Source organism: Sciurus vulgaris (assembly GCF_902686455.1).
Source record: "Sciurus vulgaris genome assembly, chromosome: 4".
Taxonomy (NCBI): Eukaryota; Metazoa; Chordata; class Mammalia; order Rodentia; family Sciuridae; genus Sciurus; species Sciurus vulgaris.
The window spans coordinates 102,358,918-102,470,342 of NC_136464.1; the positions used below are offsets into that span (position 1 = coordinate 102,358,918).

General features: G+C 37.4%; 2 protein-coding genes across 3 annotated transcripts; one reads left to right on the plus strand and one right to left on the minus strand.

Moving 5' to 3' along the window:
- Positions 1–1,071: 1,071 nt before the first annotated feature.
- Positions 1,072–103,639, minus strand: SACS (sacsin molecular chaperone). Of its 2 annotated transcripts, XM_079138810.1 has the most exons (11): positions 103,484–103,639; positions 88,175–88,688; positions 57,481–57,631; positions 51,925–52,012; positions 50,267–50,352; positions 46,930–47,041; positions 38,527–38,673; positions 34,776–36,270; positions 33,933–34,024; positions 17,935–17,961; positions 1,072–13,949 (listed from the first exon to the last, which is right to left on the minus strand). In XM_079138810.1, exons 2-11 carry the CDS (start codon positions 88,192–88,194, stop codon positions 2,395–2,397), a joined length of 13,773 nt encoding a protein of 4,590 aa, XP_078994936.1. In that variant the 5' UTR covers positions 88,195–88,688; positions 103,484–103,639; the 3' UTR covers positions 1,072–2,394. The 2 variants fall into 2 exon arrangements, with proteins under 2 accessions (XP_078994936.1, XP_078994937.1); XM_079138811.1 differs by lacking the exon at positions 17,935–17,961.
- On the plus strand, positions 19,266–28,717 carry LOC306660276 (transcription factor E2F6-like; the record flags this gene model as incomplete). Its single annotated transcript, XM_079138405.1, has 2 exons — positions 19,266–19,283; positions 23,101–28,717. 2 exons carry the CDS (start codon positions 19,266–19,268, stop codon positions 23,824–23,826), a joined length of 744 nt encoding a protein of 247 aa, XP_078994531.1. The 3' UTR covers positions 23,827–28,717.
- Positions 103,640–111,425: the final 7,786 nt, after the last annotated feature.

Sequence of the window (111,425 nt, forward strand, 5' to 3'; positions counted from 1 at the left end):
GAATGTACCACTCTGGAAAACAGTATGGAGATTCCTCAGGAAACTTGGAATGGAACCCCATTTGACCCAGTTATCCCACTCCTTGACATATACCCAAAGGACTTAAAATCACCATACTACAGTGACACAGTCACATTAATGTTTACAGAAGTTCAATTCACAATAGTTAAGCTATAGAACCAGCCTAGGTGCCCTTCATCAGATGAATGGATAAAGAAAAAGTGGTACACATACACAATGGGATATTACTCAGTCATAAAGAAGAATGAAATTATGGCATTTGCCAGTAAACAGATGGAACTAGAAACTATCATGTTAAGTGAAATAAGCCAATCCCCAAAAACCAAAGTCCAAATGATCTCTATGATATGTGGATGCTGACACACAATAAGGTGGGGGGTTGGAGAGGGAAGAATAGAAGTTCACTGGATTAGACAAAGGGGAATTAAAGGTACGAGAGGGGAGATGGGAATAGGGAAGATAGCAGAATCAATTGGACACAACTTTCCTATGTTCATATATGAACATATGACCAGTGAAACTCCAAGTCATGTACAATCACAAGAAAGGGATCCTAATTAGAATAAGTTATACTCCATGTGCGTTTAATATGTCAGAATACACTTTACTGTAATGTATATCTAAAAAGAAAAAATAAAAATAAAGATGAACATTATCAGTTAAAGTTAAGTGTGAAATGAGCCCCAGACATGTAGCCGTGCCCTGAGGCAAGGACCTATCAATTCAAACTTTACCTATAGCAGAACCATATTTGATGTATCTGTTTTCAAATAGATTTATACAATATACATACCAACTAATCTTATTCCCTAAAAAGGTGAAATAAAGTACTCTTAACTACATCAATGAGCACCTAATAAACCTGGTATATACCATACACTTCTTCTTCAACTAATCATGAAAACAGACCTACTAATTTCAACATAAAAACACACAGAACAATCCTATCCTAGTATTTCCAATAAATGCACACATATGTGCATATGACAATAAGGAAGAAATTAGGTTTAATTTTCAATTAACTATTTTTCAAGAAATACATTACAATGATTTCATATGTACATTTGACTTTATTAAAATTATGGCACTTACTATAACAGCAGAAATAATTACATGATTTCACATCCAAAAGCAACACAATTGTGGAGGTGCAAACATTCCTTACAACCAATCAAAGTAAAAAAAGTTTTAACATGGTCTGTAAGCCCTTAATTGCATAAAATATTATATTTAGCATCATTTATAGCCAATACATTTATATAAAGTATTATTTTCTTTCATTAACATTCTGCAAACAAAATATGTTAAAGTAAATAAGTATGGTAGGACACCTGAACATGATGAAAATTAAATGTCAGTTTTGAATCATTCATGAAGAAAATGCAAGCTAATAATTTTTCTTTTATAAGCTACTAGTATCATGATTTTAATTTTTAACAATTTTAAAGTAAAATAAAAAAATTGTACTAAGTGAAATTGAAAGACAAGTTTGTTTTTAATTGCAGCACCTTTAGACAACAAAAGATTGCATCCTGTTCAACCACACTATATAAATTATGACATTCGTGGAAAATATGTACACACAAATATAAAGCAAATGTTCTAACCACTGATAAATGTCATTTGGTAAGCAGTTTTCAGAAACAACATTAACATCATGTAATGAGAACTGCCACCACTTGGAGTTTCCCATATGTTATCTTCATGAACTAGGAGGCCTGTAAACATAAGGTGTAAAAAAACATTTAAAATAAAGATGTAAAGTGCACTCAGTGCACTCTAAGTACTATCTTCATACTCTTAACTCAAGTAATATTCAGGATTAAAATACTGTACCATTTTTAAACATACTGAGTACTTAAGATGTAAAACTGCAACAAATTCATAATCAGATCCAGCTGATAAGAATAATGCATCCAAGAATATCCATTTAAAAAAATGATAAACTCCGGACTTAATTCCCCTTTTATGATCAAATCAAAGATATGTCCAGTGTTTCATTAGCTCCTTCAAAAATACCATGTTTGAAAACAAAACTAACTTCATCCTAACCAAAGACATATATACTCTTATCTAACAAACTGCTAAGCTTTGGTTACATAAAGTGCAGTTCAATAATGTGCCATCCCAATCATTCAAATACTTCTAGCAATTTTGTGGTTGACATCCTTCTTCAAAATAATTTTCTTTTAGATTCAAAGTTTTCTGTTGATATTCATACTAACAACTCCAAAATTCTTCCAGAACAATCTGCAATGTGCTTCACAATTCCTAGATAACTGGCAATGAAGCTTAATGAAATAACAGCAATTCATATTTGTGCTACAACACATTCAAGATCTGGCTCTGCTTTATTTTTTTCTTTATATACTTTCACACTTTTTGTTGTATAAAATTTTCAAGTTTTATTATGATACAGGCAGTACATTCCATCACCCTCATAGCAACCTCAGAAGTGAACCTGTCATTTGGGATCTGTGGGAAAGGAAGCAAATCAGGATACCTTGTTTTTAAACTGTCTACACCATAAGCTTCCAATGTGTGAACATCATTTGTCAATCCTTCAAGTTGTTGACTATATTCTTCTATTTTTTGTGCAAGTGCAGTTGGTTTTACATCTTTATCAGACTTTCCCCTCACAGCATAGTCAGCAGCAATCAAAGCTAACTTCGTGGAAAGGTAACATTTAAAGCATACCCACTCATTGGCATTTTTATGAAGGTCATTCCTGGCAGCTGAAAAATTTGCTCTGGCTTGTCTTAACCATCTCCGTGCTTCAACAGGATTGCCAACTGACTTGAAAGTGGGAGGAACAAAGAACCTTTGAGAGTAAGTCTGTCCAGTCGAAGGAGGGCATTTTTCTTTATTTTGTTGTTGCCTCTCAGATTTATGGCTTGTTGCTTCTTGATTCCATGAAGTATAAAATCTCTGAAATGAGTATTTGTCTGACTGAAATCGAGATGCTGAAGTTGAAAATGTTCTTCTGGAGGTTCTGTCTGCATTTTGATCTAGAAAAGCCTGTTTTTCTAATCTGTTGATTTCATTCTGCAGGTGCTTAAAAACTTCATTAGCAATGTCATGATTCTCTGGATTTTTGTCAGGGTGCCACTTTAAATACAACCGCCTAATAATCTTTTTTCGTTCTGATTCTGGAAGCTTCCAAGCTTGCTCTACCACTGATGTCACTTCTTTTAAGATTTCAGGTAAAGAATTAACCTTAAGCTTCTTGGGGGACTGGTGTTTTGAGGATGAAGTCTTGTGGCTTTCTTTACCAGAGAAAAGAGGAGGAATGCTTCGCAGACCAGGGGCGAGGAACTCTGTGGGGCTAGTTGGTGTAGAAGGAGCACTGTCTCTGCTTTGAGAGCTTTCATCAGGCCTTGAAAACTTATACAGATCAAGTGAACTAACTATTTTATATTCACTATAACCAATGTCAATCTGATATATCTTCCCTAGAAAACTAGAATTGTCAGCATCTTCTCTTTCAACTTCCTGTACAATAATTGCATATGTATATGTTGGCTGGTATGACCCATAGATATCACCACCTTCAGCATCCACAAGGTACCCAACATATTCTCCTGGATAAAACACATTCATCGGATCCATAAGCAGAGTATAATGAATTTCAGCAGGTATTGGTGTGCCGGGCATTGGAAGTTCCAGTTTTGATGGCTCTGAAGAGTCATACTTCACTCCTAAACTGTCAAGTTTCTCACTGATTCTATAAATATCATTGCAGCCCAGCATAGCAATTAAATATGAAGTGTCAGAAATCAAATTGTCAGTTGCTGATTTCAGTGTCATTGCTAATGCTAATAGGAAATTAATATCTTTACTGTCTGAATGTTGGATGTAGAGCAGAATGACTGCATTACCAAACCTTTTCAGAAAAGCAAAAGTTTCACTTCTGCTATGGGGAATGGGATTAAAACCTTTAACTCTTAATGTTGTTTGAAGTTTTTCAAAACAGGACACTTTTAAGCCTTCCCTTAAGGCTTTGCAAAGTCTTACGGCCTTTTCTTCATTGGCCAGGAATGCGTTATCATTTTCATGCTTCATAATCCTAATCAATCCTGTAATGAATTGTTCGGAAGACAAGAGCAACTGTAATCTTCCCTGAAGAGAACACAATGCTCCAAATTGACACACTTTGGGAGTCTCTTCATCTAACTGTTCTTCAAGGATACTGCTCAAAAGACGAGGTCTAAGTTTTTGAGGAAAGAGCATTATCAACTTGGTATGAAATCCATGGTCTTTTCCTAAATAGCACTGGCTAAGGTCCACCAACATTTGCACACCAATATTTCCTTGGATTCTACTTTTATAATGTGGTGCATCGTCAAACACTAAGATGCTTGACTTTACCAACCTACCATCCTGGCTTGGAAGATAAAGTGCAAGATCTCGAACATTCTCTAGATCACCCCTCACCTTGACGGAATCATTTTGCAGACTCTTGAACAAACCAGAAACTACTCTCTTAACTGTACGCATTTCATTAGGATCTAATTGTTTTCCTTCAGAGTTTTTGAATATGCGGCTCAACACTTCAACATATTGCTTAGTTGAAATAATATCTTCAGTACCTAAGTGTTTGAACAATTGATGAAACGTGCCAAGTTCTAAAGGTAGCTTGTACAAATAAGGTTTAAAATCAGATTCATATTCCAGGTTTATCACTACTTCCTCAGGCTTCAGAAGTTTCCAACCATCTTCTACCATCACAAAAGCAACTCCCCGCAGTTGAAAACGGAACTCCCTTTTTTCTGCACTTAGAAATTCATATATGCTCCTTAAGACCTTTGCTCTGGTTTTTACCATTTCTTCATCCAAAGTTGTTATGTTGCATATATTTCTGCAGTTATTTATGACCTTATCAAGAGGGGGATCCAGGTTAACATTAAGCATATTTAAAACTTGTTCAAGCTGTTCTTGGGGACCAAGGTCACTACCTTCTTGTTCTTTGATACTCAAGGGTGTGGCTTTCTCTGGAAGAATAGGGCAAGATGTCCATAGCAGCTGGAGCACATCACATTGCTTGAACTTTGGATTTACCTGTGCTCCATTGAACTTGATAAGAGGAAGTGTTCCATTTACCTCTTGGTATTGAGGATGAAATCGAATGTATTCAGCTGGGGCCCTCTCAGGACATAAGAACGGTATTAAAGACAGTTCTTTCAGAAAATTTCCAGACAATAAATCCATTCGTTCTTGGAATATATGATGAAGAAGGATATCAACTGTATTTTGCAATGTTTCTTTAGTCCAGTTTTCTGTGTTAGCTCTCACACTAATTTCCTTAGCAAACTGTAACAACTGCTGCTGAGAAAGTATATATTTTAGCCCAATATTTCTTAAGAATTCCACCCAGGATGTCATAAACGCAATTTGATTTTTAGGTTTTATAAGCTGTTCCAGTTTTTTAAAGAAATCCTTAGGAATAAACAACTTTTCAGGAAGCATAACTTCAAAAACTCTCACAGTTCTATCATAGAAATGTTTTGCTTGCTTTAGTCGACTGTTAGCATCATGGATGATCAATAAACTTTCTAGTTTTTCAAAAAGTTGTTCCTTAATCTCTGATAATTCCTCAATACTTGATAATCTATTCTTAAGATAGATTAAGTGCTCTAATTTTGCATCATATGAGAGATTTTCAATTTTGGGTAAGAGGTGTTTCAAATATACCTCAAGGTCATCTACAGGCACACAACCAAGCAACTCATACAGCTCTTTTAAATGCACTTTTTCTTCAAGAAATGCAGAAGATGATGATTGTGTCCATTTTTCCACCTCAGCTGAAGGGATGCTTTTTGTAAGTACATAGCACGTTGCAAATTTGGCAATGCTCATATAGCGGCCACTGATGGATTTGTAACATGGAAGAGACTTTAAAATTTTTATGTCATCTTGGGACATCAAGTGACTCAAATTGCAGTTGAAATACATCAAAAGGGCTTCAAAATCACTTTCTACTAATTTTTCAGTTCTAAATGTTGAAGTTTGGACCATGTAATGTACAGCTTTCAAAATGCTTGTGGGACTCTCTATGTTTGCTGTGTGACAGGACAAAAGAGGAACAAATGTACTCTCTTTGGAGCAGATTTTGTTCAAAGCAAGCTGGATACAGCCAGCTTTCATTAGAGCATGAAAGACTTTATCACTCTGGGCATTTGGAAAAACTGCAATGTGCATAAGACTTAGAGGAAGCAGAACATCTCCTTCAGGAACCACAAGCTGATTGGTTGAAACAGTAAACTTCGTTCCTGGAAGCAATGCCCAATCTTTGAGGGTATCAGCAATGATGTCAAATGTTGTTTTTGTTTCTTCCTGATCTTCTTTCACACTTACAGATTCACTGATAAAATGCCATGCATTCTTAAGCCAAGATTCACTTGCAAAATTATCTTTCCACTTTGTACAATTTTTGGTCTTATATTCACGAGGCAACACAGATGATAACAAATCAGCAAAGCTGGAAATGTCAAACACCTTTGCAACTTTACAGTTCAATAAAATATTACTATATTTCAAATACAACGTATTCATAAACAAGTCTTTGCGGGATGGGATCAATTCATGGTACGTTGTTAGAAACTTGGCTCGTTTTGCATCAAAAGTTTGCAAAACACTGTCCAGTGTAATGAGAAGAGGCAATCCTTCAACTTCGATCTCATTTTCTTCTGCATCCTTAAAACAATAATCAACTAAAAGTTTTAAACTATGAAAAAGTTTTAGATTTGTCTGCTGAAGACGACAAGGCAGCTTCCCAATATGGCAGTTAGTATCAGGAGAGGAGAACGTCATTAAAAAAGATCTAACATCAGAAGGAGTCACATAACTAACAGGGATATCTGCATCTACAAGGCAGTGATAAAGATTAGCAGTTTCATCACAGTTATACACCAAGTTGAACCCTATTTCCAAAAGTAGGTGTTTCAGTCTATAGACATTTTCTGCTACTGTTTTGCGTGTTGTAATATTATAATCTGCATTTTTAAGGTGTTGTAATTCATCCTGAAGTAAATTGTCAAAAAATGGTCTCGTTTTATTTGAAGAAGACATATTAATCCAAGTAATTATGACTGCTGAGTGTAAATCAGAGCCATCAATATTTGGTGCCCGGACAACAGGTAAAAGACGTTTCATGTCTTCATGAATGCAGCTATAAAGTGCTTTCACTAGGCAATATAAATCTGGCTGTAGATCAAGCCTGTTGACTGGGAAAAATGATAAAAACTTCTTCAAAGTGTCCTTTACAACATGAACAGGTGTGTTCTGCAAAACCGATAATGTTGGGTCAGAACCAGGGAAATACCGTTTTTTTAATTGGATTAATAATTCAACATATGCAGGAGCTATTAATGCAGTCATTAAACTGTTATTCCAGTCACTTCGAACACCAACACCATTATCATCACGCCACAGATTTCTTCTGGCTGAATCTAGTGCAAAGTGGCCATTCACATGAAATGGCAACCCTGTCTCCAGTGAGAGGGGTAGGAAACAGAAGGCCCTGTGGGGTTTTTTATAGTTGTGAGTAATACAGGCAGCCACTCCACCTCGTGGGAAGAGAGTAATATCTTGGTTCTTATGTGCTGATATAACACTCTTAGATACTTTGTCCATACTTGAAAAACCTGACCTATTACAAATTAGCCATGTCGTAAGATTTCCTTCAGAGTCCTCAGTATCCATAGTATATGTTATCTGTTGAACTGGTATGTCTTTGAGCTGTCTCTTTTTAGTAACGCTATCAATTACAGATGCATGAAACTGTTTCCTTTTCAATCTGTCTCCATCAGTGATTTTGCCCTTTACTGAATATAGTACATTTAGAGCTCCTGTAGCTTTATCTATTTCACAAATAGAAATTTTTTCCATGTGATTAAGAAACATTAGAAGTTCTGCCCCATCTGAGCGTAATTTGTCTAAAAGATTCTGAACCATTCTGTCTGATGATGGAACTGAGGAAATTTCTGAAACCTTTGCCATTTCTGCATTACGAAGAGGAAATCTAAACATTGTGCAATTATCCAGCTTAAAGTGGGTTCCCAAGTAAAGATCAAGAACATCTGAGAACTGTGTCCTAAAATCTGCATCCAAATCTCTGAACATGCGTCCAGGACTAACAGATGTGGCTCCTGGTGCATACCTGGCATGAGGATCAAAAATACACAGGATATCATTGCCAGAAATAAAAGAAGGGCAATCTGTAATGTGATACACAGAATTGAATCCTATACCATACTGTCCAGTTTTACAAGGATTTCCTTCTTTGGTGCCTTTTCCAAGATTTTGAATTCCTCTAACATCATCTTCTGTAAAAGGCTGATTGTTGTATACACAAAGTGCTGGCCCTTGCAATGGGGCCCACTTATCATCAAATATTCTATCAACTGGATGTTGTCTAGGATCAAACACAAAACAGATTTCTGTGGCCTTAGCATCATCAGCATTTTGAAGAAGCTCTTTCAACATTTCCTTTTCTGAAGGATAAGCATTAAGGATGCTCTTAATTCTGCTGGTCAGTTTTTCTTTCTGCCCAAATTCTGTGCCAAGTGTTGTAAAACAGATGTTGGATGCATATCTTTCTAACGCTTTATGTCTCTTTGGTATTGCTCCTAGTTTTACAGCTACTTCCCTTGGTATATCAGCATGGCAATATTTTACAGTGGTATCCTTTACTTTTATCCAGGGACAATCATTGTAGCATAAGGACTTAGCAGGGAGAAGCATGAGATTAGTATCTGGCAACAGTATTTTGCCATAATTTTTCTCACAAAATTCTTGTTTCTTTTCTCTAATGAGACTCCATATTCCTTCACTGATTATGCGTCGGCAAAGCTGAAAATTCTCCTCTGTTATTTGCTTATTTCCCTTTTCTTGATCAATGGATTCCAAAACTAGGGCAAAATCTTCAACCATAAATGACTGCCTCACACCCACACTTTCAAAAAGTTCACGGAAATTATTTTTGTATTTATTAGGTAACTGATAAAGGTATGGAGCTGCTTCAAAATTCAAATGAAAAGAAACTTTTTCTGAGTCAACATACGCATTTTCAACTAGGATGAAGCTAAAAGACTTTAATTTTTCTGTAATTGATACCTTAGTTGTTTCATTTTGCATCATTGCTTCATGAAGGTATTTGTAGCAAGCATTAGTGATATTCTCCTGGTACAATGTAATTCCATCATCAACTGATTTTGCAACTTCTTTCAACTGGTTTATAACCAGATCAACTGTTGGCTTTTTTAGTAATCCCAAAAACTCCTTAACAGCCAAAGACACTGAACCACAGCCTCTAAAGGAATGGGAATTTTCATTCAGAATCGGCTGTAGAAGACAAACTATATCCTGATGTTCGGCTGTATAAAGGTCAGTTGCTGCAAACATTTTTTCAGGCTTAAAACTGTTACCTTTCCATTCCAAAGAAAAACCTGCTGGCTTTGTTAGAAACGGAAGGAAGGGGATTGTTTGATATTTTGCAGCAAAATCCTTTGCTCTAGGATCCCTTATCTTTAGCTTCTCATCAATAAGACTTAGTAAGATACTACTTCTTAGACAAGCAGCACCATGATCCCTTTTATTAACTTCAGCTACCGACTCTGCACGTTCTAGCATGTCATCCCATAAAATATCATCTTTTGCCATACCTAACTGAACTAGTTTAATCAAAATAATAGGATTAAGGTAATCCTGAGTAGAACCGTAAGGAAACCGTCCATCCTTAATATCAAATAACTTAGCAACTCGTCCTTCAGGATGTATTAATCTAGATGGCAAAACCAAAGGATGCCCCTCCAAGGAACAAGGAATACATGGAGTAACACGAAGAATTCCCGAGAATTCATCAACTTTTTCATTTAGAACAAAATTCATTAAGGGATCTCTAAGTTCTGCTTCAATTTCTTGAATATTTGGAAAAAACACTTCTGAAAAAAACTGTTTCTCTGAAAATGTATTTTCAAGCAGTATCTGTTTGCAGCCAGCTTCTTCAAATCCTAATTTTACTGAAGAAGGAAGTTCAACAGCACAAAGGTTTTTGGATCCAGTCTTTTTGAGGTATTTCAGAAATATCTTGAAGGCTGCTGGACCAACATCTCTTCTTTTAAGTATGGAGTCATCTAGAAATCTCACATTTTTCATGGAAACCCAAGTAGATCCATCAGAGAAGACTCTGGTTAAATCCTTTCCTTTTCCATGAGCTATATCTTCATAAAACCCTTGACAAATTACAGAAAAGTCATCATGAACTAAATCAGGATCGGGCCATGTTGCATAGTAAGTATAATCAGTTAGTTCCCCACCAATGGCCAGGTCCCGTAGGACACTGAGTGCCTGTAAGTAAGCTTTCACAATAACATGTCTCATGAATGTGGTATTCCATCGTCCCTTTGTATCTGTCTTCCAAATTTCCTTTCTATTTGAGGTAACAGCAAAACACCCATTAATGTGAACTGGCAAGCCTGTTTTTATTCGTAAAGGTAAATAGCAAAACACCTCTCCAATGTGTGGTTTCACAGTCCACTTCTGGTCCTGAGTTTCAGACAGCAGAATTCCTACTGCCCCACAAGGAACCAGCCCTAGTCGTCTTCCACTTTCATTCAGAGAAAACTTGAGAGCCTCTCCTGTATCCATGCAGGTGCATATAAGCCATGTGGTAGAATCTACTGTTTTTTGTGGCAATTCATCTGGTGGTTTTTTTGATTGGCCAGACTTAGCCATTTCAAAGAGAGCAGCTGGGTCATCATCTGGACCTCTAAAGAGTGGTGACTGTAAATCAGCAATCCTTCTGAACACATGGTGAAATTCTTCAACTGTGATCTGAAGAATGCAAGATGACTTTGGTGCATCTGTGGGAAGCTTTTTATTACCACTGCTGCAAGTCTTCATGAGTTTGGCAGCTTCCTTTAAAACACTTAAAACAGGTGCATTCAATGCTTTGGAGGAGCAGGACTTTTTTTTAATTATTATTGTATCTTGTGCTAAGCTAGGGTTGGTTTCCTCAATCTTCAAGTATTTCAAATACATAGAGTTTACACTCTGAGTAAAAATGATAAGTCTATGTCCACAGAGACTAAATTCATCCACAAGAGAGTAAATATCTGCAGTATTATAGCAGGTACTACTTACTTCACTCACTTTTGCTTCCTGTTGAGTTCTAAAGGACAATCGGAAGAGAGTTCCATTGTAGCTATAAGGTGCTTCTACCGTCAAAGGTAACTGACAGCCAAATACGTCTATAAATGGTTTGAACTGATTAGGAAATTTCCTAAGTCTTTTCTGTTGTTTACTCCAATTAATTTTGATCCCAGGATTAGATTTATCTTTAATGTGTTTACTGATATGATTTATGTTTGGATCAAACATTATCATGAATTCTCGGCTCATGATGATGGGAATGTCAGTGAGATGGTATACAGAATTAAATCCAAGGCCAAATTTTCCAACTTTGTCAACTTCTCCCCTTTTTAAAGATTCTCCTAACCTAGTTATGTTCACAAAATCCGAATCTGAGAATTCAGAATTATTGAATGACCACAAAGCCGGCCCGTGGCAAGCTGCCATTCCTGGGTCTAAGAGATTCTCTCTTATGTCCATATTTCTTCTCATATCAATCATGAAACTGCATTCTGTTGCATTTGCATCATCAGCATTTTGAAGAAGTTCCTTAAAAATATCTGACACAGAAGGGTACTCTTCCAGAATATTTTTTATTCTTACAGTTAGTGGTTCTCTTTGTCCTGACTGCTCAAATCCCATGTTTTCAGGATTGATCAGTCTTGTACTAAGGCATGGAACTTTTAACCATTCTGCAGTTTTCATGGGTATGTCCTCATGCACCAAAATGATTGGTTCCACTGAATCTTCTAGTAAGTCATTGAGGTCATCGACTTTGATGTCACAGTAACAGCACTCATGAATTGGTTTCATGACAAGTTTAGAAGGATTTTTGCTGTGATGTATAGGAACTGGTGTATTGGGACTTGCTGGGATCTGATTGCTATACAGCCATCTAATAATACTCAACATAAGTTGAAGATTTTGTTTGCTTTCTTGATCACTGAGATCTTGGTCACTTTTCAGATACACCTTTTGAATGACCATGGAAATATGATCTGATGTCAATTCCTCTATTGAACCACACACCTTAAAGAGTTGGTGAAATTTTGCCATGGTTTTTGGCACATTATGTAAATATGGCTGAAGGTCCAGATCATGGATTGGTTTTATCACAGCTTGGGCAAGAGGACAAAATTTTTTGCCAGTCCAAACCCATGGAAATTTTAAAGCTTTAAAAGACTCTTTCCCTTCATTCAAATGATCGTGCATGAATCCATAAATTTCAAGCAAAATGTGTTGGAATTGATAGTAGTCTTCATCACTAAAGGTTTTTGAAGTATACCAATCAACAACAATTTTGAAGTGTTTTAAGACAGCACTGATGCTAGGCTTTGTAAAGATACCTAATGCTTTTTCCAAGTTTACATGGATACTTTCAACAAGAGGAAGTGACGAGCCCACTAGAGTTGCATGGGCCACATCACACATATCTGGTGGTACACAAAGATTACAGAGATCGCCTTTCCAGACTAAAGAACCTGGATAATTTGGAGGTCTTTCCTTGCAGGCTGGAACCCATTTTATTTTCTTCAATGTCATCTTTCCTTCAGAAGATTGCAAGAGTGTATGATTTTTATTTAAAACCATTAAGAGTGTTTTGGCTTTCTTCAGAACATTCTGATCTGGACAAGAACTAACCTGTAAGGATTCAATTTTTTTTGCTACTTGCACAACATCTTGCTCATTGAGACTGGCTTCATTTTTTAAACCAATCTGTCTCAAAGAGTGAAGGATATCCGGTGAAGTAAAAACTGAGGGTGGGAAACAGGTTTCTTCTTCATTATAAAAGAGATCTTTCAGTACTTCTATGTCAGGATCAAAGAGTTCACTGGCTGATACCATCTGTTCCTGTGAAATCTGAATGAATTTTAATGGCATTAACCAATCAAGCACATTTGGATTCTCATTTTTAAGAGAGGACAGATTTTCAAGAATCCACAACATCAGGTGTGTTACTTCTTCGTGTGAATAAAATGCATTTTCCATATCTTTTAAAACAAGCTTTAAGCAGCTAGTAGTCTTTAATTTTTCTATCTTCAACATGTTTGCCAAGCGAATGGTAGCTTCATCACTACTGTCTATTACTGAAATAGAAAGTCGCAGATCTGGTGGAAGTTTGGCAGTATGATGCAAGACCTTACAACCTTTCAATTTTGTATAAGAGGAAATTCCCTGATCAGATGAGTGGTTAATTCGTTTGAATATTGTTAATTCTTGAATTATTCTTTTCTCCTTTTCACTAGTATCAGTTAAGCTAGCCAAGAACTTTCTCAGAGCATCTTTGTGTGTTGGAAGGAGAGAAGCTATTTGATTACACAATTTCTGCAATGGTATCTTTTCCATTATCTGCAAAACTGCACTTGGTAATGGTGAATGGATGTATTTTTTAATGAGTGGATGTTGTATAGAGGCATCTAATTTTTTCAAAACAATTCCTCCAAGTTTTTGTACAATGTCTGCTAAAAATTCTGGAAGCTGTGCTTCTGTTTCATCATCTAAAATAAGTAAAGATGGAATCCTGAGTCTAATGAGTTCCACACACATCTGACCTTCATCTAGTGTAGTTCTTGGGATAAGTGGCATTTCATCAAATAAAGTCAAATCCTCTGAAAAATGTATATAGAGATTCTTCCAAACCATCTTAAGCCATGAAACAGATGGGTGATTTTTGTCTTCACTAAATGGATACCACTGAACGATCAACTCTCTGCCGGGCCAGAATGTATTCATTACTTCTTTAATAAGACGTGCAAATCGCTCTGGATTTAGAAGCTGCAGCTGAGTACATGGCCTTCCTGTAAATCATATACAGAAATATTATAAATACACATAATTCTACTGTAATAGCCTTCTATTATCACAGGTAAGAAAGTACTAGAAAATTTTAGAAGTTTTAAATAGATGTGAAAATTCAGCACACCTAGACCAAAGTAATTTATAAGTGATAATTATAAAGAATTATTCATATTTAGAATAATCTTTAGTAGAAATAATTCCCTCTAGAAAATTCGTATTTTAAGAAAATATATAAAGTACATTAAATGTGCTTTAAAAAGTATCCTATGATGTTCTGCAAATGGAATCCCCAGTGGGAATGTCTTTTTGTGTTACTTCACATTCCCGCATGAAGAAGCCACATGGCTGCATGGGATGAAGAGAAGGATATGAAGTCAGAGCATGAGTATCCATCTCCGTGACTAACACTTTCTGAAGTTCAGGCAGTAAGGACACTTATATAGTTTCCTTTCAACCACTAACCAGACATATAATTTAGGTGTTACTTAAGTTTTCTGGAACTTGAAAACTCTCTGGAAAAACAATAAGGATGAGGGTCTCAGTATAAAGACTATTCTTTATATATGCCAAATATACAACAGTCACAACTTTTTCAATACTACTTATTATTTATAAAGTGTGTTCTATAGAGCCCTGAGATTTTGCGAAAATGCTTCAGGGGCCAGGAAAGGAAGCAAGTGGAATTGATGTGCTGTAAAGGCAGGAGTAGTCTCCCACCAGAACAATTTTACTTCTGTACATTTATGAACTAGGAGAAAAACATTTTGGGGGTGGGGGTGAGGTGCTAATTTTAACCACCAGTCTAGAAATTAATGTTTTCTAAGTGCAATTTGTGTTTCAGAGTATTTATAGGATTTCTATCAGTAGAAACAAAATGAAAAAAAAATTATACTACATACCTAGAAGCATGTACTTGCTCACACAGAGAATAAAAAGAATCTTAAATTCAATTTTGTAGAAACCAATATTCAGTTCTCTCCCTGTACACATAATGACTTCTAGACCCTCTAAAGAGCAATTCTGGAAAACATTATAAAAGGGTGTGTGGTATGCCTTAGGCCCTTGAAAATTCTGTATGTCATTATTTTTTAAGCAAGGAAGAATACTCTTCTTTCAAATGATTAACATAGCAGGAAGATGACCTTACCTTCTACCAAATATTATCTGTCAGATTACAATAACACATTTCAAAATTACTTTCACAGAAATTTAAACAAGGGCACACTTTTGCTACTTCAGGAGGGTGACAATACCCAAAATTCAGAATATTTTCATGTTCTACATTGTATGTTTTAGGGTCATTCAAGTAGTAATATTTTAAAAATTACAAGACCTTGTCAACAGTCTAAACAGTATAGCTTCTTTGGTCTATGAACCCCATTAAAATATAATTTTACAATAATGTTCTTAAAATATGATTATGGAATTAGTATCTAAATCATAAATAAAGCATGGATATAATACTTCAGATATAAAAAAGTTAGAAATTCAGAACACTCAGAAAACAGAAAATTACATATGCACACTTTACATTCTGTTAATTTCCCTAAGACATGCATTCTGAAGATATCCTACCAAAATTCCTAGCATGAAATGTGGCAATTTGAAAAATACATACCTACCTTCAGGAAAATTGCCTGGTATTAATATGTAAATAAAATGCCAAGACACACACACATCACATGTAACATGCAACTAACACACCAGTCATGCTCAACTGAAAAAAAATGATAGAAAATAAAGGAGAGAGAAAATGTAGTAAGACACAATTCTAAATACATTAAGTTGATTCAAACTGAAGTCTGAGTTCCATCTCTTTTGTATAAAGACATTTAGCCTTTCACCCTGAAGTCTAAATTTCAACAAAGAAAAAAGTCTCCATGTCCTAGGTTAGAAATCCACTGAAGCACCTCTAATAGGATCAATAAAATAATTTTTATACATTTTAGTAAATGTGGGTTTTACATTCTTGAAAAAATGCAGCAATGTCAAAAGATGTTAACCACAGTAGTGAAGTTTTTCCTAGAGACGGGTTTTATCTACAATATTAACTGGCAGGATCACTGAACTTGGAAGAACTCTTCTATAAGCAGTTTTGCTTCATTATAGATGAGTTAATCCCCTACATGGTGAAAACAATAGCATCAATAGGACGAATCCCTATTCAAAGACTGAACTATATTTCTAATGTCTACATTTGTTTATGTTTATGCTTAGTGAGGAAAAGTTCAACATGAATGGAAATAATGCAGTCTACTTAAAATTCCTTTTCCAATTATGCCATATATTATGACCTTTAATTCAATTTACTAATCTTTGCCTCAGTTTCTCCACCTGTGAAAGTGTTGTGTCACTTATCTGCCCCTCTTGAATGTTGTGAAGATCAGTGTATGATAATAAAGCACTTTTAAAATAAAAAAAAAATGACTTAACTAAGAAATCACCAAATGCTTTAATTAACTGAGGTTTACAACATTTGATCAAATTCCTTCAGAATCACACCCAACTAACTGGCTACAGTGCTGATCTGAGACTCCAAGTACAGGTGAGTTTTTTATTCTTTTGGGTATACAAAGTGGTAATGGCAGATTTCATGGCCAATGAGTTCTAATAAAGCTGTGTAGACAGATTAAAATCTCTTTGTAAGTACATATATGCTACAGTGATGGTCCAATTAAATGGTGTACTATATACATCAGTCAAATCTTGTGTGTGTGTGTGTGTGTGTGTGTGTGTGTGTGTGTATGGAAAACAAAATAGAGAAAAAGAAACGGACAAAACAGAAAAAAGAAGGAAAGGAAGGAAAAGGAGTCTTGACTGACAGCCAAGACTCCAGCTGGCACACCACAAGTCTAACAGCATTGCTGGTGTAGGGATTAGTGCAAACATCTCACTCTTAAGTGGAGTAGGCCAAGGGGGTTCAAAATTAGTCCCAATGACCAAATGTTTTCTCCCTCAAACAGCACTGATGCTCCACCACTGATTTCCTGGCTTTAGTTTGGAATGGGAGATGCAACAACAGTTAGAGAACTATACCCTAACCTGGAGAGTCCTCAGGGCAGGTGTTAACTATGCAGCCAACTTTAGTCAAGATTTTCTTTTCCTCTTTGATTTGATTATACATTACAAAAAGAAGATACACTGATAAAGCTTTAGGAAAAATTTTGTAATAGTAGTTGTGACTAATTAGGTACTTCAAATATAAGTCAGAAGCCAAACATAATATTTATATAAATTATTGGTATAAGAATGACTTGATTTCTAAACTGATTTTACACACATGGCCTATTTCAAAGAATAATATTTTTCATAAAAATTTCTATAAAGGAAATCTTGCATCTTTTAAATTTCTAAGCAAAACATGAACTTGGGAAAAGTAAAACCACAAGTTGAATCAAAAGTCTTTTCATGTTAAAAATAGAAAGGGGGGGTAGTAAAATTAGGCATTGTAAGAACAGTCAGTCCCAGGCCCTAAGGAAAGTAGATAGGCTACTTTGCAATTCTTTAGTAAGCCCAGGATAGGACTCTCCCTATCACCAGCCTCAGCAGTAAGTCAAACTCAAATGGTTCACTGTGAGGCCTCTAACTTCCTAGTCAGAGAGATCTCAGAATTCACTCTCCCTACACTTTTTCATCTGAATATCTGTATGTATTGTACAACAGAGGTACATTTACTGTTACACTTTCCCATTAAATATCACAGCTTAAAATACAAATTTCTATGTGATCTTTCTAGACTAAATGTCCTATGAAATGAACTGTTTCCAAGTCATTTAAATATGGTTTACTGTAGTACATGTAACAAACAAATGCCTGTGTTAATAGTTTCCTCTCTCCTTTAATAGTTATTACCACCAAAAAAAAAAAAAAAAAACTGTAGGTATAATTTCTAGCTACTTTGATAAATGAAAACACATGATTCAACAAATCAAATGAACAAAAACATCAGGCTTCAAAAGAACAACATTCAATCAGTTATCCTACCTGAATATCCCCAGAGAAGTTGTTGTGCTAGAATGTAATTAAATCCATTCTTAGAAAGGCCAAAATTGTCACAATTTTCATGATTGCTAAAAAAATTATTCTGTATCTTAAGATGACACTGTCTGAAGAATCTTTACACATCATTATGTAAAAGAAAAGTCATAAACAAAATTCAACACAGCAGAATATACATTTAAAATTTAAAGACATTTCAATGTGAGCTAAATTCAAACTATATGTGTCAGGAGTCTTAGTTCAGAAAGAAAGCAAAGAAGAAAGAAGCATGTAGTTTGTATGCATCAACTGCATTTCATCTACATAAAGTCACTTGACAAGCCTTTACGGGCTTTATGTACAGGCTAGCATCATATAACATTCAAAGATTCCAGAAAAGAATTGAGAAAGAGAAGAAGTATAATTTTTACAAAGTTTTTGAATACTGAAAGAAAGTAAAAGTACAATTCTGAGTTTATGAAAAAGGAAAATTTTACCAAATATTTCCACTGCTTGCTTATGATAACCACCAATAATCATATACTTCCAAGAACTGCTCCGTGAACATCTAACCCCCCTCCCTGCCTAAGTCATTTATTTGATCAAGTAGATTGCTGTAACTCGATAAAATGTTTGTGCATTTGGGCATCTTAGGCTAAACTTGGCAGCTAAGAAGAGGATCACAGGTCTAATCAAAGGAATTTAAGTTATTCTAATCAACATCCTTCAGATCACTTTAAGGGCAGGCATTTGTCAGGCAAATCAACTGAACGCTAGAGATACAGAAAGTAACAACCCATTATCGTCCCAGACCTTGTCCATGTCTAATGGGGAAAGCAGGTATTAGATAAACATACAAAAGCAAGTACCAGTGTGAGTGGTGAGCCCAGTGCTATGGAAGCACAGGTGGGCTGCAAGCAAGCTGAGAACCAAGTAGTGAGATGAGAGAGGATGGCAAAGAAAAAAGCCATGTGTACCACACCTAAGGAGGAAGAAGAACATGCTGTCCCCCAAATATGAGAAAGATCACAAAAAATAAAGAAATCAGGAAGGGGATGAATAACAGCAAAGGTTTATATAGAATTTCCATGTTTCAGGCATCTTTATAACACCCAGAAAATGAAGCCAGGTAATAAACAGCCTTGTTAGAAAGGTTGAGGATTAGGCCTTCACGTAAGGAAAAGGAGGAAGTCTTTGGAAGATTTTTGAAAAGTGGTGTGAAAATAGTATTTTAGAAAGATATCCTTGTGCCATGTTGAGTTAACCAGAGGGGTTAAGGATGGACATGGGGAGATCGAGGTTATTTCCACATTTCAAGAAGAGATGACTGTGGCTTGATGAGTGTGAAGGTGAAGGTAAGGGTGAGCGTGGAGTTGGGGGGGAAAAGAGACCATTCCTAATACATGGCCCTCTGTTCAACAAGTAGCTACGGGAGTGGCTGAAGTCTTCCCCATATGTGCAAGACAGAACACGCTGCTCTCCCTGACTTGCCACACACCTCAGTGGACCCACTCCATTCTCAGTATTTGAAACGATGGTAATGATTTTACATCAGGGTCTTCATTCCACTGTGAACTTCTTCAGTTTTATTCATCTTTCTACTAATCTCCTTTATAATGATGCCTGGTACATGTAGGAAACTGAAACAAACACTCATGGAATACTCCGGTCATGATATGAAACAAGGCATGTGACCACGCCTAATAAATAAATATAAAAATGTATACAAATAGGATCCTGGCACCAATCTGATAAGAATTTGTCTCTAACTGCTTTTTTCTTTCAATTCAATATCCATTTATCTGCTCTTCTAACTCTTCCCTTCTTCCCCAATTTCATAATGAAGCTATTTACTTGTTTAATAAATAAATAATCTAGACCTGCTAATAAAGAGTAGAATTATAGCTCCAACCCTACAAATCAAGCAAAGTATTTAAATCCTTCAGTATCTTTGAGTTTCTCAAATGGAGACAATGATACAGATGGTTAATCTCACAGTTATAGGGAACAAACACTAACAGAAGACATTGATTTGGAAAAGAAATACTAAATCACAGGCACAATGACAGAATTTACATCCCTTTTGTAGTCCTGTTCCTGACATCCTGGCCTCACGTGGCATATGGAAACATTAACATGTCCAAACTTGTCTGCCAGGCACTTGGCCAGACCCAAGAACACAAAAATAAACTAATGTTAGTCTCTGCTTTCTAGGACTTCATTGTCTAGCACAGTAAAAGTGTGATGTGATAAAACAGAGTGGATTAAATGGACTACATACTTGCTTCCAAGAACAAAAGATTGCACAGCAGGGGTGGGTGGGGGAACAGGGAGAGATCTCAGAGAAGGCTTCTTGGAAGTGACTAATGATCTGAATATTAAAAGATGAATAAAAGTTAGCTGAGGGGGAAGCAAAGCAAAACAGTGTCTGAGTAAGATCTGCCAGTGATTTCTTTTTTCTCCCCAGAGAGAAAAGATTGGAATAACTATTCAAACACCAAACTACCTTCACAAGAGCTAAGGGAGTCAAGTGAGAGACCACAGTTTCTGAGTGCAGTGTAATAGTAACAAAAGACACAATGAAGAAGGCAGGAAGGCAAGAGCTGCGCCCCCCCCAACCCTCAGTCATTCCCCAACTTCAAGCAACAAGGCAGAGAGATTCCTCCCACTTGGTGAAGAGAAGGAATTAAGTCAAGGCCTTCAACTTGAAACCTAGATTCAGGCCTACCACAATAAAACCCAGGGCCAGACAAAGCCCTAAGACACCTGCTCACAGTGTAGTGCCCACAGACTGAGCTGTGGAACCAGGTTTGCCAGGCAATCAAAGGACTACCTTTACCTCCCCTCTCCCACCCTTGAACACTAGAAGGAAGACCAAGACTATTCACTGAGGAGCAAGGCAAGAAAGCTAGGCCAGGACTTGCCTTGCGGCTCAGTGCCAGGTGACCACAGTGAGATCCAGTACCATACAGGAAACAAAAGCCACTACACTTAGGCACAACTTGCAGAAGAGCACGTGCATTATTACCAACCTTGGAACAGGACTGGGGAATTTTTACTCATCTTTTAATATTCAGATCATGAGTCACTTACAAGAAGCTTTCTTTAACATCTTGTGCTTCTTCACCCCTAAGACTGCACATGTTGTGAGATATAGGTGCAGCCCAGCACAACATCAGCCTTGGTGACCAGGCAACTATATCCAACATTCAGGCAATTCCCAGAACGGTGTTCATAAACAGCCTCCAGACCTGCACTGGCACTAGGCAGAGACCTGCACATCAGTGGGATAGACTAGTGTTTCAATCTGCATACTGACAGCTGTAGCATGATTCTACTTGCGCCTGAGGCTGTGGGGTTCCTTGTGGCTGTGAGATTAAAGTATAACAGAGATTAGGGTCAGCCTTGATGTTAAGGGACTGTCTTTACCAACACAAGCCCAACATCAGCATAGCATGGAGCAACACTCCATTTGCTAGGGGTATTACAAGGTAGTAAGCATAGGACTTTGCCTTGGAACTCAGTACCAGGCTGCTGAAACAATACTGAGCAGATCCTAATGATTCCATCCCCAGGCCAGTGCCCACTACCGAAGTCTCTGGAATAGCCCTCGTGCCAGGCGGAGGAGAGGTGGCCCAAGTCTAATAGAATTATATTCCAGCCAGTATTACCTGTGAATGGATGAAGCAGTACTGAGCCATAAGTTCAGCTCAGCAATAGGCAGCCCATAGTAGTGTGGGCTTTTGTCCTACCCCAGTACTATACAGCGGTCTTTAGGCTGGGAGTTCACACTGTGACCCAGTTGCTGCACTGATAGCTACAGGCACAACTTAGGGCCCTGGGGCTGGTGCCTGCGCAACGATTCTGCCCAGAGGCAGGCTGAGTCCCACAGTGCTTGAACACAGGTCAGTAATTGTGAATGAGGAATCTGGTCCTACCCTGACCCCAGGAAAAAGCTTTTAGAAGTGGATTATCTGTTTAGGTACCCACACTCCCACCCCAAGTTTCTGCTGAATAACACATCAACTGCGGATTTAGGACAAAATTATTCTTGGATCACCCTCTAGTGCTGAAATAGCAACAATACACTAATAGTGGACTTGTGGCAAACCTTGACTTTGGGTACCATCTAGTGCTAAGATAGCATTAGGCTAGCTTAGAGAAAATAAGCTGTTAAGCTAGGAATTTCTGGAAAAAAAGGCACAAACAAAATCACATTACAATGACTGGGAATAAACAGTTAATCCTTCAATGTACAAATGATATCACACATGAATAAGCATTAAAAGCTTTGAGGGAACCGTGACCTCACCTAATAAAATAAGGCAGCAAAAACTGATCACAAGGTAACAAGAATGGGTGAACTCTTAGATGAACAATGTGAAACAGCACCCTTAATGAAACTCAGAAAACTTCAAGAAAACAGAAATAACTCAATATTCCAACAGAAAAAAATCTTAGAGAAAGATGGAAACATTTTTTTTTAAATCCTTAAGCTGAAAAATACACTAAGCAAAATTTAAAATGTGATAGAAGTTGCAGCACAGATCAAATGGAAGCAGTAGTGAGCTCAAAGACTATTTGAAAATAAAGCTCAAAGAGATAAAAAGAAGGAAGAGGAAAGAAAAAAGCTTATATGAACTTATTAAAAGAGCAAATATTGAGATTTTGGAGGTTCAAGAGGCTGTCAAGGATGCCAAAGGGAGAGAAAGGTTATTCAAAGAGATAATAACAGGAAACTTCCCAAATCTAAAGAAGGATACAAACATCCAGATACAGGAACGTCAAAAGTTCACCAGTCATATTTAACTCAACCACGTCTATCCTAAGACATATTACAATCAAGCCCTCAAAGGTGTAATATAGAAAAGAAACAATTAACAAATAAGAGTCTCAGTTTGCCTGACAGCAGAATTCTCAGCAGAAACCTTATAGGCCATCAGAAAGTAGCTGGGAATTTTCACAATAATAAAGTAGAAAAAAATGTCAATAAAGAATACTGGGCACTGTGCATGCGGGAAGAGGCACTGTACGTGCGGGAAGATGGCTAGCCCAGCGTTCTGACCGCCACCAGTCACCCTCCTCCCCTCCTGCGGTTTACTGGAGCTCACGGGCTTGTGGGACCGTGGCGGGCTAGGTGGCCGGCTAGGCCGAGCCAGCCAGCCGAGCTAGGCGGCGCCCCACAGCAGGGCGCGGCCTGCTCCGCTGCACCGAGAAGCCGGCACGTCAGGGTGGCGCTCGAGCCTGCAGCAGAAGGCGGGAGAGCTTGCGGGCACGAGGGGCGCGGGCCGCCCCCTCGGCAGCAGGAGACAAGAGCGGCCAGCGAGGAGACTGCCCAGCCTTCTCGTGGACCCGGCGGAGCAGACGGTGCACCGCCGCTGCCGCGACCCCATCAACGTGGAGAGCCTGCTGCCATTGAAAATAAGATTTAATTTAGAAGATAATGTACAATATGTGTCCATGAGAAAAGCTCTAAAAGTGAAGAGACCTCGTTTTGATGTATCACAAGTTTATTTAACTGGAAGATTCATTGATCTCGTCAGATCTGACCCTGGGGGCATTCTCCACTTAAACAAGGTTGCAACAAAACTGGGAGTACGAAAACGGAGGGTCTATGACATTACCAATGTCCTAGATGGAACTGAGCTCATTGGAAGAAAAAAAAAACCTAAGAACCATATTCCATGGTTAGAGGCTGATCTTAACAATTTTGGAGCAGTACCCCAACAAAAGAAGCTGCAAGACGAACTTTCTGATTTAGCAGCAATGGAAGATGCTTTGGATGAATTAATCGAGGATTGCACTAAACAGTTATTTGAATTACCAGACGATAAAGAAAATGAAAGATATCCTTTAAGTATATGCATTTTTAAAATTTCTGCTTCCAGAGCAGATTAAGTGGTAAGGTCATTTGGAGGATTTAGTTTATATAAATTAGATGTTGAACTGGACTTCGAAAAGTTAAAATAAAGCCAGGCATGGAGGAACACACCTGGAACCCCAGCTGCTGGGGATACGGAGGCACAAGGATCATGAGTTTGAGGCCAGCTGGGCGGTGGTTACTGAACACAGGGAGATCTCCTCTCCAAAAAATGGGAAAAAAAAAAGTAATTTTAGTAAAATTTGGTAGTATCACCTCTGTTTTACACAAGCAATAAATACATTGTTGCTTTTGGCAAAAAAAAAAAAAAAAAAAAAAAATACTGTACCCAGCAAAGCTATCCTTTAAGAAATAAAGAAGAGGTAAAGATATTCCCAGACCAACAAAAGCTGCGAGAATATGTCTCCTCCAGACCTGCATTTAGAAATTTTAAACAGAGTTCTTCAAACTGAAAAAAAGAGATGTTAATGACTCAGAGGAAAACACGGGAGGGTATAAAACTCATTGGTAAGAGTAACTACATGACAAATTCAGAATGCTCTATTATAAACATGGTGTGTGAGCAATTCATATCTATACTAAAAATATTAAAAACAAAAAGAGGACGACCTTAATAACCATGTTACCAATAGTAGGAGACAGACAACAGGGAAAACGGATGCAAAATGGAACACAAAACTTTCAAATGTTAGGAGGAATGGAAAGTGAATAGATCAAGGATGTTTCTATTGGTCTATTTTCTTGTTTCTTAAGTTTATGATCATGTTATATCTATCATTTCAAAACAGCTTGCAATAATCAAAAGATGTTTTGTAAGTCTCATGGCAAGCACAAAATAAAAATCTATTCAAGACAAACTCAAAATAATTAGCAAGAAATCAAAACACACTACTAGAGTAAATTCACCATAAAGCAAGACTTCAAGAGAGGGAAAAAGAAAGAAACTACAATCAAACTAGAAACAAGTTACAAAATGGCTATAGTAGGACATTATCTATCAATAATAACCTTAAATATAAATGGACTAAAATCTCCAATTAAGAAACAGAGTGACTGAATGGATTAAAAAGCGAAGACTCAACTGTATGTTGCTTATAAAAAATTTACTATACTTTTAAAGACATGAACAGACTGAGAGGGAAGGGACAGAATAAGATATTCCATGCAAACAGAATCCAGAGGAAAGCAAATATAAGCTATACCTATATTAGATAAAATAAATTTTAAATCAAAAACAGTTCTTCAAAAAAAAAGGGGGTGGGTAAGGTCTTTATATGATAAAGGAGTCAATTCAGCCAGAAAAGGAAAAAAATATGAATACATATGCACCCAATATCATTGCACCCAAATATATAAATCAAATATTAAGATCTTTAAAGGGAAAGGTAGATTTCAATATTAGGGGATTTTACTGCCCCCTATCATCAAAAGATAGACTATCCACACAGAATCACAAAGAAATGGCAAGAGTTAAACTAAATGGATCTAACAGACATCTGTAGAACATTCCACCCAACAACTGCAGAATACACATTTTTCTCAATAGCTCATGAAATATTCTCCAGAATATATAACATGGTAGGCCACAAAACAAGTCCTGATAATTTTTTAAAGAACTAAAATACTTTTGAGTATTATTTCTGACCACAATACAAACGAATGGAAGTTAAACAACTTACTGTTAAGCAACCAAGGTATCAAGAAAGAGATCAAGAAGAAAACAGAAAGATTTCTTGAAACACAAGAAAATGGAAACAATATACCTAAACCTATGGGATATAGGAAAAGTTAAAAAAAAAAAAAAAAATTTAGAGCAATGGATACCTCTATCAAAAAAGCAGAAGTATCTCACATCAAATCTATTGTTGCATCTCAAGGAACTACAAAAACAAGAAAAACATTCAAATTCAAAATTAGTAGAAGTAAAAATATTACAAAAATCAGGGCAGAAATAAGTAGAAATAGTGAAACACTAACACATATGCAGAAAGCAAACAAATGAAGAGTTGGTTCTTTGTAAAGATAATTGACAAGTCCTTAGCTGGATTAACTAAGAAAAAGAAGGCTCAAACACATAAAATCAGAAATGAAAAGGAAGACAATACAACTGACACCACAGAAATGCAAAGGATCATACAACGAATACAATAATCTAGAAGAAATAGATAAATTCCTGGACACATATACCTCAGCAAGACAGAAATCATGAACAGGAAAACCTGAACAGACCAATAATGAGTATTGAGACTGAATTCATAATAAAAAGTCTCCCAGATGACTTCACTGCTTAGTTTCACCAAATACTAAAGAACTAATACCAATTCTTCTTAAATTATATTATTAAAAAAAAAAAAAAAACTGAGGGAAGAGGACATTCTTCCAAACATATTCCAAAAGGCCAGAATTACCCTGATACACAAATCAGATAAGAACACAACAACAAAAAAGAAAGCTACAGGCCAATATCCTTGATGAACATAGATGTAAACATTGCCAACAAAATACTAGCAAATGAAGCTGACAACACATTAAAAGTTTCCCAAAGATCAAGTGGGATTCATCCCAGAGATGCAAGAATGGTTCAACATATGCAAATCAATAAATGTGATACAACAAATTTCAAGTATCTTTTCTCATGACAATGCAAAAGAAACTAGAAATCAGTAAGTCTGAATACTATATAAACGAATGGAAGCTAAACCACTTAACTCTTGGACAACCAACGTGATCAAGAAAGAGATCAAGAAAACAAAAGATTTCTTGTAACAAAATAAAATGGAAATACAACATATACAATAAAAACAAAAAAACACCAAGAAATGTGTAACAGGCATTTGAAAAACTCAACACCCCTTCATGATAAAAATGCTGAACAAAGTAGGTATGAAATATACCTCAACATAATAAAAAGGCCATTTATCATAAGTCAACAGCAAACATACCAAATGAAAAAAGGGAAAGCTTTCTAAGCTTTCTGGAAGGAAAAGGATGACTACTTTCACTACCTGGATTCAACTAGAAGTCCTAGCCACAGCAATCAGGCAAGAGAAAGTAAAAAAGGGCATCCAAACTGAATCAGACAAGTCAAACTGTGACTAGATGACATGTTCTTACATGAAGAAAACCCCAAACACTCCACCAAAAGAACTACCACAATTAATCAACAAATTTATCAAACTTGCAAAATACAAAATCTACATATAAAAATCAGTACCACTACTATACACCTACAGCAAATTATCTGAAATAGAAATCAAAAAGGCAATTCCATTAACTATAGCTACAAAATGGATAAAATGCCTAGGAATAAATTTAATCAAAGAGGTGAAAAATCTCTACAATTTAACCTATAAACCCTTGATGACAGAAATTAAAGACTATCCAAAAAATTGGAAAGATATCCTGTGTTTGAATATTTGAAGAATCAGTATTGTAAAATGTCTGTACTACCCTGAATAATCTATATTCAATGCAATCTCTATCAAAATATCAATTACATTCTTCATAGAATTAGAAAAAAAATCCTAAAATTTGCATGGATCTATAAAAATTCCAAATAGGCAAAGTCATTTTAAGCAAAAAGAACAAAGCAGGGGGCTGACTTCAAAAAGCACTACAAAACTGTAGTGACCAAGACTGCATGATAATGGCATCAAAACAGACACAAGCCGGACAGAAGAGAAAACCCACAAGTAAACCCAAGCATCTACAGTGAAATGACATTCTGGAAAGGTGCTAAGAATATGCATTGGGATAGCAAATTAGAGGTGCTGAGAAAATTGTGTATACAAATACAGAAAAACGAAACCTAGACCCCTATCTCTCACCCATTACAAAAATCAACTCAAAACAGATTTAAAGATTTAAATAAGATCTGACACTACAAAAATACTGAAAGAACGTAAAGAGGAAGTCCTTCAGATAAGGGCAAGGATTTCACAAGACTCCAAAAGTACAGGAAGCAAAAGCAAAATCATACAAATGGGATTACACCAAAACAAAGTTTCTGTTCAGTAAAGGAAATAATCATTAGCATAGAGAGAAAACATATAGCATGGAAGAAAATATGTGTAAATTACATCTGAAAAGGGGTTAATATCCAGAATGTGTAAGGAATTCAAACAAATCAATAGCAAAAATTTTTAAAAAATCATATAACCAGATTAAAAAATGGGTAAAATACCTAATTAGACACTTCTTAAAAGAAGACACAGATATACCTGGCCAACAGGTATATCAAAAAGTGCTCAACATCACTAATCATCAGGGAAATGTAAATCAAAATCACAATAAGGTATCAACTCACCCCATTAAGATAGTAAGTGCTGGCAAGGATGTGGAGAAAAGGCAACCCTACACACTGTTGGTGGGAATGTAGATTAGTACAGCCATTATGAAAACAGTATGCAGCCTCCTCAAAAAATTAGAACCAGAACTACCATATGAGCTGGCAATGCCACTCCTGGGTATATATCCAAAGGAAAAGAAACTAATATGTCAGAGACATCTGCATTCCCAGGTTTACTGCAGCACTATTTACAGTAGGCAAGAAATGGAAACAACCTAAGAGTCCATCATCTGATGAATGCATAAAGAGAAAGTGCATACCATGGAATACTATCAGACCATAAAAAGAACAGAATACTGTCATTCACAACCTAGATAGAAACAGAGATCATTATGCTAATAAGCCAGGCACAGAAAGACAGTTACCAGAAGATCTCACTCATACATAGAATATAAAAAAGTTGATCTCACAGAAGTTGAGAAAAGAATGGTGGTTACCAGAAATGGTGAGAGTAGAAGAGTGAGAGGGATGGGAAGAGGTTCATCAATGAGTAAAAAGTTATAGTTAGATAGAAATAAAAATTTCCAGTGTGTTATTGTACAGTAAGGTAACTGCAGATAACAATATTTGTTTATTATTAATATTATTAAATATTATTAATAATATTAATATTATTAAATGGATGGAGTTGGAGAATATCAAGCTATACAAAATAAACCAAACCCAAAACACCAAAGGCCTAATGTTTTCCTCTGATATGCAGATGCTAATTCACAATGGGGGCAGGGGCTAAGGAAGAAGAGAGTTGCTTTAGATTAGGTAGAAGGGAGTGAAGGGAGGGAAAAGGGTATGGGGGTAGGAAGGATAGTAGAGTGAAACAACCATTATTACCTCATGTACATATATGACTGCATGACCTATGTGATCCTACAATATGTACAATCAGAAAAATGAGAAATTACACTCCATTTATGTATGATCTATCAAAATACACAAATGCATTCTACTGTCATATACAACTAATTAGAATAAATAAAAGAAACTTTTTTTAAAAAGCTTGAATGTTTTCACTATAAAGAAATGACAAATGTTTGAGGAAATGCTTATGTTTAACCTGATTTAAATTATTATACAATATATACATACACCAAAAACATTACATGGTACCCCATAAATATGCAAAAGTTTTTTTATGTATCAGTTTTAAAAATTAATTTTAAAAAAATGTTAGGAGCTGGGGCTGTAGCTTAGTGGTAGAGCACTTGCCTTGCATACCCAAGTGCTGCCTTGGATTCCAGCACACACCATACACACACACAAACACACAAACACAAATGTTGGCTGGGCAAAATGGAGGACTGAAAGAAGTATCCTATGAAAAAGAAATATCACATACAAAAGTACAGATAAAAGAAAACGTTGAAAAAAATTATTGAGCACCTACCTGGAAGTAGACACTGTTCTATATGGTAGTGACAAATCTGATAGGTCTCACTGCTCTCATGAAATTAAGGGATCATTATGTATGTCAATCTATATATGTTTGCATGACTAAAATAGCGGAGGAACTTTGAATGAAGCAAGGTCACCGAGATTGCTCTTCAAAATCATGAAAAAGTTCACATCATGGAACACTATCTGGCACATACTAGCAAGTCTAGATCTCTTTTGAATAAATCAGCATCCACTAGAAAGCCTGCAGCAGGAGTGTTACGGTTTAGATATGAGGTGTCCGTCAAAAGCTCATGTCATATAAAAGACAATGCAAGAAGGTTTAGAGGTGAAATGATCGGGTTATGACGGCTTTACCCAATCAGTGAATTAGTTCACTTAAATGGACTCACTGTGTGGTAACTATAGGCCTGTAGGGTGTGACTGGAGGAGGTGGGTCACTGGGTATATATTTTGTCCCTGGTAAGCAGAGCTTAATCTCTCTCTGCTTCCTGACTGTCACATCCTGAGCTGCTTTCCCCTGCTGCACCTTGCTTCATGTTTTGCCTCACCTCAGGCACAGAGCAGTGGAGTCAGACATCTAAGCACTCAGATCTCTGAAACCATGAGTGCCAAATAAACATTTCCTCCTCTAAAATTGTTCTTGTCAAGTATTTTGGTCACAGCAGTGAAAAACCAACTAAAACAAGGGGCATGTCAAAATCAGATAAAATGTGAGCACTGGAAGCAGAAACATTGATTGTTAAGATTATAATGATAGTGTCACAAGAAATGATATTTGTGCATATTCCATTATAATACTGGCAGTGGAATAAAACAAAGGGACTGATACAGAAAATTTCTAGGGACTGATCAATAGAAACAGCTAACTGCAGAACAAAGATGACAAATCAAGAACTCACCTAGAACAATTCCCATGGATAGTGGCATCAATCTCAACAGGATTATTCAAAAGGAGAAACAATTTCAGGAGAGGATAAGGACTAAAGTTTTTGAAAATGTTTATTTTGAAATACTTATGGAAGTCCAAGTGTAATGATCATTCATAATAGCTGTCATTTATTAATGTTTACTACATGCTAGAAATTGAGCTAAGGACATATGTAGTATATGGACAGGTAGATAGGTAGGTAGGTAGATAGATTCTGTGCACATCATTTAGTCTTCAAATAAAGCTTTTCGATAAACTGCCCTGCTATATTTATACAAATCTGGATAAAATTCAGTTGGTAATGTGATTGGTGCCACCATCCACTCAACCTTTACTCTCATTTCATTAACCTCGCAATAAAGCAGTCTGTCCTTTATTTCATGTAATCAAATCCTGGGGACATCAGACATACCATTCTGGAAGGATGTCAATGCATCACCATGTTATTAAAGAGAAAACAGAGATTCAGAGAGGGTGAGTAATTTGTTTAAAGTCACACAATATATCAAGGAGAGACTTATGTGACTATAAGGCCAGGTTTTTAGTTGTTTCATTACATTACACTTAAGACTGGGGTGCTATGGAGGTCATTAATACACAAATAAATATACTCAAAGAAAACAAAGAACAAAATAAAATAGCTGAAGAAAGAGCCCCCAAACTAACTCATATTTAGGGAGTTAACTGAAGAACAGGGATTCACAAGTAATTCTGAGAACAGACAAAGAAATAGAAGAATAACAAGAAAGAACAGTAGCTTAAACGCTGAGGACGTAAAATAGCAATAGCACAAGACCTTCAGGGAGCATTTATAAAAGGGAAAAAAGAATCCACTAGACATAATAACAGAAATTATTAATAGTTGACCTCTATTAATAGTTGACCATCTAGAGGAATGACAGTAGAAGTAAAAGACTGTTTACAGTGAAAATGAATGGTCAAAGCAATAAGACTACTCCTCCTCTAGAAACTGGACTGTGACAGAATATAAGATTTGAAATCAAAATCCAGGGTTTGCTTTGTTTGCCTGAAATGGAAAATACTGAAACATGTTCAGTTGCTAATGATAAAGGGCAATAGATGTAAATGCTGAAAATACAAGCAGTAATTAATACTAAGAGTTTAAGTGTGTTATAAGTAAAAGGAGAAATCATCAAATAATAAGAGAAACTGTTTGAGCTATAGAATTAGAAGAGAACTACCAACTGCATGGAAAGAAACATGACATTCCAATTTCATGCAGCAGTACTTTCAAGACTGGGTAACAAGTTTTTACCTATCACTGGAAAACAGAAGTTGAGAGTCCACAGTGCTTTCTGTCAGCAAGACAAAGCAGTAACCATTATTCAGAACAAAAAATATCAAATGTTGTTATGTATTTGTGGTGTTTCCTACAACATGAAGAGAGTTCCACAAATAATACTCTTGGCCTCTCTCCTCCCATACTCATATACCAACACCTCCAAAAGGTAAAATGACAGGATGGTAAATTTAGAAAGAGAATCTGCACATACTCAGTAAGCTTATTACAGGATGCTCCATGTTTTGCAGGGGCAGGACCTATGTAAAGAAGCCTGTGGTTTTTCCAGTGCTGCCTGTGACTAGATTGTGAGCTAATGCATTTAATTCTGGGGCTCAACAGAAGAAGAACAGAACATTGGCTGCCATAAGCACACAATATGGGTGACCAAAAACAAACAAATAAAAAACCCTGAATGAACATCTAGTTAACATTCCAAAAAAAATTAAACAAGAACCAGAGACGAAACACAATGTTTATGGTATGACCAGAAAACAACCAGAACATGCAGAGGAGAAAATGAGCTGGGCATGGTGACACACACCTGTAAACCCAACAACTCAGGAGGCTGAAGCAGGAGTTATAAGTTTGAGACCAGCCTCAGCAATTTAGCAAGGCCCTAAGCAACATAGCAAGACCTTGTCTTGAAAAACAAAAAGGGAGTGGGGATGTAGCTCACTGGTAAAGTGACCCTAGGTTAAATCCTCAGAACAAAAAAAAAAGGAGAGAGAGAAAAAATAAGTAAAGTAGGAAGACTGAACTTTGTAAAGACACCAAATTACCTAAGTTAACTTATAAATTTAACTCACTCATAAAAACGTAACACCTGTGTGTCCCCCCATCCACCCAGGGCTAGAAAAGCAAATTGTGACCATGCTCTATACAACAGGATATCTGAAAAATTCCAAGCAAAAGTAATATTACTCTGTTGGCCCTTTTCACCTAATTTGGCTCTGAATAACTTTCAGCTGATTTGTAAATCCATATCCACATCAGAAACTACTTTCCACCAACAAAAATATTCTCTTCAAAAAAAAGTAAGCCATCACACAATGAAATATTACAGCAATAAGAAAGAGAGATTATACCTCCACAAAATGATTGGATGAATCTCACCAGCACTACAGGAAGTTAAAGAAGTCAAAACAAAAAATACATACTGTATGATTGCTTTTATAAGGAGGGTAACTAGCTAAGTTAATCTCTGCTGTGCCACTTGAGTGGTGAAATGGAAAAGGCAAGAGAGGGACTCTGGTCTGTTTTCTGATCTAGGTACACAGGTATGTTCAGCTTGTACAATTCCACTAAGCCAACATTCATGATATGTGCACTTTTCTGTATGTACATTATATTTCAACACAAAGTTTTATGGGGTTCAATGTATCAGTTCACATTTCCGAGAAGCTGATCACATCTAATGCAAATCCAGCATAACCACAAGAAGCCCAGGAGGAACAGTGCTGTGAGAAATCCAATAAGGAGGGCAAGGTCAAAGACCTGATCTCCAGGCACTCAAGTGATGTCCTTGAACTTAATCTTTTTATTCTCATCTATGCCACTTAACTAACAATTGCTGTCCTCATTACTACACAGGCTGCAAGGTGTGAGGAGAAGAGGCTCAAATGAGAAAATGAAAAGCACTAGAAAAAAATGCAAAGCCCTATACAGGTGAGCTTTCTATAAATAGCTACCATCAGATTATGACAGGAGAGGGTCTTAAAATATATTATCTTTGGATTCTTTTATATGCTAGAATGACTTCTGAAATGTCTTAAAATACTGTAACAGTATTAGGCTGAACCATATAAAATTATTGATTTGCAAGACTAAAATGAATAATTATTAATAAAAATCATACAAAAACTGTTTACCTACTTGTAAAGAGGTTCATTTTTCTTACTTTTTTTTTTTTTTTTTGGTTAGCAGGGATTGAACCCAAGGGCACTTAAACACTGAGCCACATCCCCAGCTCTTTGTATTTTTTATTTTGAGACAGGGTCTCACTAAGTTGCTCAGGGCCTCTCTAAATTATTGAAGCTGGCTTTGAACTTATGATCTTCTTGCTTTCTCCCACGCTGTTGGGATTATAGGTATGCACCACCGTACCCAACAAGAAATTCATTTTTAAAAAAACACTAAACAACTACAATACCTCGAGTTTGGGCAGCTTCCTTTAAAGCAGCTAGAAGGTGAGGCTTCAAGTTATCCAAAATAAATCTTCCTTCAAGACCTGGGAAAAGGGACCTAGAAGATGAAAGGCACACAGCAATTACAATCTTCTAATAATTCTAACACTAAAAAATGTCTGCCATATAATTTTAAACCAGTTAAACCTACCATTGTCTTACATAAAATGGTAAGATCAAATCAAATTTCAGTACTTTTTGGTTAATTAATATCTAGGCACGCTTAAAATATGAGGGTACCATGTACCATATAAATTCAGACATGTTCTAAACACCCATAGGATAAAATCAATTTTACTTTCTGAAACACATACCCTCAGTTACAAAGAGTTACTTAATGTACTATATTAAATTTCATCAAAATACCTCATTAGAGACTAATCTGACCTCTTATTAGCACTTTATAATCATGGTTTTCAGCACTGTTACTCAAATTTTTAAAAAATAACTATATTGGTAACTTTTTGTTTGTTTGTTTGTTTTTGAGGTGGGGGTATCACTTTTGCCCAGGTTGGCCTTGAACTCCTGGGCTCAAACAATCATTCTGCCTCAGCCTCCCCAGAAGCTAAAACTACAGATGCATGCTACCATGCCCAGCTTTTGTATAATTTTTTTAAGTGATAAACACTGTAACCCTTTTGCATTTTAAAATGCACAATGTGTCCTTTAGTATTTCAACAAAGTATTTCTTAAAAAAGTCTTCCTAATCACAAAATCTTCATAGATAACTGATATGTTTTACAAAAAAATATGTGGGCAGTGGCAGGGAGGCCCCAGAGTAAACCAGCATTTGAGAATATGATCTCTACCTTGGATACTCTTCTGAGGTAATATAAATAACATCTTGATCGGACACAGATGAGGAAAAGGGGACAAAATTTCCATTTTGTAAAGGTAGCAGCTCCAGCCCAAGCAGCTCACTGTAGGCTTGGTCAGAAAGCACAAATTCCAGAAGGTGAAGCTTTTCTTCAGCACTACCCAGATGTGCACACTTCCTCAGCACCTGCCGCACCCATGCAGGTGTCACCTTCCTCACAGGTATGGAGCTGGAGGAAGCAACAGCATTGAGCTGAAGAGCAGCAGCCAGATTCGCTGGCACCCTGGCAATCTGCTTCCCTGAGCTCTGGAGGTAGTTGAGCACAGATTTTGTGTATTCCAAACTTTCATCAAGTTCTGAGAAGTAAGCTTGCTCCAACTTGATCCAATCATTACTAATTGAGTAAATCACAGCATTCTGGAACAGTTCACTAAACAGAGGCCCCAATACTGGCTGCCAGTGCACCTTGACTTTGCTGGCCTCAGGCCAAAGCTTGTAGATGACATCCACAGACAAAGGGAAATCGGAGCTCTTCTCTGTCTCCAGACGTTTTATTGAATCTAAGATCAAGGTGGCATAAGCTTTTGGGACAACATTCACAACAAGAAATTCATTCCATAGGGCTGCTGGATCTCTCCACTGATCCAGCTCTCTCCATTTTATGCTCCTGCGGTTGTCGGTCAGGCCAAAGAACCCACTGATGTGGACTGGGAGCCCTGTCTTGCTCTCCTCGCCAGGAGGTAAAGGAAGAAAACAAAATGCTTTTCCTGAGAAATCAGATATTGCTCCTTTTCCTTCATCATCTCTGTATGACAAAGACATGGCTATTCCAATGATTGGGACAAATTTCAATTCATCAGCTAAAGAGTCAAGTTTACTACAAATCCCTCGCCCACCCACACTGTTACATACCAGCCAAGAAGTCTTCTGTGCATCTTTAGTACTCTCATCTTCTAAAACTATATTTATATGATATGTTACACAAGTGATGCTATTGCTTGGAATCTTTTTACAATAATTACTTATAGCAGTTCCCAGAATCTTTATAGAATTCGGGCGTTCATGTTTCAGGGCCTTATTTTCACTGGCAGTCACTCTAAACACCAGTTTCTCTGTTCCATCAGCCTCTCGGACATATAAAGAGACATCCTGCACACTTTTCAGAAATAGCAGTACTGTGTCTGCATCTGCCCTGAAAGAGTCAAACAACTCAAGAACTTTCTGCTTGTTATAGAGGTTGCTACTAAGCTGTGAAGGTTGTAGGCGAAGAGGGAAACGGAAAAAAGTTCCTGGAAAATTGCCGTTTATAAATGTTTCCTTGGTGCTTCCAAAAATGCCAATAAAGGGTGCAAATTGGTCTGAAAGCTCACTAATTTCCTTGCTGTCATCTTTGAGATTCCAACACTGGCCTGATTCATGGGGGCCAAAAAGTGTTTGATGAGGATCTAACATCCCAATCTGGTCACCACTAAAGATACAAGGAACATCTGTAAAGAAAAATTAAAGTCATAATCAACTCTGAAATTTAATGCATTATGATAATTGCAGTTATTATACAATGAGATTATAATTGCCATCAAAATATAGCACATGAAAAAGCCTGAGCCATACAATGATTCAAAAACAAACAATTTGGCATTGGAAATGTAATGCTGAAAAATAATGATTTCTCTTTTGATTGGCCTAATCAATCAAAAGTGCCAGGCATAGAAACTGTCCATAATTATTGTGAAAACCCACCATATATCTTTGAATAGTCATTAAACAGAGGATATAAAGAACAATTACATTTATTTACACTTAGTCCCCACGGCCACACTAAACCAAATTAACAGGACAAAGTTACAACCTATGCTCAATATGCAAAATTCAACTCTACAGTATGAAAAAAGATGGGAAGAGAAATATAATGCAGGTAGCTCTGCCCACAATGTCACTCAACAAGCATAGGCCCTGGAGCGAATGAGAAGTACTCCCTCAGGTGAAAGCACTTCTCACATTAGAAGCATCTCACCACACTGAGACTGTATAGTACTTAGAGATACATATTTTTTCTATAACATGGCCCCTGAAGTGGTAACTGCTTCAACTGTTTCTTAATCAAAGACTGAGTGATATTTCAACACTGGCAGAAAAAAACTAAATGTGTCAGAACTACTGTATTAAAAGAAATTCTTATTATGATATCTTCTGGTAAACTTTCCAAGATAATTCTGACATATCTGGCTTCACATGCAAATGTTAGCACCTAAGCTCCATCAGAGAGATAACCCCAGGGAGTCAACCCCTTAATATTTGTTAATTGCAGGTTCAACTGTCAAAATAACAAACTCATAAGCTCTTGGGTATTTTAAGTAGCAAATGGATGGATTTAACCAACTGGCAATAGTGCACTCTAGGGCACACTTATCCCTATTCAAATTACACAACGCCACAACACACCCATGACTGTAATAAGGTCAAGGAGACTTCTGACATTATTAAAACATGACCTACAACCTTCTCAAATCCTCAGGTTAAAGAATACCCCTCCTGTTAATATCATACAAATGTGCTCATTGTCAATTTAGTAACAAAGCCACATTGAGATACAAATGCTGGTTAATCATCCTGACTCTAACTTCATGTTGTGCAATTCATATCCATCCAGTAACATTTAAAAACCATCATATGTTGCAGACCTGAGGGCTAACTTGCAAATAAGTGAACACATGAATATTATTACTCATATTAATATACTCTAATATATAACTTAATATAAATTTAATATATAATATAATCAATGCTATTTAACAGATCAGTAGTAATGTAAATGCAATAGCTCAGTAAAATTCAGCTACAGTTAGGAAGATCCTACTTTCCACTCATCCAGTGCAGTTCCAATTTAACCCAGTTGTCTGAAAATACCCCCACCCTCTTTACTCTCTAATATGTCCCAGTTTGGATGATAGATAAATTATATGTTCATCTAGCTATAGCCACAGCCCTACCTGCTCTGTCTCTCCTTCTCCTGAAAGACAGTTTCAAATAAAACTATAGTAAGGAACAATTCCACAAGGAATTTTTATTGCACAAATATAGTAAGCACTAAAAGTTGTGATTCTGGAAGATCAGACAATACTCTTAGAGATGTCTACAACAAGAGTTTCAAGCATTTCCCATTGTATCTATGTTCCAGAAACCTCAAGTTCTTTCCAGATTCAAAACATGATTTCAAAGTGATCTCTAAAATACTGATAAATCTAAGAAGAGTAGAATATTTATTCAAGAGAAAAAATAGATCTCAGAAGCAATTCAAAGACCTTCATTTTTCTGTTATTCAGTAACATGAGATATTACACTTTCTTCTTTAACCTTCTGATAGTAAAACATGTACAAGGAAATCTGTAAGAATCAGTTTGACACTTAGAGATTTATGGAATAATATTTTCACAGTAACAATTTTATGTACTTCAAAAGTTACATTTTAAAACTCACAGGAGATGACTATGTATTACATCTATCACTAGTCAGAATCATAATGACTTTAACTTTTAGCATGACATGATACAATTGTGGTACAATTAACTAAGATTTTAGAAAACTTGACACTGATATTTTATTAGTGTACTACTTGCCACTGACAGTAGAATGTGGGAAAAGATGTCTTTAAAAGAGTATCACCTCGAAAATTAACCAAATAAATTATAAAATACAGGCTAAAATATTTTCCAATATCAAGACTGAGAAGACAAATACTACACCTGTTATATGGTAGACAGAATTAAACCCAATTCCAAATCTTCCAACCTTCAATGGGTCATCCTTTTTCCTGCTTCTTGCTATTTCTTGAATGCCATGCCAGTCCTCTGGTGTAAAAACTGCATTGTTGTACACGTACAGAGCTGACCCTGGGTGTTAAAATGCACAGGCAGATATTCAGAAAGTGGTACAATGGAATGTTCAGGTCTATTTCAAGAACTTCCTCCATACAAAATCATTTTTTTGAAGGCAAAATGTAGAGAAGTGAATGCAGTGACAAAATTCTGCATAGTAACTGCAATTATTTTTACAATGAAAACAGTGTAATGGTAAAAATTAGCAGCTGAATAAATAAAGTATTTCTGGACAAAAATCTAGAAAGGAAAAATTAAGGGTATCGTGAACTTAGATAACCAAAACAGAGTAAACAAGGAAATTCATCATAATAAGCCATACTTTGTGAAAATGTTCTAAATAGCATACTGAGTAAATCATTTTAATTTTTTTGGTATGCCACAAAACTAATGTTAGCAAATACAAGAAGATACAGACACTACCTTGTATTCTATCAGATCATAATGGATTGAAGTTAGAAACAAATGAAAGAGTAATAAACAAACTACTCCAACACCTGGAGATTAAACAATATGCTATTTTATGATGAATGGATAACAGAACATATTAGGAAGAAAATTAAAAAATTCTTAGAGGTAAATGAGAACAAAGAAACATCATATCAAAATCTCTGGGACACTATGAAAACAGTACTTAGAGGAAAATTTATTTCACGGAACACATTTAACCAAAGAAGTAAAACTCAACAAATAAACGACCTAACACTACAGCTCAAAGCCCTAGAAAAAGAAGAAAAGAGCAACACCAAAAGTAGTAGAAGACAGGAAATAGTTAAACTCAGAGCTGAAATCAACGAAATTGAAACAAAAGAAACAATACAAAGAATTGACAAAATAAATAGTTGGTTCTTCGAAAAAATAAACAAAATTGATAAACCTTTAGCCACACTAACAAAGAGAAGACAAGAGAAAACCCAAATCACTAAAATTCGGAATGAACAAGGAAATATCACAACAGAAACAACTGAAATATAAAACATAATTAGAAGCTATTTTGAAAATCTATACTCCAACAAAATAGAAAATTTTGAAGACATCAACAGGTTTCTAGAGACATATGAACTGCCTAAACTGAACGAGGAGGACATACACAATTTAAATAGACCAATTTCAATGAAATTGAAATAGAAGAAGTCATCAAAAGCCTACCAACAAAGAAAAGTCCAGGACCAGATGGGTTCTCAGCCAAGTTCTACAAAAACTTTAAAGAAGAGCTCATTCCAATACTTCTCAAAGTATTCCATAAAATAGAAGAGGAGGGAACCCTCCCAAACTCATTCTATGAAGCCAATATTACCCTGATACCTAAACCAGACAGAGACACATCAAGGAAAGAAAATTTCAGACCAATATCCTTAATGAACATCGACGCAAAAATTCTCAACAAAATTTTAGCAAATCGCATACAAAAACATATTAAAAAGACAGTGCACCATGATCAAGTGGGTTTCATCCCAGGGATGCAAGGTTGGTTCAACATCAGGAAATCAATAAATGTCATTCACCATATCAATAGACTTAAAGTCAAGAATCCCATGATTATTTCAATAGATGCAGAAAAAGCATTTGATAAAATACAGCACCCCTTCATGCTCAAAACACTCGAAAAAATAGGGATAGTGGGAACATTCCTTAACATTGTGAAGGCCATCTATGCTAAGCCCATGGCCAATATCATTCTAAATGGTGAAAAACTGAAAGCATTCCCCCTAAAAACTGGAACAAGGCAAGGATGCCCTCTTTCACCACTTCTATTCAATATCGTCCTTGAAACTCTAGCCAGAGCAATTAGACAGACCAAAGAAATTAAAGGGATATGAATAGGAAAAGAAGAACTCAAACTATCCCTATTTGCTGATTATATACTTAGAGGAACCAGGAAATTTCACCAGAAAACTTTTAGAACTCATAAGTGAATTCAGTAAAGTAGCGGGATATAAGATCAATGCACATAAATCTAATGCATTTTTATACATAAGTGATGAATCTTTGGAAAGAATAATTAGGAAAACTACCCCATTCACAATAGCCTCGAAAAAAATAAAATACTTGGGAATCAATCTCACAAAAGAGGTGAAAGACCTCTACAATGAGAACTACACAACACTAAAGAAAGAAATTAAAGAAATCCTTAGAAGATGGAAAGATCTCCCATGTTCTTGGATAGGAAGAATTAATATTGTCAATATGGCCATACTACCAAAAGTGTTATACAGATTCAATGCAATTCCAATTAAAATCCCAATGATGTACCTTACAGAAATAGAGCAAGCAATAATGAAATTCATCTAGAAGAATAAGAAACCCAGAATAGCTAAAGCAATCCTTAGCAGAAAGAGTGAAATATCGCTAATAAGTGGAGGATGACACATAATGGGGGGGAGGGAAGGGTTAGTGTTAGGGTTAGAGTTAGGGTTAGGGAGGGGGGCAAGTATGGAGGAAGGAAGTACTGTATAGAGGGTAAAGAAGGGTGGGAGGGGTGGGGGGAAGGGAAAAAATAACAGAATGAATCAAACAACATTACTCTATGTAAATTTATGATTACACAAATGGTATGCCTTTACGCCATGTACAAACAGAGAAACAACATGTATCCCATTTGTTTAAAAAAAAAAAAAAAAAAAAAAAAAAAAGAAAGAGTGAAATAGGGGGTATCGCAATACCGGATCTTCAACTCTACTACAAAGCAATAGTAACAAAAACGGCATGGTATTGGTACCAAAACAGACAGGTAGATCAATGGTACAGAATAGAGGACATGGACACAAACCCAAATAAATACAATTTTCTCATACTAGACAAAGGGGCCAAAAATATGCAATGGAGAAAAGATAGCCTCTTCAACAAATGGTGCTGGGAAAATTGGAAATCCATATGCAACAGGATGAAACTAAACATGGGTTTAGTTTCATCTCTCACTATGCACGAAACTAAACTCAAAATGGATTAAGGACCTCGGAATCAGACCAGAGACCCTGCATCTTATAGAAGAAAAAGTAGGTCCAGATCTTCAACATGTCGGCTTAGGACCAGACTTCCTCAACAGGACTCCCATAGTACAAGAAATAAAAGCAAGAATCAATAACTGGGGTAGATTCAAACTAAAAAGCTTTCTCTCAGCAAAGAAAGCTGTCAGCAATTTGAAGAAAGAGCCTACAGAGTGGGAGAAAATCTTTGCCAATCATACTTCAGATAGAGCACTAATCTCCAGAATCTATAAAGAACTCAAAAAACACTACACCAAGAATGCAAATAATCCAATCGACAAATGGGCTAAGGAAATGAATAGACACTTCACAGAAAAAGATCTACAAGCAATCAACAAACATATGGAAAAGTGTTCAACCTCTCTAGTAATAAGAGAAATGCAAATCAAAACTACCCTAAGATTCCATCTTACCCCAATTAGAATGGCGATTATCAAGAACACAAGCAACAACAGGTGTTGGCGAGGATGTGGGGAAAAAGGTATACTCATACATTGCTGGTGGGTTTGCAAATTAGTGCAGCCACTCTGGAAAGCAGTGTGGAGATTCCTTAGAAAACTTGGAATGGAACCACCATTTGACCCAGCTATCCCACTCTTCGGCCTATACCCAAAGGACTTAAAATCAGCATACTACAGAGATATGGCCACATCAATGTTCATAGCTGCTCAATTCACAATAGCCAGATTGTGGAACCAACCTAGATGTCCTTCAATTGATGAATGGATAAACAAACTGTGGTGTGTATATATATATATATATATATATATACACACACACACAATGGAATATTACTCAGCCATAAAGAATGATAAAATCATGGCGTTTGTAGGCAAATGGATGAAATTGGAGAATATCATGCTAAGTGAGATAAGCCAATCTCAAAAAACCAAAGGATGAATGAATGATATCGCTAATAAGTGGATGATGACACATAATGGGGGGTGGGAGGGGTTAGTGTTAGGGTTAGAGTTAGGGTTAGGGAGGGGGGCAAGAATGGAGGAAGGAAGGACTGTATAGAGGGAAAAGAGGGGTGGGAGGGGTGGGAGGGGTGGGGGGAAGGGAAAAAATAACAGAATGAATCAAACAACATTACTCTATGTAAATTTATGATTACACAAATGGTAAACCTTTACGCCATGTACAAACAGAGAAACAACATGTATCCCATTTGTTTACAATTGAAAAAAAAAAGAAAAAAAATTTTTTTGGTATATGGAATTACCAAAAATGTGTTAATAAGACTTGCCATCTAAAGAAACATTGTTAATGTATTATTTGATACAATGAAAAATAATCCTTCACTGTTAATAATCAGGTTATAAATTCTGGAGTTTTGCTTTTTTCAGTTTTGCTTTTTGTGTTCTATATGAGGTATGACTTACAAAATTTAATAAATCATTAATGTCACAATTGTTTAAAAACAAATGTTAAATATCTGATCAAGAATTATGCCAGTTTCCAAAGTCATTTCTTTAAAAAGTTATTTTTATAACTCTGCACCAATATTTTTGGAACTCTATTTTGAGATCTTCAGAAGCTCTCATTCTTTGAAATATTCAATTGTATTAACTCCTTATACTTTAAACATGTTTTCCCTTAAAAATAGTTACTTAATAACATATACACAATAATGTGTGCCAGGTATGATGACACATGACTATAATCCCAGCACTCAGGAGGCTGAGGTAGGAGGATGGTAAGTTCAAAGTCAGCATTAGCAACTTAGTGAGGCCCTAAGCAACTCAGCCAGACCCTGTCTCTAAATAAAATTCAAAGAAAAGGGAGGTTGGGGACTTGGGATGTGGTGCAGTGGTCAAAATCAAAAAGCTATGCAGCTGGGTGAACTTACAAAGTGAACAGACCTATCCATGTGCTATGAAAATGAACTCGGGCAATTCTTAGAACCCCCAAAAGGGTCTCCTCATGAATTGAAGTCCAGATATAAAGATGATAGCCTGATTTGTTTTACAAAAATGTTGACTTCTATTTTCAAAATAATCAGTTGGGATAAGAATAAATCAAGGTCGCAAAGGATGTTCTGGAAAGGACAAGTGAGAAAGAATTCTGGACTTCGGCGAGTCTAGACGTCACCAGCCTGACCACTATCAACAGCAGCTACAAGGCTTTGTTTCCTCATCTGGGCAACAAGGACAAGAACAGTAGCTACTACCTGCAAAGTGCTGAGGATCTGAGGAGAAGATACAAGTAAGGGACTGAGCATAGAACCCAGCACAGAGAAGATACCTGAAAATGTTGATGTTAATATAATCAGTATTAGCATATGATACTATGAGTCTTCAATATAATGCTATCACTCTTTACACAGTATGATAAAATGTCTAATTTTATACAATATCACAGGAATAGTAATTAACACATATTGTTTTTGCCCAACAGTTAACCTTAGTTGATTTAAAATGGCATCTAACAAAGCAGTGTATAGTTCTGCCTGCTCCACATCCATTAAAAATACCTACAAAGACACAGAATAAAGGACCACAAAAACTCAGCAGTAAACACCAGGCATGAATAAACCTCTTATCAAAAACTACAAAGAACTGTAAGGCCTGTGGAAGGTAATTAAGAAATCTAGCAGGGGACACACCCTGAATGAAACATTAATGCAGCAGACCACCAGCTCAGAGGAAGACACACTTCCCTCCCACTAACAGGAAAGCCAGGAGCCCACCCTTTACTGCTTGACTGGCTATTTAAAACATTTATTAAATTACAAAATAAAGACGCATTTTTTGGACAAATTCAAATAAACAAGTGCTTATCTGAAAAATAATTTCCCCCCACATCTCTTCTCTAAGGGTTTTGAAGGTATCCAAATTGCTGTTACAGGTCCTAAAAGAAAGAACAAGGTGAAAAATACCCCTGTAAGCAGAGCTTCCCTAGGCCTTGGGAAATGGAGCTTCTTTACACCCTATCTGTTCAGAGTCAGAACCAAAGATAAACACAACCCTATAGGAGCACAGGGAACTGGTCAAAATGGGCCAGATATATATCACTTCTCATCCAGCAAGAAGAGCCCTGTTAATACTCAGTGTTTTTAATTCAAGAGTTAATTCTGATTATACTCATCGTGGAATTAGGAAAGAAACCACATATTTTTCCTTTGCTTCAATCAACTTGGGAGTCTCACTGGATCTCTCTCTGTTTCCCCCACACCATCTATCCTGATTAAAAGGGAGTGCTCTTGGTACAAAAAGTGAGATATAAAAGGAGGAAGCATCCTGAGAGAAGAAAAGAATTAGCAGAGGCCTGCAAACTATCTTCTTTACCTTGTAAACATGCTGATGACAGATCTTTGGGAAAACTCACAGTACTTACTAGGAGAAGATCCTCAATTATTGGGTAGCTTCAAAAGGTGGCTTATTATAAATATGTCTGGAATTTATAGATTTATGAAGGATAATCCCCTTGAAAATGTCTTAGCTATGTGATTATCAGAGAAAAACATGGGTGTTTTATGATCAAAATAGCTCCTATGTGTAAGTTATGATCTGCATGTATCACACAGAGATTATTTCTGTTAAACCAAGGTCAATGCGTGTCTTAACACAGTATCAAAGAATCTAGGGAAAAGTAACAGGAGTCCCAGCTTCTCCATGTTCCCTTCACCTGTGTGTCTTAACTCTTATCTTTGAAAGTCTCAGTAAGTATAATGCTGAGTAAAATTTCTTATTCTTGTACACATGATTTGCCATCTTGGCCTTCTGTTAGCTCATCATATAAAAAGAAATAAAAACAAGCTAGTCAGAAGAGCTGTCATAAAAAACTCTTAAGTATCAGTAAATGGGAAAAAAAAAAAAAAAAACAGAAATAAATTGTAATCCAAGATGACTGCTCATGTCTAAATGCTCATGTCTAAATGCAGAAGAAAGACATTCCCAAATATGTAAGAGCACAGAGGATCTTTGATGAATCTTTTTTTAAATATAAAGACCACTGCCCCCTACTTTTATGTCAACTTTTATTTTAAAAATTAATCTGATAATGTTTTTAAAGAACCTATCTATAAATATGCACCAACTCAGCTAAATAATCTAATTTAAAATATTTTTTTAATGCGGTAAAGACTGGAAAGCAAAAAATCCTAGACATCTGGCAGAATTTTGAAGCAAAATCTTTCTAGGATCTCTTCACAATCTTACCTTTACTGTTCTACAGTATATACACAACATCAGAATAAAACCAGACATCAACATTATCACATCTATGATCTTATTTAATCATCAAAACAACTAAAAGACAAATTTTGCCTTTGCTACCATTTGTCGGTGAGCTGAAATAAATATGAGGATCAGAGGTGCCACCTGGTGTCCCTGTGCCGGAGGAGCTAATAGAATGGCGGCCCTATGTAGGACTAGGACATAACTTGAGGTCCCTGGAATCCAAGTCGGATGTCTTTCCACGTGGTTACCTTAAGTCACAGGCTTATGAATTGAAAAATCTTACACATTAATCCTGTCATAAACTATCTGACCTCTGAGGTGACTGGCCAGAAAGCAGCACAGTGGCAGAAACTCGGATCCAGAAAGCAAGCCTTTTGATGTTACCAGGTTTCATGCATCTCTTTTTAAAGAACAAAGCAAGTGCAACTTCCAAATCACAAATCTAAGAATGACTGTGCCAAAAATTTAATTACCAATGACAATCACCCTCCTAAATCAAAGCATCTCTGAAAATCTGTGAGGAAAGTGAACTGACCCTTATTTTTCATTTACAATCATCCTATCAACTTCAGAGCTGCACTAAAAGTTATGAACAGTCCTTTCAACACAATGCTTCACAGAGTATAAATATACTCAGAAGAATACTGGTTATGGCTCTTTTGTTATCTTTTCTTCATTTCCTGTTCCCACCTTCCCTTCATTCATTCCCATCCCTAGCGTAAAGTATCCCTGGAGTAGAAAACAAAACACAAAGCACAACCTCATACACCTTCTTTCCAAAATGCAAAAAAAGTGTTATTCGTATAGAAAGTGTATCCCATTATCTTAGTGAAAATAAAAATCCAAGTTGATTGAACAGAATAAAACACTTATGTAATTATATTGCTTGTTATTTTATTTTGAAATTTTTCTTTGTTCTCTAAAATGATCATTTGGCAGAGACATCTTCCAACCAAAAGAGAAAAATGCCTGAATAAATGTAATTAAACATGCCAAGATGTGAAATGCAAATGATAATTAGGTTGTTCATCAAAGTATCATAAATCATTAAAATCATTAGTTGTATAATATAAAGTTTGCTCCTAATTATTGATTCTTACCCTGATATTGTGCCATATCTTTTGACCAAAGAGTCTCTGTTCCATATTGAGTTTCATCATATAAAAATTTAACTTCTGTGGCCCCAGCATCTTCTGCATTCTGAATTAATTCCTAAACATGAAATATATCAAAAAAATAATATACTTAGTAACACAGTTATCTACTGTACATCTTTGTATTTAACTACAACAATTTAAAAAGTAAATATATTTAAATAAGGGAAATCCACTACTTATATCATTATCTTTAAGCTCTGGTGAGGTTACTATAAAAAGTAATTATTACATACATATGAAGTTGTGGTTGAAAAGTCCTTCTCCAATTATATACACCTAAAATTCATTTTTTAAGTCACCATTGCTAAGCTTAGCCTCTAAATACAAATCCTGGAACTATTTTCAACTGTCTCTACAATCTACCTAAAGCCTTTTATCTCCCTTAAAAAGAAATTATTTCCAAAAGCTGCACATCTTGTTCTCTGTGGGAGGTATAGCATGTTCTTTGAGTAATTTCCAAAAATAGACCTTCATTTGCTTACCACACTTAATATCAATCTATATGTTCTCTTTAATATGCTACATTCTTGACAGCCTGACACATGAAAATGGTATTCTCCTGCCTACGTACAAAGTGTGATGGTCGGGACTGTTTCAGTCCTTTCATTAAAGAGATAATAATATTGTTCTGTTGTTCACTTGGTGGATGGTGGCTGAGTGGATGGGTGAGAAGAACCCTGTAATACAGAAATGAAAGGAAAAACTAAGATTTACACCCATCACTGGCCTCAACAAAACTTCCAACCCCAACCACCCCAATCACTTCTAGATATCTACCAAAACTTGTGGAGTCCTGGTCAGTTCAAAGAAACTTCATATTAAAATTTAACCCCTACGGGCTGGGGTTGTAGCTCAGTGGTAGAGCACTTGCCTAGCATGTGTGAGGCACTGGGTTCAATTCTCAGCACTGTGTGTAATAAATGGGAAAAAAAAAAAAAAAATCCATCAATAACTAAAAAAAAAGATTTAATCCCTAGAGCCAGGTCATAAACATCAAAACATTGATCTGAACTCCACAGACATTAGCCAACCTAGCTTATATTCTTCAGATCTTGTCTAAAGAAAGGAAAGATCAATAGATGATAATTTCCCAAATGAGCTATGACTTAAACCAAACCAAATCAAGAGATTCTGCTTAAATAGGCAGAATCATCCTGTATTACCACACTCAGGAACCTGATTGGGGAAAAGTACTGTATTTTGCTGCACGATCGTCACCACCATATTAACATTTATTCAAGAGTACATCCTAACCTTGCCTTAAAGATAGTTTAGTAATAAATGAGTCTTAAGAAACACCAGCACAATTTAAACAAACAAAAACTTCACATAAGTTTGCACCCAGTTTTTTAACCAAAAAAATGGCATAAAATCTGCAACAATTATGCAATGAAATATAGTACCTCCTTATCTCCCCAGAACTTTGAGATCACTAATCAGAGGTAGGGATGAGTAAGAATTCAAGAGAGCTGACACTGGTACTATAGCAGTGTGGAGAGGAAAACCTTCATCAGAGTAGACAGGAGACACTTCCACGTGAAATGCAACAACTGCAACAAGGCTGAAGGAATAGTGCAGAACTAAGAAGTCAGGCTTGAGACCAGGCTTTGAGTTCATCAAGAGTACTGTGAAAGTTAGGGTGTCTCAGCTGTTCAACCCCAAACTTGGTACCTGAACTACTCCCTTCTACTGCATTCTAGTCAGCTACTAATTCCTCCTATTTACAAACTGCCCATTTCTCATAGGATTTTTAATTTTTTAAGCCCATTTTAATTCTATTCAGCCTAAAAATCTCTAAAAATTAGCAACCTTATTAATACTATGATATACAGAATAGGAAATAAGGATGAAAGAATTAGCAAAACACAATAGGAAGCCTACGAAATGATGGCACTTTAAAGGTTGGATCTTGTCTTCATTCAGATATTTGTGATTTATGGGTATTTCAGGAAACAGATGAAGAAAAAAGAAGATAAAATATTAAATCCCCAGCTCCAAATAGGATGGGAACCTTTCTCCCCAGCTATATTCCTCAGGGAATCACTTTCAAATTGATTCTGAGAAGCAGCAGCAATAAATTTTGCATTTGCTCTTGGGCAAGTCACTAAAATATCTGGACCCACTTCAACAAATACCACAAAAAGCGTTAGCTGAGGTACAGGCACTTTTTTTAAGGTTCCTATTAAATCTAGCACTAAAATATCCAAGAAAAAAAAAATTCTACTGAGTTGGCTACAAAACAGATATACACGACAAGCAAAGGAGAACGAATCACCAGCTGTTTGCAACAGACCTTGCTCCAACAACTGCCCATTTCCCAGCAATGATCCAAATCACTCAATGCTGAATTGATGAGACCCTACTCCTGTCAACAACTGCACCTTCATTCTGAATTCACTCTGTTCACTTCTCTCTGCCCCCATAATATATCCCAAATTCATACGCTTCCCAGCTTAATTTTCCTAAAAAAATCAATATAAAAAGTTTGCAAATTAACCTTCTGTGAACCATTGGTGTCCATTCTGAAACTCCTTCAACATCTCATCTCATGCCCATCATTAAAGGCGACACAGTGCTCACTCAGTGCCTAATTGAGCATGACTGTGAGCTCAAATGACCAGTCCTTACCATCTCTAATGAAATGAGGGCTAAGATACCAAAGACAACAAATACTAAACAAGTTAGGATAAAAACACATAATAATTGATCTACTTTCAAAATTCATTAAGGAAGCTTGTTATTAAACACAAAATCTAATTTCTGCAGTATCTTTCTTCATTGCTCTCTTTTATGGTAATTTGTTTTTTGTTTTTAATGAGTACATTCAAAAAGAATGTCCTTCAGTAGAAATAAATAACTAAAGTAATTATCCCAGTAAATAAACGTGCCCAAAAAAGTAAACTTCTAAATCCAAGAGCCAAATAGCCATGTGTTGCAGGTCCCTGGTATGAAGTTTACGTTAGTTTGGTTGGCTGGTAATTTGGCTGGTGTGTGATGCTCGTGCATAGTGTTCTACGCAACTTCTTGGAGCCACACTTTGTGGCTGATGACAGTACACAGCAGCTCAGTGAGCTCCTCTGCCCTGGTAACTCATATTCACACCAAGTCCATTCTCAAACTCATCCCATCCACCTATACACTGCAGTCACAGGTAAACAGATATAGTCATTTAAATCTAGACAAATTTTTAAAACTTTAAACCCTAAAAAATTTCTAAGAAATTTTACTGTGTCTCATTTTTATCAAAGAAAATTAAACATGAGCACAACACACACCCTACCTTAAGAATCTGCCCTCCTTCAGGATATCTTCTTAAAATGTCCTTGAGAAAATCAACAAGTGGTGGAGTTGTTTGACCAAATCGACCTAAAATACAAAATACCTTTAAAATCATTTAGAAAAAAATCCTTGATTCATCAACCATGTATGATTTGGTTCCATGACATAGATAACTATATAGATGGTATGAGACTGGTTTCATATATCTCATATAGGACCCCGGTACAAAAATCTACCTAAGCAATTCATTATAAAGTAAAGCAAACCGAATTTTATCAAATCTCAAGATTTTTAACTGAGATACAAATTAGTACTATCACAAAAGATTATTAATTCAAAAAAGAACACGATGGGGGTGGAAGTGTTGCTATTTTCCAAAGTAAACTAAATAAGTGGTGCTATTTGTCATTACTTTGCCAATATATTATTAGCCAAATAGTGGTGCCCTGCGTCACATACTTAATATTCTCAAATTCAACCAATGTTTTGATGATTCCAAAATTCAGCAGTCCGTGTCTCCATGGTTGTCTAATTTAACTACTCTGTAGCCTAGATATTCTTACATCAATCAATGAAGACACCTTCGAGAGCTAACAGGAAATTATAAGAATGAGTAGGAAGTAAATCCTCAGAGGCACACAATTTTAAAAATCTGTATGTAGGTAAAAAGTAATCAGTACTTTAAAAAAACTAAGTCATTACTATATGTTGAGTGCTCTTTATCAACTAGATAAGGAACCAGAAATGTTCCTGGAACCAGAATGTTTCCTGATTTCAAATTTTGCAGTATCTGCATATACTTAATGAAATATTTTGGGGATGGAACCCAACCCTACACATGAAATTAATTTACATTTCATATTTGCCTTATACACAACACTCTGATGATAATTTTCTACAATATTTTTAGTATAACTGTTTTGACTGTGAACTGTCACATGAAATCAGTCACAGAATTTTCTTTCCATTTGTGGCATCATGTTGACACACACGAAGTTTTGGATTTAGGAGCATTTTGGTTTCCTAGTATAGGGATACTCAACCTGTGCACATTTATTTGCACAGTTTTGGTACAACTATCCACCAAGAGCAAGACTACACAAGACCATTCCACAGACTACTATTCCTCTCTCACCCATCACTCATCTAGCTCCACCCATCCTTGTTCTCCATTAACCCTGGTATCCCCTCATTACATCCCAGCATTATAGGCATTCAATTCACCTTTTAAACACAATCATTTTTAAACCACTTTACTGAGGCATGACTGGCATACAAAAAACTACAGATATTTAATGTATAAAACATCAGGAATTTGGAGACAAGTACACCCATGAAACCATCAAACCATCATTACCATCAATCCCACTCATAAACTTATCCTTCACTTCCCAAAAATTTCTTCCCATTCCCTTTCTGTTTTTCTTTTGTTGAAGAGCAATTAATTTAAAATCTACCTTCCTAGAAATTTTTAAGTATACAACACAATATTCCTAATCATAATCAGGACCTATACTATACAAGTAAATCAGATCTAATTTCTTTGCAAAACTGAAACATTGTGCCGTTTGAGCAACACCTCCCCCCAGCCTCTAGCAACCATTTAACTCTCCCATTTCTACATAAAAACACAATCTTCATGTAAAGTTGATATTATACCTCCCCCTTTTAAGCCTTTTGACTGAAGGTTTACAAAAAGATGACAATTTTTGGAAGTCACATCTCCGATCTTGATCCAGTCAGGTAACTAAAAAGAAGAAGATAAAATGTATGAAAAGCAACATAATGTCTAATACTATAAATTCAAAACATTACCTCAAATTATTTTTCACTTAACTGATGCTTGGTAACTGTTCTTATCAGGAAATATTTTCCTCTGAAGTGAAGATTACAGGGAACAAAAAGTTAAAACCTTTATTTAAAAATTTAAAGAATTCATAATTTAAAAATTTAAGGATGCTTCTTTAAATAATTAGAAATAGATTGCACATATTTCTATTCGTGATAACTTACATCTTTGCGGTTATTTTTGTTGTGCAGTGCTAAGGACTAAATTCAGGGATTCACACATGCAAGGCAAGTGCTCTACCACTGAGCTAAACCCATAGCCCAAATACAGTTTTAAATGAATCAGATCATTGACATATAGAAAAGCATTCTTTTGATCAATATAACTAAAGTATATTTTTTACTCAGAACATAGGTCCATTAAACCTAAACAGACAATACAGTACAAAAGTGTTCTTAAATTGGTTAGAATATTTACTTTTTAGGGTACTTAACATATTAATATGTAAGGTAAATTTCTGTTTCTTGGTACTAGGGACTGAACTCAGGGGCACTTTATCACTGAGCCACATTCCCAGTCCTTTTTATTTTATATTTTGAGACAGGGCCTCATTAAGTTGCTCAGGGCCTTACTAAATTGCTAAAGCTGGCCTCAAACTTGAGATCCTCCTGCCTCAGGCTCTAAAGTCCCTGGATTTATAGGCATGCACACTATGCCAGCTCTCACATGGTCGCTTTCTTAGAAAGAGTTATACTAAGTAGTATTTCCCAAATTTTAGCAGCACTTCATAAAAATTTACTCTCAAAGAGCATCCCATAGGATTAGTATTTCTCCAGACACATACTTCACAAAATATTATCACAGGTGTTGCTACCAAAAAAAAAAAAAAAGGTATGGTGTGGAAAGAAGGGCCAAAGGAGCCCTTACGACCCCTGAAACCATTTTTGGTCTGTAACATACCTGAAATTGACTTTCCTGGAAAATGTCTTGATATTTGCTTCCCTTTGGGCAATTTTTCTACCATAAAAACAGGTACAAAATTTATTACTGTGATCCATAAGAGAGATTTTTTAAAAGTCAGATCAACTGGGTCCACTCTTGAGTCTTCCTAATATGGAATGACCTCATAAAGTCAACAGTGTACAAAACATTACTCAAAAGCTCACCTGAAGAACCACCTAATGTATACTTCACTGACAGGGTGGGGAGGACATTACTTACTATTCTAAACATTCAACATTTCTAACTGACTAGCACTCATCTTATATGATATACTCCAAGGTTTCTGAAATTCAACCTATGAAAAGGCAAAATCACTAACTCTCCTTCCAACACACTCTCTCATCTTTATTTCATCTCAAGTCCACCATACTGGGGAAACATCTCTCTCCAAACCACATTTCCAACTAACTTCTAGATCCCAGAAGGTCTATCCCTCGAATCTCTCTAACGTAACTTGCTCTTTTACATTCCCACTCACAGACCCTTCACATCTCTCTTCAATTTTTATACCCATCTCCCCTATCCAGTCTCCTTTCTATACATCATCCTCATCCTATTCCCATATGTAAAACACAAATCTGAGCACACTGGTACTATTCTGAGTTTATACAGTACTTTCATGCATATATTCCCACTGAATCTTTAAGCTACCCTACAAAATTAGTTTACTATTTGCACAGGTGCTTCAGCAACATGGATAAGAATATTAATAGCAGGACTGTTACCAACAAGAGAAATTTAGAAGCAACCCAAATTCTGTGACATATAAGTACAATATTATACAGCAGGTAAAAATGAATTAACTAAGCTACACACAATTTGGGTGAATATTAATAAAACAATATTGAATGAAAAAAACTAGTTCTAGATTACTACATATAGAAAAAGTTTCTTATAAACAGTTAAAAGTAAACAGTATGTTGTTTTGGTTATATATTTAGGTTACACACACATATTCACATACATTTGCATATATGTATACATAAAAAATACACTTACGTAGCATTAAAACAACACCAAAAGAGGCAACAAAATAATACACACATAAAGGAAGAAAGGCTGGAAAGATGACACACAGAGATAAATACAAACAACTGGACAGTGTTCTAATTCTCTACTGAATGATGTTATCATAGATTTTCATTCTACTGTTGGTTAATTAACTAAGGAATTACTAAAAGACAGCCCTGCATAAACCAAGGATTATTTCAATTTATTGTGTCTAAGGTACATTGAAAGAAAGGAAGGCACAAAGAAAGGCACTCAGGAAGGAAGGAAATCTATACTGCAAGATGTTTCCAGATCTTAAAGACTACTTAGAAAGGAAGAAGACACCAGATAGGACCACATCAAAGAGATATAACTGACTACAAGGGGCTAGCAATCAACAATTCTGGTAGACTGTAATCTGTGGCCCATTTACAGGGAAGTAATTCTCCAAAAGAGCAATCAAGTGCAGAGATACCTTTAGTAGCACCATCTCTTATTGAGCTTGACAAGATTTGGGAGTTTTGCTTAGGCCTCTCCCATACCTGAATACTCCAATCAGGCAAAGTAATGTTAGCCCTATTCAAACCTACAAGCAATGTGCCATATGAAATCCTAACAGTTACTCATTTCAACTATTTTTTTTTTTTTAACACAGAGATTATAAGACAATGTAAACATCTGAATATTGGCCTTATAGCCTTATCTGCCTTATAAATTTCAGAGATGTTCATCTTGATTTACTAGGGAACAATAACTCTCTCCAAATTATTAATCAAACAATACAATATTAACTACTACCTTAATCTCCCAACACCTCTTCCTTTGTTTAGCTATCAAAGATAGAGATGCTGAAGAGTAAAAAGCTGGGGAGCAGGAGGCATGGGCAGCATTCATGATCCATTAAAAGACAGAAAAGTAATAAATCAAACTTCTGAGTTGGAGGCTCAAACACATTTGGTAAAAAACAAAAAGGGTCAGGAAGTGGCATAGCTACAATTTACAGGTTTGGCCTCTCCTTGGGGCAGGAGGTAAAGTGAGACATTTACGAGTTCCACTTTCAGACCAGAAAAAGCAAAACAGAGACAAAGAGAAAGAGTATAATAGATGACCAACTGAGGACTAAGTAAGAGGTTATTACTGATAAAATCTAATACCAACCCAAACCAGTAAGTGACAAGGAGTTGTCAATAGCTTTAATTTCCAGCCCATCCTTAAGTATTCAGAATTACCATAAATAATTCTAATCTAAAAGTTCAAAGCAGCATGAAAACTAAAAAGGAAAAGAAACTTTCATTTCTGTGAAATATATGCTTACATAAGGTGTCCCTTTTGGATGGCATCAGCCCACTATCTTTGAATCAGAACTGTGCCCTCTACTTATTTTCTGCATGAAGTTCATACTTAACTTTTAAAGTTCATATGTTAATAGTGCAAATCCTTCCCCTCTGTTTCAAAGAGCTTTGCATTTGACTTCTATTTATCCGCAATAGATAAATAGATCCTCTATGAAACAGAACAGTAAATAGTCCATAGACTTCGGAATCCTACAGACGTGGGTTCAAATCCTGACCTGATACTGCATCTCTTTGAACCTTGGCTCACCCTTGAGTTTCAGTCCCAGAGCTCCAGCTGTCTGTTGGATTTCACTATCCAGTGAGGACCTTAAAATTGGTTAAAATTAGTTTTATTGTATTAATATTAGAAATAAAAACACAGAACCCAATATATGAAGTAATTTGGCCTTTGTCATATATGTACATTGATAAAATAGAAAATAGGATCTAGGTCACTCTCTTCTCTGTTGTGTACATTTTCCTAGATCCTTCTTTGAGGTCTCACCATCAGCTAAACCAAATATAAAAGCAAACTGATCACCATACCTCCTCCCCTAATTAGTTGCCCCTCTATACTTACTTATCTTTGCTAAATAAACCCTTATTTTCCTGATCTGACTTTAGTTTTGTGACATCCTTGACAAGGTCTTTTGACTCATTTATTCTACATCCACCCTCAGATCCTTGAGATCCATTTGGTACCAAACTGCCATAATTCTTTTATAAAGTCTCCTGTAAATCTTTTACTTTTAGTTTCACCTTCACAACCACAGTCTAGAACCTTGTGGCCTCATATCAGGACAGTGTCCTACCTGGTTCCTTTTCACCCAGCCAACCAATCCCAAACATTATGCCACTGCAACTTCTATCATCCCCCATATCCAGGATTTGCACAGACATCTGGTAAAACACTTCCAATGGTAAGACTGAGTCACAAATGAGCCTTGAGGTATGATCACATCTAGAGGACAAGATGACAAAGTAGAACTAGAAGACTAACCAAAAATGTGGGCACAGAACCAAGAGTAGAAAGGAAAGGGAGGTTATGAGATAGGGTGGGCACAGAAAAAGAGAGAGGAATGACAGTATGATCCTTTTCAACTTTGTCTAAAGTCCTCAATCAAGTCAATGTCTACATGCCAAGGAACACCTCAGGGAACTGATAAGGACTGAGCCCACCCACAAAGGAGCATAAGAACAGATCAGTCAGATACCTATATCTAAGTAAGCAAGAAAAGTGACTCAGGTATATGGAAAGTCAAGAATACAATTAAGGATAAAAATCACCAGTACTTTATTAATTATATTAGGTAGTAAGGAAATCCAATAGTAGAAATGTCATTCTGTGTTGTTCAAGTACTTCTTATCTATCTGTTCAACTCCCTTTGACTCTTTCAAATCCTGAAAATGATGCTTTTTCATATAAAAATGTGAACATACTAGACTAAATGAATTTTCGTAAAAATGTCTTCAACTAAATTACCCCTTTAAGAAAACTGTAGAATTTCCACCGATCTTAAAGGATACATATCACACTATGAAATATTACTTTTTTCTGAAGTTTTGATCTACCAAGTTATTTGTGAGTACTTCAAAAGTTTTAATGTAAGATCTCTCCTCCAAATTTGAAAGCTGTACTAGTAAGTTATGTCTGAAGATCCTTTTCAGTACTAAATATCTACAATTCAGAAATGGGGGGAAACTTCCAAGATATCAACAGTGAGGATATTTAACAATATTCCAGTTAAACTGAAAACATGAATGGAAAGGGTGAATAATGATTAAGTCACTTCCATAATGATGTCTCTAAAGTGAAAAAAAGAAAAAAAAAAAAAAACTCCTCAGGTTACAACGTCCACTTAAAAATTATCTTAATTTCAGTAAATGAAGATTCGGGCAAAAAATTGGTGGTGTGGGCAATACAAATGTTGGAATTTACCAAGCACTATTAAATCTGAGTGACCGTCTTCCATGACACTGAGTAAAGCTCCTCGCTCCTTTATCAGCAAGCGGTGATGTGCTACACCCCAACAAAGGGGCAGGCCCTGGTTTCAGGGACCGGAGACGCCCCTTCCACGCCGCCCGAGTGCGGCCGCCTACCTCTCTGTCGCCGCGCCACAGCCGCTGCTCGGACACCGGGAAGCCAGTCTCGGCGAAGATGCGCTCCTTGAGGTCGCGCGCGGTCCAGGAGGCCGGCACCTCCACGGTCCTGCAGCCCACGCAGCCGGGTAGGACGGTCACGCGGACCCACCTGCACCAAAGGCAAAAGGACTCTCAGTGGGACCACGTGGGGAGGACCGGCCCCGCCCCGAGTCCACTGAGCGCGCCCAGCCTCCGGGTCTCTGGCGCCGGACCCCCACGCGGCCCTCGGCCCTGCCCAGGCTGGTTACCTGTCCCCCATGGCGGGCGTCCTCAGCCGCGGGGCCGGTGTTCGCCCCCCAGCACCAGCGCCTGGTCACCGCCAACCCCGCCGCACGGAGAGGCCCTGCGCGGGCCCCGAAGGCGGGATCCTCATGGCGCAGGCGGCGCTGCTGCGGTGAGACTCAGCCACAGCCCGGGGAGCTACAGCCCAAGTGAGATAGAAATGCAAGAGGAAGCCCCGGCGGAGGAGGAGCAGACCCAGGCGGCGGCGGCGCGCTCCAGAACAGCAGGGCCCTTGCAGGCGCCGCCGCGGGCACGCGCCCGCCCGCCCGGACCGTTAGCTAAGGAGACGCCCCGCCCCGTCCTTCAGGCCCCGCCCCCTTCGCTGAGGAGCCGCCTGAGCCCGGCTTAGTCCAACCAGAACTACTAGCCGAGTAGCTTCCTCCTGGCCCTTCACGCCTCATACCTCCAGGTCAAGTCACGCCCCACTGCACGCAACCTGTAACTGAGGATCCCGCCTGGCCCCGGCCTCCAGGCCCCATTTAACCCAACCCCTCCAGGCCCCGCCTGCCTTGGCCCTGCCCAGCCCCGCCCAGCCTAGCCCAGACGCTTCACTGCAGCCCTAACCTCAAACTCATGGCAACGGTATTTGCAGAATGTACATGTAGGGAAGAAAGAAGTTTTCCCTGATGGAGTTGAACAGTGCCTTTAAATGCTGAACTAGACGATTGTAGGGCCTACATCTTCAACTTTTCAATGGAATCATCTAAATAAGATTTACTGTGGCCTCAGGCATGAGAGGGAAACGTGATTGCAAAATACAAATGTCTTCCGTGGTTTTGTTTCGTGTTTGCTTTCAAGGCACAGAAGTAGAATGAGTGATTCGGTTTGCCCAAGGAAAAGCAGCCAACAGCAAAGTAATAGATGAGAATACACATAAATATGTATGTTATGGTATGTTAAAAACAGTGAAGGGTTATGGAAAATAATATTCCTGCAAGACAACTCCCCAAGAAAAACGGAGGGACAGTGTGGCTTGGGAGGAGGGAGGAGAAATTAGCCAAGCATTAAACCTCTCTCAGTACATCCTTTCCCAATAACAATGGGCCCTGAGGGAATAAGGCCAACTTTCATCCCTTCCCAAGTTCATCTCCAGCTTTTGGACCAAAAGCAAATATTTACCCCTTCCCAACACCAGTGCATCTTGAAGGAAGGAGGCAAGTACTGAAATGCTGGGCCCTTGACTTTGACCTCCCCCCATTGCAAATTAGCCCTAAATGGAGGCACAGCAAACTATGGATTCCAGAGAAAGTAAAACAGTGGGCAAGACTGGAGTACTTGTCCCTCGGGATCTGAAGGAGTTTCAATCTTTTTTATAACCGCCTTCCTAAGTTAAGTTCTAACCTGTACAATTAGCCCCTGACTATCCAAACTGCACGTCCGCAGTCTCCAACGAAACTATAAAAACCCAGACTCCTTCTGTAACCTGGGGGCCAGCTCCATACCCAGAAAATGGGCCCTCGCATGCCTGATTGATGGACCTCACTGCGGAATAAAGGAAAGCTTGCTGATCTGAGGTTTGTTTCCCATCTCCTGCCTCCGTCATTTGTGGGCCATGAGCTTACACATAGATTTCTTATTTTGGTGATATTATCATTGGTAGCCTGAGTCTCCCCATAGCACCTGCAAGCTCCTTGAAAGCAGGACCTAGTTAATAGAATCGCCCTCCATCATAATCAAAGTCGCCTGATAATTGGCAAGTGTAGGGGTCTTGGTAAGACTTCAATGAATACCAGGCCCTTCCTTTGGCTTATTTTTTATAGGCATGGATGACATCTATTAAGGCGATTAAAAAAGCTACATAATGAACAACTAAACTTGTATGTTTAAACACCCTGAAGAGACTAGAATTTTAGAATTGACCCAAAAAAAGTGGTATAAATTGAATTACCACTTTTCTCCTCCCAAAATAATATACCTATGCAGAACTCATCATCAGTAATAACTACATAGCATATCCTTACAGCTCTTCATTCCTCTTAGTGTAGTTAAAAGGTAAAGTGATATAAGTAATGCTTGTCTTTTCCTACTTGTAAGGCAGTAAGCATGTTCAATCAATTGGAAGAGAACATGGTAATTCAGTGTAACGATCAGGCCAGAAAACCTAATGAATAAATATCTACTTCTTTAATCAGATAAACGTGTACAAGCAAATATATTAGAATATCAACAAATGAAAAAATGTGAGCTCTTGCCTATCCAATAACATCTCCATCTGTAATATCTCTCCCACATAACATCTCTAGCTCTATTTCTCTCTGTGGTTCAGGTGCCTTGTTCAATTAGTCTTCAACACCTGGAAACTCACCCCTGCTACAGTGTCACAGCACTCCCAGAATCCAGGACAAATCCTTTGTTTAAAAGATTTCAGGGTTGGTTAGATAGGAACAAGAAGTTCTGGTGTGTTATTGCACAATAGGGTGACTATTATAGATACCAATAATGTATTATATATTTCAAAAAGCTAGAAGAAAGGATTTTGAAAAGTTTCATCATAAAGAAATGATAAATGTTTGAGGAGATAAATATTTGACCTGATTTTAATAGTATGTGATGCATGCATGTATCAAAATATCACATGGTACCCCATAAATATGTTAAAAAAAAAAAAAAGACTTCAGAATAAACCTTTAATTCCACCAGCTTTCTTTGTGCTCTTTCCTTGTGAGCCAAACAGGATGTGATGACAATGGAACCTAGAGGTGGTGCTAAGGACTTGAGAGACAAAGAAATGACCTCAACCAAGAGTTCACAAGAAGTGAAACAGATTCAATTGAGGAAAGAGACTGGTCAGAAGATGCTTTGAACAGCTGGAGCTCAAAGTGTCCTTCGGATATAATTTGAAGGTTAGTTATTATGGACAATACAGACCTGGGACTCAGGAGAGATGTCAAAACTAATGTAGATTTTGGAAACACTTATTCAATCATTAAGATAATATGTATTGCACCATTGCAGGGCCCTAATTGGACATGTCTCAATAGTGAGGATACAATGAACAAAACGAAGTTCCCAAGTAGTTTAATGGGTAGAGAGTTTCAGTTTTACAAAATGAAAAAGAATCTGGAGATGGATGGTATTATACAACATTTTGAATGCATCTAATATCACTGACTTGCACATTTTAAATGGCTCCAATGGCAAATCTAGGATTATGTGCATGTTACCATTACAAAAAAATATTTTTAAAATAATTTAGAAACACTAAAGAAGTTGATGAGAAGAACTGCCAAGATTTGGTGCCAGTGGCAGATAGAGGGTAGGTGGTAGGCTAATTATGATACAGGTCACATCACCAACCAGAATTTAATTACTATACCCTGGCTGGCAGGTGATAAGCTGCCAAAGACTGCAAGGCCAGGAAGAGAGCAAAGATGAACTTGAGCAACTAGTACCTGACTGAGGCAAAAGTGACAAAATATGAGCAAGGTATTCATAATTTATACTAGTAAAAGACAGACCTTAAGTTCTGGAAGGTTTTGTGTTCTTGTATAGAAGAAAGGTTTCTAAAGTATGTTATCTGAGTAAATGACAGGATTATTTCATCAATAAATATACATGAGAATAAAGAGAGAAAAAGAAAGAAAGAAAGAAAGAAAGAAAGAAAGAAAGAAAGAAAGAAAGAAAGAAAGAAAGAAAGAAAGAAAAAAAGAAAGAAAGAAAGAAAGAAAGAAAGAAAGAAAGAAAGAAAGAGAGAGGAAGGGAGGGAGGGAGGGGAAAAGGAAAGGGAGTTGGAATCCAAATTCCAACTTCAGTGAGAATCTTGAGGGTTAGAGGGATGAAATGATTTTCCCAAAGTCAAAGTCACATAGCTGAGAAATGGTAGAGCCATACTTGGAACCCAGGTCGGCTTCCAAACAACAGGATCTTTCCAAGATGGAGTGGGCTAAACTGGTAGTTATTAAAAACCATTAAATATATTTTTAAAGAATAAAAAATACATCCAAAGTCCTTAACTTCATGCTTTCATTCTAAGGAAGGAAAACAAAAATAAATAGACAAATAATATATGAATCCCTCCTATGATGTCAGATAACTTTAAGTACTATTTATAGAGGGAGGGGTATGCAGAGCAAGATAGAAGAGCAAAGAACACAGAGTATTATAGAATTCCTCTCTGAGATATGGCCTTTAATCAGAGGCCTGAGTGAAATGGAAGTAATTGAGATTGCACAAAAAAAGTGAGAAGAAAGCAAGATCAGAGCAACTGATGTAGTTCACACTCTGATCATCCTAGACCTAGACAGGTACCATCACATCCCTACCCTGACAGAGACCTCTAGTTTCTTCCTCTCCAATTCATTTCCCAACCTGCCATAACATCAGATTCAGAATTGATGTCTGTTTTGTTTATTTATGGTTTCCTACAGCCAGAAAGAGATCTTTGAGAAGAGGTGCTCACTCAGGAAATAGGAAGAAGGGTAAAAGGAAGGATGAAAGTAAGGAAGAGGTTTTAAAGGGAAAGAGGGAGGAAAAGAGTGGGGTGGGGCAGGAGGAAAGGAAAGAAGACAGGAAAGAGCTTCTTGAAAACATGAAAAAGCAGAAATAAATTAGTTCAAATATTATTTGTAGTTCTACCACTATGTACATTTTTGTACATTGCCATTAATTTAAGAATTTTTAGTACATTTGTAATTTTACCATGAGTACATAGCATTTTCCAACATTTTTATCATTCTATAAACTTCATTTCTAATTTCTGCATAACCATTCCACTGGGAAGAAATATCTTGGTCTACCTAAAAGTGTGCATTCTAATATTTCAAAATTGCAATAAATGTCTTGGTTCATTGCTTTTGCCACCATTTCCAATGAGAAGGAAGTTTGCAAAACTGACATGTTCTAAGAAATGTTTAGTTGAGTCTCAACTCATTCTGCAGAAACAGATTCTCAAGTGCAATCCAGTGTGACATCAAAACATGAGGCCCTTTCTTTAGAGAGAGTCCATACCAATAAGCCATGGGGAGGCACAGTACCACCTGGTAAGCTATTTCAATTGTAGAAAATAAATTAAATAGAACTGATTTACTGCACAAACTGGACTCCACAGGATGGAAGCAGAAAACAATATTAGTCCTTCTCATGGTACCCCATTTTAAGTTGTTTCTTTCTCTCCTTATATCTGACTGAAGAATGTGGTAGAAACCCAAGTCCCCATCACTCCGGAATGATGAACTTCTTCTAAACTCTAAACTGAACTGATTTTAGTAACAGAAAATCCTATCTCAGGTAATAATCAAAGCTAGTTTGGTCCAATGTAAAAATTATTAAACAGCTACCAGGTTCCCTTTACCCTGGTATCCTCCCTTTACCCTCCCTCCATTCTCTGCCACACATATTGTGTGGACTGTGGTTCAAAAGTATAGTATGAGTCTGAGAGTGAACTTCCCAGTAACAGAGCTTAGTGATTTTATGAATGGAATGTGTCTCATAGCATATCTTTTATCAGAGGGAATCAATCAAATCATCCTTTCTGGTGAATGGTCACTAGTTACATGATGACAAAAGTAGAGCCAATTATAATTCCTTTGTTTAATGAGACAGCAGAAGACAGCTAGCTAGAAAATTAAAAAGTAAGGCTACTGCATTTACACAATTCAGATAAGTCCCAAAGAATGAGTAAAACTAATAAGCCAAATAGACAAAAGGAAATGATCTTTAAGGAGAGAAAACAGCACTTACAAAATGATGGAGTCAAATACACCAATAAAGCTGAGAAACTTCTAGTAGTTTCATGTGATAGAATTTGTGAGTGGTGAGGAAATGGTGATCCTGGAGAATTTTGCAGGAATGTGGTCATGAAGTCTCCCTTATGTCACATAAAAGGTTGCCTGAACGGAAAGGGGAGCCACTTTAGATCATCTAGAGAGGTGATCACAACTGCATTTTACAAAGATTCCTCAGGCAGAAATATTGAGGCTGACGTGGAAGAAGTAAATATGTAAAATAGGAATAATACAAAGAAAAAGATGTTTCCATGAGATTAAGAGAAAAGCTTCAAGAAGGAATAGGCAGTGATAAGTATCACATAGGTTAAGTACTCATAGGAATTGACAACTCGAAGGTCATCATTGGCTTAGTTCTATGCTCCAGAATCTTCAAGAATTTTCCAATGACTAGGATCAAGTACAAGTTATCCTGCATGGCATGAAAGGCCCATCGCAACTTAACCCCCCGTCAATCTTGTGAGATTCTTCTAGGTCATCCCAGGAACTGCATGAAACACTGTTTCCATGACCAGTTCACAACCATATGTAACATTTATGGAGTCTTACCATGTGCCAGGCACCTAGCAATACCCATCTGTGATTTGGCTCACTCGCTCTTCCCAACAAAACCATGAAGTAAATAAAACCTCAATTTTTTAGATAAGAAAAATGAGTCTAACCATCCTACCTATATTCTCAAAGATAAACATGAGAAAGACAGGATTTGAGTCCAGGTAACCCACACCGAGAGCCCAAGCACTATGAAGTGTTAACGCTATTAGACATGCTTTTGGCTGCAAGTAACTGATTGACCAGCAATAGCTTAAGCTGATAAGGGTTTATTTTTCTCACATGTCAAGAAGTCTGTGGGAGGAACATACTTCAACAATGTCACGACCAGAGTCCTAGTCATGTTTTGTGTCATTCTCTCCTTATCCTAAAAAGTGAATACAACTAGCTCTGCTGTATTCAAATTTGATGTAGGAAGAAGAGGAAAGGGGTGGATGTCAGTTGCGTCTGTCTGGTTTATCAGGGAAACAAGATGTTTCCCAGCAGACTTCTATTTCTCCCTTGTTGATCAGAACTTTATCACATGGCCACCTCTGGCTCCAAGGAAAGCTATGAATATTTACCTTTCTAAGCCTCTATAAAATGGAAGGTTTCAGCACAAGAGTAGAGATTTGTGAGTGACTACTGGATCATCCAACAATGTCATCTACATCATCGCTCTAATGTACATAGTAATTATTTTAAAGTGTCCACAGAAATATTAGAAAACAACAAGTAAGTTTTAAAAGCCTGCTAGTAACATAATGAAAACACGTTGTTAAAAGCTGTTGGTGAATGAGGATATTTCATGCAAGTAATTTTTCTCTGCTTTGGGATGGGAATTTGGAGAGATCCCATGTCTTTTCTGTTCACTCTTATTTAATGACAGTTTTGAGATCGCTTTAAATTACCAAAAAAAAACCTCTTAAATTCTATGATTAGAACAAGTGTAGCCAAAGTCATCAAATAAAATTTTCACCTTCCCCATTCAAAGATTATATTTCTCCTTGTTCCTGCCATGACCAGCCCATATTCCTCTTCCACTAAGGAGGCATGAGTAGCTTCTGCTTTTTCCCTGTTCCCCCAAATAGTTACCTGCTACTTGACCTCACCCATTTCAAAGCTGGGAATATGGGGAAGAAGCATAGGGCTGTTCCTACTTGGTTGAATGGCTGTGAGCCCTGTGTTGTCTGTCAGGTAATTAAAGCTCACCCTTTATCTTGTGGCACTCTTGGAAAGTCCCCCCCACTGAGGACCTCTGTGGACCCTGGTAAGTATATTTTTATACCTGATGGTCACTTGTGTCTCCCTACACAACCTTCAGGCATTCCACATCACCTCCTACGTCTTGTTCCTGAGGTCTCTCTTCCCCTCAAGAATCCCTTTAGAAGATACTCCAAACCTACCCAACTCTGATGCACTCCCACTTGGCTCAGGTATGCTCTACGGAAAATTCTTTCATATCCCTTACCTGACAAGCTCAGGCTGTACAGAACAAGGCTAGGCAGGAGACTCCCTGCTTCCTGGGGGTGTTCCTGCCTTCAGCCCGAGTCAGAACTGAGCCCCTTGGTGTCTGTGGTTCACCAGGACTGATGTGCAGGAGGTAACTCCTCTCTACTCTTGTTTACAGTCACATCTGTGACCAAAAGAAAATCTCTACAAAACTTCTCTCCTTCTCTTTCCTCTGGCTCAAGTGTTTCAAAGTCATCTTGCTCTTAGAGGCTTTATAAATAGTGTTCATGAGGAGGGATTTGTCACCCCAAAATATTGGTATGCAGTATCTACTGTCAAAATGGAAGTAGGACACATTTTTGTTTAGAACATTTTTTATCTTAGATATACATGAGTCCCTAGTACTTTGTTCCTTCAAAATTTGTAAATTGTGTTAAAATATACATAACTTCAAATTTATCATCTTAGCCATTTTTATAGATATAGTTCAGTGGCATTAAATAAATTCAAAATGTACAGCAATTACCATCATCCATCTCCATAAATCTTTCCTTCTCGTAAAACTGAAACTCTACACATTATATGAAAGCCTACCATTCCCCTCCCCCAGCCTCTGGCAACTACACTCTACATTCTTTCTCTATGATTTTGACTACTCTACATACCCCATATAAACGGAATCATACACTGATTTTTGTGACTGCCTTATTTCCCTTAACATAATGCACTCATTTTTACTGCAAAAATTTCCTTTTTTCTTTTCTTTTTTTTCTTTTTTGTGGTACTAGGGATTGAACCTAGGGCCTTGCACTTTCTAGATAGGCACTCTACCACTGAGCTAAATCTCTAGTCCCCAAAATTTCCTTTCTTTTGAAAAATATTCCATGGTAAGATCCATTAATCTGTTGATGGACACTTGGATTGCTTCCAAGTTTGGAATTTTGCACATAATTCTTACATGAATATGAATGTACAAATACCTACTTGACACTCTGATTTCAATTCTTTTGGTTACATACCCAGAAGTAAAACTATTGAATCAGAACATAATTCCATTTTTTATCTTTTGAGGAACTGCCACACTGTTTTCCATTTCCATGTGCCTATACCATTTTATCACTAACTGTGTATAGGGGTTCCAATTTCTCCATTTTTTTTAAATGTAGTCATCCTAATGGGTGTGAGGTAGTATCTCATTATGTTTTAATTTGCATTTCACTGTGATATCTAATAGCTTTTTGTGTGCTTATTGGTCATTTGCATATTTTCTTTGGAAAAATGTCTTGTTCTTTGCTTATTTTTGAATGAGGCTTGGGTTTTGGTTTTTGTTTGTTTCATTTTTGAGTTTTAGAAATTCTCCATATATTTTGGGTAAATGCATTTTGAGATAGATGATTTGAAATATTTTCTACTGCTCTTCAAGTTGCTTTATTACTCTATGTGTCTTTAGATACACAAAGGTTTTTAATTTTTTTTTTTTTTTTTTTTTTTTTTTTTTGCGGTGCTGGGAGTTGAACCCAGGGCCCTGTGCTTGCAAGACAAGCACTCTACCAACTGAGCTATCTTCCCAGCCTGGTTTTTAATTTCCATGAAGTCCAATTTATGAGTTTTTTCTCTTGTTGTCTGTGCCTTTGGTGTCATATCCAAGAAATCACCACCAATCCAACATAGTGAAGCACCTGCCCTATATTTTTTCCTAAGGGTTTATAGTGTTAGATGTTACATTTATTTCCTTGATCTATTTTTTGGTAATTTTTATATGGTGTTAGTTAAGGGTTTGACTTCACTCTTTTATACCATTTGCCTGGCACCATTTTTGAAAATATTGCCCTGTGCCCACTAAATGGAATTAGCAACCCTGTCAAAAATCATTTGCCCATGTGCTTAAAGATTTACCTCTGGGTTCTTTTTTTCTATTCTACTGGCCTGTCTTTATGTTAGCAGAACACTGTATTGATTACTGCAGCTTTGTAGCCAGTTTTGAAATTTGGAATATGAGTTTTCCAACTTCATTCTCCTTGTTCACTCTTGCATATTTGGAGCCCCTCAAGATTCCATATGAATTTTAAGATGAATTTATCCATGTGTGTGAAAAGTATCATTGGAATTTTTGCGACAGGGATTGCACTGAATCTTTAGATCACTTTGGAGAGTAGTGACATTTTAATAATATCAAATCTTCCAATCCATGACCATGGGATGTGTTTCCATTTATTTTATGTCTTTTTAAGTTTCTTTCAGCAACCAAGGTTTTGTTTTCATTGGATAAGACCATCAGCAATTTTTCATGTTAAATACACATTTCCAAGTTAAATTCTGTTCTCGTAGAACCCAAGAGAGGAAAAAATATAAATAATATATAAATCAACAAATATGCACATTCACTAATTCATAGTTCAAACACCAACCATACACCAGAATTCCTGCAGTTATAAAACATCCCCCAGCTTCCTTGAGGCCCCCACTTTCATGTACACAGAGAAATAAGTACAAAGTGGAGCTAAATCCTCTGAAGAAACATAGTGGGCAGAGGACTAGAAAATGATGTGGATCAGTGGGCTACACTACAAGGTGTCATCTGAGAAGGGGACCAAATGTAACACGTGAAAAAACACAACAAAGGAAGCAGGAGGATGCTGTTGGGGATCTAGGAGACATGATCCTCGCCCCAATGTCAATTGCAAGGATATGATTTCTCCTCCATAAAAGGGAAAATAAGCTATTCTAGTTCATTCTCCTTAAATCCTCTCACCTTATTGCCCCAATTTCCAGTTAAAGTACTTAAAATTGAGATGACACTCACATCAGAATCCTACCTTTCATAGAATATCTACATGGAAGATCTCTTCTAAAATCAAACTCCCTATTTAATTGAAGCATTCTTCAAATTGATGGATATTCTTGTATAACACTGGTTTTTATTTTTAAATTCAGTGTGTACTATGTCCTTAAGGGAGAAGCACTATATTTGTATTTTTATTCCTACAAGACAGCTGGTGTGTGTGTGAGGTGAGCGTGTGCTTGGGCTTGTAGAAAACAATTGTCCCTTTCTTTCAACACACTACAAGCATTTATGACTCTGAGCCATAATGAACTGTTACCACTGATGGAAGGTGACCACAGGACTTCCCATGTGTTCCAGGGAGAGTCTGCACAAGTGCAATGAGGAGAAACCTCCATATCCCCTTAGCGTCCATGAAAGCCTGAAATTTCTTATGCAGTCTTGGCAGGACACACAGAACAATCAAGGAAAAAGATGGCAAGACATACCCCAGATCCAAGACAGCAGGGCTCGATAAGATAGCATATGGTGCCATTAGCAACACTTTTACCTCAGCGCAAAACCTTGCATCTCTATGCTTATCTCACAGAGGCTTCTTCCCTTCCTTACCCTTGAGTTTCTAACCTCGATGTTGTTAAACACCCTCCATGCAGCTTTCTATCACATTCACTAGACCTTGAAAGAACAGACAAGTGCATTCTCCTGAATAGATTCCACTTGTTCTCTGCCAGGCTTCTCGTGACTCTTTCCTGGGGGCATCCCCACACCTGCCCTCTGTCTCCCCAAAGCCCTTAATTTGCCATCTGCTCTTCCTGGGGGCACCACCAGCATCTCCCTTCTCCTCCCCTCAGGCCTCTCTGGGAATGAATATTCATGTACAAATTCCATTTGGACAAACAATTTTGAGTTCAGAACATGAGTACATGTGAAATGAATTGGTGACCCAATGCCTGCAGAAAAGCAAGACAGCAGACTGCAGGTGGCAGTCAGAGTCTTGTAGAAAGTACAGCTGCAGAGAACTAGAGCAAAATCAATGTGGATGCTGAACTCAGGATGAAAAGTCGTGTATTAGTGGCTTCTCTGTGTCACTCAGATGAGAGGCAGTGACCTTAGCCCAACAAACTCTCAGTGGTCAATCACTCCATTGTCCTGGACTTATCTCCCCTGGGCTCCATATCCCCCCAGCATCCCCTGCATCATCTCCCCCATAACATTGTATCACAGCCTCACTTGGCACCTTCGGTGTTTGAACACCAAAGCATGTTCCCTGCCCCAGGGTCTTTGCTTTTGCTGTTTTTCCCAATTAGTCTAATCTTCTCACCCTCTCATCTCCTGTGTTTAGGTGTCATCATTTCCAGGAGGCCTTCTTCGTGACTGGCCTATAAAAATGGCAACATACCCAAAGCTGTGCGCTTCTTTTCATCCCTCTTAAATTATTGTATTTTCTCCATCTCACTTCTCTCCAGATAGATATTCAGTTGTGTATTTGTACAGTGTCCATCTACAACTATGCATGTGCCCCATGAGAGCAAAGTGGACATGTTTAAGTCACTACTCTCCCCAGCACCTAGAACAGGGTTTAACATGTCATAATGTCCCAGTCTACTCAGGCTGCAATGACAAAACATCAGTCAGGGTGACTTCAATTACATTTACTTCTCACAGTCCTGGAGGCTGGAAGTCCAAGATCAAGGAAGAGGAAAGGTGGCTTCATTGGAAGGCCTTGGGCTCACATGACCTCTTAGTGTGTGAGTGTGAGCAGAGAGAAGAAGCAAGTTCTCTGTTGTCTCTTCTTACATGGCCCTAATCCTATCTTTGGGGCCCCACTCTTATGACCTCATCATACCCTAATTACCTCCTAAACACTTCATCTCCTAATAACATCATATTGGAGGTTAGGACATCAACATGTGAAATTTTTAAAACAGATTTTAGTTGTCAATGGACTTTGTTTTATTTATTTATTTTTATTTTTATGTGGCGCTGAGGATGGAACCCAGTGCCTCCCATGTGCTAGGCAAGTGCTCTACCACTGAGCTACAGCCCCAGCCCTCAACATACGAATTTTAAGGGAAAGCAAACATTCAGTCCACAGCACCACAGGTGTTAATAAGTATTGCTGAATAACTGAATGCACGTTACTGATGTATCCTGCACTCCAAGGCCTGATACCCAGGGAATTTGTGCCTCTGTGCCAGTCTTGGTTTCCTAGGTGGAAAAACTATAAACTCATTGTAGAATTGTATGCAGCCGTGAGTCATGCTATAAGAATGACCTTCAGAAACATTGTGCCAAGTGAAAAAAGTCAGTCACTAACGACCACACACTGTCTGGTTCCGTTTGGACGAAATGTCCAGAACTGAGAAATGGAAAGCAGATTGGTGGTTGACAGAGACTGTGGGGCGTAGGAATGAGGCATGATCGCTAATGGGCATTGGGTTTCTTTGGGAGATGATGAAAATGTCCTAGAGTTAGTTGTACATTCTTGTGAATATTGAAAAACCACTGAATTGTACTCTTTAAACAGCACATTTTATGGTATGTAAATTATATGTGAACAAAAGAAGAAATAAGCATGGTAGCTGATTAAGTACACAGGTTTTTCCAGGACCACCATGTGTAAAATTCCTCTAGGCACAAAGATGTCTAAACGTGGCCTTTCTAGGGAGCTCAGAGTTTGTTTAATTGTGTTTGCACAGCGCCCTCAGTTCACCACCAGAATGGGGAGAAGCAGCAGCTCTGTTCCCAAAACACGCAGACCCAAGATTCTTCTTATCAGAACATCCAAGTTCTTTTCTCTCTCATCTCACTCTCTGCCCTCCAGGGACATTCCCACCTCCCACTTGCCCTTCCACATGGTGCTCCAGCACCCCTAACTCACCCAGCTTGCTCACGTGGCCTCTGCACATGCACTCTGCCCTTCTTCAGCAGCCATTCCCCCTTCAGGTTCAACCCACGTGTCCTTCATGGGGACACCAGATGCCTCATGAGGTGTCATCAGAGCCACTTCATTTCTGCAACCTCACCTGTGTCTCCCACCCTTGTCTCCTCCCTGTGCCAGGAGCTTGTCCAAGGGAGGGCACCTGGGTCACCAGCTCCTCCATCCAAACCTGCTACAGAGCAGTCCCCTTCAGGGAAGACAAAATCCTCCCCCAGAAATGCTGTGGACCCAGGTGGAATTCCTCCGACAGGTCACATTCAACCTCCAATAAGCCAGACAAGTGAGAAAACTTCCCTTCTCTCTAGGCACTACTGCGGGACACACTTGGTGAACTTCTATTTTTGGTTTCATTAAACGTGCGTTGGGAAATGATGTCATGTTTCTGAGTTAACATTTCTGTCTTTTCTACTTCCAGAGAAGGCATTATGAATTCCCTAGAGTGCTATGAAAGTTATAAAACAGGATTGTACAGACTTTACATGTGGTTTTGGTACTGGTTTGTTTGTTTGTTTGTTTGTTTTTGGTATCGGGCATTGAGCCCAGGGCTGCTTAACCACTGAGTCACATCTCCAGCCCCTTTTTGTTTTTTTATTTTGAGATAGGGTCTCACTAAGTGGTTGAGGGCCTTGCTAAGTTGCTGAGGCTGGCCTCAAAGTTGCAATCCTTCTGCCTCAGTCTCCCAAGTTGCTGGGATTATAGGTATGCACAACCAGGCCTGGCCCTTCTACTGTTAATTTCTTTGCTATGATTATTATCACATCTTCATGGTACAAATTGATGGATTCACTGTGATATTTTCCTACATGCATACACCATGCACCGATCCCATCCCTCCAGCCCTCTACCTTTTCATTCCTCCCTCTACATATCCTTCCCCTGGAGTCTAAAAAGTCCCTCTTCTTCTCTCAGAATATTTGTCTTTCTGTGTCTGGCTTATTTTACGTAAAACATGATGTCCTCCAGTTCTATCCATTTTCCCACTGTTCATTTTAATGAGAGCCAGTTATTTGGTTGCCAAAAATCCTAGGTTATTGGAAGGCAGCTTTGCCAAAACAAAATTAATCAGTAAGGGTCTCAAAGGTAGTCACACTTACATACATCAACTGAGTGATCCAAGGGGACTTTGCATAAGGAAGGAAAAACATAAGTCAAGCCCTCAGATACTGTGAAGTGACACTTCTTGAACTGTATTGGCCATTCAGGGAATATTAAAGCCACATGTGGTTTCTGAATTCCTTTTACATTGACTAAGACCTTTTATTAAACATCTCTTTTGCAACATTTGTAGAAAATATGGGAATCCAGTGAGTTGGCTATAGCAGTAGTACATTAAAATAAATGTAATGGATGCTAACAGTACATCACAATGAGTGTAATTACTGTATCATAAGAGAGCTCAGCTCAAGTTTCAGTCGTAGGACATCTATGACAAATACCCTAAAATATTCCATTCTAAAACTGATGAAATCAAACACACAAAAAAGGAAATAATATGAGCACAGAATGCCACAGTGCACTTTTTTCCTTTTATTATGTCTCCAGTGATTGCTATTTCAATCAGTCGATTGTCGTTCTGCTTTGTCCTTTATTTTCCTGAGTCATTGTTCTTTATTTTCTCCTCTTCTTTCTCCTCCATCTCCTGTCTCATGCCTGCAGCTGAAAATCAAGTCACCCCTCTAATCTCACTTTCTCAACAATAGAATTAGGCAGGTAACACCTTCCTCCCAGGTTATTGTGAAGAGGAATAAGGCTGTCACTGACCTGGAGATTTATTCATATTTTTTAAAAAATGAGGTATCCATTTGTATTGTGAAAAAGGAACATAGTTTCTTGGCTCAGGGATCACAATGCTTCAGGGTAATGGTAATCAGGAAGGAATTACAAGATGGCAGACTCCATACTCTATTTTCCTCCCTCTTGTCCTCTTCCTTTGTCATCTACACAGTCGATGCCAATGTCAGAAAAAAATGCAAAGTTGGCAAAGGATATCTTAAGCATCTTAAACCTCTGTGTTAGTTTTCCCTCACGTAACAAAATACCTGAGATAATCAACTTATAAAAATAAAAGGTTTATCTTGGTTCTCAGTTGTAGAGGTTTCAGTTTGTGGCTGATTAGTCCTGTTGTTTTGGGGTCTGTGGCAAGTCAGCACATGGCAGAGCAAAACTGCTTTGCTCATGGCCAGATGCAAAAGAGAAAAGGATGAAGGGGCTGGGTCCCACAATTCCCTGCAAGAACATGTCCAGTGACCTAAAGACATTTCACAAGGCTCCACCTCCTAAAAGTTCTCAGTGTCACCCTGGTGAACAAGTCTATGATACATGTTCCTTTAGGGGACAATTAAGACAATTTTGCTTCCCTCTCCTGATGCTTCCTACCCCTTCCTCCTCAAGTCATTTAGTAAATATTAACTGTGTACTTCTGCCAGGTCCTGAGAAATCAAAGGTAATGGTAATAATAACATCTCTTCCTATATGGAGCTCAAAGAATTGGAAGATACACAAATTCAATAAACCTAATTTTGATATAAAAGGGAAAGCATTGACATAAAGGACTGATCCAAGTCAAGGGTTGCTGCTAAATGTCTAGAGGCTGTCTTCTGTGAACAGGGTTTTCCTGAACTACCACCATGGCTAATTCTTCAGTCAGGATGCTAATTGCCTTCTGGGTTGATTTTATACCCAGGATGACTTTTTAAATTCTTTATTCCCAAGCATACTGCAGAGCTGATCACCCAGGAAGATCTATCACAGTTGTTATTCATTCTATAGTACTTCCCATCTAGACAATGCTTTGGTAAAATTTCACTTCATGTGACCCTGATAATCCCTTTTGTGCAGTGTGTGTGTGTGTGTGTGTGTGTGTGTGTGTGTGTGTTTACAAACAGAATTGATTTTTTCTTTCCACTTCTTTAGGTCTTCAGAAAGGATGACGCAGACTTGGCACCTGTCCACAGTACTTACTCTTAAGGGTCATGGTGGTGCCCTTTCATTAATTACTTGCTTCTTCATAAAGGAAGCAATAGCCAACACTTCTCTCAAGTGTATTTGTATTTAACAGATGATTTTAATTTCTACTGCTGTGTGGAATATGGGGTTCATATTTTGGTAGCCTTCAACTACCTCTGAAATCATGAGTATGGCTGTTTATTTAAAGCAGCAATTAAGATAGTGAGAAACTCACAATCATAGCTAATAAGCAATAACATAATAACTACCATTAATCGACCATTTAGTAGGCACCAAATGCTTATTTACTTTTAGATTTTCTACAAATACTATCTTATTTAATTTGTACTACAATTCTATGGAGCAATTTTATGCCTATTTTACGGATGATGGAGGACAAATTCAGAAAGTTCTTAACTGCTCAAAACCACACACAGGATAAGATCTAACCATGTCCTAAGGGAGCCCAAAGCCTGGGTTTGTCAATGACAACACTAAAGAAGTTTATCTTGGAGAAAAGATGAATTGTTATGGTTTGAATGTTCCCACCAAAACTCATGTTGATATTTAAACTTCACCATCAGGGTTAAAAGATGGGAATAGATAGGACCTGGTGATTTGGGCATGAGGACATCATTTATGGATTGATATATTAATGGATTTATGAGTTATCTCAAAAATGGGTCTGCCCCAAAAGTCAGTTTGGCTCTGTCTCTTATATAAGTCCCCTCACTTTGTGATGCCCTACGCTACTTTGGGACTCTGCAAGAAGACCCTCACCAGCTAGAGTTCTTCAACTTTGGACCTCCCAGCCTTCAGAATAGTGAACTGGAATAAACCTTCTGTTCTTTACAAATTACCTGGTCTCATGTGTTTTGTATAGCAACAGAAAATGGACTAAGACATGAGTCCAGGGGAATAGTATACTATTTAATGAGGGAATGATCTTCATGTATAAAAGTTTCTGTGGCTCCAGATTAATACAAATATTGGGTTCACTATAAAGAAAAACATTTCAACAATTAGAAAAATTACCATGTCTAATTAGATTATCCTGCAAGGAAGACATTATCATCTGCAGTCATAATCAGAATTCCATACCCAGAGAGAATAAGTAATTTATCTAAGCTTTCCTTGCAAATGCAAAAGTCAGGATTGGAACCCAAGTGTTGCCCTATTTCTCCTGTTGTCCTGCTACCCACTTTGAGGCAAAGACATTGGAATCTACACTCTGCTTGAGATTCTAAAGATCATGGTCAGTATTCTTTAGGGACAACAGGGTCCTAAAATCTTCCCTAAGGGCTAATGGCAATCTTATAATCTCAAGAACATGACAATGACTGGATGCAGGCAGCACAAAGCCCTCACACATACATGCTGGGTATGGTGGTGCACACCTGTAATCCCAGCAACTGGGGAAGCTGAGACAGGAAGATTATGAGTTCAAAGCTAGCCTCAGCAATGGCGAGGTGCTGAGCAACTCAGTGAGACCCTGTCTCTTAATAAAATATAAAATAGGGCTGGGGGTGTGGCTCAGTGGTCAAGTGCCCCTGAGTTCAATCTCTAGTACCAAAAAATTAAAAAAAAAAAAGAAAATAATTCTACAATTCTATAGATTGACTATCCCTTATTCAAAGTGCTTGGACCCAGAAGAGTTTTAGATTTGGGATTTTTCAGATTTTGGAATATTTGGATATACATAATGAGACATTTGGGGGACGAGACCTAAGTCTAAAGATGACATTAATTTATGTTTCAGATGTACCGTATACACATAGGTTTCAGATAATTTTATATAATATTTTAAGCACACCTTCATTTGACTGTAACCTCAGTGAATGAGGCCAGGTGTGGAATTTTCCACTTGTGCTGTCATTCTCAAAAGAATTCAAATTTTGGAGCATTTCAATTTTGTATTTTTTGGATTGGGGATGTTCTGCCTGTACTAAATATATAGAATACACAAATACTACAGAATAGAGGTATAAACATTCAGCAAAAATCTTACAACTATCTACTGATCTAAAAATTAACCCTACAGTTGTCTACTTCTATTCAGTTTGTTATAGTAACAGAGTTGCTTTTCTTAAAATGTACTCCCTTAATTCTGAAATAGTGCATCAGATGGAATCCTTAGATTACAATTTGATTAACCTCCTCTGGTCAGAAGAAATTGAGAAACATGAGTTTATTTATGAAATATAAATGGGAATCTTACTTACTTTTTGTCATTTTATTTTTGCAGTGCTGGGGATCAAACCCGGGCCTCACAGAATGCTAGACGAGCACTTTACACTGAGCTGCATTCCCCAGCCCTCACTACAGGATTTTTAAAATTAAAAAACAGTTTTTTCATCCGATTTCTAAGTATCTGGATTCAGAGTGGTATTGTCAATGAGTACTTCAAAGGTTTACCATTATTTCTCAATGCTACGATAATTCAGAAAGATGAATCCTGGAAACCATCTCCACAAAATAATGTATCTGTGAACTTGAAAACAATGTTTTTCTTTGTATTTTATTAAAAGATAAGCATGCCACAGCCTTCCTCATATAGAAGCGATTATAAATGGCTACACACATTTGCTGTCTTGTAGAACAATTATAGTAGTTGGCAGGCATCCACAACTAGAGGGGACACAAAGAGAACGCCGTTAGAAATAGGTCAAGGGAGTTTTTTAAAGGAAAATTGGGAATGGATCCATAAAAAAACAAAATGACTGGATTTTACATGATTCAATTGAATAGAAACTTTATGTGTTAAAATACTATATGTCATCCATTTCCCAAACTATTTCTAATTTTCTCTTGGCAGAATTTCACTGGATACGCCAGTTATAAAATAGAAAAAGAAGATGCCTACTTATTCACTGATTATAAAAAGTAAAGTTTTTGAAACACAACATAATTTTTAAATTGAGAAAGTTAATAATAATATTCAAATATATGTATCTTATTCTGAATTCACTCAAAAATAAATCAAAATAATCATATGATTTTTCATTATTTCTATAATTGTTAGAATGGGTAAATAATTTACTTAAAGAACTCACCAATAAAAAGTTTAGAGCAAGAGAACACAGCTTAGAAAACACTTTTAAATTCACAGGACACTTTGGAGAGTAGTTGGTCCCTCTGGTTCCCCTAAACATTTCTTTTTGTTTTTGCATATGGTGAACATTGAACTGTTGTTCTGTGAAGCCACCATTCATCTGCATAGGATGATGGTTTGGTTCAGGCAATGTAGCTTATGAGAAGCATTTCTGGAGTTTACCCAGAGGACGGACACAGTACAGAGAATGCTATTCCTGAGCATGAACTTGCAACTTAATTTGTCCTTTAAGTTTGAAATCCACTTAAGTGACTTTTTAGCTGTGAAAACAATGTCTACCAAAACAAACTTTTTTTGTAGTATGAGACATATCATGTGAAAGATTATCACCTGGAAACTGTCAGTCACTCTATTTACTAGACCTTAAGGTGAAGATAAGCCACCAAAGACTAAGCATGCTTTAAGCACTGGAAAAGGGTTTAAAAACTTAATCCACAGAGAATCCACTTTATAAATCAAAGTAGTGGGCTAAGGAGCGTAACCTAACTCCTGTCAGCCCTCACTAAATGATTAAGTTAGGAAACGTTAGTGGTATTTACTTTTAACATATATAGTAACAATGCCCTGTTCAAAAACAGGAAGTGAGGGCTGTTAACAATCTCTTGTCATAACATGATCCAAAAGAATATGACAGTGACCTTGGTCAATGGGGAGAAAGAAATGATCGGCTGTCTCTACACTTCACATGATTTCTACAAAGCACATGCTCTTTTGGCCAAACTCTATCTTCCCTGAGTTTACAAAGATGTGATTTTGGAACTGAACTGAGGATTTGAGTTAAGCCTTCCCTACTTAAAATAAAGGTTGGTGAATGTGCACAGGGGTATGCACTACATTGTTCTCTTGGAAGGACACATATATTTCCATTCTTCTCCATGCAGATAAAAGAACAAATAAATTAATGTCTGAAATCTGCTTTTTTATGATTCTGCATTTAGTCATTTTTTTCTTCCAACATAAGAAAAGTCAGGAAACACAATTAGTACAGGCTCAATAAGAAGCCAGTCACCTCCCCCACCATGCCACCAACACTTTTCAGTTGCTTGGAGCTCAAGGGACCCACTGAGTGCAGGTGAATGACACCTTATCTAGGGCACCAGGCAGAATGCTGCAAGGCCTCCAGACCAAGCGGCTCAAGTGGAAAGAACATGAGCAAACTTGTTCCTGAGCACTTGTGAGACGTCACCGCCCTGAGGATGCCCAGAAATAGCTGGGGAAGAATTTAAGCAGAGGGCAGAAGCATGGGGGGTTAAGGTCTTGACAAACAAGTGAAGATTGGGAGCCATGGAGATATACATGTAAATAATACTTGACCTTACTTATACTCATGGGCTCCTGAAACCCAGGCGCTGTGGAATAATTGCTAATCTACGCGCTCTCTCTTTGTACCATGGCTCTATTTCTGGGTTACTGCCACTAGATATGGCTTCAGGCCTGCATCTACTTCTGTCCCTCATCAGACTTGTTGGGCTGGCTGGTTTCCTTGGCCCTTTTCTGCCCACCTGCTCTTCCCTGAGTTTATTTTCATATGCTTGGACTCTGCTATTCTGCCTGCTGCTCTGAAGACTGACTCTGCTTTCACATCTGAATTTTTGTTACTTTCATTGTGGTATCACACACAAAAAAAATACATATTTGGAATGCATGCCTGTAACCCCAGAGACTTGGAAGGCTGAGGCAGTCACAAAATTTAAAAAAGGACTGGAGAATGTAGCTCAGTGGTAAAGCACCCTTGGGTACAATCCCCTGTATAAGAAAATGTTTTCTTTGCCCCTGGTTCCTGGCACAGAGTACTAAAAACCCTTGGAATTTTCTGAGTGATAGGAGTTTCTTTTGCTATTCATAAGGATCCACTTTTGATCTCAGTTGACTTTATACTAAGAGGTGACTCTTGGTGGCCCTCTGTATAGTTTCAATATGGGGACCGGTGGCCTGCCAAACCAACCATGTGATTAGACGGTTTAGAAATGTCAGTCCTACCCTCAGAACTCCAGGGAAGAGAAAGGAGCTGGAGATTGGATTCAGTCACCAATGGCCCAAGACTTAATCAACCATTTCTATGTAATAAAACTTGAATACAAATTCTGAACAACGAGGGAAGTTTCCAAGGTGGTGAAGACATCGAGGTCCTGAGAGGGTGGTCTGCTCAGGAAAGCCGTGGAAGCTCCACACCTGCCCACCTCAGCATACCCTCCCCTCTTGCATTTCTTCCAGTTGACTATCCCTGAATTATATCCTTAAAATAAACTGTAATACTAAGTAAAATGCCTTCTTGAGGACTGAGTCATTCCAACAACTTGTCAAACCTAGAGGTGGGGAAGTCATAGAAACCCTCTTATATGGTTGGCTTGGAAGAATTGAAGAATGGTCTGGAGGCCTCATTTGTAGCTAGCATCTGAAGTAGGAGCAATCTGTGAGACTGAGCCGTTAACCTCGGGAATCTGTGCTGTTTCTAGGTAGTCAGTATTAACACTGCATGGAATTATTGAATACCCAACTAGTATTGGAGAACTGGGGAACTTACTGTTGTTGGAAAACAGCAGAGCATCTATAATAATCAGGTTGCTAAAATTTGTCCTAAATGTATTCCAACGTTCCAACACTGCCAGATGGTAAGGGACTAAATTCTCAATGGAGAGAAAGACACATACACAAGCACAAAGCCATCAGGCAAGTAACTTCAACACCCAACCATGATGGCCAGAGCCACCATATCTCTTGCCTGAATTATTAACAACAACCTATCATGGGTTTCCCCACTTCTACCTTTGCCCTTTGACAGAGCAGCTACAGGGATACTTTGGGAAGGCAAGTCAGATCATATACCTCCCTAACACCTTCAAAAGATCCCCATCTCCTCCACAGTGATTTCATGGCTGGCTGACCTCTTCAACTGCATCTTGGACTTCCTTGGCCCTCAGTCACTTCACCCCAGCCAGGCTGGCACCCTCCTTGGTTTTGGAACATGCCAGGAAGCTCTCACTGAGGGGCTTTGTCTAGAACATTCTTCCGCTAATAGCTTATGACCAATTCCCTCACCACCTTCAAGTGTTTGCTCAGATTTCACCTCCTCCATAATGTTTATCCTGACCACACTATTTAAAACTGCAGCATGTGTTCCCATATAGCCTCAATGAACTCCCATCCCCTTTTCCTTGTCCACCTTTCCCTTTGTCCCATCATATAATATGCCATATAATTTGATTATTTATTAGATTTACTGTTTGTTTTCTGTCTTGCTCTGTTAAAATGAAAAACTCACAAAAGTAGTTATCTATAAATTTCATTCCTTGGATATATTCCAAGTCCCCAGCACAAAATAAATGCTTGATATATGTTATTTGAATAAACAATCTTAAGAAGAGAAGATCATTTGCAGAATTCTAACTAAAAATGGCATACCCTTATCCCCAGGTTTGATGTAAAGCCAAACACTCAGGGCATGCCTGCAGGAAGACAGGAGAGACAAGTCCAGAATGATTTAGTTTGTACCTGACAAACACTCTCTTCTTGATCAAGCTTTAGAAAGCGCCTCTGAGGCCTGTTCTCCAGTAGGCTTCATCTTCAGACCTTGTCTTTGCCCTACCTAGCAGAAACTTTATAAGTCAGTTTAGTGAGAATTCCCCATCATATGCTAGCCTTCCTCAAGAATCCTATCAAATCAGTTTAGCAAGAAGCCCTCCATCCTTAAGGTCTCCTCTTAGTGATTTTCCATCCCCTGACCCCCTCACTCTATCCACTGGCTGAATTTCCCAGCTGTCTTTACTACATTTGAGCTAAACTCAACCTCTCCCTGCATTTTGATAGTCTTCATGCCTACCATAATCATCTTGAATAAAGTCTTCCTTACTGAAGGGTTATGGAAACAATATTGCTACCAGACAGCCCCCAGGAAAATAGAAAAGACAGTGTGGCTCAGGAGGAGAGAGGGAAATTAGCCAAACATTAAACCTCTTCCACCAAATCCTTTTCCAGGAATAATGGGCCCTGAAGGAAGGAGGCAGATACTGAACACTGGGCCCTCAATTTGAACTTCTCCCATTGCCAATGAGTTCTCAACAGAGGTACAGTAAATAGTGAAACTCTGGGAAACAATGAATCCCAGAGGAAGAAGAAAAGCAATGGGCAATATATGAGTTTTCATCCCTCAGGATCTGAGCTCCCATCTCCTCCTGGTAACAGTGAGTTTCAAATTTTTTACAACTGCCTTCCTGAGTTAAAATTTGAACCTGTACAACTAGTTCCCTGACTGTTCAAACCAACACGTCTGCAGTTTCCAATGATTAAGCCACCCTCATTGTAAACTATAAAACTCAGACTCCTGTAACCAGGGGCCACTTTGACACACAGAAAATGAGCCCTTCCAGTGCCTGATTGATCGACTGCTGTGGAATAAAGGAAAGCTAGCTGATCCGTTTGAGGTCTATTTCCAACCCAGTTATTTGTGTTTTCATAATGGTACCGAAACCATGTTGGTTAATTTTGCTTACACTTACTGATTTAGCAAGTGTCCCAATAATTAGCTCTTTAACACATATGGTGTCATGACTTGTTTAAGATCAGACTCATCACTGAACCCCCCACTTATTCAGGAACCATATGCACATTTTTGAAGTTTTTGTCTTCCTTCCTGACTGGTTGGTTCTTTCCTCATTGGTTGGTGAATCCAACTCCCGAGTCAGGGCCCTGATGATGGTTCACGGAAGTGTGGCCAGGAGAAATTGGGGTTCCTAAAGATTCTGGGTATACTCTAGAGGCGGAGTGAGAGTACCAGGCTTCTTTGTTTGCAAGGTACCATTAATTAAGAATGTGGGAACTTCTTGGTGGACCAAATTCCCCATCACACACACCCCTCCAATCCCTGATGACCCTGTGCTCACCACTGCAGCCCTACTTCTGAACCCTTCCTTTTTTTGTGGCATGATTTTTATTAAGGAAAATTTAGAAATTTCCCAAGCTGATTCCTCTAAGACCTCTCCTCTCCATCACCTCTATCTTCCTCCTTTTACTACCCACCTCTGATGGTACCTTCAGTTCCTTTGAATCCTTTGGTAGGCTGCCCTTCAAACCCTGACCTCCTCTGACCCCTGCCAGATCTGTCCCTTCCCATTCCAGACTCTCAACTTCCCGCAGTTACTTGAATTTTGGACCCTTTTCCCCCTCAAGAGCTCACAAAGGACTCAGGGACCCTCAGAAGCAACTAGATATCAACATCTAAAAATCTCCTCCATAAACATTGGTGGAAAGTATTCATTCTCTCCTTTTGAGCAGGTAACCTTGCCTTATTCTATTTATCACAAACACAATGCAGATAAAATAAAATAAAATGTGAGGCAAAGACAATAGTCAACTATTTTATAAAAACCAATGAGTTTTTTATTATTGTGTTTATCTTACTCCCATTTAAAATTTTAGAACAAAAACTATGAGGTCTCTATTTGTGTCTTCTGTATGTTTAGGATGAGATATTTTTCTACCTCTGAAAAGTATTACCAAATTAATTAATTAATTAATTTATGAAATCTGTTAAAGGAGTTATATTTTAATTGGCTTAGTGATAAATAAGCACTTACATAAATTAAGTATTCCTAGAACTCCCAGAAACTAACCCAAAAGCATGCTCATACAATTTGAGTAACTCTTTAATAAATAAAGTCACTTTAGAATTATTCTTCAATGGAAAATGGGTATGTGACCTAAGTTTTCAGCAATAAGTATAACACAAACTTTATACTTGGATTTACTAATCAAATAAATTAATATTATAAATAAATGCTTGAAATTATTTTTAAAACTTTGGATTTAACCTAAGAACAAACATATAAGTAAAAATGAGGTAAAAGATGAATTGATTAATGCTTAACACCTGTTACTTCACATATATCAAGCACAGCAGTAAAACAAACGACACCCCATGTGTTTTACTTTTTTTGGTTTTCTTTTCTTCTTTATCTTTGTTTCAAAATTTTTTGTGATACTTGCCTAACACAAAGATGCTCTAAAAATACTTAACACAGAAGTAACTTGGGATGATGTCTAGATTTGTTTAATATCATAATGTCCACGCCAAAGTTTTCATAATCTTTTTGTTAAATTGAAACCTTAGAATTCTGTTAGGTAATAGATATTTATTAGAATTTCTAACTAAGATAAACTTCTGACACTTTAATTACTAAGCATCCATTTTAAGTTGATATAATTTTGGCTTATTTTTATATGGTGTAAAGAGGCAAAATATATTTTGACCTGTTCATAAATATGAAAAATTGTACTACAGAGCAGCACATGCCTATCAAAATTTTGAGAATGTACATTCATAAAATTTGCTACTCTGTTACAGAATGCTGGTGTGTGACAGGCAAGCCCCAACTGTCAGCATCCTAATTCTCTCTGTTAAAAAAAAAAAAAAAAGTTTACCAATTGTTAAATGTTATAATCAATACACACATAGATATATGTATATATTTGTATATTTAAGTCAAACTACTAAAAGTATAAAGGGAAAGAGAAACAATTTTCTACGAAAAATATGCCAAGTATGTTTTCACCAAAGGAGAAAAAAAAAAAAAAAAAAGAGCATTTCATCCTAATGGAAATGGTTGTCTCAGAAAGAGAAAGAGGAAAATATAGGATAAAGCCTGAATGGACATAAAAAGTTATAGAAGGTTTATGAAAAATATCCCAAAAGGAATTTTATCATGTGTGGTTAAAGCTGACAGAGGTTGAATGGACTTATTTATAAATTGTTGCTTTGTTTTTTAAATGAGTTTTAGTCTCTGTTTAAATAACAGGGTTTTCTTGGATTTTTGGTCTGTTCTTAATAAGAATTCTTCAAAAGGTTTTCTTTACTTTTTGGGTTATCCACCTAGGAAACAAGGATTCTCTGTCTTATCAGAATAATTTCATTTATTATTATTTATTATTTCCTTTATTGTGTCCTCAACTATTTAAGAGAACCAGTAGTCTCACTTTTAAAGTTTTTTTAAGCAACTGAGTTACTTCCTTTTGAATTCTTTTATGAGCACTTTGATAAAACAGGCAACCAGGAATTGTTTCATGGCACCCTAGGGCTCTATTTAGCCAGAAGTTCAAACCTTCTGACATTTTTGACAGTTTCGTCTTCCCAAAATCAAATCCTAAAACAAATCTCAATCTCAAACTGACTTTGAGATTTCTCAGAGAGCACTTGGAATATCCCCAAAGATGTGTTCTTTCACTTTGTAAAAAGAGTGATATTAAAAAATAATTAGGCTTATTCGATATGTTAAGTTGAATGAAAAATCTGGCCAAATAAAAAAAATGATTCTTAGGCTTCCCTGTCTTATATTTGTATAGGTTTTTTCAGAAGCTGTCTGACATTCCTAGAAAAACTGCTAATAACTTCGCTATCCTTGACAGTCCTGGTATAATGTTATCCATCATAACTCTAATTATTTTTAAGTGTATGCTACAGAAATAACTGAATTTTCTGGTCAAATGCATTCATCTGCTCTTTACAGTCATTTTAAAGTCTTTTTTGGTCCACATGAAGTTTTTGTTATACTCTGATCTGTCCTTGAAAACATCTATGATCATATACAGACCAAAGTGCTTGGTTCACCCAAAAGGGTGACCTCAATCAGCAATTTTCAGGCTTTCGCCTGCATCTGCATGCTCTGCCCCAGGAAATAACCATGACTGGACCCTGACAGCTATGCCATCTCCAAGGACATTCAAACCAGGGAGTCCATTAGATTGCCTCTTGGCCTCCTCACTCCACCATCTGAAGATGCTTTGAGCCCAATATCTAGAAATCTTTCCAACTAGCTGCCCTCTAGTCTCATAAATTGCATGTACAGTCTGTTCCAGTGATTATTCTTTGTTTTTATTTTCATGGAAATCCCCCTTCATTAAATGCCTGACTTCTCAAACTATTCAGCAAATGTTCTGTACTACCAAAACTCAACAGATGGCTCAGCTATTACTGACGAACTAAAAGATAATGGAATGAGAAATGCATTTAAATTATTCAGAGAAAAGAAGACTATCCCTTCTTTCATTAAATAAAAGGAGGGACTGAAAAAGAGAATCTCCTTATCCACACTTTCGGTAGTCTCCTCTGAGCCTCTTTTCAACGAGTGTCCTGTCTTTGACCTGCCTGGCTCAATCGTAGCAAGCATCCTGATGAACCCTTTGGGTGAGAATCCCCCACCTCTGATGTTTGATCACCACCTATATCTCATTAAACTCCTTATCACTCACCTTTCTATCTTATCATTCTATCAAGCCAGTTAACAAGAATCCTTCTGTCTTTGATGTCCACTCAGTAATTTTCCATCCACCAAACCCTAACTCTGAATGCTGGCTATAAACTACCCAGCAGTCTTTGCATTGAGCCCCATCTCTCTCCTCTACTGCAATAGTCTTAACACCTGTCCTGAACATAATCTTTCTTGCCCTTTTAAGAAGTGTCCAACGAATTTTTTCTTTAACAAACCCTCACATAAAAATCACATAACCTCAGTTTCTCACCTACCAAATGAGACCCATCCCAAAAGAGGAACTCTCTTAGACACTGTCACCAGCCTGAATCAGTCCCAAATATGTCATGCTCCTACGAAGCTGCTGCTTCTTTGGTATCCTCACGCATTTCCCCCCAGTCTGGTCCACTCCTGGAATCTGCTCGTTATACCATTGCATACTATTACTCCAATGTCTTCCTGAAGCAGGGAGGGGGGGATGATTCTCAAAGTAGCCTTCAAGAAATGACATCCTGTATATTGCAACTTTTGACTTAAAATTTCAGATGGGTATATTCAATAATTTATCTGGTTTTATTTTAGCATATACATAGCATTGATAGATAGTTTAATTTCTTCCCCTCCTAAAAAAAAAATTGCATAAAGCCAATGCCAGTGAATGTCCTGTGTACTAATGCTGAGACTGAGGAAACCACTACCATCCACACACACCAGGAAACTCAAGTACAAAAACCCCAGGGCTCAAGGCCAGGCTATATCTTAAGCCTTAAAAATGGTCTTGCACCAGGAACAAGGAGACCAGGTAATCATATTTCACAAATTTATGTTATTAATGGGATAGGTTTCACAAATTTTAATTGATGTGTTTATTTTTTTTAAAAGACCTTTAGTGCTGATGCTGTGAATCTCAAAACATCTACTTTATGTATTCAAAAATGTTGTTCTATGTAGTCACTGATGTTTTGGTTTTAAGTAAACTGGAAATTCTAAAGTCAAAAGTCCATATAATGTAAACCTCTGTTCAAACACACTCTGAATTAACTGCAAATTAATTCATGCTTTTTTCTAGTTACAAACAGAATTTACCACCTAGTGCTTGCACAGGCAATATGATCTGTTGGTTTTTCAATATCATTAGATGCTTCAAATCAATCCTGACTGTTGTTGACAACCATATCAGCATCAGTGATTTTATATAACCACCAGTCTTTCAAATAAATGTATAACTGAAATTATAAAAAATCAGTTAACTGGTAAGGTAAATTAAAATGAGTTAGCCTTTCACTTGAAAAAGCATTTACTTCCTAAACAAGGGGGAAAGCACTAATATAGAAGTACTTAAGAAGGTTAAAAAAGAAAAGAAAATGCACAGCAATATTGCAAGATAACATGAGATGATAAAGTACATTTCTTTCATGTTTAGACAATTTAGTATCAGTAGTAGTAAGAAAATTAATCTCAGACTGCTAATAGTACCAGAAAATAAATAATCAAATATTCCAATCATTCAAAAAAATCAAATCAAAAAGTAGTACTAATACACTTATGCATTCTTTTTTCTTTCCTCTTTTATTATTTATTTATTTATTTATTTTGGTGACAGAGCCTCCTTATACTGATCACTCCTGGCCTCAAGTGATCCTTCCAAGTGTTGGGACTAGCAGTATACACTATCATACCCAGCATGTAAGCATGTAGTCATATAATTAATTTAAAAAATCAGAAAATTTAATTAATCAAAAAATTAATCCTGATACACTAAGAGTTAAGTTCTACCTAAATGATAACATGAAATTCCTCTAATGAGCAAAATTTTTTTCAAAAGGTAAAGAGAAAAACAAATAGCATTTTCCCCTAATGTTTCAAATTTGAAAAGCCAAAATTGAAAAGCCTTTTTATCTGGTGACATAGTTATTAGCTTAAAAGATGTGAAGTTTTCCCTGGTCTCTTGGGCACTAAAATCTCAATTATAGAATGTACCCTATGCATACTGCAGTCAAATTTATAAAAGGGTGTTTTATATGCTTGAAAAGAAGAGCATAGAGAAATTTAAGCAGTAGTTGCAAATATACATAAATGTTACACTTTTACCTTAATCCTCAAGTTTGTAAAATAAGCATATGTTTTTATAAAATACATTTGAGAAAAGAAGCAAGCATTATTTTTTATCATAATTTATAAAGGAAAAGTACATTCTCATTCTCTCTCTCTCTCTCTCTCTCTCTCTCTCTCTCTCTCTCTCTCCCCTTCATCAGGTTGTTTAGCACAATTCCAAGTACTCCACAGCAGTTTATTTTATATTTTCCAAATAATCATATGGTTGGTGCAAGATACTAATATATACATTTCACAAAAGAGAAAATAAGAGAGTTGGTCAACTCTACATCATAAATAGCCACAGCAGAAAACAGAAAAACACAAAACTATGTGGACAAATGTGAAGAAATGATTTTCAACCCTTGGTTTGAAATGTTACATATACAATCTCATTTACAACTGGAATATTGCTTTATATGGCTAATTCACTTTTACCTCTAGAGAACAGGCATTTGTTTTTGCCTACCTACATTTAATTTGGGAAAACCTGACAAGCCTTAGAATCTCAATGCAAACAATCATCATTTAAAATATTTATTCATTTACCTATTCTCCTTGGTCTCCATTATCACTTCTGGAATATTTGTCCTTGAAAACCATGAAAATACTTTTCTTCCTTCTGTTTAAGTCTCTTGCTTGTGTTGTCTTTAAATGTGTACTCCAAGTTCAGCTCTTCCTGGCTGGTGAAAAGCTGGTTTTTGCCCTCAGCATCCATTCATCATCTGATGTCAGAAAACATCCCTGTGTTTCATGTCTGTATTCCTTAAAGTATGACACTCCAGTCTGATAATGATTGCCTTCCAATTCAGCAACCCACAGAAGTTCTTAAGGTAAAACAGTGGATTGGCTAAGAGTTTTTGGCCTTTCCCCAAAACAAAATCAACTTATTTTCATCTGAGAACCTCCTGCATTTCTTCTTGAAGGTGCAGGGGGAAGATGTTACAGAAGTCCTTGGGCTCAGTCTTTATCCCCTTCATTTCAGCAGATGTAAAATACTCCTTGGTGAGAGCCTTTCTTCTGGCTCTTGTGACATGGACATCTTGGCCTCACTTCTGGGATCCTGAAAGGAAAATCAGGGAAGGGTAAACAACAGAATAAGGGAAAGTTCTCGAAGTCAGTGTACCGAAAATGCAATTCCTCATGGAAGACAGCCATGGTTCTTAGCTCCAGTGACCTTCTAATTATAAACCACAGGTTGCACTACAGCCAACAGCATGCCATTTATCCCTCACCTCCCAACAAGACACACAACCAACAAACACACATGTCACCATACGTGGTGGTCTCTAGAAATTTAAAAAAAAAAAAAAATCTCCACTTAGGTTCATGTTCTATTTCTCTGGCTTCTCCCAAGTGGAAATAGGTGCTTCCCTTCACATACAATGCACTTTGTGTTCAGGAACAACACCCTTAAAATTCAAACCTATGACTTGACACACACAATAATTTGTGTTTGAAAGAGAAACATTTACTTTAGAAAAAGAAGAGCAATGTACTGTCAGAAAGACTTTGCTTTAATAGTCATGTTCTTAATAACTACCGGTGCCTGCAATGTTTTTAGAAATAAAGAGGAGGAGGAAAATGACAAACTTTTACCACAGTGATAAGCCAGAGGGATGCATGAGACTGAATTTTCTGTTCACTCATACAAATGTCATGGTTATAAAATACTTGATAATTTTCAAGGTGCCCTCTTAGACATGATTACAGTTCACGGTTCTTTGAAATAGAACATGAGAGGTAGAACTGCTAATATCTTAAAGAAATGTGCAGTCAGGAAAATAAGTACATTTGTTTAAAATCACTCAAAGAGGGATGGACTCAAACTGAAAAAACAAAATCAGCTCTTCATTTGTTCTTTTGTTCTTTTCTATCCTATAACCTGGTAGTGTTGGGGATAGAACCCAGGGTCTTTAGCATGCTGGCAAACACTACCACTGAGTTATACTCCCAGGCCTCCAACAATCTTTCATTGTGGACAAAAGTAATGTGGGGATAATGATCTAAGCTATAGTAATGGTGTTATAGATTCTTGGATGTTCATTAAAACCCCAGAAAAAAACACAAAGCTCAACCCACACCTGTCCCTGAAAACTTACTACTATTAAAAATTTTACTAGGTATTTTGATTAAGATTAATTATAACAAACCAATCTAAATCTTAATAAAATCTAATATCATGACTACTATGGTTTGAATATGAAGTATCCCCCTAAAGCTTCTGTTAATGAAGAAATATTCAGAGGTAGTAAGAGTAGACTGTGAGAGTTGAAACCTAATCAGTCTGTCCTAGTTTGAATGAACTCATTGGGTGGTAAGTGTAGGCAGGTGTGGGCATGGCTGGAGGAGGTGGGTCTCTAGGGGAGTACCCTGGAAGGGTTATTCTTCCCTGACACCCCTTCCCCATCTCTTGATGTCTCTCAGCTTCCTGACACCCTTGCCCCAACTCCAGCCCCTCTACCATGGGCTGAGTAGTTTTCCCCTGCTGGGTCCTTTCCTCATGATGTGCTGCCTCACCTCAGGCCCAGAGCCACGGAGTTGGCTGTCTGTGGACTGAGACCTCTGAAACTGAGCTCTAACTAAACTTTCCCTCCTCTAAGTTGTTTTTTTCAGGTACTTTGGTCATAGCAATGCAACAGCTAACTAAAACAATGACATTTTGATTGGCACATGTCAAGAATTAGAGAAATTCTACTTTTAAATTCAAAATTTAAGAATGAAAACTAAGGATTACATCAGCAAGGGGATGGAAGCCTTTGATATAATAGATTTTTTAAATTGGATTCTTCATTTGAAATATTTAGATTAATAAGAGAGGTCACGTATTAGGAAGTGGAAGATGAGGATCAGTTTCTTTACCTGTAAAGCAAGGAGCTTGGAACAAGTGTTCTAACATTGATGATTATTAACATCAATGATTATTAACATCGATGATTCTGAGAATAGGAATTCACCTAAATATGACTTTTTCTGTTTGTTTTTGGTGCTGGAGATCAAACCCAGGGCCTCCTATGTGCTAAGCACCTGCTCTACCACTGAGCTACACCCCCAACCACAAATAAGTCTTTTAAATAAAAAAAAGTTTGGTTAATTAAAATGTCATTTTAAATATAATCATAAAATACAAATGGATTATAGAAAAGATGCAGGTTTTGTATAAATCTTTATGATGGAAGATGCAAGTACAGGTAAATCAGGATTAATTATACTTGACGCGAAACCTCTGGGGCTCTGCCCTTAGTCTGTACAGTACCTGCTGGTGATGCCCTGCCCCTGGGGGCACATTAGAGGGAAAGTGGAGAAGCATTGAGCTCAGTGGAACACGACATGTTTATGCTTTTTAACCTCACTGAATCTAATTCCAGTTTGTCCTGCCTTTTCAAACAAATATTCCATGATGTGAAATATCAATTAGCTTTATATCACCAGGCATGTTTGATAAGATTGCTGAACAGCATAGAGTCCTGTGGCAAATTATTACAGTTTTCTTCTTGAAGGACAAAGATATGCATTATCAAGCACAATCTTTGAATGGTGTTTCCCAAATAATTCTGAGTTCTTATAAATATATTATCGTCAATCACATTCATCTATCACTTTATATTATATGATGACTTTGACCAATGTAGTACTAAATCACAATACAGTCTTTCTCCTGATTTACACTTAACTTGCCAATCAAATAATCTTGTCTAGTAATACTGGGAAGTGGTTTCATATGACATGATTTGCTCTTGATGAACACATGCTGGATCACTGTGCCTTTTCAACTACCTCCTGAATTCACTTTCTCTCCAATAAACCAATCTTTAATTTTGAGACCACTTCTGCAATTAACATCTAACCCATAATTTAGAATTCTCAGAGCTATTTATTCTCTTTATAGGACACTAGAACATTGTACATGTTCATCTCTGCCTTACTCTCCATAATTGTAAGAAATTACCCATTATGATTGAAAAATTGCATATGCAACAAGATGGTGCCTGCGACTGGAGGAAGGTAGCAGTTGCTCAGAACATTAGTTTCCAAACAAATAGTCCCCAATAAATCAGTCTCATAATTTATCATATTTGAGCCACAACATACCATTTTTGGAATCTCTGGCCAATTTTTGTAGCACTTGTTCAATTATTAATATTTTTCTTTAAATAACTCTATTGTGGATTGAATATGATTTGTTCCCTCTGAAATTCATGTTGAATTCTAATCCCCATTGATGAGGTCTCAAGAGGGTAGAGCTTAATCTGACTGCGTGTTTCAAGGTGGGGCCTTTGGGGATAGTTAGGATTAGGTAAAGTCATCATGGTGGAGCCTCCATGATTGAATCCTGTAGCTGAATAAGAACAGGAGAGGGACCAGAGGAGACATATGGAGGCTCCCTGCCTGTTGCCACATGAGGCCTGGCACAACCTCCGGACTCTGCCAGTAAGAAGACCACTGTATGTAACCATATGACCTTGGACCAGAACTGTGAGCCAAAATTGACCTCTTTTCTTTATAATTTACCCTGTCTGTGGTATTGTGTTATTAGCAACAACAACAACAAAAATGACTAAACTGATGTCTGTTCAAATAAATGTATAATGAAAGAAGAATTTCCATCCCTACCATAAGTAGAAACTCAATGCCATCTACTATAAACAGAAGTAACTCTAAAGATAACTAAAATGAATGCAAAGAGATTCTTAAATTCTGACTGGATACAAGTGCTAACCTAAAAGAGTCTTTGACCCACTTTTTCTTTTTTTAAAAGTGGGGATCAGTAAACCAATAGGGGAAAGTTTAGCTTTCAATGATTTCTTTCAGAAAGCAGAAAGATCGAAAATTGAGTTAAGTGTCCATTTCAAGAACTTAGAAAAAATGTCTGGGGACAAACCCAAAGGAAATGAGAAATAAAAACAGGAGAATAATTAACAAAAAGGAAAATATCAGCAAAAACGAAAGCTAATTCTTCAGAAGGACTACTAAAATTGGAAAATTTCTGGAATATTGAGCATGATAAAGCAGAGAAGTTTTAAAAAGTGTTGGGAATGAGAAATGGAGGCCTCTTTTTTTAAAAAATAAAAGAATATTTATAAAGAAGCTTGAGGTAATGAATGTGAACATTTTGAAAATGGATGAATTCCTATAAAATATAAAGTATCAAAACTCATTTAAGAATAACTTGAGCCTATTGAGTTATTTCAATCACTGATATTTAAAATCTCCCTGAAGAGAAAACACAAGGATAGATTATTTTATCGGTGAGTCCTACCAAATACTCAATAAACAGATAATTCTAATATCAGTTGAATTCTACCAGAGACTATAAAAATGGACAATAGGCTCAATTAATTTCATGAGGTTGATAATATATAAAAATCAGATTGGGAGAGTATGAAAAAAGGAAAATTACTGGCCAATCTTACTTGGGACCATAAATGCAAAAATTCAAAATTCATATTAGTAAGATGAATCCAGCAATGTATAATATAGATAATATAACTAAACTGGATTTATCACAGGAAAATTAGTATTCCTTCATGACCAAAAATGGAGAACAAAAAACTCTTATTGAACAATCAGCTGGGTCAATTAAAGATGGAATCTTAACTTTACAATGATAAGGATACTTTGTTTTCTCCACTTGTATGCAACATTTTGTCAGAGATGGTTGTCAGTTCAGGACTGAAAAAGATAGGAACAAAGGGGAAGAAGGAAGGAAGAAGAGGAACCAAACCCTCAAGATGCACAGAAAATTTTCATAAATTTCAACAAACTAACAGAATTAATAACAAAGTACTGATAATAACCAAGCATACTGATATTAGCTCAGCTGCATTTCTACATGCCAGCAAGAGTTTTTTTAAAATAGGCATATTTTTAAAGCTAACCACATATAATAGCAATTAAAAAATAAGACTCCTTAGAATAACTATCAGGAAATAATTTATATAAAAATTTGAAGAAGAAATCTAAAAACTTTAACAAAAGACATTAAAGAGGTTCTTTTAAAAATGGAGCTATGTACACAATGGACAGGAAGGCTCACTATCACTGAAATGTCAGCTCTCCTTAAATTGATCTTATAATTCAGAGCAACTGGAAACAAAAGTCCCAATAATCTTTTATAATACTTGACAAGCTAATTCTAAAAGTTCTGTGGAAGAATAAAGACAAGAATAACCAAAGACACTTCTTTAAAAGTAAGGAGAAATCCCATTTTACTAGATATCAAGCCTTGTTATAAACCGTAATAATTAATTTAGTGTGGCATTCACACAGGAACAATCGGAGTCAGCTGAGTCAGACTCCCATGTCAATGGAAACTTGATCCCTGAGAGAGGTATCAGGGAGCTCAGTGGGAAAGCTGGACCATTCCAAAAATGTTATTAACACAAGCGTTCATCAGCAAGGAGACAGGCACAGAAAACTTATCTGAATGCCATACTGTGCACAGATACCAATCCTAGATGGTTAAGGTCATAGGTGAGAATCAAACCTCGAACTTTCAAAAAGAACTGTAACACAATCTCTCTATGACCCCAGGGTAGAGGAGAAGTTCTTAAATAACAAATAGAAAGCACTAGTCATAAAGGAAAAGATTGTTGAATTCAATCTACATTAAAATTAAGAACTTCTATTCACTCAAGTCATGCTATATAAATCAAAATATATTTGTCATATGTAAAAATGAACAGAGGTTTTGGGTTTAGAATACAGAAAGAAAAACAAAAAAAGAAAGAAAGACAGAAACACAAAAAGAAACCAAAAAAGAACGAAAGAAAGAAAGAAACAAAGAAACCAAGAAAGAAAACAACCTAAGAGAGTTGACAACAGACTATAATTTATATAGACTATTTTCTATGCATACTATTTTCACTTAAATAGAATTAAAGTTAGAATTGTACAATAAATTATGTATATCAGATAATATTGAAAACAGATTTATTATACAGTAACATCTTAAATATCTTTGATTCGTAATCAGAACAACTGTTGACTAAGAATTAGAACCGAATGTGGTGGTACACACCTGTAACCCCAGGGACTCAGCAAGCTAAAACAGGAAAATCACAAATTCCAAGTCAGCCAGTCAATTCCCACAATTTTAGTGAGATCTGTCTCAAAATAATAATAATAATAATAATAAAAGAGGACTATGGATGTAACTCAGTGGTAGAATGCCCCAGGGTTCAATCTCCCCAGTACCACAAAACAAAAACAAGATTTAGTTAGAGATGGAATAACATCTACTTCAAAAGCCTTTAAAAAGAGAAAATAAGGGGAACGAGGGTATGGTTCAGTGGTAGAGCAGTTACCAAGCATTAAGTGAGGCGCTGGATTTGGTCCCCAGCTCCACCTAGGCGGGGGAGGAAGGGCAGGCATGGAGAGAAGGAATTGGCAGAAGGGATCACTTCTCACTGCATGAAATCATTTTACCTGGTGCCTACTCTAAGCAGCACCTACACCCTCCCTGAACCACCAATCCCACACTCTGTAGGCGGAGTCAGCATCTTACACCTGGAAAGTACTCCATGACAGCTTGTTCCCCAATCATTCCAAACTATTCCTTAGTCTTCCAAAGGTCCACCAGATATATCTGTAAACCCTTTCTAATGAATACTAAATTCTACATATAGTAACTAAGTAATAGTTCTTACATCTGTACAGTCTTTTATAATTACATACATTGTCACGTGATCCTCCAAACAACTTTTTAAGGAAGGGAGACCAGAGAGTTCCTCAATTTACTGCATAAGAGGCAGAAGCTCAAAGAAGCTAAAGGAGAAACCCAGGCCATAAGGACATAAAGAAGAAGGGGATACAGTGACAAAAGTCCCCAGGGCCAGTCTATAGGGGTGCCACATAGATGTTAGTCTATGTAATCTCTAGTCCTGTGGTGGACTTGTAGAGGGAGAGAGAATGAACACATATCACAGTGCCTCTTGGGACTCTGCGTCCCTGCAGGGCTCCACTGAGGAGGAGACAGTTCCAACATGAGCACTAGACCCCTAGCTTGACTCTAATAAAACAGATCAATTCTCATATAATAGTAAGGAAATGAATAAAGCACATCAACATTCACTAAATATTTATTGTATATTATTCTATCTTTTCTCATGATTACTTGGTACTAATCCAAGACCAACAAATGCCAGCAAGAGAAATACTAAAATATTTTTTAATTTCCAATTTATGATTCCATGTACACATAATTTATCAAATTCAACAGTCATTACCTGCTGTTCTACAATTAAATATTCCAAATAAGCAGCTATGTGGTATGCATGCAAAGAGTGTCACTGCTTGTAATGAAATACATATTATGTCCTACTCTACTTTTATTACTTTAAACTACAGAAATGCCTTTTGTTCTTCACTGATTACATGCCTAACACTATTCAGGACTTTTATACTTAAATACTTAATGTTTTCCTGGGAAATAATTCCTCATCTTATAATGTGTGAATTTTTGAGTGCTTCAGCATATGACACATTCACTTTTGTAAATCCTTAACAAGGACCTTGCAAGATAAAACCTAGTCAGCTTTTTTCTGGTATCTAATGTGATTGAACAGCAGTCTAAAGAAATTTTTAAAAAGAAGAAATAACAGCATTCAAACTCCATGATAAATTGAAGACAGTTTTTCAATAAGACAATCAAACTAATCACGATATGATAAGTCTGGCATCTTTTACCACATTCATCATAATTTTGCATTTATGTATTTCATTAACATGGCCAATAAAATGAGTATATCCTAAATTTTGTATATAGTTGAAATGTTATTGCTATTTAAAATTAAAATGCAGTATAATAAGGTTACCTTGTACAGTCATGGTATTTTTAATCCATTAAAGTGATTACATAGATTTTACCTCATTTCAGTCTTGTAACAGGCTGGCGTTAATTCCATTTTATAGTAATGAGGCAAGCACCAGCCCATAAAGGCTAAACACTGGTCCTGTGACTCCCAGGCCTTCCCTTATTTCCCAGTACTGAGTGCCTGACACAGGTACAGTACCCTGTATCCATGGATTCTACATCCACAGATTCACCCAAACATGGGTCAAAAATTTTTTTTTCAAAAACCAACTGCATCCATACTGGACGTATACAGACTTTCTTCTTTGTCATTGTTTTCTAAGCAACACAGTATGACAACAATTTGCACAACATTTTTCTTCTATTAGGTTTTATAAGTCATCTAAGCATGATTTAAAGTCTACAGGGGAGTGTGTGCAGGTTCTATGTAAACTCTGTGTCATCTTATATAACGGACTTGGGTCTCTCAGATTTGACAACCAATTCACGGCAAATACAAAGGGACAATTGCATAAGTGTGGGGAGCCATCCATGTCTAGCAGAATCAGACTTGGCTGAGCCATGGGATACAGAGGTCTGCCTCCCAGGAACTGGAAGTCATGAAAGACTGTCCCATACCTCCAGGGAGTAAGTGGCCCTGTAAAGAGTGGCTCACCATCTGAGGACATGCTAATTCCCTAAGCAAATGGCTTCCCTAACTCCACCCCATCCTGTTCCTCACAGAAGAAGCCTCTCCCCTTCTGGACCCCTTCACCTAGGCAATAAAGGTGAAGGTAGGGTCCTCCACCTTGTTGGAGACCAGATCTGGTGTGGCCTGATCCCCCACACCCTCTTCCATTTGAAAACAGTATTGGCTCTCATGTTTATTAATTAGATAAGTTTATTAGTAATGGATTTATAGCCAGCGCTATAACTATCCTCCGATAGTTATCCCTTCCCTCATCCACGCTGGACTTGCCCGAACTCCCACACATAAGCATTCGAATGTTGTTTCCTTCTCCTCTATTACTCTCCCCAGAGAGGGATAAAGCTGTTTCTACCACATGATTTGAGAAGCAGTGAGGCATAAAGGAACCTTCCATCATGGACCGTCTACTCACCAGGACTTGAGAATCACACAGTCACTAAGTACCCAACTATCCTCACCTGCAAAAAAAGGCTATGCCCTATCCTTGAACAGCATCATCATAAAGTCCAGTGAACTGGGTCTGAAAGTGCATACCAAAGTGCAGACAGTTGGTGCACATACTGGATGCCTCTACTTTTGCTTATGTGATATTTTGTAATGCACAAAATAACATGAAATGTGTTCATGAAAGTGTCTGCCCACTGACCCATGCCCTCACCTCATGCATCAGGGACCAAACAACCAATGCCTTAGAGTCACTGTGGGGAAATGGGGCTTGGACACCCATCTTTGCCAACTGTAGAATCGGTCATCTGGCTCTGAAACCTGGAGCCGCTGCCCGTGGCTATCATAAGCACAGTGTGTCCACTCAGTGACCTCTTTGCCTTCCCAGCAAAAATATTCTATTTTGGCAACCTGGGGTTTACCCGTAGTGGGAGGATTTGGCAACTATATATGATCTCAGTTAGGGAGTAGGAAGAGAAACATGCCAAGTCCACTTGTTCACTGATGTGAAAATTTCTTCTGAGTTGCACGACTTGAAACAGAAACAGCTTGGAGACTCCAGGCTTAAATCACAACTGCAGTATAAACAACGGGTGATGTTCTTTTAACCCAAAGCTGCCCTTTGGCAGAGGTAGTAGGGGGAAGCATGTTTCTGAGGTGGAATGAAATAAACTGCAGCAGAAAGAAGGAGGGCAAAGCAAACGCCCTAGGATCTAGAGCACGAAGGGCTGGCTGTCACCCAAGGAAATGACAAGATAGCTTTTTCCTACAGGGATGGGGTAAAAATATAATCGAGAGCTAACTTCCCTCTTCAATGTGATGTCCTTTCTGCTTGTCTGTCAAATCTAAGAATAACAAGACTAGGAAAACCCCCTCCTCATGGGGGAGGGGAGCGGCGAAGGGCCATGTCAGGGCAGAAGGAAGGACAGCACAGACAGCTCCTGCCCTTCCACTGTTCTCCGTGCTGCAGTGCTCCCGGGCACAGCCCTCTGCAGCCTACTTACCAGGATAGCCTTGTTTCTCTAGATACAGTCTTTTAACTTTTTCGTACCAAAGAATAGAAGCAGCATTGTCCTTAGCTACCTTCTGAGAACAGGGTACACATTCATTTGAAGAGGAGAACTAAAAATCCACATTACTCTTTATCATTTATGATCAAACAAACTCACACACAGTGAAATCCTCTGGGATATGGTGAAAACTTACCTTTGAAAGTCCCTAACATTCCAGAAACAAGGAGTCAGTCACATGCAGACAGACTTTGAGCCCACCAGAAAGCCCTACTGGCATTACCAAGAGATTCTCTCATCCTCTGTCATGTCAGGGTAAAACGTGAGTCAGCAAAGGCTGACTTGGTTTGAAATGGAATTTTTGCAAAATGAAAAAGTCAGGTTAAATCACATATAAATCAACAGACAGAATCTAAGGCACAGCAAGTATTACCGATGTCATTACTGGTAGAACTGCGTCAGCACGATGTATTGTAGAAAAAGCTGTGGTCACCATAGCCATTAGTTGACCTCAAAAGCACCCCCCATAATTGAATAAATGTATCAAATGCATTTCATGTAGCACAAAAAGGTAAAGCTCAAGGTGAATGCCACTCATCCTGCATGTGTATAATTAAAGACTTCTGTGGAAAATGTACATTAGTAAAGATACTCTGTTTCAGATTAAATAAGAAAAAATAAATTATTTCCTCAGTGTTTCAAATCCCTCTGTGTTACACAAATCTTTGTTGTCCACTTTGCTGAAGTTCCTCAAGTATCTTTTATTCATCTTTGACTCCCCCACTCAGGTTCTGGACCATGGATACAGAAGATATTTAATAGAGGCTGAACACTTTAATGACTTTGGTCAATTTCCAAGTAATAAAAACACACATACTTTTATTAGCATAACTAGAATCAAGTTGATCCAGCCTCAGATTTCGGTCTGCCAAATAGCAGAGCTAATTGTGGGAAACACATGTTTGTGGGGGTTTGTACTAGAACAGAAGCTCCTTGGAGTCTTAGGTTTCCCTTTAAAAGCTCAATTTATCCTCACAGATAAGATTTTATACAAAAATAATATAATATATGGTTAAACTGTATGGTATGTGAATTATGTCTGGGTAAAGCTATTAAAACTAATAAAATTCTATGATTTAAATATATCCAGTTTGATATTAGATGACTGATATCAAGTGGCTCTTAGGAGGGAAAAATAATATTTATTCATTTGTTTAAAAAATAGTTTTATAAGGGGGAGTCTCTTCTGTACAACCATGGCAGAGGCTTGCTTACCTGTCACCTAATCTCTGAGATTGGATTGTTAACCCACGCTTGGTCCCATGTAAGAAGGAAGAAACCAAGGCTTCAAGAGGGTAAATATTAGTATAATGTATACTGTCAATGTATAGAGTCAATTTTCAAAACCAACTCTGACTCCAAATAAATTCATTTAAAATCTGGATATTACCTTGTTTTTAATTCTCAGCAGGGTCTCTGGGGAATAGCAACATGAATTGGACACAAATATGTTCTTCAAGATCAGAATTTTCTAAGGATAGTCACTTAGCACAATCATTTAATAAATAAAACATCAACAAGTAAAACTAGTGAGGTGTTTGGCATGATTGATGGAAAACTGATAGTGGTGGGTTTTATGTGTTAAGCTTAACTAACAAATTGATATCCTAACATGCAAAGTAACTATTATTTAATTCATCAATCAAGTTCCTATTTATATAATGTTGCCAAATTCAGCAAATTAACTATAAATATATGAGATTAAGATTGGATTTTAGATAAAGATTCATTAGTGCATGTTTGTCTCATGCAGTATTTCTTGTAGTTTACCTTGCATCTATTGTTATTTTTTAATGGTTAAATTTATCATTACATTAAAAACAAGGAGAAAAACTGAGCATCTACCATTATGTAAAAATGTGTTCAAATTCCAAATACTTACAAAATTCAAATTAAATCATTTATTACTTTAATAAAATAAAGGTCTGTGAAATTTAAATGATAGTAGAATGATTTTGACTTATATTAAAATGCTATCATTTCAGAACACATGAAGGCTTTGTGGACTACAGAGCCCTTAGATAACAGACTGTCCTAGATAACAGACTCCTGGTCTAATCCAGAATAGAATGTTTAAAACAAACGTCCATCTAGTTGTAGCAATGCTATAAGTGGAACCAAAATTAGTCCTTACAAAACCAAGAGCCACCATGGTATCTTGGAATTTCAATCACCATAAATTCCAAGTGCTTTGAGAGAGGACACTGTGAAAGGGATCAGAGCTTAGGGTTTTCAGTCTGAGAGCTTCAGCAAGAAAACTGAACCCCAACACCACAATAGTCAAACTCTCCTTTAACAAGTAAGAAATGAATGAGCTTCTACTGTCTTATATTTTATACTCCAAAAAATGAGACTGCCTGCTTCATAAGGCTGTTGTGAGAATCAGAAGAGACACCTAGGTAAAAGTATTTAATTTGATCAAGTAGTTCTTATAAACTGATAGCCCAAAGAATCATACATTCATGACTCAGAGGAAATTTGAAGATTCTCTAACTCAGACCTCTTACCTTAGGATAAGGGAAAACGACTTTCTAATTGGCACAAAGAAAAGCCAAGACAGAGCTAGAGCCACACTCCACAGTCACTATAATACAGTGCTTTTCCCAGTTTCACTCTTAGGGCACAACAGTTCCATCTTAAACATTGAAAACTGATGCAATGTGCTAAATGTCAAGCTTAAGGAAAGAAAAGAGATAGATACATAGAATAGAAATGAAAATAGTAACAGAATTGAAAATACAAAGAGCATTGCCATCGACACTGTCCAAGATCAGAATAGCAACAGAAATTATTGCGATTTCCAATTTGGCACCTTCTACATCAATCACATTTAAGGATTCTCACATGGACTCATGATGGGAGCAGTCAATATTGTCATCACTGCTACTATCATAATGGATTTAAGGAAAACTGTATGAGGGAAATCTGTCTTCCCTCCTCCAACAGAATACTCTTATGGTGAAATGGAAATTTAGCATTATTTTTATAAGTAAAAGTTGCTAGAACGGTGTTTATCCCATAGCAGTAACTGAATATATATGTATATTTGGCTCTAATTTTATTCTGCCTCTGAAGATGGATGTCTGCTCCATCTTATATATATATTTGAACTGATCAAAGCTGATTCAGATGCATTCAGTCAAACGTTCATTCTTTTGGTGAACTAATTTGTGAAACCACTTTTGCCTGGATCATGGGTGGGTGGATAGTAGATGAATGGATTGAATGGGAAAATGTCAAAACATCAAATGATTGCATTGTGCAAAGTATGTTTGAGGCATCTTCATGAGTATTTCCCTGATTTCAACCCTATGATAATTTGTGAGCAAGGACCCCCATCATCTCTGACAGAGGAAGGAACTCAGACTTACAGAAGGTAAGTGAATACTCAGTGACTGCAGAATAAGAGTACAGTACGTATGGCAGAGCAGACATTTGAACCCAAGAGACCAGAGGACAAATGAAGCAATAGTACACAGGGCACTTCTGATGTAAGCTAATCTTAGTTTTAAAAACTATAAGTGGGTTTTTCTTCCCACTTTGTGAAGAAAAGAAAACACTGTATTAACCATGGAAAAGTTTGTTGAATCCAAATAAGATATCAAAAAATATGGGAAGATTTGCTTAAAGGGTACACTAAGACAGTCTTAAAGATCCCAGGGGAAAAGAAGAGAAAAATTATCCAGCCAACAGTCAGAGAAGGTAAACAAAGAATGAAATGGATGGCCAAGAATGAGAGAGATTTATAATAGCATGAAGTAAGACTTCATGGACAAGATTAAGGAAAGAAAGCTGGTTAATTGAAAATAACACTATGGGGACATAAGAACCAGGCATTAAACTAGTATGTATCGGGCCATCACTGAGTAGCTTAAAAAAACAATGTGATAGATTTACTTGTCATGTGACAAACAAAATGGGTTTAAGCATCAATCACTTTTATTTGTGTTGGTGCGGAAATAGTTTCCCTTCCATATTACTTCAGGGAAGCTAATGCTTGGAAAGCACATGGGATCAACCTGTATTTTACCTTTTATTTAAATGGAGCATACATCCATCTTCAGAGGCAGAATAAAATTAGAGCCAAAACAATTGCTATGTTAGAAAGAAAGTCAATCCTCCAACAATATTAACCTTGTTTTAAGGAAAAAAGAAAATGAAGAAAGGAAGGGAAGAAAAAAAGAAAGAAGGAATGAGATTTTCCTGCAAAAATTGGAATGCCATCTAAGAATTTAATAATCACTTATCGGAATTAAATTAAATTTAAAAAGTGTTTTTAACTAAAAGGATTTTCAAATCTTATTATATAACTAATATATGAGATCGTTTAAAGACAAGCTGTTTAAAATGAGGACAGCAACTGTAAATTAAACAACAAGCTACTTTGAGAATCCAACTTCATTGTCTCAAGACTCCTCACACTGTATTACAGCAATAGATCCATTGTGAGCACACTCTGCAGCAGCCCAGGGTGGAAATTAAAATGACAAAGCGGCTAGTCTGAGCATCTTGACCACAGTGGATCTCTAGTAACACTGCAGCTGGCGCCTCACCCACAAATCCGCGGGCAGCCAGCCCAAAGAGAACATTTTAAAAAGAACTCATTACTCACAGCTGCACAGCACGCCTAAGAAGATGCTCTATCCTCTAACCAAGGCGAAGATCTTAAGGAAAGGGGTCCAGATTCCCCGCAAACAGCTGCGGAGACCGAGCGACCCGGTTTCCCACCGGCTCTCAGAGAACTGCAGGGACCGGTCAAACCGCGCAGTCCATGATTTCTACAAGCTTCTTGTTCATTTCCCCTCCTCGTTTGCTATCTAGTTGGAGCCTCAGATACTTACTGGTCGCTGTCAGCATCACGCATCACGGTCTTCGTGCCTTTGTTTGCCTTTTGTACCATCAGCAGGTTCCAGCGTGACTGCCACCGCAGCCAGCCGCACTGGGTCCTGGCAGTCGAATGCCGCAGAGTCAGGAGCTCCCCCTACCCAACGGCTTTTTTTTTTTTTTTTTTTTTTAAAGAGATAGGATCATCCCTTAGGTGTCAATAACGCTGCAGACACAGCATTGTGATTCGGTACAGTGATGAAAAATAACAGTTGAAACATTTTTAATTTTCTTCATTTTTATCAGGTGTGGCTGGTTGACAGAAGATTGGCTCTATTAAGCAGTAACTGTGGACTTAGACCTTAAGCGTGGGTCTCCTTGACTTCATAGGAAATGAAGAGTTGTGAGCAGACAATGTCCACTCAGGAAATCCTACAATTTATTACAAAGAAAACAAAAACACCAGCAATGCACTCTCAGATAAAACACAACAACATGGTGTGTTTGCACTGCATCCTACATGTTATTTGGATTGGGGTATGAGGCTCCAAAGGTGAAAAACTCAAAATGCTTTGTGAACTGAGAAATGCCATACAGTTGTAAAGTGTTTTGTGTTTTCACTGTTAAGGTCAATTTAATAATGAAGATACTGTAAAAAGAAATCAAATAGAACTCTATTTTCTTGCTTCCTATAAATGGGGGATCCGAAATCCCAATGGCATCTGTTTTTACGGCTCTGCTCTCCTGGTCTTGTGTACACTGTATTCCTTATTGTAGCCTCCCAGTAAAACTGCCTACTTTATCTGTATAAATCTAGAATTTAGGCTTATCTAGAATTACTAGTTTGGAAGCTCCTCTTTGTTCACCCCTGGGAAAAATACCTAATTCAGTTCAGCCACTCCAGACCTGAAAGACTCAGATCATCTCCCTGGGGAAGAAGCAGGCCCAAGTGTCAGCACTGACCTCAGAAGGAGAGTCCCCAATTGTCTGCAGTCTGGCCCTACATAGGGCTGCAGCATAATACACCAGTCTCACAGCATTTCTTTTAGATCTGAGAGTCATAGTTTCAAGCAGTGTCATCCCTGAGTATCTGTGGGAGATTGATTTCTGGAACCTTGAATCCCTGTGTGCTCCAGTTCCTCATATAAAATAACGTATCTATGCATTTCCTCCCTTGCATTTTAAATAATCTCTAGATTATAATGCAAATGCTATGTCAGTAGTTGTTATATGGTATTATTTATGGAATGATAACAAGCAAAAAAGTCTGTACATGTTCAGTAGAGGTGCAATGTTTAAAAAATATTTTCTATTTTCTATCCATGGCTGTTTCAATTCACCTGTGGATAAGAAGGATGAACTATATATAATTTCCTGGGAGATAGTAGGGAAATGACTCTTTCCAACAAAATTGATGTATAACAACAAGCAAAATGACTTTTTATCAGAGAATGGTGTCTTGAGAGGACCCTTTTGAGGGTTCTTACCAAAGTGCTGTGTGGGCCACCAGCAGTATGGCCCTTGGTGGCATGCACCTGTGTAGGTAAGCCCGCCCCCTCCCAGGCTCCATCAGTTCTAATAGTACCATTTCCCTTTTCAAATTAATTAATCATGAAACAATTGAATTGTAAATTGTGAATGAGTGTAATTCCTCACTCCCATGAATGAGAAAAGTGTGTTTCAAGGAAGACCATTCAAGGGAGTGTTGGGATGCACACGGCAGAAGCCAAGGAAGAAGCCTCCAGCAGAAGCCTAGAGAAGAGCTACATCATGCTGCACCAGAGGGCTGCCCAGCTGGTGACAACTCTCGGAGTGGAGTGAGGGATCCTCAGGACAAGAAAATCCAGGCAACTGACAGGTGCTTGAGAGACTGGAAAGAGGAAGGGAAGGAGACAGGAGAAAATAGTTGAAGTGTTGCTATGACCAGTGAAACTTTTGAGAAAGAGATAAGAAGGGTACATTTTTTAGAATATCCCTGCTATGGGTTGTACAATATAATTCTGTCTTCAGTACCTTCATCATGAAAAAAAACTTGAGTTAAAAATTCCTGTTTCCCCTCTATACATTTAAAGCTGGGTTCAGGACAATGCTGAGTATATTTAGATTATGTCTAATCTGTTTTATGTTGCTACAACAGAACACCCAAGTGTGGGTAATTTATGAAGAAAAGGGCTTGTGATTTTGGAAGCTGGGAAGTGCAAGATCTAACGGTCACATCTGGTGAGGGCTACGTTGCTACTTCGATTCATAATGAAGCACATGCAGGATGGCCAAAACACGGGTGGCTTTACAACAACCCCTCTCCTGGCAACTAACTCGGTCCCACAAGACTCATTCACTCACTACTGGAAGAAAAACTTAACCCGTCCACAAGTGCTCTGCTCCCATAACCGAGTACCTCCTACTAGGCTCTACCTCCTAACACTTCCACACTCAGGAATTAAGGTGCCACTTGAGTTTTGATGGCGACAGACCACATTCACACGATAGCCGGTGACAAAGAGATTCCTGCAGGGGGAATATGGAGCTCTGCTCTCTGGGCCCGAGAGCTCCTGGGTGTGGAATGCCTACGTATGGCTTCCAGCTCATGATCCCTACCCTGTGGTGTGGCCCTTCATGCCCTGTAATCTCTCTCTGCTGTATCAGCTTTACCACCAACCATGCAGGGGCAGGCTTTCCTCACCTCATGCTTAGGTGACTCCAGTTGATTTATGTTGTCTTAAATAAATATTTGAATCATCAGAGGTAGCTCTCATACTGCTCCTGCTTCCCAGCGGCCTACGAGTTGACAGAAGGGGTTCACAGGCTTGGCCTTCAATGTGCCCCTTCACAAGTGCATCCATTGCACAGAGCCTCAAGATCTTGTGCTGCCCAACGTTTGGTGATACTTTTTGCAATTAAATGACAATGTTTAGAGTATTTCTTAAGTGACAGTTACTGTTTTGTGCCGATTACAAAGGCATTGTGTATTTATATTGGAAAACCTGGGAAATACAGCCAGTAGTTTTTATAATATAAAGCTGTTCCCCTGCCCTTTACGCTGCAGTCATTTCTCCGCCTTCCAACTTCTTGTCAGTCTGTGAACATCCTAACTAGCTGTTGGTTCATCAGTCAGCTAGCAAGTATCCTTCTCCGTTATTGGTCCCATTAACCCAGGGAATTCGACTGCTTAGGGATAGCTCCCCGCCATTTTCTCTCTCTCTCTCCTACTCACTTTCATGCTCTCTCCTCCATTTCACTCTCTCTCTCTCTCTCTTTCTCCTTCTCTCTTTTCCTCTCATTTTCCCTCTTACCCTGCAGGGAGACATTCTGTCTGTTTGCTTAATAGACCCTCTTATGTGAGTTCCCATGTCCGGAGTGGTTTCTGGGTTCTTACAGTTTTACTATACAAAATAACTGTTCTCAATCCTTTTAAAATTTAAGTGTTACATAAAAATTGTACTCATTAAAGGGGTGCCATGTAATATTTTGATGCTTGTATATATTGTATAATGTTTAAATCAGGTTAAACACGTCTATCTCCTCAATTATTTTTCATTCCTTTATGGTGAAAACTTTCAAATCCTTTCTTCTAGCTTTTTGAAATGCATAGTACCTTATTGTTATGTATGGTCATTCTACTGTGCCCCTGAACTCAGATATACTTGCTCCTAATTTTACCTTAGTACCCACCGATTGACCACACACACACACACACACACACACACACACACACACACATGCAGATTGTATATATACAAATCAGATATACATAGATTTGTCTATGTACGTATATACAAATAATACACAAAAGATAAAGTATACATTGAATATATGTTTTCAAATCTGTTTTTCCCCACATATTATGCTAAGAATATTTCCTTAGGTTGGAAATGTAACCCAGTGGTAGAACACCTGCCTATCATGCTCAAGGCTCTGGGTTTGATCCCCAGTACTATCAAAGAAAAATTAAAAATAATCTTTTTCTTTTATTCTTTGAGAACATATTTGTGATACTTGCATTATGATCCTTCTTATTATACCATAGTTTATTCAACCTACTGCCTATTTGGAGACTTCAAGCTTGACATCCGGTATTTTCAGAAGGGTTAGACCATTGGGTCTACCACTTCATCCTGCATAAAGGTGCCCAGTAGAATATGGTTCTTTAGAATTAATCACTTTATGTAGATTTTAAATACCTCATGAACACTGCATGGGATATGCTTTTTTACTGTGATAATAATTCACACAGGTTTATTTCTAGCTTTGTGTCCCTTCTGAATATGGTTTCATTTGCACCACAAGCCTTCATCCTGCCATGGTCCAGATACAATAGGACACTCAATAAACCATCTGAGTACAAGTTACATTTGTGGCACTATTTATGGCATTTGAGTGTTGTCATTAAAAGATTTAGACTTTGTCCTAAAAATGTTACAAAGCAAAGGTTTCTGCATAATTAGTGAATCATGGATTTTTTCCATGTTCTGGGAGACGATTGTTAACCAGGATAGAGGTCAAGATGTCTGTGATGATTCATTTTTGTGTCAGCTTGGCTGGACTAAGGATTATCCAGTTAGCTGGTGAACATTATTTCTGGGTGTATTTGTGTGTTTCCCAAAGAGATTAATATTTGAATTGTAAGACTGAATAAAGTAGATCTGTCCTTGTGTTAGTCAACTTTTCATTACTATATCAAATACTTAAGACAACTTACAAAGATAAAAAGGTTTATTTTGGTTCACAGTTTTAAAGGTTTCAGTCCATGATCTCTTGATCCTGTTACTTTGTGGTGGAGGAGAACCTCTTACCTCAGGACAAGGGAGCAAAAAAGAGAGAGAAGGGTTCCACAATCTCCTTTGTCCCATGACGCCCCCATGACCCATAGACCCGTAATAGGCCCTACCTCTAAAAGTTCCCACCACCTCTCATTAGCTCCAAGCTGGTGCAAAGCTTTTAAAACATGGACTTTAGGGAGACTCTCAAGATCCAAATTATACTGGCCCTCATTAGTGTGGGAAAGCATAATAGATCTGTTACTACAAAAGAACTACAAAAATAAGGCCCAGATACCACAAAAAGGTAAAGAAAGGCAAATTCTTTCTCTCCCTTTCCTGTACCTAGGACATCTTTGTTCTCTTGCCCTTGTATATCAGGTTTTTCATTCCCAGAACTTCAAACACCAGGACTTATTCTAGCAACCCTCTCCTAGCCGCAGGTTCTCAGTCTTTGGCCCTGTACTGAAACTCACACCATCTACTGGTTCTCAGGCCTTCAGGCTTGGATCCAACTAAACCACTGATTTTCCTAGTTCTCTGACTTGTAGGCAGCCATAAGGTATCATGAGACCTCTTGGCCTCCATAATCACATGAACTTAACCCCATGATAAATCTCCTCAGACATCTTTACATATCCTATTAGTTCTGTTTCTTTGGCGAACTCTGACTAATACAATGTCTTCACCTATCTTAAGCTAACGTTAGACTTAATGTAAGACGTTACATTACCTGGTACCACCATTGCCCAGAACCATGAAGGCTCAGCCAGAAGATAAGTCTCTCCCACTTGTCCAGGGCTTTCCAAGAGTTGGCACCAACACTCTGGCTTCTTCTCCTGGGTCACTCTAGCCTTCGTTCACACTGGGCCCAGACTTCCCTTCCAACAATGTCATATGACTGAAGTTCTGTTCTTGGCCTAGTGACCATGTGGCTTTCTTGGTTGTTTTCCACAGACTTGCATGAGTGTTAGATTTTATTAACTCAGAAAAGTCTATACTTCCACCTGAGTGATATCAACTCAACTCAGCATATTCTGACCGTTCTAGATTCTTAGCTTTAATACCTTTGCTGAAGGTTTTGTTAACTCACCTACATCTCATGCCAGTATTCTCTAACTGAATAACTACTCTTGGCTGCCAATAGACAGACAGGAATTCAGTCTTTGTAAGCCAGAAAATGTTCAGGTAAGTCATTCATGTATTTTTTTTTTAACCTTCTGTTTCTTCATTTGTGAAATGAGAGTAGTACCTTCTCAAGTGGGTGTGCACAGTGTTTAGCCCAAAAGTGTTCAAATCACAGAAGTAATTAACATACAGGGTTTTTATTCCCCTACTTTTAGACTTTTTTCTAATTTAAAATTATAATTTTAAGAAAAGAGATAAGACATTCTCCCTTAATATCTACTGAAGTCCTTTAACTTAATCTTTCAGGAAGTTTTCATTTATACTTCTAACAACAGCAACAAACAATTCTATTACTAATGGAGAGGAACTTTCAGACCCTGAGTTACAAAGGCAGAAGGACAACCTCATACACATTGTGGCTTCTCAGTAGAGGTGGGCCAGCGTGCTACAGGCACAGCCATGTAGCAGGTCCCTGCCACAACCCCACAGCTTGCAGTCCTGGGTGGGCACAGAAGGTGCACAGCCAAGACTAGCCGAACAGAGGAGACTCAGAGCAGAGCCCACTTCCTCAAGCCAGTTCATGGTGTTAACGAGCCTGCTATGGGTTCCCTGGACTGTTTTTAAGAAGTCAGTTCCTCCGAGCTCATCTCTGACTTATCCCCTGCAGTTTTGTAGTACTGCCATGTTTCTGGTCTTCTGAGACATAGAAATAGAGACAAAGAGACAATCGCCACACAGCTTCCTCATAAGGATCTGCTCATACAAAGACAAAACTGAGTTCCTTTTGTTCCTGCTTCACAATGCAAATCATATTACAAAGGAAAATTGCATCTTAATTACAATATACCCAATTCTGCCACATGATGTGGTATAGGCAAAATTATCATTGATTTTTAAGGTGATGCTTGAAGCCACCCTGGTGATCAAAAAAAAAAAAAAAAAAAAAAAAGTGCTTATAAATTTACAGAATTATCCACTCACTAGGCTTATAAATTTACAGAATTATCCACTCACTAGAAAAGGAAGGCTATGTCAATAATTCAAACCTCCCTGAGGCCACAAGATAAACAAAATCTGTACAAGGAGCAGTTATTGTAGATCAGCCTCCCAGCCCCCACATTTAGGAAACATTTCAGATAACTAAAAATCCACCCTAACCCTACCACCAGGAGAAACACTATTAGCATTTTAGTAAATAATTCCAGGCCCTTCCCTAGGCATGTGTGTGCAAACAACAGCTATTTATTTATTTATTTATTTAGTGCCTTCTTCATAAAGAGTCCCTATGCTGTGCACTACAGAAAACAAATGGCAATAAACCAAACGGCAAGGGCCCTGCCTAAGGAGCTTACATTCTAGCGAGGAGAGACCAACCACACACAAATAATATACATGCCCAATGTTATACAATAATATTAAGAAGAAAATTAACTAAAGGAAGAAGATAGCAGTATGGACATCGGGATATGCAAATTTACACAGACAGCCTGCTCAGTCAAAAATTATTTACTGGACATTTATCCTGGACAAGTCTTATAAATTTTCAGGTTTAGAACTAGCAAATTAGCAATTAGCAAATTAGCAAAATTAGCAATTTGATGAACTTAAAGCCAACAATAATTGAAGCAAAATCAAATACTAAGACAGCACTCAACATTTTTGTAGTTTTGTTTTTCTTTCACACTCAGAGTATGAAAATGTGCTTTAAATTACACAAGTAACAGATTATTGTATTCTTGCAAATGATCCAAAACTATAGCTGAAATAAATCATGCATATATAAATGGCATATCTCCTATCTCAGAGTAAATAAACATTATTACCAATCATTCTTCTTCTAGAGTAAAATCTAAACCTTTTCAACAATTCATATTCATATGAACATAGCAGTATGTTACACTAAATCACCAAAATAACAACCAAGCCAGGTGCCATGTAATCCCAGTTACTCAGCCGAGGCAGGAGCTCATGAGTTCCAGGCCAGCCTGAGCATTCAACAAGACCTATCTTAAGATGAAAAGAACATGATTTATATTTTCCTTTCTGCAACTTTTCACTTAAGAATCTGCCAGAA

Excerpts from the sequence above, each read along its gene's own strand:
- SACS (XM_079138810.1), bottom strand. The coding sequence starts at position 88,194 with ATGGAGACCAAGGAGAATAG. Across the intron at positions 47,042-50,266 it reads AAGGAGGGCAGATTCTTAAG|GAATTAATTCAGAATGCAGA; the intron begins GTAGGGTGTGTG and ends TTTCATGTTTAG. Across the intron at positions 13,950-17,934 it reads ACTTCTCTGGGGATATTCAG|GAAGGCCATGTACTCAGCTG; the intron begins GTAGGATAACTG and ends TATGATTTACAG.